The 132,315-nt window shown below is 45.2% G+C and overlaps 15 protein-coding genes and 1 long non-coding RNA gene across 20 annotated transcripts in view; 8 read left to right on the plus strand and 8 right to left on the minus strand.

Annotated features, from left to right (window-relative positions):
- The window catches only part of LOC115051653 (uncharacterized), a 10,091-nt gene extending 6,984 nt beyond the window's left edge, over positions 1-3,107 (minus strand). The window contains exons 1-4 of one of the 2 annotated variants that reach the window (XR_003841308.1): positions 3,022-3,107; positions 2,556-2,600; positions 930-943; positions 31-136 (exon numbers count right to left, since the gene is read on the minus strand). This is a non-coding gene — a long non-coding RNA (uncharacterized LOC115051653). Of the gene's footprint in view, positions 1-30; positions 137-912; positions 944-2,555; positions 2,601-3,021 lie in introns of both variants that reach the window. The other variant, XR_003841307.1, reaches the window with a different exon arrangement.
- Positions 3,017-5,750, plus strand: il1b (interleukin 1, beta). The gene is made up of 6 exons (XM_029515178.1): positions 3,017-3,116; positions 3,500-3,551; positions 4,109-4,298; positions 4,381-4,557; positions 4,641-4,771; positions 5,174-5,750. Exons 1-6 carry the CDS (start codon positions 3,082-3,084, stop codon positions 5,399-5,401), a joined length of 813 nt encoding a protein of 270 aa, XP_029371038.1. The 5' UTR covers positions 3,017-3,081; the 3' UTR covers positions 5,402-5,750.
- A 7,737-nt stretch (positions 5,751-13,487) lies between these two features.
- Positions 13,488-14,769, minus strand: purbb (purine-rich element binding protein Bb). Its single transcript, XM_029516563.1, has one exon. The coding sequence runs from the start codon at positions 14,732-14,734 to the stop codon at positions 13,814-13,816; it is 921 nt and encodes a 306-aa protein (XP_029372423.1). The 5' UTR covers positions 14,735-14,769; the 3' UTR covers positions 13,488-13,813.
- Positions 14,770-17,115: 2,346 nt separating this feature from the next.
- Positions 17,116-19,850, minus strand: ved (ventrally expressed dharma/bozozok antagonist). Its single transcript, XM_029516413.1, has 4 exons — positions 19,804-19,850; positions 18,517-18,774; positions 17,654-17,913; positions 17,116-17,572 (listed from the first exon to the last, which is right to left on the minus strand). The coding sequence occupies exons 2-4, from the start codon at positions 18,743-18,745 to the stop codon at positions 17,243-17,245; spliced, it is 819 nt and encodes a 272-aa protein (XP_029372273.1). The 5' UTR covers positions 18,746-18,774; positions 19,804-19,850; the 3' UTR covers positions 17,116-17,242.
- A 4,569-nt stretch (positions 19,851-24,419) lies between these two features.
- polm (polymerase (DNA directed), mu) lies at positions 24,420-29,167 on the minus strand. 2 transcript variants are annotated; one of them, XM_029515300.1, is made up of 11 exons: positions 28,855-29,167; positions 28,338-28,515; positions 28,104-28,202; positions 27,860-28,030; positions 27,710-27,781; positions 27,169-27,289; positions 26,919-27,051; positions 26,506-26,608; positions 25,848-26,084; positions 25,679-25,762; positions 24,420-25,412 (listed from the first exon to the last, which is right to left on the minus strand). In XM_029515300.1, exons 1-11 carry the CDS (start codon positions 29,037-29,039, stop codon positions 25,326-25,328), a joined length of 1,470 nt encoding a protein of 489 aa, XP_029371160.1. In that variant the 5' UTR covers positions 29,040-29,167; the 3' UTR covers positions 24,420-25,325. The 2 variants fall into 2 exon arrangements, with proteins under 2 accessions (XP_029371160.1, XP_029371159.1); XM_029515299.1 differs by having other exon boundaries at positions 27,710-28,030.
- Positions 29,168-30,467: 1,300 nt separating this feature from the next.
- gnsb (glucosamine (N-acetyl)-6-sulfatase (Sanfilippo disease IIID), b) lies at positions 30,468-38,024 on the plus strand. Its single transcript, XM_029515301.1, has 14 exons — positions 30,468-30,536; positions 31,166-31,371; positions 31,944-32,003; positions 32,671-32,874; positions 33,937-34,002; positions 34,089-34,187; positions 34,592-34,759; positions 34,831-34,913; positions 35,054-35,172; positions 35,260-35,363; positions 35,453-35,554; positions 35,635-35,745; positions 35,886-35,996; positions 36,079-38,024. Exons 2-14 carry the CDS (start codon positions 31,213-31,215, stop codon positions 36,226-36,228), a joined length of 1,536 nt encoding a protein of 511 aa, XP_029371161.1. The 5' UTR covers positions 30,468-30,536; positions 31,166-31,212; the 3' UTR covers positions 36,229-38,024.
- A 536-nt stretch (positions 38,025-38,560) lies between these two features.
- Positions 38,561-40,012, minus strand: mrps24 (mitochondrial ribosomal protein S24). The gene is made up of 4 exons (XM_029515303.1): positions 39,912-40,012; positions 39,381-39,458; positions 39,020-39,131; positions 38,561-38,910 (listed from the first exon to the last, which is right to left on the minus strand). The coding sequence occupies exons 1-4, from the start codon at positions 39,951-39,953 to the stop codon at positions 38,627-38,629; spliced, it is 516 nt and encodes a 171-aa protein (XP_029371163.1). The 5' UTR covers positions 39,954-40,012; the 3' UTR covers positions 38,561-38,626.
- A 357-nt stretch (positions 40,013-40,369) lies between these two features.
- Positions 40,370-43,826, plus strand: nudcd3 (NudC domain containing 3). The gene is made up of 6 exons (XM_029515302.1): positions 40,370-40,768; positions 41,483-41,748; positions 41,840-41,972; positions 42,071-42,214; positions 42,297-42,485; positions 42,971-43,826. The coding sequence occupies exons 1-6, from the start codon at positions 40,571-40,573 to the stop codon at positions 43,079-43,081; spliced, it is 1,041 nt and encodes a 346-aa protein (XP_029371162.1). The 5' UTR covers positions 40,370-40,570; the 3' UTR covers positions 43,082-43,826.
- A 621-nt stretch (positions 43,827-44,447) lies between these two features.
- On the plus strand, positions 44,448-64,901 carry camk2b2 (calcium/calmodulin-dependent protein kinase (CaM kinase) II beta 2). 3 transcript variants are annotated; one of them, XM_029515295.1, is made up of 21 exons: positions 44,448-44,509; positions 47,391-47,485; positions 48,225-48,284; positions 48,540-48,594; positions 49,132-49,197; positions 52,009-52,081; positions 54,122-54,224; positions 55,343-55,426; positions 55,520-55,614; positions 55,699-55,821; positions 56,275-56,358; positions 56,628-56,670; positions 56,932-57,003; positions 58,202-58,239; positions 60,832-60,900; positions 61,491-61,535; positions 61,999-62,047; positions 63,137-63,212; positions 63,768-63,862; positions 63,941-64,177; positions 64,470-64,901. In XM_029515295.1, the coding sequence occupies exons 1-20, from the start codon at positions 44,448-44,450 to the stop codon at positions 64,174-64,176; spliced, it is 1,623 nt and encodes a 540-aa protein (XP_029371155.1). In that variant the 3' UTR covers position 64,177; positions 64,470-64,901. The 3 variants fall into 3 exon arrangements, with proteins under 3 accessions (XP_029371155.1, XP_029371156.1, XP_029371157.1); XM_029515296.1 differs by lacking the exons at positions 52,009-52,081; positions 60,832-60,900; positions 61,491-61,535 and adding an exon at positions 50,717-50,789; XM_029515297.1 differs by lacking the exons at positions 60,832-60,900; positions 61,491-61,535 and having other exon boundaries at positions 58,205-58,239.
- A 4,299-nt stretch (positions 64,902-69,200) lies between these two features.
- Positions 69,201-80,907, plus strand: ogdhb (oxoglutarate dehydrogenase b). The gene is made up of 23 exons (XM_029515614.1): positions 69,201-69,285; positions 70,320-70,667; positions 71,784-71,972; positions 72,436-72,529; positions 75,617-75,732; positions 75,821-75,975; positions 76,065-76,211; positions 76,302-76,392; positions 76,480-76,659; positions 76,741-76,869; positions 77,066-77,245; positions 77,390-77,542; positions 77,723-77,825; positions 77,939-78,067; positions 78,148-78,298; positions 78,384-78,511; positions 78,585-78,763; positions 78,854-78,925; positions 79,301-79,426; positions 79,528-79,600; positions 79,687-79,850; positions 79,942-80,096; positions 80,180-80,907. Exons 2-23 carry the CDS (start codon positions 70,434-70,436, stop codon positions 80,298-80,300), a joined length of 3,069 nt encoding a protein of 1,022 aa, XP_029371474.1. The 5' UTR covers positions 69,201-69,285; positions 70,320-70,433; the 3' UTR covers positions 80,301-80,907.
- A 74-nt stretch (positions 80,908-80,981) lies between these two features.
- On the minus strand, positions 80,982-85,202 carry pargl (poly (ADP-ribose) glycohydrolase, like). Its single transcript, XM_029515615.1, has 16 exons — positions 85,090-85,202; positions 84,309-84,608; positions 83,949-84,074; positions 83,748-83,840; positions 83,595-83,666; positions 83,440-83,526; positions 83,208-83,368; positions 83,048-83,127; positions 82,901-82,973; positions 82,422-82,497; positions 82,192-82,339; positions 82,040-82,118; positions 81,858-81,966; positions 81,666-81,762; positions 81,456-81,584; positions 80,982-81,378 (listed from the first exon to the last, which is right to left on the minus strand). The coding sequence occupies exons 2-16, from the start codon at positions 84,591-84,593 to the stop codon at positions 81,260-81,262; spliced, it is 1,734 nt and encodes a 577-aa protein (XP_029371475.1). The 5' UTR covers positions 84,594-84,608; positions 85,090-85,202; the 3' UTR covers positions 80,982-81,259.
- A 4,612-nt stretch (positions 85,203-89,814) lies between these two features.
- On the plus strand, positions 89,815-106,543 carry zmiz2 (zinc finger, MIZ-type containing 2). The gene is made up of 21 exons (XM_029516538.1): positions 89,815-90,256; positions 90,350-90,604; positions 94,859-94,960; positions 96,040-96,157; positions 96,440-96,642; positions 97,472-97,640; positions 98,818-99,036; positions 99,762-99,974; positions 100,247-100,330; positions 100,434-100,611; positions 100,711-100,852; positions 101,440-101,518; positions 101,998-102,129; positions 102,211-102,316; positions 102,406-102,563; positions 102,647-102,714; positions 102,795-102,863; positions 102,945-103,186; positions 103,454-103,572; positions 104,525-104,734; positions 105,201-106,543. Exons 3-21 carry the CDS (start codon positions 94,911-94,913, stop codon positions 105,306-105,308), a joined length of 2,667 nt encoding a protein of 888 aa, XP_029372398.1. The 5' UTR covers positions 89,815-90,256; positions 90,350-90,604; positions 94,859-94,910; the 3' UTR covers positions 105,309-106,543.
- A 1,347-nt stretch (positions 106,544-107,890) lies between these two features.
- ppiab (peptidylprolyl isomerase Ab (cyclophilin A)) lies at positions 107,891-109,579 on the plus strand. Its single transcript, XM_029516086.1, has 5 exons — positions 107,891-108,004; positions 108,394-108,424; positions 108,787-108,875; positions 109,049-109,221; positions 109,304-109,579. The coding sequence occupies exons 1-5, from the start codon at positions 107,936-107,938 to the stop codon at positions 109,437-109,439; spliced, it is 498 nt and encodes a 165-aa protein (XP_029371946.1). The 5' UTR covers positions 107,891-107,935; the 3' UTR covers positions 109,440-109,579.
- Positions 109,580-112,886: 3,307 nt separating this feature from the next.
- On the minus strand, positions 112,887-114,780 carry dusp26 (dual specificity phosphatase 26). The gene is made up of 4 exons (XM_029516085.1): positions 114,535-114,780; positions 114,205-114,388; positions 113,604-113,815; positions 112,887-113,093 (listed from the first exon to the last, which is right to left on the minus strand). The coding sequence occupies exons 2-4, from the start codon at positions 114,381-114,383 to the stop codon at positions 112,888-112,890; spliced, it is 597 nt and encodes a 198-aa protein (XP_029371945.1). The 5' UTR covers positions 114,384-114,388; positions 114,535-114,780; the 3' UTR covers position 112,887.
- Positions 114,781-115,240: 460 nt separating this feature from the next.
- ddx56 (DEAD (Asp-Glu-Ala-Asp) box helicase 56) lies at positions 115,241-119,714 on the plus strand. The gene is made up of 14 exons (XM_029516084.1): positions 115,241-115,322; positions 116,029-116,190; positions 116,278-116,432; positions 116,532-116,702; positions 116,987-117,077; positions 117,171-117,412; positions 117,521-117,664; positions 117,740-117,853; positions 117,929-118,023; positions 118,259-118,332; positions 118,460-118,549; positions 118,632-118,737; positions 118,819-118,931; positions 119,210-119,714. The coding sequence occupies exons 1-14, from the start codon at positions 115,266-115,268 to the stop codon at positions 119,291-119,293; spliced, it is 1,698 nt and encodes a 565-aa protein (XP_029371944.1). The 5' UTR covers positions 115,241-115,265; the 3' UTR covers positions 119,294-119,714.
- Positions 119,715-119,727: 13 nt separating this feature from the next.
- Positions 119,728-128,034, minus strand: aebp1a (AE binding protein 1a). The gene is made up of 20 exons (XM_029516087.1): positions 127,462-128,034; positions 125,394-125,639; positions 125,189-125,248; positions 124,545-124,598; positions 124,321-124,380; positions 124,167-124,226; positions 123,719-123,796; positions 123,540-123,649; positions 123,326-123,465; positions 123,161-123,245; positions 122,945-123,089; positions 122,655-122,734; positions 122,432-122,555; positions 122,139-122,335; positions 121,892-122,065; positions 121,682-121,807; positions 121,360-121,606; positions 121,039-121,178; positions 120,819-120,918; positions 119,728-120,712 (listed from the first exon to the last, which is right to left on the minus strand). The coding sequence occupies exons 1-20, from the start codon at positions 127,694-127,696 to the stop codon at positions 120,129-120,131; spliced, it is 3,045 nt and encodes a 1,014-aa protein (XP_029371947.1). The 5' UTR covers positions 127,697-128,034; the 3' UTR covers positions 119,728-120,128.
- Between the last annotated feature and the right edge of the window lie 4,281 nt (positions 128,035-132,315).

Consider the following 132,315-nt stretch of genomic DNA (forward strand, 5'->3'; position numbering starts at 1 on the left):
CTGCTGTTGTTGTTTTTTCTCCCCACATACCTGTAAACTTTTGTCATCATCGTTCAAACCTCAGGAACGCCCACGCCGCTCTGACCACCATGGAAACAATCTTTGGAACAATGTCGGGTTGCTGTTGCCTGAAGTGCTGTCTCCAAAAAAAAAGAAAATCAGATTCTGTGGTTGGCTGACTCATGGTTCACTTGTATTCAACATAAATGTCTCTTAATTATTAATTATTATTACACAATATTTCCAAAAGGCTTCAGCTCTTGAAGACACACACAGACTGATAGACTTTTTAAAACCGAACAATGTAAACATTGGGGAAGCTGAAATCAGGGTTCTACCAGGTAGCCTGTTGTTCTGCACTGCATTGTGGGATTTGTACAGTGTTGCGGGCGCCTCCTTCAGACGGGCCTCTAAAAATTCCACAATTGCAGGCCGGATGTGTTTGACACGTGCATTAGACCGTTTCAGTTAAGACAGAATGAAAGCTTTAAAAGGTGCTTGGTCAGATTAAATCAGCCGGAGAAACAGGCAGCAAGTTTTCACGTCTGAACCTGACAGCTTGGTCGTCGGTTTGTGATGATTTCTACTTATTTGATCCACAAAGGTCTTGTGTTGCTCATGTGAAGCATTTTCAGTAAACTTTCACATGCTGTCAACCGTTCAACAGCCTCACAGCCACAGAATTGAAATGATGTAAGCCTGACATCCGATAGTTTGTTGATGTCTGATCTGATCTGGAGTTTTGTATACAAGTCAATGCACCTTGACTGGTTTTGTGTCATGTTCTGCGGGCTGATTTTTTGGCCACAGTGAAAACTATGTTACTACAAGCAAAAAGCAGCAAAACCACTTCCTGTTACCCAGAAACCATATTCGTGTAAATGAGTGTGTCCTTCAGCAGTTTCTACTTACAGAGGAAGTCTACTCACCCCTCCGCAGATACCTGATGAAGAAAAAAAGTTCAACTTAGTTTTTGAGTGTAAGAGAGTCTTAGTGTACTCATCACTCCACAAAATATTACGCCATCGTGTTCTCTGGAAAATTCTATTCTCTTCAGCACGTCTTTTTTTAACAACGGGACTTTGCGTGGGCTTCTTGTGGTAGCTTTGGCTTCACATCGTCTCAGGACTCACAGCCGAGCTCAGATCTTCTTTGAGCCTCCTGGAGCTGATCACTGGCCTAGACTTTGCCATTTTGGTTATTCTCCCATCCATTCATTAGTCGTTTTCTTTTTCTTCCTCGCCTTTCTGGTTTTGGCTGCCATTTTAAAGCATTTGATTTCATTTTAGCTGAACAGCCCGTCATTTTTTGCACTTTATAGGTTTTCCCCTCTTTTATTCATTTCTTAATCAAAGAACGCTCTTCTTCTGAACAGTGTCCACTTTACTCTGTTTTTCTAGGACAAATGCACAGCCAGCATATGCAGGGTCAGTTGCCTTGATCCTTAAATAAGGGCCACCTGTTTAACACCTTTTTTTTTTTTTCACATAATCAGTGACCTCACTAATTGAACTCAGCACTGCTATTCTTTTGAACATGTTTCAATAAATGATTCAGTTTAGCAGAATCAGCAGCATGTACGTCATGCCTGTTGGGTCTGTTGGCTTTCTACACCTTTACTAACCCTTCTAGAGACGTACTTGCAGTGTAGAAGTTGAAATTCTAACAAAAACAGCGATTTATCTTGCTGGTGATGTGGGACTGCTATTATTTGGAACACAAATGTATGTCAGCGGCGGTTTTGGTTTCTTTAACCTGAAGTCCACCAGCTGAATCTATGTTACCCAGAATTCACCTGCTCGGATCAGAAAGCATTCATCCTTTGTCTTTTATTTCTATTTTACGTTTAGTTTTAAAGCCATGAAGCTCTTTAACTTTTATATGCAAGTTGAAGTTCCCAAAAGTGATCAGATGATGAGAAACAGAATGTGTCCACCTGAACTGAAACCGCTGAATGACTTTAACTGCATAAAAGATCCTTCAGTCTTTAATACTTTATCTGAATCATGTTTCAGTAAAGTCGTGAGTCCAAGTGGTGACTGTATTTTGCTGAAACTGATGTTTTGAGGTTCATATTTTACATGTTGAATTTGATTAATTCTCATGTCTGACTCTTAAAAACATCCATTTCATACAGATCACCACACAAAGTCCAGAGTGGGGAATTTTTTCTGCATCAAATATATATAATCTCCGTCAAACCACAAAACACACAAAAAACAGCAATACAAGTCAGACACTGCATCGTGGAAACATTTCCACTCCAGGAAGAATGTCTACACTCAAAACTCTACAAAATCAGGTGCGCCATCTGAAAGTGCAGTTACTTCTATTTCTGTCTTTTCCACAAATTACCAGCTGCTGAGTGTTTTTATACTCACAATGATTTTTAACCAGGAAGGAAGAGCATTTAAACTCAGTTTAGTGGCTCTATTATTATTATTAGCCTGTGGAAAATGTAAAATGTTCTTATTTACACCCCCTTCGACTCGGGCAGGACACACTCAACACAAACAATCCAGACAAAAAGAGAAAAATGAAGACAGAAAACTCACCGTCGTCACAGCTCTCCACCTGAAACAGAAAATGAGGACTTCACTCTGTGGGATGATAAACTGTCAGGTTAATAAACTTTGTGTATCCCTTTTTTAATCATTTAAAGTCTCATACATTTTATTTTGATGACGGAAACACTTTAGTAATTAATCAGCCAGCTTTAAGACGAGAAAACTCATTAGTCATAGATGATAAACTGATATCAGTCTGTCTCAGTTTGTGTGTGTCAAAATTTAAAACAAACACCAAAAGCTAAAAATGTGACAGAATTATGACTTTTGATTATTCAGAGCAGAAATTGAAACAAATAAACTAAGAAATCAGAATCAAATGATCATCTGCAGCTCCTGGAAATTTTGTTTGACATTCATGAAAAAGGAAAACTGGTTTTAGCGCTTGTGAGCGTGAGCGTGAGTGACGCAATGGGAGAGAAAAAGAGGCGAGCTGTAAGAGGGGAGCACTCACTTGATCTGTAGGAACACAACAGCCAACAAACCACACAACTTCTGAATTCACAGGACAAAAATGTACCACTTTGATCTGCGTCAGGCTCTGGATGGGTGAGTCCTCAGTGTTCTAGCTTCAGGCTGCTTTCCTGTATGTTTGAAAAGAGAAAAGTTTTTTTTTTTTTTTTTAATTAATGAGAAAACCATCACACAACAGATCGTGCCGTTGTGGTTAAAGGTTGGCTGACCTGTTTTATCAGATGCGTGTTTGTCTCAAAAAAAAAAAAAAAAAAAGGGGGCTTTCATTTCCATTTCAAACGACGTGTTTCACTTCTCGCTGAAAATGTTAAATGTATTTTTAGTGAAACTCAGCGAGGTCCAGTTTGGTGAAATGGACTCAAGCTGACATCCACTGCTGACAGTTGTGTGTCTCAAGTAGTTGTCTCTGTTGTGTTAATGTGTGGTGTGATTTTTTTTTTTTTTTTTGTATATTTCAGCCCACTTGATTTGGATGAGGCAGAACCTGAATCCAGCAGCTTTGACATGACGGTAAGTTTTTATTTTAGTTGTTTTATCCATCAAAAGTTCTATCTCTCCTTCATCCAGTACAAACGTAGTCCATTACACGTAAAGACCTGGAGGAACCACATTCTGCTGGGCTGGGTCCAAGTTGGCGTGGCGTTGGGGGTGTGGCCCAGCGCTTTTGAGGCTCAGAGGAAGGTTGTGGTTGTGAAGGAATAATGAGGGAGACTCGTTGTCAAAAGCAATCACAAAACAAAGGCGCGGAGGAAGAAATTCAATTAAATAAAATGGACTCAACCACAAGACAGAATCTGTTGAATTACAGAATAACTGCCGCTTTTTGGCCCAAAACCAAGAAATCAGTGTCAAAAGGTCGTCTGACCTTCACGAAGAAAATAGAAATACTTAAACTTAAATTTTCTTTAAGCATTTGTTTTTATGTCTCCTTTAGAAAAATTCTAATAAAAACTTGAACTGAACTTTCTCCAGTTGAAGAAAGGAAGTGAGTTGATCTTGTTGTGAACTGTGAAACGAGGCCTGGATGAATCATCTTCAGGGGAAAAACCTGCTTTGTGCACATGTAGGCCCTCGAGGGTGACATCATCAACCTTGAAGAGGGGCTGGACATGGTGGTTTCCAAAAACCCCAAGACGCTGAAGGGTGTCACCATCCTGGTGATGACGATGAACAAGATCCAGAACCCCCCAAAGTGCAGCAGCTGGAAGCTGAGCGACGAGCAGCTGTATGGGGAGATCCTGGACCGCCTGGTGGACAGTGGGTGACGCCTCTCATCATCACCTTCGTAAACTTTAAAAACATTAAAAGCCGCCTAACGATTTGTTCGTCGTCTCCACAGAAAAGGTCATCAAGACGGTCGCCAACGTCAGCAAGGAAGGGAAGACATCCGTCTTTAACCGCCTCGGGAGTCTGGAGTGCACGCTGACCGACAACTCACACAAAGACATCATCTGCAAATCGGAGGGGTTAGAGCTGCAGGCCATCACGCTGAAGGGCGGAGCCAGAGACTCCAAAGGTACGGCGAGCCAAGATACTTAATCAGGACGAATGATCCTGCTGCACCTTTAAAGTAACTCTTCTGTTTGTCTCCTCCATCAGTGAACTTTAAGATGGTCCACTACGCCTCCCCCGACATCTCAAAAGGTTTCACCTGCGTACTCTCAGTCAAAAAATCCAACTGGTACTTTTCCTGCGTTGAAAACGGCGACCAGCCGAAACTGAAACTGGAAGTAAGAGTTCATCTAACGTTTTCGGGGGTTTTCTTTTTCTGTCTGATTCAGAAAGCTTTGTTTAGTTCAAATCCACAAATTTTACATCTGTGCTTGTCTTCGAAGTCTGACCTCAAATAAAATGTAAAAATTTTAAACTGGCCTTAAATTTATCCATTTGTATATTTATCTGTGTATTTGATTGTGTTTCTTTTTAATACCAAACTTTTATTGCCGATTATGTTCAGTTCTAATAATTTCTGATTTTCTGAGCCACTTCTGCTTGCTTGCTGCATTTTATTTCTTTAAAGCTTTAAAAAAAAAAAAAGCTTCTCAGTCTTGGCTGCTTCCAGCGTTTCCAAATAAATCCAGGTTGATTTCATGGATAAAATCATTGACGTGATGGTGTCCTTGTGTTGGCAGGAGTGCAGTGAGGCGAGATTCGGGAATTTCAGCGTTGCTGAGAAAATGGATCGTTTCCTCTTCATACACACGACCACGGGGATGAACATCAGCAGGTTTGAGTCTGTGAGGTGCAGCGGCTGGTTCATCAGCACGTCCTCCGTGGCCGAAGACAAGCCTGTGGAGATGTGTGAAGTGGACGCCGCCCAGCGCATCACCTCCTTTAAGGTCAACTACTCCAGAGAATGAGCCTCTTAGATGCAGAATCATTCCTGAGGAGTTGGTTTGCCCGACCAGCAGATGGAGATGTTGGCTGCAGGGTGAAGATAGATAATTCAGTGTGATCTCATGAAGAGACAGAAAATGTGTTTGAGGCCAACGGCCTTAAAAAAAATGTATCTTCTTTGACGGAGAGTATAAAAGCCTTTTGGCAGACAGGATATTCCTTCAAAAGTATAGATTTTTATTATTATTCCTTTGTGTCATTTAATTCTTGTTGAGGCCAATATGCTACTGTCATCTTTCAGTGTTTTGGTGTTGGGCCGGAAAAAAAGTATACGTTCCGTTTCTTTGTGTTCATTAAAGCCGTTAAAAGATGGAGCTGCGTTTGTCTTCGTCTCTTTGCGATCCTGATCCTGGAGGTCCGGACTCTTCTCGCCCTCTGAAGCTGGCATCAGCAGCAGATTCTTTAAGTCCTGGACTCACCACAGACCACCACTGTTAGGAAATCCTGTTTCCATGAAGACCTGGACTTGGTCTGGACCAGGTTTAGGTCGGTCTCCATGTCAAAGTAAAAGATAACAGATGAGTTTCTGGTCTCAGTCTCCAGTTTACAGTCTTCGACACAGCATGATGTTTGGGGGGTGTGGCCACAGAGTGATTGACAGACTGTACCACCGAATCAGGATAGGTTTCTCTTACAAATGCAGCTGGTGTCAAAAACCAAAGCCAAATTACACACAGGACCCGGATCAGGACCCGGATCAGGACCCGGAACGGGACCCGGAACAGGACCCGGATCGGGACCCGGATCAGGACCCGGATCAGGCCTCCGACGAGGTTTTAAAAGCACATTGTAAGTTCAGACTGTCATGGACTGGAAAATACACAAAGACACTTTAAATCAACACAAACACAAAAACACACAAGAGTCTGCAATCTGAATTTCACAGATCTCACCCAACACCATCCTGCTCTGAGCTTCACCTCCGCCAATCAGAGCGCTTTCAGAGGAAGTGGGCTTCTCCTGATTGGTGCAGGCTGGGCGGGATTGCCTGGCGACACTTTGGAGCGAGAGATGCTGAGCTCGGCTTCACATCGTGGACTAAAAGGGCAGATTAGAAGCGAGTGTCAGCGATGATGTTTCACCCTCTGCTGTCACGTCGTCCAAACACAAACACACAAACGACCTTAAACGGCCATTTCCTCCAGTTTTGGTGATCGGCTGTGGCAGAAAGGAGGACAACAATCATGTTGGCATGTGTGCGAACATCAGAATATATTATTGTTCAGACCAGAAGAGGAGACGACAACTCCTCATTGATCTGCACATGAGCAGTTGTGAACCTATTGTGTGTGTCTGTGTGTGTGCGTCTCCCTCTGCCATGCACATTCCCGGCACATGGCAACAGAAGCTAAATATAGCCCCAGCAGCGGGATCGTTCCTGCCGCCATCTCTTTCTCTCCCCTCCATGTCACCGTTGTTCTGCTGCACCCTGAAAAGCCTCTTTGTACAGAAATACTGTCATTAATGTGGGAAAAATCTAAACTACGGCACCAACTGCAGACACAACAGCTAATGTTTCCTGCTAAAACTTAAAATATTGAGTTTCTCTCTTCAAATAAATGATGCAGCAGCTGAATCTGCTCACAGCTTAGCTTAGCTTAGCTTAGCTTAGCTTAGCAGCAGTTTACGAGCCAAACTTCAGTGTGTGGTACTGACTGGACTAAGAGTTGTCATTTTGTCTGCTGCCACGTTTGAGAAGGAAACATCTTTTTGCTTTTTACAAACAGGATGTCGTTACTTTGCTAATTAAAGGTCCATGTTTTAACGTCTCCAGTGTTTTATTTTGAAGAAGACGATAAATCATCTTGGGGTATTTTTATATTTCCTCTCAGGCTGGAAACTTTGATGATGGGCGGGGTTTGTTGATTGCTTTGCTGTGACATCATAAAGCTCCAGTCTCAGTTTTGACTCCGCCCACCTGGACCTGGCGGTGCTACCCAAAGTCTGCTATAATTTTTCAGAGAACTGTCAGCCAATCAGAAGAGAGGCGAGGATCTGACCTGCTGTTGACCCCCAGACACACAATGAAGCTTCCTGTAGGTAACAGCCCTTCAAAATAAAAGACAGGAAGAGTCAAAACATGGACCTTTAATGAAACTAAGATTTGAAAATTGATTGGTTGTTAAATATCAGAGCTTTTGGACTCTTTGATCTCAGCAGAACAAACCAAATTAAATCAAATAATACGATTCATATAGAACCTGTTCAATGAATCTGAATATTTCTGTTTCAGCTCACGCTGACGCTCAGTGTGTTTGGATCTGGGTCTGGATCTGGGTCTGGGTCTGGGTCTGGATCTGGATCTGGGTCTGGATTTGGGTCTGGATTTGGGTCTGGGTCTGGATTTGGGTCTGGATTTGGGTCCAGATCTGGATCTGGGTCTGGATTTGGGTCTGGGTCTGGATTTGGGTCTGGATTTGGGTCCAGATCTGGATCTGGGTCTGGGTCTGGATTTGGGTCTGGATTTGGGTCCAGATCTGGATCTGGGTCTGGATTTGGGTCTGGATTTGGGTGCAGATCTGGATCTGGGTCTGGATTTGGGTCTGGGTCTGGATTTGGGTCTGGATTTGGGTCTGGATTTGGGTCCAGATCTGGATCTGGGTCTGGGTCTGGGTCTGGGTCTGGGTCCAGATCCGGGTCCGGGTCCGGGTCTGGGTCCGGGTCCGGGTCCAGGTCCAGATCTGGGTGATCCTAGCGTGACAGTCATGCCTGCTGGGAGCATGTGCTGTAATCCTGGCTTGGGTTGGCGCTCTGCCTAGCGAGGTATTAGGTTGCTCACAGGCTGCATTAGTCGCTCTGTTCACACGTGCACGCCTGCACACATTACTGCAGCGCTGCCCGGGAGGTCAGCGGGGACGTGCAGCTTTTTCAGCCGTCCTTTCTCTGACATGAAGTCGTTTCCAGTGCGGGAATAAACACAAAGACTCTGCAGAGGGAAACAGATCAGCGGGGACTTTCTGGAAAAGGGAAAAATGTTCGTTTTAATTCTGTTTATTTCCTGAATGTCTGTCTTCCTCTGAGAATCTTCATTTCATTCACCTTTACGCTTTTAAATGTCCAACGCAACACATTTTTCTGACAGCCGGAGTATCAACATTTAGGACCATTTGTGTCTTTAATGTGTCCTTTTCCTCGGAAACAAAAGCTGCAGCTGGCGGATCCTTCACAGATTCATTTCATGTCTGCAATAAAAACGACCCCAACTGAGAGCCTGAGGATTACACAGTTAAATGCCAAATATACGATCCTGACTTATTTGTGTATTGTTGTGTTGCTTCTGTTTATGTAACACTGATCACTGTGCAGCTGAACTGTGTCGTACAGGACCGGCGGACACACAAAAATAGATTGGAATCATTTCTGAATCAACTGTGTGGGTGCACAGCACACTTTGGAAACGTGAAAATTGGAGTACGAGCAGCTCCACATCACAGATTTAACACACGTTTAGGATCCCAGCGAAGAAAAATCTATTTCGCAGCAGCAGTTGTGTGTCTGAGCTTCATTATTTTGACCAACAATCTCTGAAATGAATGTTTGAGCCCTTTTTGCGTTTTTTAAATGCAGAGTAAATCAGACTTACCTTTCCAAGAATCTGAAGATCTCTGATGTCCACCGCCAGTCAAACTTCTGCTCCAGAAGTTTCCTGAGAATGATCAAACTTTTAAGTTTCCTTCAACGTTAAATGAATCCAGCGACAGTCGAGTGAAGATTCACGCTCAGAACAAAAGGAACTGTTAAAGCTGCTGCACTTCAAATCTAAATAAATGGGTTAAAAACAAACTGGGGACCAAGCTGGAGCTCACAGACTGATTAAAACTTCCTGTTTCGAAGCCCCAGAGCATTATGGGAGCTGTAGTTCCAGAGCAAAAAGCCTGTTATCCCTTAAATCAAAATGAGATGAAGGTGATAAAGATATTTTAAATAATCCATTTATACATTTTTATTTACAGATTTGGTGTTTAAATTAATGAACAACTGCTTAAAACTATTTTATAAAAAGAAAAAAAAAACATTTTACTGGTTTTACTGACATTTACTTTTTGGTGTAAAAATCTAAACAGGTGCTGACGGCCATAAAGGTCCCATATCGGACCTTTCTCCAATCTGTTATTGTGACGTCTTTGTGTTTTTGAACTCCACTTTTTCACTTTTTAAGGCTTAAAGCTGAATCGAAGCTTTAACACACCTCATAAATTAGAATGGATGGATGATGTGTGCTAAAACGATCAGTCGTTGCAGCTCTGACGGCTGCTCAGAAAAACAGGAACATATTCTTTACAGTTGTTCTCCTCCCACACACACACAGACACACACAGACACACGCAGACACACACAGACACACACAGACACACACAGACACACACAGACACACGCAGACACACACAGACACACACAGACACACACAGCAACTGTGTCTTCAAGTTGAAGACTGCAGGAAGCAGCTCAACACAGTGAGAGCTTCTCCAGCACCGATCTTCTGCTGATCTTCCTGGTTGGTGTTGAAGCCCGTTCCCTGCTTCTGCTTCACTCAGCCCTCCTCTTCCTCTTCCTCCTCTTCCTCTTCCTCCTCCTTCTCTTCCTCCTCCTCTTCCTCCTCCTCTTCCTCCTCTTCCTCCTCTTCCTCTTCCTCCTCCTTCTCTTCCTCCTCCTTCTCTTCCTCTTCCTCCTCCTCCTCTTCCTCCTCCTTCTCTTCCTCCTCCTCTTCCTCTTCCTCCTCTTCCTCCTCCTCTTCCTCCTCTTCCTCTTCCTCCTCCTTCTCTTCCTCCTCCTCTTCCTCCTCCTCCTCTTCCTCCTCCTCTTCCTCCTCCTCCTCCTCTTCCTCCTCCTCCTCCTCCTCTTCCTCCTCCTCCTCCTCCTCCTCTTCCTCCCCCTCCCCCTCTTCCTCCTCCTCCTCCTCCTCCTCCTCCTCTTCCTCCTCCTCTTCCTCCTCCACACTCTCACCAGTCCTGTGACTTCAGCAGCTGTTGGGCCGCCGTGCGTCCTGCTGACGGGGCACGCCGGGTATTTTAATGTGGGCGGCCTCTGCAGACTTGGCATTCCTAGTGAGGGAGTCAGCTGTGCCGTTAGGCCCTCATGGCCTGGGGGGGGGGACAGTCACACAACAGTGTGATTGTGTTGAGATCTGCTCACATGCAGCATCGCACAACAAGCTCCCCCGAAGAAACACTCAGGTAGGACCGATGTTCCACGAAGCACGTGATCGCTGTCCAAGAACGTCACATGGACAAAGTGGCTGAGGGGGGGGGCACTGACTCTTTGTATTTATTTCCTTTATTCTGAAGTCTATGGGAAAATGTCCCTCCTCCTCCCTGATGAGTTTATGGTCTCAGTCTGAAATACAACATGATGTCCATTTTTTAAATGGTGCTCATCTTCTCCTCCAAATCTGATTTCATACAAGAAAAACAAAGATGGCTGCAGCTCACAGCTGCTTCTGACTGAAACAGTCCAGGTCTCCGCTCCGACCTCCAGTCAGAAACAGGTTTCCTAAATAAACATATCTGTGAGAATCAGATCGGAACCAAATCAGCACAAACCGCCTGCATTTCATCTTTTAATCTCTTTAATTATTCATCATCTGCTTTACAATCTGTTCCCTTATGTTGTTTTTGATTTTACTGCCGTAGAAAACAGAAATTGGTAAATATTCTGATTTAACTGTTGCAGTTTTTCCTTTTCAAGCGATCGATTGTCAACGTTCATCCAACGTGATTTTCTGTCAGTGACGGTGGAACAGGAACCTCTCAGGAGTTTAATGCAGCCAAGAAAATAAGATCATGACCGAAAAGGAACTTCACATTCAGTATTGGTTATTTTCTCAATTGATCAATTAACCTGTAAATTATCGATAGTCATTAAAGCTTTCACATTTAAATGAGTCTGAAGGTCGCATGAAAGAGACAATGATTGATCAATAATCAAACTGACTGACTTCTCATCAGTTGATTAGTCAATAGAAGCTGAAATGAATGACTTTTAAGAGTTAATGTGTCAGTTTTCAGATCAGTCCATAAAATGTTTTCTCTTCAGTTGAAACTGGATAAGAAACGATTAAATCGATTATCAGAAATGATTTTAAAAAATTTACATTTGAATATTGTCTGGAATTCAAAACAAGATGTTGATCTGTTACAGTAACTTCGTCTCCACCTCAATGAGCACTGATAAATTAATAATCAGTAATATTGATCCATAAATTCCATAACTCTACCTGATTGGTCACTTTTTTGTCTTTGATCTGTTTTTACTTTTCTTCTCTAATCATTAATTATCTATTGATCCCTCAGAAAACGGTCGGCTTTAATGAGACATCAAGCAGGAAATGAAGCACCAAACTTTTCTAATAATCGATCAGTCGATGGCTTCTGTATGGGGGAATGGCCGATATTCTCCGGCTCCAGCCTCTTTGATGTGAAGCTTTACTTCCTGTCTGGATTTTCTGATAAAGTGAAAATCTTCAGGAACCCCACGAGGCCTCAGTCTGACCCTTCAGTCAGTTTATCGACCCAGCAGCTGATTGATGAGGAAGGGAAGCAGCAGTCGCAGCGACTGAAAGCAGAAGAATCCTGGTCTGGATTTGACATTGGACTAATATCAGTGAGAAATGAGACAAGATTTAGATTTACAGACAAGATATTTATATGTTGAAAAAGGTCCAAACTAAAAATAGAATGAAATTTCAGGTTTCACCTTTGCAAGTGTGTAATTTGCAGCTTTTCTGGTTTATATCTTTATAATTCAACTCTCAACTCTGGGAATAGAGTAACAAAGAAATCAGGAAAATAATCCATAACTCACATATTTCTTAAGACAAGTTTAAATATGAATACAGAGATTTAAAAATATACAGTCACAACATTGGGTATTGCATTTAAAGTAGTTTTAATTAAGGAAGTGTTATACTTTCACTCTAGGAAAAACAAAATGAAAAATAATCTGGAGGTTTGAGTCACAACTTTGTTTTAAGAAATTAACCTTTTCTTTTATTTTTTTTAGTCTTGAAATTCTTTTTTTGTTTAGTTTTTTCTTTTTTTATACACAATACATTTTCCTTTATAAGTATTTGAAAATATCTTTTGCTGGTTTGTTTGGTAATATCTTTCCTATAAGTAGAATCTCATTTCAATATAGTTCTCTTTTGAAAACAAAAAAACAAAAACATCCATCACTGCGTTTCTGTCCAGGGTCTTCACGTGTTGGAAGATGTTCTCAGTTACGTCAGAGCGTGGCCTGAGGCCGGTGGGAGACGGACGTCCGCCCGTCCAGCTCTGACCACGACACAGAGCCGATGCTCCTTGGTCCGGCTGAGCTCAGGGCTCAGGGGTCAGAGGTCAGAAGCCCTCCGCCAGGTTTTTGGACCTTTGTAGTGGCATGTGGGAGCAAAGTGAGCATCGCAATTAAAAATAAAAATCCCACAAATATATTTATCTGTGCGTTTTGTCCCTGGGTGGGGTGGGCTCCCACAGACTGTCCTCTCCCCGCCCGTTGGATGCAGGAAAACAGGCTACTCGTCCTTGCTGGAAGTGAAATTGATCTCAAACTATCTGAATTGCGCTTTGAAATGATTATTGCTCAGATTGTATGTTTAACATAAAACCCAGCTGATCCGTTCTGGAGTCAGAGCTGTAATTTAGTCCGCGAGGCCCCGCTTGGTTGTTTGGGCTTAGAGATAATCCTCTCAGTAACTTCCTCTGGCTTTTTGGGTCTTCTTTTCAATTAATGGCCTTCTGCTGCTGTTTGACAGCTCCGGCTCTAACACGGAGCATCCCCAGACCGACAGCAGCGCTCTGTAACAGCCTTCATCTCAGCTTCATCTGACTCCACTTACAAGAATCCAACCAAGTGCCCACTGAGGAGAGACCTGGACCGGAACAGGAAGTACAATGGATGCTCGTTCTCTCCTTAAAGTGAGCAAGGAAAACATCTTAAACAGGTCGACTCCTCACTCTTTAAATATAAACTATGCTGCAGGTAGGAAAGCATTCATTGGCTTCTTTTTCTAGTTATAAAAACCAATTTGCTGGTTTTAGTAGGTTCTCTCTGTCCTCTTCTTCTTCTATTTTTTGTTTTCGTGTAGATTTTACAATAAAGCATTCTTCTTTTTTTTTTTTCAGCCAATGAGATAAATCTCATTTACACATTTAGTCCACTTTCATTGATTCACACAACCACTCCAACCCTCAACCTACAAACTTGAGGATAACACACCAATAATTCCCTGCACATGTACTTTTTTTAACGCCACGATACTTTAGTAGGCTATTACAGCACGGTTTTTCATGCACTTTATCTTTTTTTACGCTTTATTTTTTGCAGAATACCCCTATGTTGCAGATCTGTCATGTGAGCGGACTAACAGCTGGACTCGGCCTTCAGTCGTCGTCCACGTCGTCCCCCTCGGACTCGTCCCTCCGCTCGTACATCTTGTCCCGCTGCCTCTCCTGGATCTCCTTCATCTCTTCGGCGTACCTGCAGAAGGCTCCGCCGAACTTGCTCCAGGCTTTGAAGGGGATGGTGATGGAGTTCCTGTAGCTGGGCTTCACCTCGCTCACCCGCAGGAACACCCCGTATTTGTTGGAGCCCACGTCGAAAAAGAACCGCTTGGAGTCCACCATGATGGAGGTGCCCTCCGGGAGCTCCCCGTAGCCCCCGGCGGCGGCGGCTCCCCCGGCCAGCTCCTCGTCGTCTCCCCCGTAGTCGTCTATGAGCTTGGCCAGGGCGTCTCGGAACTCTATGAGCCCCTGAGCCGGGAGGGCGATGGTCTGCCCGGCCAGCATGCCGCCCACGGGGCCGCCGACTCCGAAGCCCGGTCCGCGGTTTACGGTCTGCCGGATCCGCAGGAACCTCCCCCGCTGGTTCTCCTTCAAGTCCAGGTAGTACTTGCGGTTCTCCCGGACGAGAAACTCGCTCTTGAGCGCCCGCCTGGGCCCGCCGTCCTCCCCCACGGAAGCCTGGGCGATCTGCTCCGGGCTGCTAGGCCCCAGCTGGGCGTAGTGCTCGATGAAATCCCCGAGGTAGTCGCGGAACTCGGCCGCCACCGACAGGGAGAGGGTCAGCCGACTTTTGGAGCCCCCGGCCCCGACCTCGGCGATTTTGATGAACCGGCCCTTGCTGTTCTGCTTGACGTCCAGATAGAAGCGCTTGTTCTGGATGTCCAGCCGCTTGGACGCCAGCTCCTGGGTCTCCTGGTCCCGCTGGAAGTGCTGGAAGCCGCCGCCGCCGCCTCCTCCTCCCCCGCTGCTGCCGCCGCGCTCACTCCCGCTGTCTCCATCCGCCATGTTGAGCTCCACCATCCGGCTCCGGCCGCCTCTCCTGCGTAGCTGCTCTGCGCGCGCCCGGCCGAGAGCGCGCCCGCTTCGCGCCCACCACCTCCGCCGCCGCGAGCGGCGCTCCCATTGGTCCGGCCACCTGCCAGTTACCCGACACGACCCTATTTAGGCTTTCCCATTGGTCCGTTCGGTCTCTTAATCACGCCCACTTAGCAGTCGCTGGTTTCCGGTTTGGCTTCCGTTTGCATCTCGTAAAACTTTCATTTTTACTTTATTTTTATTTTTTTACTGCCTCAGTTGTGAAACTCTCCCTCTTCTTCTGACACAATAAGTTATATAAAAAATATTTTAATTCATACACAACTTCCCTTTTCTCTGAATAATAAATATAATATTACAGAACAACTTAAGGGGGACAAATAAAAAAGATTATAATAATTATAATTAAATAAATATATATATAAATATAAATATAATAATTCCCAATACATTTTACTGAAATAAAACTACTGATACCTAAACTAGAGAGACAAAATAAAGATGAATAAAGCATTAAAAAGTAGATCTCTTAGCACACACTTTAATCTCATTCTGTTGATCTGTAAAAAACACAGATATTACTGCATTTACACTGTCTGTAATGATTGAACTGAGGAATCATATAATCTCAAATGTATAACATTTAGTGAATGCTGTAGACAACAAAATAATAAGTACTTTTAAATAGAGCTATTCTTATTATTCATTTCATTTTATGCTGCACTTCACTGACTCCTCAACCAATCCAGCGTTATATAATGATGGTATCATTATAGAGAAGGATAGTTAACCTTCAAACAAACTTTAACTTGTGATACTTTAATTTCATTTTGCTCTCAATACTTCTCATTTGAATTGACTTCCTGCTTTACTCCTCTCTGCCTGCAGGGGGCAGCATCGTTCTACTCGCAGCTCAGGTGTTTCCAGGTTGACTTCCTTCTTCCTGTTTGCTCTCAGCTCCATGTGTCAACAGCAGCTGGCAGTTTGCTGCTGTCACTCCGGAGCATCTCCTGCAGCTCTTTATTTCACATTGAGAATGTGGATTTGTTTTGTTCGGCTTTATGTGCTGAACTGTTGAAACACAAATATGTCTGAGCCCAATTCACAGCTGGATCATGACAGTTTTGAATCAATGTGCGGTCAGAATTTTGTTGTAGAAATGTTGAATCCACATTCGCTGAACAGCGGAACATACTGACTCAAGCCAGAAACCAAGAGTCACGTTATATTTGTTGACTTACTGGTTCAGTCACACTTTGTTGTTGTCTTGTTGTCGTCTTGTTGTCACTGCAGAGTATCAGCTGCACATGGAGGCTACTTACATATATATATTGTACTTATTCTGCTTTATATATTATAATTATTTATATTAAAATTGCCTTTTATTTATAGCTGCAAATGTTTCCAAATGATAAAACCGGTCTAGGTTTACCTAGGTTTCACCTAATCTAACATTTTACAGTCTACAGGTAGGTGTTAGAGGTCCATCTGGTCTTTGATTCTAAATCAGGTCTCGGTTCTATCTGGTCCAGTGAAGGTCTGGAAGGTAATACGGCCACAGAGACGCTCACAGTCTGGATTCACAAACTGAGCCTTAAAACCAGCAGTCAGGACTTCTGGGACTTTGTGATGTCACAATGAAGCAATCACAGACCCTTCAGCCACATCCCTAAGCCCCGCCCACCATCTAACCCTGCAGGTTTGGCTCCTCCTACTGTTTACCTGCAATGGACTATTTTTTAAGGGAGCATTTTGAAATCAGTCGGCCAATCACAGGCAAGACTCAGATCCTGTCTTCTGATTGGCTGACTGACTTGTTGTTGCTAGAGAAGAGATGGAAAACTACACTGAGTTGGTTTTTGGTTCATAAAACCACAAATATATCTTCTTCTGGATATCAACCCTTTAAATGACAAAGTTAAAACCTTTACCTCGATAACTGAGTTATTGTGTCTGAACTTAAACTCCTGTGAGTGGTTGAGGCCGGTGGGAGTTTTTGCCCTGTTTGCACAGACAAGAAACACACAATAAGACTTCTCTGTTACTGTGCAACATGAAGACGACACCATCTGCACCTTTGTTTTCCCAGAAAGGCGGATAATATGAAACTGGAGGACTAAATGACATCCAGATCTGTTGGATCAGATATCAGACTGAAGTTACTGACGTTTTAGTTTGAGAGAAAACGTTTGAAAACCTGTTAAGTTGTAGCAACAATTTTATTTTAACAATCTCATTTCACAGTGACACAAAAACAAAAATCTAATAAAACACTTCATAGATTCCAACTTAAATATATCCAAACTATACATCAGTTACAAGCAGAGACACACACAAATCACAATATTGCACACAACCCTGTTTAACTCGTGGTTCAGATTTCACCTCCTTTGTGTAGATCCTATTAGGATAAGATAAGAAAATGAAACCAGTACATTCTTATTTTGTTTGACAAAATATCAGGGCCATAACGGCGTCACTGGACGGGCGGTGTCAGTAATACTGGGGGTAAGTTGGGTAGGAGCTCATGAGCTGAGTGTTGGCGGAGGGCAGCACGACCCCCGGCAGGCTGCCGTACTGGTAGAAGGGCTCCAGAGAGGAGACGGAGGGCAGAGCGGCGTACTGCAGCCCGTGAGGATGGACATAGGAGGCGGCGCCAGGGGCCTCAGCTGAGTGGTATCTGGAGTAGGGGCCCGGCCTGTAGGCCTGCAGCTCGGGGTAATGCATGAACTGGGAGGCTACGTTGGCCTGGCAGGCGTGAGCCAGCGCATCCTGGACCGTCCTCTTCAGCTTCATCCGTCTGTTCTGAAACCAGTTCCTGATCTGGAGGGAAACAGGAAAGTTTGACATGAAGAAAAGTTTCCACCAAAGAGTCCAGGAGGTTTGAATGAAACGTTAAATCACCTGTTTGTCTGACAGGTTGAGCTTCTTGCAGAGCTCGGCCTTGTCCTGCGTCCCCAGGTAGGCGTTTCTCTTGAACGCCCTCTCCAGGCTGCTGATCTGCTCCGCCGTGAAGGCCGTACGGGGTCTCCTGCCTGACGGAGGGGACGGCGGCGAGGAGGGCGCGGAGCCTAGGGCGGCAGAGGGAGAGAGGGAATGACCTCCTTCGCTCTCGTACCCGGACGTCTCCTCCTCCGTCCCACTGCTGAAACCGGCCTCTGATGCTGGAAATTAAAAAAAAAAGAAAAAAGAATTGATTCATTTTTATTCTTATAGACAATAAATGAAAAGTTGAATGGAAAGTAAGAATGACGAATATATAAGAATATTATTAAGGACGTATAAGTGCATTTTCATCAGTAAAAGAAACGCTGATAGAAACACAAATTTGTCTTCATAGGACAAATTATAATTATTCACACACACTACATCATAGTGAGTTAAAAACAATCTGCTGTTTTACGTGTATCTGAATATAAAACCCCTATTAAAGCTAAATTATAGCAAATTGTTGCATTTTTTAAGTTGACAAGATGATATTTATACAGTGAAATATTAAATATCTAGGAAGCATTTCTGCTTTCCTTAGGAGCAGGAATATTATAGAAATAACCTGATGACAGTGAAGTACTGAGACTCTTGGTGATAAAATCATGGAAAAATGCTGCATTAGGAGGAAATCTTCAGGAGAAATAGTTAAATGCAGAAAGATTATTTTTGGCCCCAGTCAGTGAGTGTTCTTTGTCAGGCTGAGTTTGACGTCTAATAATGTTGATTTAATTCACCCTCAGGCTTGATGTAAGATGTGTCTCATTGTCTGAACCAACCTGGGTTATTATGGGATGTGCTCCGGCTGTAGTCCAGGCTCTGAGTCCTGCTCTGAGTCCTGCTCTCCTCTCGCTGCTCAGTTAAACTCTCCGACTTTGGCCAGCAGTAAAAACCGGGCAGACTCTCGGAGTGAGTCCCGCAGGCGGCGGGTCCGGAGTCCTGGACGGCCTGAGGTCCAGCAGGCTGGCTGCTCTGGGCCATCCACTCGATGGAGAAATGTCCTCTCATGGCTGCAAAGTGCTCACGTCAGTAGATCCCTGTAGGAAGCAGGATTACAGCTCAGTCCAGGTTAAGTCTCTCAGGTGGTAGAAGAACTCTAACTGCCCCCTCCCTGCAGCCTGTCTGTATTTATGGGGGGGCATCCTGGTTCATTTCAGCCCCTCAGCCCCAAAGATCAAAGCACACATCCTCCTTCCCTCCCGCCTCCCCTCCTTCAGTTTTCACAACTGGAGTAATTAAGACGTCTCATTCAGTCTCAATGAGGCTGTTACAACATGGCTCCAGTAAGTCTGGGAATACCCCCCCACCCCCCTTCCTGCCTCCAAACACAGATAATAGACACACCTCACCCCCAAACTGTCTGCATCTCCTCTACTTCCACAGCACACTGTAAATACCTGAGCTCCTTCATTTTTCAGGTCGAGCAACAGAATTTAATTTAGTGTTTAAATTTAGTGATAAATTTGATGTAATGTTCTGTCTGAGGTTTCTAATCCATTCTGCTTTTTTATCTTTTCTTCTGATGACTTTAGTGACTTTCAAATTACATTTAAAATACTTTACTGTGACATGAGTCAGCTGTATAAACACTATAATGTGGTTTAAAACTGATATTTTTGACTGTATTAATACACAGAATCCAACAACAATGAAATCACAAGTTCTCCTGAATAGTTTCATTCATTATCGTTATATTTTTTTAATTTTAGATAGACGAGCAGAGAAAAACTTAAAGTGCAAAAGATTCCTATTTTTGGTGATTTACAGGAACAAAGAAAGACTTTTTTTTTTTGACATTTTTACAAACTTGATTTTCCATATTTTAAGTCTTTCTGTTTTTAGTTTCCAGCAGCTTCTTGGACAATAAAAGGTGCAGAACAGAAAGAATACTGAAATATGCACATAAAGATCAGAATGAGCATTTTCAATAATAATGTTTAAGTACTGTGTTAAAAAACTATAAGAGGAAAATAAAGAAAGCAAAGTCAAATAAAACTGGAACTAGATTATTTCTATTATAATGGCCGAGGAGGAGAGACAGTGAAAAGATTCAAGATGAAAATCACCTGGAGACGACTGAAGACATCACCGTCGGCTTTGGGAAACATTTTTTCTGCAGATTAACAGATAAGAACACGAACATTAGTCACAACAATGAGTCTCTTTCTTTCCCCAACAGTCGCTGATCAAAGTCTACAAAAGTTCACTCCCTCATTCATTTAAGACACAATCACTTAAAAATGACAGTGGAGCTTCCATCAGTCAGACTTAATGAGCAGTGAGTGGCTTAATAAAACACAAACACACTGATCCAGGATGATCCGGATTAAAGTGGAGTCATTTCTTTTCAAACTGATGGATCTAAATTGAACTGAGAAAAACTTGATCCTTTAATTATTTTACACCAATAACAAGATATATATAATCTTCTCTGATTGTATGACATTTAATTACAATTAAATGTAAAATTACTGAACCATAATTATGGTAAAAGAATATGTAGAAGAATGTAATATTATTATTGTGTCAAATGTGATGTTAAAATATCTTTATTTAGATGCATTATACATTATTATTTTAAAATCTTACTGTTAAAGAGGAAATGCACTTTTCTCCAGTAAAATGAATTTCTAGTTAAAAAGTTATGAAGTGAAAAGAATCAGTCTTTAAACCGGATAAGAAGCTGATAACGACCTGACGGATCCAGGCCTGAGCAGGACTCAGGTCCTGTTCTGTGTGCAAATGGGTCCAACTCATTGTGACCTTAAAGGATTAATCGGGTCAATCAGACCCCCCCATTGATAAGATAATGAAGGTGCACGAGCCGTGCGCGCCCCCGGAGCCGCGACGCTAACAGCTCGTTATGGATCCGGAGACACTTCAAAGGGGCCGCTGCTTTGATCCCCCCCAGTAAACTGACGTCACAGGAGGGCGGTGACGTGTTGTTATTAGGGACCCGCCCCCATTCATGAACTCCAATATTTCCACTTCATCAACACATATTTTTTAGTTTAATGCAGACAATAAACTATCAAACTCCATGAATATGAATAAAAATGTGAATTTTCTCTAATTTCGGCCGTCTGCTGCAGCTGCAGCTGTAACTGTAACTGTTTTTAGACAAACGACACTTGAACATCATGAAGCAGCACAAACGACCCACTGACATGCTGTGTATTCATTTATATTAATAAATAATCTGTCTCATCAGTTCACGTGCTTTTTGCAGTCTGGATGTATTTTAACATTTTCACAGTGGTCTGCTGCTGATAAATCAGATTTATCAGAGCTGAGGACTTGGTGTCTTGGTCCCGTCTCCTGGCCCTCATCATCCGTCTCCCCGGCGTCCTCACATCAAAGAGCCGCCGTCCTGCAGCTCAGATCAGGCCGACGCTGATCCCCATCCAGACAGACGGAGGGGAGAAAACAAATGATCAGGACTTCTTTGAACTTTTAACTGTACCAATCAACTCACTGTTGTTGTGCTTTCTGTGTCACTCTGCCTCAGTCAGATAACGTGAAAGCAGCACAGTGTAGGAGCACGAGTATCAGCATCAACAGCACTGATTATACCACAATCTGCACGTATTAAAGATTATTAAATGTCCTTTCCCCTAATTAATGTCTGTGATCCTTTAAAGCTGAAGCCTGGACACTTTATATGTCTGTGATAAAACATTATTGAGAATAATAATAATAAAGAATGACTTCAGGAGAAGCACCTCAAAATCCCCAAAATTTACTTAATGGTACATTTTACTCTTCTACTGATATTTAAAAGTTTTCAAAAGTGTATTAGTTTGATAAAAACTTCAGTCTAGCATCACTGTGTTATCATTTGTTGGAGTTGCCAACAGTTTTTCTTTTCTGAACCGAACTGTAAATTCTTTGGGCACCAAAGAAAATGACCAGAGACAGAAATCGCAGCAGAGGACTTTGTGTTTGAGATTATTTCTGTGTTTGTGTTTCATTGGGGGTTTTGTTCTTTTATTTTTTTTAACTGGTTCTTTAAATTTGCTGCTTATTTGCTAAACTCACTTTTAATCTTTGTTTGTTTGCTTCTGTTCTGCTCTTTTGTACATACAACACACACACCGGGTCAGTAACAGAGATCGTAATCGTGTGTGTGTGTGTGTGTGTGTCTTATCCATGATGAAGGGCCCCTTCCTCCTCCTCGGCCCCAGCCCCGGCCCCAGCCCCGGCCTGCTGCTGTCTGTGGGGTAATGGCGTCCTGCTGGCTTCGTCTTTGATTGGCTCCATTCACACTCTTTCATCTGTAATGGGGCTGTTTGCTGCTCTGTTATGGACACAAACACACCTCGACCCCCCCGCAGGCCCTGACAGGAGACCAGGACGACACACGTCCCAACGGGGCCCATCTCAGGACCTGGTCTCAGCACAGTGGGGCCTCCGTCTGTGGCCCCTTAGATAATAGAAACTTTTATTTTGAAAACAGTCAGTACCAAAAAATAAAAACAACAAAAAAAAAATGTTCTTTTATAAGGGACTATTTTCTACAGCTGATTAATCCATATTTAGGGATCTATAGGGAGCATTTGTTGAATGTGTGTGTGTTGTCAAAATAAACTAGTGTGTGTTCGTGATGATGGTCTGCATAAAAATACCAAACACTATGTGTTTATCTTACTCCATTAATCTGATTTAAGTGGAGTTTTTCATTTTGCAGCTCATTTACTTCCTTTAAGCTTCACTGGAAAACAATCTGATTTGACTTTCTTAAAGATTTCTTTGACCATTTGTTGACAAGAAGAAGAAAATAAATGACATCGCCATCACACGGCGGCTGACCTGTGCGTCCTTCTATGCAGATGAAGGCCGTGATGACGCCCAATAATCATTGATCTGTTGGTGACAGTCTCCTGCAGTTGCCCGCCCCGTCTGTAACAGTCAGTTAAGGCCTCTTCCCCGTCCCATTGATCCCTATCAACCCCATCAAAGGCTCCCGGGGCTTTGATGGGGCCAGCGGGACTGGTCCTGGTGGAGGAGCAGGCGCTGCGACTCCCCTGATCAAATGGGTGGTGGGGGGGGGGGGGGGGGCAAAAGACAAGAGACAAGAGAGTTCAGGTTTTTAAGACTATGAAATGAACATTTATCCCCAAAAAAACCCGTGACTCACCTGAGGGCTTGTCCTCCACACCGTCACTGTCAGACGGGCCGACAGAGGTTCCCGGGTTGTCACGGCAACACCAAGTAAATGAGAGGAATCCAACAAACTAACATTTTGGGCTCGTTTTCATCATCATCATCGCATTTTAGTTGTATTTTGATTCACAGCTGAAGATGAAGCCTCTTTTTGAGGATCTGATCTGATCTGAACCCGATTTGTCCTGGACCTGATCTGATCTGGACCTGATCTGGACCTGATCTGATCTGATCTGGACTTGATCTGGACCTGATCTGATCTGATCTGGACCTGATCTGGACCTGATCTGATCTGACCTGACCTGATCTGGACCTGATCTGATCTGGACCTGATCTGGACCTGATCTGAGCTGAGCTGAGCTGGACCTGATCTGGACCTGATTTGATCTGACATAGACCTGGTCTGGACCTGATCTGGACCTGACCTGATCTGAGCTGAGCTGAGCTGGACCTGATCTGATCTGAGCTGAGCTGAGCTGGACCTGATCTGGACCTGATCTGGACCTGATCTGGACCTGATCTGAGCTGAGCTGAGCTGGTGGACGCTGTTCTGTAAAATCTGATTTCTCCACCTGGTCTGTGAACACTTTTAGTTTACAGTTTCGCTGATTGAACTTTTGGGTGTCGGATCCCCGTTAATGTTCCTGATTTAATGTCTGACATGACAAGAAACCTTCAGATAAGAATGTGAATCCAGAATGTTCACATGGTTTCTTCATGAAGGATCATTTTCCCTTTCCGAGGAATGTGTGAATAAAACATGAAGGAAAAAGAAAAGGGGGGAAAGTTGGAGCTCTATCTCCTCCATCCACAGTGAGCTGAATTTACATGATGACCAGCTCTCACAGAGAACCAGACTCGGAGTCTCCTCACAGCTCTCCTGTCTCCGGCTCCCTCACAAACTTTTGCTTCACACATTCGGTGTCGAAAACAGAGACGTGTCGAAGGAGACTCACAAACATGGAAAACCTAATTTTCCCTCCTGCTAATTTTAAGGAAACTTCAGACTCGCGATGTCTGGAACGGTGTTCACATATCAGATTCTGTCATTTTAACAAATAAAAGTTTGGTTTTTTTTAATTGTGAATGCATTCGGTGAAGTGTGTGCAGATGAGAGGAGAAGTCATGGAAGAGACGAAGAGACGGAGGCGTGAACACAGACGCGGCTTTTGATGTTAAACTGGTATTTAGAGGTTAATGAGGCTGTTAGGAAGAGGTGAAGGAAACGCCTAAGAGTTCACACATTACACACACGGGAAATGTAGCTGCAGCCTTGTCAGGCCTCGACTGCAAATGAAGATCTGTTGTTTAAAATCTGAAGGACAAGAACGTATCAAGATGATCTCAGCCTTTATCAGTCCAGTCCCACATCTGAGTGAGTTCTGCATTCAAAATCCTGCTGAGGTCAAAGTGGAGAAAACTGCACTTCACGTTGTTTGTGTGTTTTTAGAGTCAAATCTAAATTCACAGAAACTTTGAAAAATATTTAACAAGAACACTTTTTATTCTTTCCCTCCTGTTCAATCATCTGTAAAATCAGCTTCAGCTGATCAGGAACAATCACAGGAAACAGTTTAGGGCACCCAGAGTACCTTTACTGTGATACTGAACTACAGGAAGTAGTTTTACTGTGATAGTGTCACTGTTTTGCTGATAAAACTTTTACTCCACACGGAGATAGTTCAGTCCAGCTGTTTCCAACCGGAGATAAATTTGAGAGGTCACGTGAGAAGAACGAGAAAAACATTTTCACTGCCGGGATTTTTAAACTGTTGTTTTGTTTAATTAAATATTTGATCATGTGTTTGTTCATCAGAAGTTCTTACAGACGTCAGACACCAAGACGCTGGAACTCTGGTTTCCCCTGAAACATGTCAGATTTTATGAGTTTGTGAACTGATTTTAATGGAAAATGTGTGAAGCAAGAATAATAAATAAAGCAGGAGGAGCAAAAGCAGCTGCTGAACTAACTCTGCGGTTTCAGAGAAGTGGATGAAGACGTTGGAGAAAACAGGTCACTGGTTCACAGGTGTGTGTTTTTACAACAGACAGGCCGCAGAATCAAACTTCTAACTGAAGTGACATTCTTATTCTGAGAGCGTTTATGACGCTCGGCTGTTCCTGCCTCTTATCAGCTCTGTTTTTAACATCTGAAATAGTCACTGTTCAGGAGAACCCAGATTATTTCCGGAGCAGCAGGAAGTTCAGACCCAGAACCGTCCTGGTGTGAATCCTGCTGTTTCTATTGTTGTGTCCGTCCATATTAGCAGCTTTAATCTGAGTGACAGTCAGTTTTTTTAACCACGCTTTGGCAGCTGATGCCAAACTTCCTGGACTCGTGGTTCCTAACCAACAAACCACCACCTGAGGCCACGTCAGCCCTCCGTTCTCCAGGTCTGCAGCAGAAGATCATCATCACGTCTCCTCAGGCGTTTCTCTCCGACGGTGGAACAAACTCCAGGCCGAGATGAGCAAATATCTCCTCCTCGGACGTCGCTCTGTGATACCGGCTCTGAGAGCGAGGAAGGCAGAACAGGAAGTTAGAGACAGAGCGAGAAGACCAGCTCTGGAACAAACTGACACTGATCTGAACTTTAATCTGTCCATCAAAACTCAGAGCTGGTCGTTCACACGCAGCATTAACCTGAAATTAATATAAAGACACAAAAAAAATGGAGCAGCTGAAAAACTGAGCAGCAGAAAAAATGAGCTGAAAACCTAAAGTTAAAACCTGCTGACACTTCCTGTTTGTGAACGATCACCTGTCCAACAGTTTACCTGGTTGTTGTCGTAAAGGGCGTGGCTGCTCAGGGACATCGCCTTCTCATGCCCCGCCCAACGTCTCAGCTCTCTCTCAAACAGCTGTGGAAAACAGGAAGTCAGTTTAAACGTCAACATCAAGCCACGTCGCTGTGAACAGACAGGAAGTGACCTATCCAGGCATCACCTTGGACCCGGTCCAGCCCAGCAGAGCAAACGCAAACTGGCTGATGGGAGAGACCACCAGGTCGACTCTGACAGCTCTCCACAGTTTGGTCTCCTCTGATCCCGGTCTTTGGTCCTCGTCCAGTTTAAAGATGGTCAAGCACCTCTCGAAGCGGTCCATGTTGGAGGCGGGTCGAGCAGGACCCTCCGTGGACTCCAGGTAAGAGTTTCTTGTGGTTTTCTCGTACAGCAGGAAACCCTGCAGACATCAGGAACACTGTGTTGTCTCAACTCACGCTATCAATAAAGGTTATTTAAATCACACAACTCTAACAACAAATCACAGACCGATGGCGATAAAATACTTCAAACCCTGAAGAGAAATATAAATACAGCACTTTTGTTTTCTGAGATGAAATTAAATTTTAAAACTGAAACTGCAGAAGTAGAGATAAAGCAATCAAGGAGGAGACGCTGCATTAACAAGATTGATAAAGGTTATTCAGATAAGACAGCTGTGTCCGTCAGTTTTAACCTTAAAAAAACAGAAACAGCTGTGTCATCCAGCTGTTGGTTACACAACACGACTGATTTTTGGTCACAATAAGGTGGTTGTTAAATGTGTAGTTTATAAGTCCTCAGCCTATGATTGTCCTCCTCAGGTGACCAGGTGAATTCACCTGAGAGCGGAGCCAGGAAACCACTTTAGACATCAGTCCCTCCTCCCTGCCTTCCTCTGGGTGGGTTATCAGGAAGTCCACATCGTGACCCGTCAGCTTCCCCCTGAACAAAAAAAATGTATGAACAAAAACATGGAAAGGCATTTAAAAAGCCAGTTTGATCAGCAGCATTTGAAAAGAATAAGACCACATCAGTCCAGGTCTCCGCTCCGACCTCCAGTCAGAAACAGGTTTCCTAAATAAGCATATCTGTGAGAATCAGATCGGAACCAAATCAGCACAAACCGCCTGCATTTAATCTTTTAATCTCTTTAATTATTCATCAGCTGCTTCACGATCTGTTTTCAGTCTGTTCCCTTATTTTGTTAATGAGCTAGCACTAGACATGCTGTGTGTGTGTGTGTGTGTGTTACCTCCTGAAGCCTCCGGTCAGAGTGACCTCTGCTCCCGGCGCTACGGCAACGACGGCTCTCACCACGACCTCTGTGATGGCGTCGGCCTCGGCTCTCGTGACCGGCCGGTTGAGGTCGTCGTAGTGCAGCAGACCTGAAAGACAACAAGGAGAGATGATCACACAGGAACACACACAGGTCCCACACACAGACACACACGCACACACACACACACACACACACACACACACACACACACACACACACACACCTGCCTGCTGTGCCCGATTCAGTGTGTGTCCCGACTCCCGTAGCTGGATCAGAGAGTGTATCCCCTCTCTGATCCATCGCTCTGCTGTTTTGGGTCCGACTCCAAAGATCCCTGTTAGAACCTGAAACAGACAGACCCTGAACTTCACACCATCAAAGGAGCCTTCACTGTCCTCACAGAGAAAAGGACACAACAGTTCTAACTCTGTTTCCCAATGTCTTCTTCTGCTTTAGTTTCATTCTTGTTGAATATCTGAGTTCTTGTTGTTCACTCGACAACGTGGAAAGAAGAGCTGTGGGATCTTGAATAATAAAGATCACTTCCTGACTGCTGCCACCAGTTGGTGCTAAAGAGAAAAAGTAAATAACAGGAATGCCGGAAAAAAAATGGAATTTCCTGTTTTATGTAGCTGAAAGACGTGTGGCAGTCGTTAAACATCTGGATCTTTAACCTGAAGTCAGAGAGAAGTTTAATAAAGGCTCTTTCTTCTTCTTCTCTTTCAATGCCTTGAATGAAGCCAGAAATGGATCATTAAATTTACCTTGAGTGCTTTAAAATGCTCCGACTGCCTCGTAGATTCGACCTCATCTGATGCTCCGTTCTCCAAAATGTCCTGAAAGCTCAGAGTGGAAAAGGAGATTGTCATTCTCAGCATTATGACGACTATTTTCAGGGACTTCACTTCGCTCACCTTGATGACCCTCAGGGAGTGCTCTCCCAGACAGGGCAGCCCTCTGAGCTGCGTCAGGCCCGTCACCGGCCCGGGCAGGGCCTTCAGCACGGCGGCGGCCCGTCTAAACGCGACACCTCGTCCTTCCTGGTCACTGAGCTCTGCGTTTTCAGCCAGCAGTGACAAAGCGTCCTGAAAGTGGAGAAAACATGAACACTGCTCTTTTTGAATTTGTAGGTGGGATACTTGAGATCTGGTCACGTACGGTGAGGACGGCGTTGTGGTTCTCCAGCGTGGTTCTTCTCTGGCAGGCGTAACTCGGCACCGAGAACATCTGCACCTCTGCTGCAGCGGCCTGATGCTCCTGTGATTACACCAGCTCATAATCCCATTGAAATAATGGACATGTACTCAAAACAGATTCATCCCTTTAGACAAGCAGTCACACTTTCATCATGTAATAAATCTGAAGCATTTCTCTCTCAGGCCTGACGTGTACCTGAAGTTTATGTCTGTCCAGGATCTGGACAGGACGTCCTGCCCGTATGCTCTCTGTGTACCAGCTGACGTCCAGCAGGTGAGGCAGAGTCCGGTCTTTGTCCCGCCCCCGTGAGTCCAGCCACGCCATGACGTCTTCGCCCGAGTTGTTTTCAGAAATGATGTGTGTGACGTTTTCACTGCGAAGAGACGAAGATGAGACGAGACACATCACAGGTAAACAGCAGGTAAACCTCAGGTGGGGCTTTGGACAGAAACAATATGATTTTGATCAGTTTGCTGCCTTTTAACTTCCTTCCATTTATTGTTTGGAGATGAGTTTTAAATATTAATTTTACTCATCAGTCCCATTATGATCCCAGATCACCTTTGCTTGTAGTCTGGAAGTGTTTTATTTGGTTTATTATTTTATTTATTCAGAGAACAAATAAAAAAACACAGCGGTGTGTTTTCTGATGACGTTAGATTTCGGTGACGTCATCGACGTTAAATGACTTGTTTCCCGTTTTGGGGCTCACCTGAACGCCTCCTGCACCGTGAAGCCTTTCCTCCGGCCGAGCTGCGACAGGAAGGTTCTTCTGCTGGCTCCCATTTTTCTCTCCAGCAGGAAGAAAACAAACTGCGGGAATGTATTTCCTGCTGTCGGATCATTTCTGTGCCCAAAGTCCGAGGAGCTGACTCTCCTCCGTTTTAACGGCAGCATGCGAGTCTGCTGGAATCGAAATATTAATTCTAACGTTAAAGAAAGTTTGTTTCCGGGACTCTTCTGAGTTTCTGAAGCAGGATTGAGACAAATAGTGACAAACTTCTGAGAATGAGTTCAAACCGGAAACAGCTGTTCCGGCGCGGCGACATCAAAATAAATCCGACCGGAAACAGCGAGCTAGGAACCGAAAGAACCCGGAAACCCCGTTTCTGTCGTTCCGTTTAAATGGGACTAACTAACTAACTAAATAAATAAATAAATATTAAAACAAACAAACAATAAAAAAAACAACCTGAAACCAATTCTGATAAATAAACATCAGCTCCAGTCAAGTGGATTTATTTATAAGGCACATTTAAAAATAACAAAGGCTGACTAAAGATCTTCACAGAGAGATTAAATTATTATATTAAATTATAGATTAAATTCAAATAGATACAAAAAAACTACATAAACAGGGGGAATTAAGGATTTTGTCTCATGTCTACTTATAACTTTCTCATAATTTAATTGAAATGCATTTGAATGAATTTATAATTGGGATCCACTGATTTAATCTTTAACAATGCAACGATTCACATAAAACAGCTATATTGATTTAAAATACCTTTTTAATCTTAATTCATCCGAGCTGCAGCTGCTGTGTTGATGTGATGCAGAGCAGCTGGAGCAGAATGTCCAATGAAATGGTAAATAATTTATTGTCTCTGCAGAACCAGTTGGTTCCTCCATGATAATCCCAGGAGGAGGGGAAAAGGTCTGATATCTGCTGTGACCTCCTCTGTCTGAGGTCACTATCAGCTCCACCTGGCGGCTCAGCACAACCAGCTGCAGCCACATTTCTTGATTTTTGAGACATAATTTGAAATGCGTGGATCTTTTCATGCTCCCATTTCTTCATTATTGTGTGAGCCATGACACGTTAATAACAACGCTTCAAACCAGAGTCGACATCAGTGCACAGTATGTCGATCACTAATCTGCTCTGTCGTACAGATCCTAAAGAGTTTGGGACGACATTGGTGCTTCCCTGCAAAATATCCCCAAAAGACACACAAAATGACAAAATGGAGACACAAAACATCAACAAAGTGCCAAAACCAGCAGACTGTGTATTAGGTCAGTCCTCTGGAGAATAACTTGAGATTTCCTGATTGAATCACGAGAAGTTTTTTGATGGGGGGCAAACTCAGAGAACGGCAGTACGTTCAAATAATATTTTAAAAGTCAAACAGTTCTTTGTTCTCTGCGGTAACAAAAGTTCTTTATTTCACGTAAACAGGAATTTCAAAAAAAGCAGCTGGACTTAAACGGTTTTTAAGGGAAGTGCTCAAAGATTGCATTGATTAGAAATCAGGAAATCTCTCCTTCGTGTGTGATGATGATGATGTGACAGATCATTTCTTCCAAATGTGGTCAACACAGTAAATTTTCTGGTACACAGTGTTCCCTGGAGAACCGAGAGACAGCTTCTTCAGCCCAGAGGAGTCTTTGGTACGTTGATCTTTAAATGCATAAAACTTGATGAAGTGAAATGATCCAAACTGTAATTTTTATTTTTCTTACTTTTTTGAACGTGTCTCTTATTCTGCTGTCTGCGCCTGGAGTGAAGATTTTCCAGAAAATGACATGACAGCATTTATGAAAGCTGAATCAGTCTGACTGAGGGTTTCACTCCAAAGGTTGCCCAGCAGAGAGCACTGACTTCACTTTCAGCTGTAAAAATCCCTCGTTCAGGACTTTTCTCAGGAACATTTCTGAGCGAAGGAGTCATCGTCTGAAACGTTTCCACATGTTGTGTGGTTTTGTAACAAACTAACAAAAAAGCAAAAACATTGAAGATGACAAATATTCTCTCTCTTTCTCTCTCTATATGATTTGCTTTCTTTTATTTCTATTGATGATTTAACAGTGAAGACTTCACATGGTATAATTTCATATAACACGATGATGTGGAGTTCAGCTCGGTTCTGAGTGCAGCTGATTATATTTTATTAGATTTGATTATTTTCTTCATATTATTGTGTGAAGTCCTGTACACGGTGTTCTCGGCCTGACTCCGCCCACTCGCTCTGATCATGTGACCAACGCTCAACTTCCTCAAATTGTGTGTGTTTGTGCAGCCTGAACACACACACGGACACACACGGACACACACTCGGGGCTCCAGATGGACAGTCTGAGGAGCCGAACCGGGCCCACCTGGAGGACTCCGGCCGGCCTGACGCTGCTGCTGCTCACCTGCTGCGTCAGGTGGAGCACCGGAGCCCAACGGAGCAACGTCATCCTCATCCTGACCGACGACCAGGACGTGGATCTGGGGGGCCTGGTGAGTTTGGACCGGCTGGAGAAGCTGACCATCAAAACAGACAAAACAGCAAAACTTTACAGAAAATCTGACTAAAGGATGGAAAGCTAAATTCTGACAAAGAAAGTCAGATATGTCATGTTTTATTCCTGTTGAGCAGAATAAAATCAGCTGACAGTCCAGTTTTAGAGGAAAGGTCAAGGTGGGAAGACTTCACATGAACTGGAGCTTCGATTCATTCCTGCATTCATCGTCTGACATCACTTCTTCAGTTTTCTGTAGGAGAAGAAACGAAGACAGTCAGATGATGTTGGACAGGTTGAGATGGAATAAAGTAAAGAAAGGTTTCATTTCTCCCACACGGTGGAAACACGGCGCTGTCGCAGCAGTAACATCAAATAAAAGCTGAAAGCAGATCAGATCAAATCTGGACCAGAATAATTAACAATGAAAAATATGATTTATGAAATCAGGAGTCTGATCTCATAATGTCTCCAGTTAAAGGTTGAAGTTTTTACTCCTTCACAAACGGTGTTGAGGGTTTATTTCAGTTTTTTCTCTGTCATCTGACTGTTTCTGTTTCTGTTCTGCAGACACCGATGAAGAAAACAAAAGATTTAATCGGAAATCAAGGAGCAACATTTGTGAACGCTGTGAGTTCATTTCCTCCCAAATACAGAATGTAGGAACACGTTCTTCAGCACAAGTAACAAAGAGCTTCACACGAGTCCAAAAAAACATCCAAACAATATCAGAGACTGATTAACTCACAGTGATAAATAAAATCAATATAATATTTTTAATATCATTTACTTTTGGCTCAATTTGTCAATAACAGAGTCGATAATTGAGTTTTTTCAGAATAAATGTTTATAATTTTTGAGGTTTAAGTTCTGAAAATACTTAAATCTGAAGTGTGTTCAATGGAAACACACCTGTTTGTGTTTGTGATTTTGTCCTGGGCCTTCCCCTCTTGTGGCTTTCTAAACACAGTTTTCCAAGTTAACGCAGACTGTCGAAGGCAGCTGCACTGTTTCCCCTTTAAGCTTCTCTCATTAGTTTCACTTAGATAAGTCTTTGAGGCCCAAACGAGTCAAATGATCCAAATAAAAAGTGAAATGCTGAAATAAAAGGAAAAGCTGCTCTGTCTATTTTTAGAGATGTCAAATCACGACACTGACTGCGAATGTCGCAGTCACAAGTTAAAGTGATGAGACGATGCGTTGAGTTGCACATCATGTTTCTGTCATCATCTCTTTCTCCTTCATCTGATCTCCTGGTTTCATCTTCCTCTTATGTCCGCTCTCACTTCCTCCTCAGTTCACCGTGGTGCCGCTGTGCTGCCCGAGCCGGAGCAGCATACTAACCGGTCGGTATCCGCACAACCACCAGGTGAGGAACAACTCTCTGTCGGGGAACTGCTCCAGCCCCCGCTGGCAGAAAGGTCCCGAGGCCGAGGCCCTCCCCGTCTTCCTCAACAAGCAGAACTACCAGACGTTCTTCGCTGGGAAATATCTGAACCAGGTCTGCACTCAGAATCAGAGCCCGTCCTGATAGTAGTACTTTAAAATGTGTGTTTATTCACTTTTTAATCATCATAAAAACTATCAATATTATTATATTAGGCTTTTCCAGATAAAGGGTCAGGAGGAATATTTCATCCTGTCACAAACGTCTCACTCAAAATCTGACCGCAAGAATTGTTTTTGAAACTGAAACAAGCACGACAAACTGACACTGACAGTGCAGTGTTTAATAAAAATGAAGTCAGAGGATGCTAACAGCCAAATATGAGTCAGCTCATTTAAAGAAGTACGTTTGACAGTGAACGCACCACGACAGCGTCTCTAATTTTCTGGGTTTGTTCTACATAATTTATTTTATGTAACCCACCTCTCGGACATTTTCTGGACCTGCCCTTACCTGTCCAAAAAAAAAAAAAAACCCAAATGAATCCATGCTGCTTCTGAAAATGAAATAAAAAGATGTTTGGCAGTACAGATTTGAAGCCCCACTGGGGGGGCGGGGGTGTTTTAACACCCTCAGCTCTTTTACTTCCTGCAGCTTTGAGAGTTTCACACTTCCAAACTTCACAGTTCAGAGTTAGGTAGATTTTTATCAACAGGCCCAAATGTCCAAATGTGGATGCGTTAGGGTCAGACTGAAACAGCCTCTGTGCAGACAGCCGTTTGGTTTTTGCTCACGTTGTATTTTAAAGGTCTATAAATTCATTTTCCTGAAATGAACTCTTCTGCGGTGCGAGTTAAAGGTAAACACAAATGCCTAGCTGATCCTGTTTTTCTACTTTGTCTATATTTTTAACAACCTGAAAAATGAACGAGCCTCTGCTATGATTTTAAATTAGCAACAGTCTAAATTAGAACTTTGGATTTGGTAAATATTCTTAGAATTCCATCTTTTATATCTTTTATTCTCTCGTATTGTATTTTATTGTATTTTTTGGATCTGTATCAAGCTTTAGTGTCATTTCTGTTTTATTTCTAATGTTGTTCTTATAATTTAGTTGTTTTTGTGTTCATGGATGCTCACAGCAGTAAACGTGATTTAACTGTCTTCCTCCCTCAGTATGGTAAAAAAGAAGCAGGAGATGTTTTCCACGTTCCTCCTGGCTGGGAGCAGTGGCACGCATTGGTGAGACTGAAAAACACACAAAAAATGCCCCAAAGCTGTTTTTCCATGAAGGTCTGTGACGACAAGCTGTGCTGTTTGATTTGCAGGTGGGAAATTCACAGTACTACAACTACACTTTATCCGTGAACGGCAAAGAAGAAAAGCACGGAGACGATTATGAGAAGGACTATCTGACCGACCTAATCGTGAGTATAAAATCACACCATCACACTTTATGTAACAGTTTTATTGGAGGAAAGGGAGCGTTCACCTCTGATCCGTCTGAATCAGCTGCTGCTGTAGAAAAATAAAAGCGGCAGGAATTCTCCTTTTTCTGCCGCTCAGCAGAATAAAAGGTTAATCATCACCAATGAGGGAAAGAGGCTCTTCCATGTTTTGGGCGTCTGTATTTGTGAGTGAAGAGTTTTTGCTTGTTGAACGTGTCTGTTGCGGCAGCTGCCAACATGTCCTGATGTAACTTTGGTGAGATCAGGTTTGATGCGTGACGTCTGTCATCAGGTGGTTTGGTTGAAGAGGAGGCTAAAAGGATGTGTCTGAATGTGTTCTCTGGTCCGTTCCTGCTGTGTTTTCAGTCTCGGTGTGTTCACAGGTGAACCGCTCGCTCCAGTTTCTGGATAGCAGGAATCCCAAACGTCCCTTCTTCCTGATGTTGTCTCCCCCGGCGCCTCACTCCCCCTGGGCAGCGGCGCCTCAGTACCTGAAAGAGTTCAGCAACGTCAAAGCTCCTCGAGACGGGAGCTTCAACAAACCGGGGAAGGTACGACCAGCCCGAGGTCCGACATCAACAGGGTTGATTCCCGCTCTCTGAATTCTCGCTGTGTGTTTCAGGACAAACACTGGCTGCTGCGTCAGCCCACCAACCCCATGTCCAACAGCTCAGTCTCCTTCCTGGATAACGCGTTCAGGAAAAGGTGCGTCTCATAAACAATAAATCCGTGAAAACCTTCACACAATAACAGATACATCATCATGAGCTCAGCATTTAACTTGATAATTAAAAGCATCAGTTCGAACTTGTTGGCAGATATTAAAAATGGAGTGTCTCCTGCAGGTGGCAGACTCTGCTATCTGTGGACGACATGGTGGAGACGCTGGTGAAGAAGCTGGACAGCATAAAGGAGCTGGACAACACCTACATCTTCTACACCTCCGACAACGGCTACCACACAGGTCAGAGCGCGCTCAGTTAGGGTTAGGGTTAACCCTAACCCCGACCACGTCCTCAGTGAGCTTCATCACCTGTCCTCCCTGATCCAGGTCAGTTCTCGCTGCCCATCGACAAGAGACAGCTCTATGAATTTGACGTCCGGATCCCGCTCATGGTCCGAGGCCCCGGCATCAAACCGAAGCAGATGCTGAAGGTCACAGGACGTTTACATTTTGCTTTTCTTTCATGTTGAAATTCATTTTGATTTTTGATTTGATTTTGTTCTTTGCTCGACACCTTCAGGCTCCCGTACTGAACATCGATCTGGCGCCGACCATCCTGGACATCTCTGGTGTCAACCTGTCCGCCGTCAATGTGGACGGACAGTCTTTCCTCAGTCAGATGGTCAGCCTGTTTAATCCACTTCAACCTTCTTCCTGCAGGCTGCTTTCATTGTCTGAGCCTTAACTGAGTTTTTCTCTCAGGCTCCTTCGATGCGTAACGGCAGCGCACGTCCATTTTTCCTCATCGAATACACCGGAGAGGGACATCCAACAACAGATCCCGCCTGTCCCAAACTAGGCCCGGGACTGTCTGTAAGTGGAGGAAGTCACAGCATCACCATCCTCAGAGACACTCAGGCTTATGTGGAAGAAGAATTTCCTTCAGCTTTATTTTATCTTATCTCTTAAAACAAAGATAGCACTAACCTGTTGAACACAAACATTTTCCTCAGGAATGTTTCCCAGACTGTGTGTGTGAGGACGCCTACAACAACACCTACGCCTGCGTCAGGACGCTCGACGGCCAAAACGACATGCAGTACTGCGAGTTTGCAGACAGCGAGGTAGGGACGCTTTTTAGAGACGTGTGGTCGAGTCGTGCTGTGACAACAGATCTGAAGCTGTGTGTTGGTTGTGCGTCCCCAGTCGTTCGTAGAGGTGTACAACCTGACGTCGGACCCCCACCAGCTGGAAAACATCGTGAAGAAGGTGGACCCCGTCATCCTGCAGGCCATGAACCAGCGGCTCATCAAGCTCCAGTCTTGTGTGGGCATCAGCTGCCGTGACATGAAATGAGGAAGCGGAAACAGAAAACGGCAGCATGCAGGTTTTACACCCCCTGCAGCTCACTTTCTTTCTCTGCTCAAACTTGACTTTAACCACAAGTACGATGTTGCACTAGCTTTTTTCACTTAAGACATTTTTGCGTGTTTTAGGAGGAAAAGCATCCAAATTAAATTCCACTCAGCTGCTTCAGTTTCAGGTTCTTGGTTTTGGTCACATTGGCTCACTGTCAAAATGGCCAGCTTTCCTGAAACACGTAAACACAACAGGAAGAGCCTGATATTTTGGGAAATAACGCTTATTTGCTTTCTTGTTGAGGCCCCAAAGCTCCATGTTGTTTTACATCTCCTTTCTTAGAGCTCCAGTAAAAACAGTCAGCCAATCAGCAAAGAGGATCTGAACATTTTTTTCTAATTTGCTGACAGTTTTCTGAGCAACACATAAAAAAATAAAGCAAATTTCAGGCAAACACTCAGAGAAAATCCAGAGAGGTGGGCGGGGTTTAGGGCAGCTGCTTTTCTGTGACATCACAAAGTCCCAGAAGTCCTGACAGCTGGTTTTAAGGCTCAGCTTCTAATCCAGACTGTTATGTAGAACCTGGACCTGATTTAGGATCAGACTATCTTTAGACCGGATGGACCTTTAGACTGCAAAACTGTGATGTGAAGGAGACACCTCTGAGTTTTATGAGGTTTTATGTGTCTGACTGCTCATGACTGCGACACAAGCATAAAAATAATCCTATAAAACTTTATTCTCAGTGTGATTCAGATTCAGGTTTCCTCATCAACATGGATTTTTCTAGTCTGACAAGTCAAAATGTCTGCAGCTGAAAGAGGCCATTTTTTTTCCTGAGCTGAGCTCGTATGTCACATCACACTCCTTCAGTCCAAACTGCCTAATGTGCTGCACTAAAAAATTCCTGTTCATAATCTCACCTGAGCCTTTAACCAGTCAGAGACCAACCAAATGTGATATTCAGAAACAACCAAAGGTTTGCTGGCACTGTAATCCGCTCATCGCTTTAAAGGTTAGCACAACGTTTTAGAAAATCTGCTCAACTGTGTTCTGAGGATTGTTGAATTGAAATATTTGCACCACTTGTCTCTAATTTTTTTAATTTAAAACAACATTCAGCACACAAAGCAGAAACAGAAGAGTGAGTCTGACTGCATCCACATTAAGTCTTTTTTAAATACAAAAACTGAGGTGTGAAAGTCTCGTAGTTATCTAACAAAACTGCAAAATGTCATTTTCTTTACAGTTTTTTTTTTTTTTAAATAAATGTTAAACTTAAAAAATAGTGAATTAGCTTTAGAGCTGCTGGCGGGCAAATTTAGTTAATTCTATTCCTACTGCTAAGCTCAGCAGAACTTGAGTCTACAATGTGAAGAATGTGAAACTGTTCCCTTCTTCGTTTTTAACTTTACTGTAAACTCTGCCGTTTTATTTCTGCAGCACTTTCGGAGCCAAACTAAAATAAGTGGTCTTGTCTTTTTCTCCAATTTTGTCCCTCAGATTTAAAGAGTGGACGCTGCGTTTTAAACCCTGAATCCTGAAATTTGGTTGAGATGATGTTTTTACACTAGTATTAATGATTCAGTTGTACAAGAAAGGGAAAAATACTTTGTATTTTTGTGCCAAACTTGTCATGAGAAATCTTTCATGGTAACGTTTGAAGTGGACGCTTTACTCCGATGTGCCTTGTTTTTTGCACTGACAAGGATCACGTGCCTAAAATGTGAATGTATTTACACTGTGATGTAACTGATTAAAGATAAATGAAAGGAACCTTTCAGTCGTGTGTGTTCTCCTCTGGGAAAACTGCAATAGTCGATAGATATACTTAAAATAAATTCATAAAATACTAATAAAGGATCTGTTTGTAATTCTCCTGACAGGTAATTTCTTCATTAATTAAATAAACTTGTTAGCTGGCTTTTGTTGCTGCTGAACAGCCTCACTCATAGTCAGGGCGCTTCATGTCATCTCAGTGACATTTAAAAGCAAACGAGCTGTAAAAGGCTGAAGGCTGATTATGCACCAAGTGTCAAATGTGATTAATGCTCATGTTTTATCGCTCAGCGGTGAGCAGCGACATAAGAGAAGATGTTTTCTTGTTCCAGCAGGTTTGGGCTTTGTGAGCTCTTAAATCTCCTGTTTTTTTAATAATAACCTGATTCATCCAGAATTTTTTTTTCATGAAACAGCGAACTGCTAAAATTTCTCAGTTAATGACAACAATAAACTGGGTCTGCGCTATATTTTCATACATCTGCAAAACAGCCAGATTATTTCAGAACAAAATCATCCTGAGGGCTTAACGGTTCACTGAATGATTTCATTTTCTTTTATTCTGTTTATTTCACCACAAAAAAAAATAATAATAATTTTGATGTGGAACGTTTTTTCACAGGTATTTGTACACGGCCTTCTCCTGCAGGGTCTGAATCTCCAACTTGACGGGACATTTGTAGAAGTATGACAGTAACGTCTCCGTGTAGCCAATTAGGAAGTAAAACTTCTGCGGCTGGAGTCTCTGTAACAACAGCGCACATATGATGAGCTGGTTTCCGCGCCTTTTGATCACAATCTCATTGGCCAAGCAGCCGTGGAAGGTCCCGAACATGAACTTCCGGATGAACACGTCTTCCAAGGTTCGCTCAGCTGCTCCGTCTTCTCCTTTCAGGTTACCTGGTGGAAACAGGAAGGAGAGCAACACCGCGGTGGTTAAAAATCAGAAATCAGACGGGATATCCGTGCACGTGTTCAGTCGCCCTTTAACGAGCCGGGTCATGCTCACTGGTGTGCTGTGACAGCCATCCTTTGCGGTGGCCGATGTGATGTGGGTGAAGTGCTTGCTCATAGGTCAAAGGTCTGTCTCCTTTCCCCACTCGGATACGAGCTGCTCGGTTCTGAAGGCAGAAAAGACAGAAACCAAATGTCAGGAAAAAAAGTCGGAGTGTCTTTAGACGTAAACAGGCTGATGATGAGACAGGAGAAGAGAAATTTCCTTTTCTGACAGTAAGAAAATGTCACTTGTGAGCTGTTCATCCACCAGACCCTTCCTTCTGTTGCTTCGTGGTCCAGTTCTGACGCTCATGTGTCCACAAACTTCCTCAGTACATTCATTAAAGATGTGTTATTGCTGCCTGATTGTTTACCTTGCAGCAAACAGCTGTAACATGGAGGGCTCTGCTTCCAGAGGAGCTGCAGACTGACCCAGCCCGGGATAAGGCCCCCTGTAGGGACACAGGAGAGCAGAAAGCACCCGATCATTACATTCAACAGTCTTACTGTCTTAAATCAAGGTCAGCAAGGTTGTGACGCTGCAGTAGTTAAAGCCTGCTGACCTAAAGTTAAAGAATTTAACAGTCTGAGTTCACTTACTGTTGCTATTACACAAACACGAAGGGGGCCAAAATATTAGGAACCTCCTGAGCATTACAACAGTACAACACCATCATTTTTACACGCTACATTGACCACACTGTTGTGTTGAATGTTGTTTTAATGCTCCAGCTCTTTGTGTCGTTGGTTTTTGTGCTCTGGTTGTATTAATGTGTGAACACGATGTTTCCTGCAAAAACCGCATGAAGCTGCAAGTTCACAGCGAAGCCACGAAGTTGGAGACAGAATGAACACCACGTGTGAGAAATTTAAAAGACACTGCTTTTTAATTTTATATTTCTTACCAGAAGCCTCGACACGCCGGAGCTGCTCAAGGACGCCGCCATGTTTTCTGTTTGCTAGCGCACTGTGCTACAGTTAGCCAAAGAGCTAGCCCTAATCTGTAATCCTCTTATTTCTCACTACCAAAATTTATTCAAAGAACATAAAAACTTTTCGATCATTATTGTGATTTTTTTTAAACAAACGCATTTTTTTCATGAAGTCTTGGCCTGGGAGTTGGAACTGTTTATTTGTTGGCTTAGTATCTGTTTCCACCGGACGACTGTTGGCCCGGCTCAACCGGAACAACAAAAGTAGAACAAATCATTGAAACTCAAGCGTTCAATGAGTTGGTTATGATAAAAATTTACTCATTTAGACATTATTTTATTCTTTATTATATCATAACTTATATTTTTTACATCTTTTTCGCGCTTTTTATTTTCAAAAATACGTATTTGTCAGTGGTTGTGCACTTATTTTGAAAGCTGGAGCCCGGATGTGTTATGGTTCTGGCAGCAGGAATTCCGCCGTTAGAAAACGTTTCCCGGCGAACGGAGCTTGTTTATTTCTGCCTTTATTCCGTTCGCCTTGAATGTTTTTCACACTTTGCTGACTTTTCGGACGTCGGGCCGTCGGAGGGGAGCTCGCTAACGGATCGGCCGGGCCGGTGGAAGCCGTCATGGCGTCGCCGCTGGAGATGACGGAGATGTACGACAACGCTCTGCTCGGAATCCTGCAGCACGTCGGGAACATCCAGGACTTCCTGCAGATCTATTTCGGCTTTTTGTACCGAAAAACGGACTTTTATCGCCTCCTGTCGGGTCCCAACGACAAGATGGGCTTCCCCCCCGGCGTGGCGGAGAAGATGGTGCAGAAGGTGAAGCTCGTCCTGTCGGGGCTGGAAGTTATGGAGCTCCGGTGTCATTTTAACAACAGAACTATAAATACCCTGCCGACTGAGCCGTTTCAAAGTCAACACCACTGATTCAGAAGCTGCTTTATGTCCTGTTGGGACTGTAGTCACTGCAATTCATTTATCAGTTACTTTGATTTGATTTGGAACAAAGTTTGAAACTGAAGCTGCTGCTGTAAACACATAAAAAAAGAAAATGGAGTCTAGACAGCTATATTGATAAAATTCATTTAACTGAAATATGAAGTGCATATGTGCACAAATATCTCCTTTGTTTCACAATCTCAAAGTAAATTACAAATAAAAGCTAAATAATACACAAAAACCTGTTTCACAGCTAATGAAAATGACAATGAAAAGGTTTCAAGGCTGTGTTAACCTCAGCTCTGATAAAAGAGCCCAAGTGTATCGATGACTCCACACAGGAAGAAGAATCTATGAAGAATTGAAGCTGCTGCCTTCAGGAATATGTTGCAGATCACCTGTGTGTTTAAAAAAAAAAAAAAACAATCAAGCAAACAGTATGACTTTTGATAAAGTTTGTCTGGACAGCTGTCTGTTATGGATCCTGTCCTGATGCTGCTGTTGGTGTTTGTGTCTTCCCTGACTGATGTCATTGTGTCAGACATCGGTGAAATCTGAAACCTGACCTGTGATAATCTCATGTTTGCTCCTCAGTCATTTAAGCTCTTTGAGAAGCTGGCGGAGCACGACAGAGAGCGTCAGCTGAGCGAGCTGCAGAAGAGAGAGCAGAACAGACGAATCCCTCCGGCAGTGCAGGAGCTGGAGGTCTCCACCGAGCCACCTGAGGGGGCGCCTGAGCAGAGCGTGGAGGCAGCGCAGGTGGAGAGCCCCCCCCTGGATGCTGGGCATGCCTCAGAGATGGCTGTCAGCCCCCAGCCAGACAGCAGCAGCAGCGGGGGTCCAGCACCGTCAGCAGAAGAGTGAGTACCATCAGTTAACATGTGCACTACAGAAGAGGAAGAGAAGGAAACGTTGAACGCTGCTTGTCTCTGTGTGAACGTTGTGCTTCAGGAGTCAGGAGAGTTTCCAGGCTAATTCTGACAGTTACAACGGCGCGGTGAGGGAAAGCTACAGCTGGTCTCAGGACTACACTGATGTGGAGGTCCGAGTGTTTGTGCCTAAGACAGTCGTTAAAGGCCGACAGGTAAACTCAGACATGCAGCCACACGAGGAATCCTGCTCTGCAGTTGTGTGCCATCCTGTTTTGTTTTTTTTTTTGGTTGTTTTGTTTGCCGCCTTCAGGTCAGCGTCACTCTTCAGACTGGCAGCTTGCGGGTGTGTGTGAGGGAGGGAGCTGAAAGCCAAACGCTGATGGAGGGAGAGTTCACACACAAGATCAACACTGAAAACTCTCTGTGGAGCCTGGAGCCTGGAAGCTGTGTGGTCGTGAGTTAGCACGCCAATGGTGTAACCCCCCGCCGCCATGAGAATTAGCCTTAAATGTAACTTTGAACTGTTTGACTTCCAGCTGTCGCTCAACAAGGCGTCCGAGGTTTGGTGGAGCGCCGTGCTGAAGGGAGAGAAGGAGATCGACATCAACCAAATCAACCGTGAGCGCTCCATGGCGTCCGTCGACGATGATGAGCACGCCGTTCTGGACAGGCTGACCTTTGACTACCATCAGAAGCTGCAAGGAAAACCACAGAGTCATGAATTGGTGAGCAGCTAAATTAACACTGATACAAAAGTCAGAATTTGTGACCCAGTATTGTGGTTGAGTGGGTTTTTTAATGCTTTTGAGCCGCTCCCTGATGGTCAGTAGATAGAATGAAGATTTAAGGGGCTTCAGTCTGGTTTAATCTGCTTCGCTGTATTTGTGGTTGTGTGAGTCACCTTCAGAAAAACTGATTTAGCCGCAGTGGTCGTTTTATTTTGAAATGTTTTTACTGCTTTCCTGTAGAACTAACTTTTTACGGCGTAGTTTGACGCACAGGAGTTCAACATGTTGAACTGCAGTCACACAGACAGGAAGTGTGTTGCAGCTTTGAGTATGAATTAATTCAAATTTTTATATTAGAACACGGAGTGAGTGAGGAAATCAGCCTCTAAGATGGAGTTCAGACTCAGCAGAGCCGACTCTCCTCTAGATGGCACTAAATGCTTATCAGCATTAATTTACTGTCTGCGTCCGTCTGTCCACAGAAAGTGCACGAGATGCTGAAGAAGGGCTGGGACGCCGAGGGCTCGCCGTTCAAAGGGCAGCAGTTCGACCCCTCCCAGTTTGACATCCCCCCCAGCGCGGTGCAGTTCTGAACCTCAGACAAAGCATGAACTGAATCTGAGTTTCCTCGCAGAAGTAGTTGAAATAAAGTCGACGTTGACTGCTGCTCTGTTGTGTTGGAGGTTTGTTTCACTCAAACCAGAGCTGGAGGGTTCCTGACCTTTTCATTTCATGATCTCTGGACTCCGATCTCTTCACTGCTTCTATATTTGTTTCCAACAGGGAGTGATTTCATTTGTATTCTCAGACCAAACTGTGGAGTATTTAGTCAACTGTGTTTTCTCGTAGTAATGCTAATAATGATGAAGCTGCACCACAATGAATAGAGTTTCTCATTTGCATTTAAATTTTTGAAGTATGTTACATAACGATTTCTTTTCCTTCGGTGTGGGATAATTCATGTTCATCTGGCGCAAATAAAGCACCACGTTTTAAATTTATAATAATTTCATAATAATGAAAGTGAAATGCAAATTCCAACGGCAATCAAAATATTTCCAAAAGAGTTTCATCCTGCTTTCTCGCTGTCCTTCCGTCTGCACACTAAATTATAACATGTTGGTGTGAGAATAAATAGAGTTCAGCGTTTATGTAGCATGATGAAGACTCAAATGGGATTGAAAGCACTGGAAAAGGTAATGAGTAAATCATCTATATCATGCATTGGCCATGGATGTTGGGAATTTAATCTGAAAAGTTTGATTTATTTAGTTTTTTGTTTTACTTTAAAATTCAATAAGATCTAAAAACTTGAACCAGTAAAATAAAAACAATTTCTACCTTTTGTGTTTCTAAAAGACAAAATAATTTTTATATTCTCAGTCAAATTGTCATATAAGAGAAATAATGGAACCTCCTAAATTTGAACTCATGGTTTTATTTACGTTAATAGATGTGGATGGTAAAGATATAGATTCTGAATTCTTGGATCCCAAACGCAGAAAAAGGAGCTTGGTGGGTTTGTGGGGGCCCAGCAGAATATGTTCTGCCCCTGGTTCTCCTCCCAGGTGGATGCGGCCCTGTCCAACTGATTTGTGTATTTTATTTTTTAAATAAAAAAAAAACTTTCTCAGCTCCTGCAGCTGGAGTAAGTCAGGCTGAAATACTTGAGTTGTTTATAATCAGTCAGTTTAATTTCACCTCTTTATTTCTATTTCTGTTTTCATGGAAATACGTCATGTGGTGAGTTCTCGGTCCGCCCATTTCTGGAGCCTGGACCGCGTGTGTGCGTGTGCGTGTGTGTGTGTGTGTGTGCGCGCGCCGGGCTGCAGCTGAACCACTCAGCCGTCCGGAGGTCTGAAGTGGGCGGGGCCTGATCCGAGGTTCTCCCCGTCCGCAGCGACGCACCGAGCATTCCGGACTCGGCACCCGAACCGGCGAGGAGGAGGAGGAAGCATCATGGCAACGACGACCTGCACCCGGTTCACAGATGAATACCAGCTGTACGAGGAGCTCGGCAAGTAAGCAACCACATCACGTGTGTGTGTGCGTGTGTGTGTGTGTGTGTGCGCGCAGCCTGACCCGGAGGGACGGAGCTCTGCACAGCTGCCGTGATGGATGCGGCTCCATCCCTCCAAAACAAACTGCACGCTGATCCAGAACCAGCCTCCTCAGTGCATCAGTGCAGGGACACCTCAGCCCCCCCACAGCCCCCCACAGCCCCCCAGCCCAGAGGCTAATTAGTGACAAACAGGCTTAATATCCAGAACAGCTGATGTGTCAGACTGAAGCTGGAGAGAAGTCCAGAATAAAGCTGCTGCGGCTCCGACCTGATGAACTTGGTCCGCTAATGGAGACAGAAGAGGGGCTGCAGGACCTGAGGCTGAGGAAGATCTGAGGATCTGAGGCTGAGGAGGACCTGAGGCTGAGGAGGACCTGAGGCTGAGGAGGACCTGAGGCTGAGGAGGACCTGAGGCTGAGGAAGATCTGAGGCTGAGGAAGGTCTGAGGCTGAGGAAGATCTGAGGCTGAGGAGGACCTGAGGCTGAGGAAGATCTGAGGCTGAGGAGGACCTGAGGCTGAGGAAGATCTGAGGCTGAGGAAGACCTGAGGCTGAGGAAGATCTGAGGCTGAGGAAGATCTGAGGCTGAGGAGGACCTGAGGCTGAGGAAGATCTGAGGATCTGAGGCTGAGGAGGACCTGAGGCTGAGGAGGACCTGAGGCTGAGGAAGATCTGAGGCTGAGGAAGGTCTGAGGCTGGGGAGGACCTGAGGCTGAGGAAGATCTGAGGCTGAGGAAGATCTGAGGATCTGGGGCTGAGGAGGACCTGAGGCTGGGGAGGACCTGAGGCTGAGGAAGATCTGAGGCTGAGGAAGATCTGAGGCTGAGGAGGACCTGAGGCTGAGGAAGATCTGAGGATCTGAGGCTGAGGAGGACCTGAGGCTGAGGAGGATTTGAGAACGAAGAGGATCTGAGGACCTGAGGCTGAGGAAGATCTGAGGCTGAGGAAGATCTGAGGCTGAGGAAGGTCTGAGGCTGGGGAGGACCTGAGGCTGAGGAAGATCTGAGGCTGGGGAGGACCTGAGGCTGAGGAAGATCTGAGGCTGAGGAGGACCTGAGGCTGAGGAGGACCTGAGGCTGGGGAGGATTCAAGGCTGAGGTGGATCTGAGGCTGAGGAGGATTTGAGACCGAGGTGGATCTGAGACCGAGATGGATCTGAGGCTGAGATGGATCTGAGACCGAGGAGGATCTGAGGCTGAGGAGGATCTGGGCCCCTCAGTGGGAGGATGAAGTGGACTCGGTGTCTCTGTCAGGATGTGCGTGGGCAGACAGGATCTCGCTGCTCGCCTCACAGGAACATTTATTCCTCAGCCGAGGGAATAAAACTGCAACTTCAGGGCTGTGGACAGGCTTCAACCTGTGATGTTGGTGTGTTGCTTTACTCCAGCCCTGTGTGTGTCTGTGTGTGTCTGTGTGTGCCTGTGTGTGTCTGTGTGTGTCTGTGTGAGTCTGTGTGAGTCTGTGTGTGCCTGTGTGAGTCTGTGTGAGTCTGTGTGGGGGGGATGTGATAAGTTATGAACAATAGACTTGCTGGAGTAGCAGCAGCTGCCCTCACTGATAACGGAGCCTTATTACTGTTTTGCTTATGTTGTCACTTTGGGTTGTGTCCTGGGTTTGTGCGATTGTGTGATTAATTACTTAATTACATCATATGGCTGCTGGCACTTTAATATTTAAAACGTTCTATCTCTTGATCATTTATTTTTATTGATTTGATAACTAAATTTATTATTTTGAGGAGTCAAGTTGTCAAAATAAATGCAAAATTAAAATAATAAATTAGCAGTTATCAGTGAATAAGTTTTAAAAAAGGAAAAATGTATAAATTTAGATGCTGTTAAATAGCATATATGTACTAATAACAGTCCATAAGTTATTCCATAAAGTCTTTAGCCTAATCAGTGCTAGCTGCATGGATAATTATTATCCAATAAGATGATACTGATTCTTGTACTGTTGTACTGACTGCAGGTTTAAGAAGGACCAACAGACAGAAAGATCACAACGTCATCATGAATAATAGAAATATTACATGTTAGCTAATTGGCTAAATGGGTCTTAATTGAAATTGATTAAATTCAATTAAAATTAAATGCTAGTTAAAAAAACCAACACAAAAGAAACAAGGTTAAATTGGTTTGTTAGTTTGTTCCTCGGGGAGCTCAGATGGTCAGCAGGTCCTGGATCTGGACTCACCTGTCCTGCTGACGACCCGTCACATCGAAGTGTTGCCGCCTTTTCCACCACGTGGCAGAAATGTCGCCTCCCCCATCATGGCCGCCTTGCGGCGAGTCGGGGGCTCTGAGGGGAGTGTGAGTGTTTCGTTGCGTAACGATCCTGAGGTGAGATAAAATTAGCTGCAACCAATGACAGCGATGGATATTTCTGTTTGTCTCTGTTGGGTTTGATGAGTTAATGTGGCCCTAAAAACTCCAACACACACACACACACACACACACACTGAGCAGGACTTTATTCTGAAATGCTGACCGGTTAGCCTTGGTGCTTTGTTTTGCCACTTATTGTAGCAGTTTGTTAGCAAGTAACCGGATTATATGAGTTATGATTAATGCCACAGTGAAGCCAATGCTGTAAAGCCTCCTATTGAAGTCTATGGGAAAACTGAAGGTAACAGCTTGACGAAGGTACAGTAAGAAGTTATTTATGTTACACACAAAAGTTGAATCTTTAAAGGATGTACAGACTTTGATATGCAGGTCAAAGTGGCGAGGACTCCAAGACGCTTCTGCCTGACAGCTGATTCGTCGCCTTTTGGTGCTGACGAAGCTCTTATGGCAGCTGACACGTCTCCTCTTCCCATCTCTTGTCTTTGTTCCCCAGGGGAGCCTTTTCAGTGGTGCGCCGCTGTGTCAAACTCTGCACGGGCCAAGAGTACGCCGCCAAAATCATCAACACCAAAAAACTCTCCGCCAGAGGTGAGTGGAAGTCGTTCAGACGGCTCAGCCTGTGCAGAAACAGGTGCATCATGGGGGTTTTCATCACTCTGTGCATGTGTGTGTCCCAGATCTGAACGCCTACATTAGCATATTTTAGCGCTTGTGTTGATTCCAGCGTGTGAAGCCTTCACGTCTGTTTCCACGGAGAGCGGCAGATGATGGTTTCATGTCAAAAGACGACTGAAATCAACATTTTCCTCAAACTACGACTACGGAGTTTGTGTGCTTCAGATATGATGTCACTGGAGCAGCTTCCTGTTTCTTCAAAAGCCAAAGAAACCTCAGAAATGGTGGAGTTGAGACGACAGTAGTTCTTTAGGGGGCCATGCAGTGTGCGGCCATCTTTGTTCTGACATGATTGATGCCGTCAGTCAGGCAGGAAGTGGATATGAAGGTCCTCTCAGATCATCAGGAGGAGGAACCCGGACCTCCCTCCTCCTTTATTTCCTCTCTCCTTGTTCCTTTTCCTTCTTTCTTTCCTCCTTCGTCAGAATTGGGGGGTTAAATCAACATCTGGGACGAGTGTTTCCCTCAGGCTGTTCTGCCTGTCTGTGTGTGTGTGTCTGTGTGTGTGTGTGTGTCTCATTACATCCTTGTCAATCACCTTGAGGTTCACCAAACTGAACGCCTGATTCCTGTTTCCTGTTGTCGGGCATTTGTCTGGATGAGATGCTGTTGTTGTGTTATTGTGTTAAGCTGTTGTGTTACTGTCCTGCAGATCATCAGAAGCTGGAGAGAGAAGCACGGATCTGCAGATTATTGAAGCATCCCAACATCGGTGAGACTCTTTTCAGTCACGCCTCCTCCATCAGCGGCGCCCACATGACCCCCCCAGAGTCATCAGAGCCCTGATGGGCGAGTCCACTGAAATGAGCTGATGTCATCATTTTGTGTTGGGAACGTGGGGTTGTGTTTGCTCTTTTTGTGGGTTTCACCAACAACTACAATAATGTGGAACGTTTCCAGATGAAATAATGAGAAAAAGGAGCCAAAAAGAAAAGATGAGCTCATTCTGCCTCTTTCTGCCCCCCAGTTCGGCTCCATGACAGCATCTCAGAGGAAGGATTCCACTATCTCATCTTTGACCTGTGAGTCGCTTCGCCTCCTCCCTCCTCTGCTCCCTTCATCCCTGTCTTTGCCTCGACTCCTTCTGTTTCTCTGCCATGCTGTGCTGCCCCCCCCCATCCTCCTCCTCTGGTGCTTCATTTTCCTCCCATCCTTCAAACTGTCTCCTCCCTCTTTTATATCTGCATTCCCTCCATTCCGTCTTCCTCTTCCTCACCCCCTCTTCGTTTCCAAGGCAGTTCCCCCCATTACATAAGAGTCCAACCCCCCCACCTCCTCCCTCCCCTTCTGCAGCTCGCTCACACACACACACACACAGATGCATCAACACTCCCCCGCACTGGAGCTAGTCTCCATGGCAACCCAGTTGGAGTGAATCCTGCAGCCGGGGTTTCCCCCTAATGAGGACATCCCCCTCCTGTCTGTGTGTGTGTGTGTGTGTGTCTGTGTGTGTGTGTGTGTGTGTGTGTGTGTGTGTGTGTGTGCGTGCGTGTGTGTGCGTGCGTGCGTGCTTGCTTGCGCATAATTCTGCATTTTAACCTCCATCTTTGTGTTTCCAGGGTGACGGGAGGGGAGCTGTTTGAGGACATTGTGGCCAGAGAATACTACAGTGAAGCAGACGCCAGGTAAACAAGCAGCCACGAATCTTCTTCATCCCCTCCATGTGTTCGTCCTCTGCAGCACAAACACACAGACACACACACGAATGCAAATTCAACAATTTTATTTATTTTTTTTTGGCATTTGAGGCTCCAGATCTGATGATAATACTTCTGCACTGTTTTTTTTTTTTCTTTTTTTTTGTGAACCTAATTGCAAATCGAGGTCGAGAAGCTTTCCCAGGAGGCCGAATGTTACAGACAGATGGAAACATACACATGAACAAAATGCGCACACACTCACGTCGTAACCCCCTCAGGAGGTAGACTGGAATCAATTTGACCGTGGAGGCGTTTTGTGGAGGCGAGAGAGAGAGACGAAAAGAAGGGGACAGGAACAGTAAGAGGTGGAGAGAGAGAGATGCAGTTAAAAAGGATTTCTAAAACAATTTCATCTCATCTCTGGTCTTCTGTCCACAGTCGGGGGATTAAATGACCTTTCAAAACATCCACACTGATCATCATCTCCTCCTTTAAAGAGCAATCTGACGAACTGTAGATCATTTAAAAGTCTCCTGATTCTTCCATCACTGCAGGAGCTTCTGACTGAGCCGTCATCTTTTGATTTTCGGGTGCATGAAAATGGTGGATTCTGTTAACAAGGGGAAAAATGGTGGCAGGATTTGTTGCTGCTCTGGCAGCGAATAAAGTGTTTTTCTTTTTTTCACACCTTTTGGTTCCACGCTGAATTTCCTGTTAAAATGTAGGACACATGAACACACACCGCTGACATGTAGGAACCTCGATGATGATGAAGGTTTTTCATGTGTCGCCTCTGCCTTCGCTCCCCCTTGTTCTCTCTGCTTAAATTGTGCGTTCCACTGTGTGTGTCTGTGTGGGTGTAGCATGGCTTGATTACTGTCCAACAGTATCTCACTGACAGTTTCCTCTCGGTTCTCCCATCTGCACAGAAATGCTCGATCCTTCCCTCCGCCCCGTTAAACTGAGGCTTCGCCCAGATGACACGAAAACATATTTTCTCACTGATCAGTCGGACCAGCCAGGAGAGCAGATTCAGTGTAAATAATAATTAGAATAATCGTTTCTGAGATAATGGCGGTTCTGCGACTGATCTGAGATGAGACGTACTTCTGTAACTCATATTCGGGGCATCATTTTTATTAAAATTATTATTGTTTGGTCATTTTATGCCTTTTTTTAATCGGAGCAGTTGGAGCAGTAACTCGGGGAGTCGTGTTCTGACAAAAGATGACATCACGTAAGGCATTGGATTGGACTCCTTCTCCCTTCTGTTGAAGTCTATGGGAAAAGCCTTCAGTCTGCTCCGTTTAGAGAAAATGTCATTTCATTCAGGGGAAGGCAGAAATCGGAGGAAATGAAACCAACTCTCTCTGGAAGTCAGAAAATATGTTTTTCTATATTTTTTCTCAGTATTGTGGTGAACTGATCCCGTTCTCTTGCTCTCCCTGTTATTACTGTCCTGTTGCCTTTATCTGCTCCTCACTCTGTTGTTTTGTCTCCACAGTCACTGTATCCATCAGATTCTAGACAGTGTGTCTTACACCCACCAACATGACATAGTGCACAGGGACCTCAAGGTGTGTTTGTGCGTCTCATTGTGTTGCTTTGCTCTGCACCCTCTGTACAAGGGTTGGTTTGTTTTTACCTGCTTGTGTTTCACTGATGAGTTTTTAATCATTTTTGCCTGATTTGGAAAAAAAACCCCGACTTGCCTGTGCCTGCTGTCTGTCTGTCTGTCTGACTGTCTGTCTGACTGTCTGTCTGACTGTCTGTCTGACTGTCTGTCTCTGTGTGTGTCTGCCTGTCTTCAGGTTTTGCTTTTGGGACTCTTGTTGCTCTATTTTAGACGATCTGAACTAGAATGGCGATTTCCTGCCGGGGGGGGCGGAGACTGAAGCAGAATGGAGTTCAGTGGAGTAACAGCAGAGCGGCGTTGGCTTCAGAGTGTCGAGAACCTGCTCAGTCTTTTTTTCCGTTAAACGCGGCTTCGGTGCCGTTGCTGAAGAAATTTCAGAGAGAAATGTGCAAGTTAGACTCGGCGTCTCCCATGTGGAGCCTCGGCGTCCTCCCACACGGCCTGACTCATGTTGGACCTTTTCTTGACAACACAAAATAAAAAACTGTGCACCTTCTCCCTCGACGCTTCACAGACGAATTCACTCCTCACACTTTCCTTTTCCTTTTTTTTTTGTCTGTTTGTGAGTCTGGACATTTAATACACACGCATATATGTGTGGACTCATTATGGCTGTTTTATGGGCGACTCCATTGTTTGGAGTCAGAGGTCAGGTTGTGTTGAAGGCTATGGGAAGATGTCCCTCCTCAGTTAATGTTTGCCTGATGAGTTTCTGGTCTCAGTCTGAAATACAACATGATGTTCCTTTAGAGGGAAAGGGGAGGGGTTAGGGGCGGGGCTACTTGGTGACTGGCAGACTGAACCACCCAATCAGGATAGAGACCAGAGCAGGTCAGATCCAGCTTCTCCTCCAAATCTAGTTTCTGCTGGTTTCAAAAAAACCAAGATGGTTGATGAAAAGTTTACAAACTAGCTTCAAAATGGCGGCTCACAAACCGATTGGTGACGTCACAGTGGACGAACCATCGATGATGATCAGTCCAGGTCAGATGAGACCTGGTTTCATTTTCAGCTCAGAGTCAGGGTGACGTTTATTTGTGATGGTAGAGGTGTGTGTGTGTGTGTGTGTGTGTGTGTGTGTGTGTGTGTGTGGCCTCTGCATGGATGCTGGGGGCCGGACTTGTTCAGACTAACCTGCTCCCCCTGCTGTTTGCATGCAGTCATTGCATCCAGCAGATCCTGGAGGCCGTGCTCCACTGCCATCAGATGGGCGTGGTCCACAGAGACCTCAAGGTGAGTCACCTGCAGGGGTGTGTGTGTCTGTGTGCGTCCCAGTGTGAGTGTATGTGTGTGTTGGGAGGGATTTATAGTTGTATCTTGTCTGTGTCTGACTGATTCTGGTAAGTTCAGTACTGAAATATATTTAACTGCAGCATGTCTGTGCACGTCTGGGCCTGAGCTGTCAGTACATGCATGTGTGTGTATTTCTATATATATATTTGATATATATGTGTGTGTGTGTGTGCGCATGCATTTTTGTGTCATTGGCCGGTTTGTGCATGCATTAGATAGATTTTTTTCATTCAAAGAGCAGTCCAGCAGATATCTGGTAACGGTGCTTTGGTTGAAGTTCTCACTTTGTATTGAGTCAGTAAACAGTGACATCACTGGTGGGCGTGGCTACAGGTGTAGCATACCTGAAAAGTGTATGTATGTGTTTAATGCATCTTATTACCTCGGATTCATTTACAGTTATCAACTTTTACTATTTTATTCACCAAACAGAGACAAAAATCATTTTTTATCTTAAAACAAATCATGTAGAAGGACTCTTATTTAACGGCGTAAAGGTTCGTATGATCTTTCCAGCCTGCCTCAGATCATCTGATGTTATTGCATTGAGACACTTTGGGAAACTCCACAATTACTTCACCCCACAGAAGTGTATTACAGGAAGCCCACACAGAGGAGGCCTGATGGGGAAATAAAGGGGCTGAAGCTGAGCTCTGAGGATTTCCCTGGAGGAGGTTTATTAAGTTACTACAGACCAAAATGAGATGTTGTTTTCTCGTTAAATCTTCGTGAAATTAGGTCAAAAAATTCAGGTTGGTACCTTCTCCCCTGGAGGCAACAAGACGAGTGACTCTTAATATCAGGAGGATCAATATTGGACCCCCAAAGTGTGTGTTCTGTGTGTCTGTGGTTTTTCTCAAATAACCAACGTCAGCCAGAAGCCGGACTCGTCTGCTTCAGTGGCTCATTTTAATCATTTTACTCCGATTAAATAAAGCCTCCATTCCTTTCTCTTTGCTCTGAGCACAGATAAAGAAGTCTTCATGCAAAGCCAAGCTAACGACCTGCTAGCTTTAGAATCTGCGTTGAACGCAGACGTCTGGTTGATATTAATCAGTTTATCTGAGCGGATAATTACTCCCTGATTTCTCATCTATTCATTTAAAGCCTTAGTTTTCCTGGCAGGATTAATCACAACAGCCCAGGCGGTCGTGTTGTTTTCAGCTTCTTCAGCTTTCAGATATTCCTTTAAACCCAGATTCCTGCCTGACAGGATTGAAAACAAACAAACAAAGAAAAAAAACCCCAAGGACCAAGTGACCTTTGACCTCCCTGGGTTTTTGATGACTCCAGCAGCTGGACTCATCTTTAACTTTATATCACTGAACGTTTTAGTTTTTCCTGTGGAGCTCTTTGTAACGGGGGCTTCATGGCAAAGAGTGTTGCTGCTGTTTGTAGTGTGTCTGTACATGTTTGTCAGATTGCTGTTACATCAGCGTCTGAACAGGAAACACGCGACAGTCGCAGAAAGACAAGCTGTGTAAGTAAACAAACGGCAAAAAAACCTCAAAACTTATACACATTTTTTAATCCCATCTGCCTCTGCTGGCCTCAGTGTGTGTGTGTGTGTGTGTGTAGTATATGTAACGCTGCTGCTGAGTGTGTGTCTGTTTCTATTCTTTGTCTTCTGATCTGCGTCGAAATGCTCGTTTGTCACATTTATTTCTTTAAAACTGAAACCCTTGATGAGAACTGAGCTGTGTTCCTACATGCAGGGGTGGGGCAGAGGGGTGGCCGGGGGGGGCAGAGCAGCTCTAAACCAGATGCCCCCCCCCTCAGTAGTGCCGTAGGTGGATCAGTTTGGCCCGGTCTGCGGTGGTCTATAAAACCAGAGCACTCTGCTTCATGCTGTTTTACTCTGACACAAACAGGATGTGACGTCATCACAGACTCAGAATGTGTCGCTGTCAGGAGTGTGGTTTGTTTGTTTGTTTGTTTGTTTACTGACCTCACTGTTTGTTGTTTGTGTCGTTTGTGCAGCCGGAGAATCTGCTGCTGGCCAGCAAGTGCAAGAATGCAGCGGTGAAGTTGGCCGACTTTGGACTGGCCATCGAGGTTCAGGGAGACCAGCAGGCTTGGTTTGGTATGTCACACAGTCACACTGTCCCCCCGTGGACACACGGTTCGATCCCTGAGCTGCGTTTTTCTTTTACCTCCGACTGCCTCTGAACATACAGTCTGAAGGTTTAACACATAATGTCAGCGTTAGGAATTAGTCACTTTGAACCAAACGTCAAACCCTGCCGTTCCTCTGCAGACCGCTCTGAGCTCCAGGACGGACCTTCAGACGCCACAGAGGCTGCGTCCATCTTTACTCAGAGGCATGCCGTCGTCTCGTCTCTTTAATCTTGTTAGCAAACAGGAGCAATATGAAGGTTGGTGCCGTCTGTTGTTTCCACCCGAGGAGTCCCAGTCCAGAGTTTTGGCTCTTTTAGCTGTGTTTGGTCTCCACCACCTACACATTGTTGGTCTGCCAGCTGCCAGCTGCTGAGCAGGAAGTGGACAGATCTACGGATCTGGCTCTGATTCTGGTCTGGACTCGAGGAATCTCAGCCAACTGTGAGAGAACTCGTGCGTTTCTGAAGGCGTCTCTCTTAATTAAAGGTACATTTTAATTCATTTAATTCAACTTTTGGCAAAATGCGAAGAAATCCTGGACGTTCTTTTAAAAGCAAATCAGCCGTCACGTCTGTCTTCATCCTCCTCTTCCTCCTGCTGATCTGGAAGCATCTGCTCAGCTCTGATGTGCAGCCGAGCTGACAAAGCCTCCACAGGCCTGTTCATCCATACTGTGCTTCAGTCTGGAAGGGATTTTGACTTCCTCTTCCTCTGATCCCATCTGACTGAAGCCGTCCTTCAGTTGTCAGCTCAGGTCTAATGAGGTCGGAGTCCGGCTGTCAATCACCTGGGTGACCGTCAGGTGAGCTCGTGTGACAGTCAGGCCGCTCGACAACACAGAATACCACGTCGTAGACTGAACAATGTGGCGATGAGTGGACGTGAGGAGACGAGCCAGGAGCCGTTCACAGCAGGGGAGGAGAAAACACAAGTTCAACAAAACAACAACGCAGAATGAGCCAAGTGCATTTGTCTTAAGATGGACGTGGCCTTCTGATCAGACTGTCTACAACAACGAAACAACCTTTCTTACGAATAGGCGGGACCCTGATTTGTGTGTTTTTGTGTGTATTTTGTGTGCAGGCTTTGCAGGCACTCCAGGGTACTTGTCCCCAGAGGTGCTGAGGAAGGAGGCGTACGGTAAACCTGTCGACATCTGGGCCTGTGGTGAGTTCTTTGTGCGTTCGATTCTCGCCGTCGCCGGCTCCTCGTCCACTCGTCGTCACGCAGACCAAAAGTTTGTGTTCTCTTTGTGCGTAGGTGTGATCCTCTACATCCTTTTGGTTGGATACCCTCCGTTCTGGGATGAAGACCAGCACAAACTCTACCAGCAGATCAAAGCTGGAGCGTATGATGTAAGCCCCGCCTCCTCTTCCTCCTCTTCCTCCTCTTCCTCTTCTTCCTCCTCAGACTTCATGTTGCCTGTGTGTGTGCTTCAGTTTCCCTCCCCAGAGTGGGACACGGTGACTCCGGAGGCTAAAAACCTGATCAACCAGATGCTGACCATCAACCCGGCCAAGAGGATCACGGCCCAGGAGGCTCTGAAGCATCCGTGGGTCTGCGTAAGTCCGCCCAGCAGCAGGAAACCCCGTCCCACCGTTTCTAACTTGTAAATCCCCCGAAAGGTTTGTGAACATCTGTTCCCAAACAGGCGACCTCAGAGATCTGCAGCTCAACTCGACAGGTCACGCCCTCAATTCTCCATCACTTTAACCAGGAATGAAATGAGGGGCTGGTGGAGACCAAACATGGAGCTAAAACTGAGGCAAACGTATTTGACCTCCAGATATTGTCTCAGATTTATTTATATTCAGATTCCATTTACAGCTGATAATAATCAATCAGAGGGAAAGATGCTGAGTCTGCAGATCTCAGACTGAAGATCAAAAGCTGTATCGATGTGTCACCTAAAGATCCTCAGAACCAGAACAGCTCCCGCCCACGTAAACCGTCACGGTCAGAGCTGCTGCCTTCATTTTCAGCCCCACTATCTCTCTTTCTCTCTCGCTCTGCAGCAACGCTCCACGGTGGCCTCCATGATGCACAGACAGGAAACGGTGGAGTGCCTGAAAAAGTTCAACGCCAGGAGGAAACTGAAGGTGCGACAAGATCCAGATTACTAAAATCTGACAAGTCAAATGAGAAACAAACACGAATCAGATTCGTTAATTGAATGAATAAATGAATCCATCCAAGTCCGATGAAAGCAAAGTCAAAGGTTTGTTTTTATCTGTCAGACGCCCAAACAACGCAAACTGTAAGAGCCAGAGTCGGAAAGTAGACCAAAGTTTCACTTAGTTTTATTCATGTAACAAAATAAAAGTGTAAACTGCTCACGGTTTTGTTGGCTCCTCCTCTTCCTCCTCAGGGCGCCATTTTGACCACCATGCTCGTCTCCAGGAACTTCTCTGGTGAGTGTCACTGCCCTTCGAAAAGACGAGAGAGAGAAAGCAAAGGAAACGACTCGTCCACCCTGAGTGGGAGACAAGGGGACGACAAGAAGACTCACACAAACACACACACACAGCATTGTGTTGATTGTGATGTCTTTGATTCAGGCGGCTCAGATGAGTTTCTGGTCTCAGCCTGTAGTTTACAGTCTTCAACACAACATATGAGGCCCCTCCCCCTCGCCCTTTAACTGCTCTGGCCTCCATCTTTGTGTGTTTCAGTGGGTCGGCAGACCACAGCCCCCGCCTCCGTCAGCGCCGTGGCTGGAACCACCGCCGGCATTGTAGAGCAAGGTAAACTCCGCCCACTGTTACTCAGACTTTAACCTCTCTAGTCTTACGTGAACGAAGATGGTTTCAAGAACTAAAAACCACATTACACCTCAGAGTACCTTTAATTCAGCATCAGCCAATAGGAGGAGAGAATCTGAAGCTCTCTTCTGATTGGCTAACTGGCTCGCTCAGAGAACCCAAATCCTGAAATGTTAGATGTTGGGACCAAATGGGTTTGACTGACGGCTGGTTCAGGTTCAGGTTCTGAATGGAGCTGATCCAGGATCAGAGAGCAGACTGGATGGAGCGTTCCTCGTCGTGGTTTGTCTGGTTGAACTCTCGGCAGATTAAAACAGAAATCTTTCCCTCGTCCTGTTTTAATCTCTCTTCCTATCTTCCCCCCCTCTAATGCTTCTCCAACGTTTGCCAAGGTAAGCAGCCTCATCCTCATCTCAGGAGCTCTGAAGCTTTTAAATGTTTTAGTATAAAAAATCTTGCAGCTTTGAAGTGTTTTCCTCTTCTGGACACACGCTTTAAGGCTGGCGGATGATTGGATGATGCCCCCCCCCCGTCCTGTCATGTCCACTTCCTGCCAGTCAATGAGCTGCGGAGTGATTCCTGCTAATCCCGCCTGCTGTTGAGATTAACAAACCCATTATCACACACCTGAACCTCCACTTCCCTCATGCTTTCACTCCTAATCCCCCCTCCCTGTCCATCTCAATCTGTGCCTGGGCATCTGTGTGTGAGAGTGTTTGGATTATATAGAGAATCATTTAGACTCTACCCCCCCTTCATGCCCTCTGCTTATCTAATGCTCTGGGCGATGGATCAGGGTGAGGAGGTGCCAGTTGGATGTAGATTTATTTCTGTGTGTTTATTCGTTGGGGCTTTAATGTCTTTTTGCAGGACGGACTGAGGATGGGAGGGTTTTTTTCTTTTTTGGAGGGAGGGGTACATTTTTTCCCCTCCTTTGCTCAGCAGAGGGTGGACGGGGGGTAAATGTGGAGAGACAGACGTTGTCAGTCCGTGTGTGAGGTGTGCATGTTCATTTGTGAGATTTGCTGCTGCAGCATTTTTTTTTAACCACTGCATGCATGCATCACCTTCACCTTCATCTTCGTCATCATCATCAGCTGTGGTTGTTGAGCTGAGGTGACCTGGAGGTGTATGATGTGCACTCTTCCATCTGAGGGTGTGTCCTTCTGCCTCTCTGCAGCAGCCAAGAGTCTCCTCAACAAGAAAGCTGATGTCAAGGTGAGCCTCCTTATCTCCTTATCTCCTTGTCTCCTTCCTCCTCTGCTCCGATGTCCTTCGCCTTCAGAGCTACTTTTATTCACCCATAAATACTCCGATCGAAGTCCGTTCGGTGTTCGCTTTGTGGCCTTAAAGTCGATGTCACTTCCTGCCACCTCCATGTCTTACTGTAGCTCAGAGATGCACCGATGGTTCTGTCGGGAAGAGTCACTGTAGGAAGAATAAACCTGATGTGGTCCAGACACAATCCAATCAGCAGTCAGTCCACATCAGGCGGATCCTTCTCTGAGGTCGCTCAGGTCATCCTGGAGGAGAACCGGCCCAGAAGACCGCCTGACCTAACCCTGGACTCTTTCACAGCCAGCATCCCTCCACCAATCCCCCTCAGTCCGGAGTGAACCAGCTGGGACGTCCCTCCTGGGGACCTGTTCAGAACAAGCTCCTCTCCAGAAACCCTGAAGGACGAACCGAATCTCCTGCTCCGATGGAGGTCAGAGGTCAGATGGACCTGGGGTCACAGAGATAAGCAGCAGTCTCAGTCTCCAGACCTGGACCGTCACGACGTTTTAAAATGTCACTTTTATTTTGAATGTTGGATGTTGGCGCAGCTGGTCTTTGCATCACTTTGCTGCAGACATCTTTCGGTGCCAAAGCGAAGCTCGTCTGCTGGCGACGCTGAATCTGCAGTGACTCAGACCGGCCTGACGTTATCAGTGCATCTCTGTCTCCTCTTTACCAACACAAGGCTTTCCCACTTTGTGCGTTTGTGTGTTTGCGTGAGTCAGTGTGAAGACTCCGGATGAGCAGTTCAATGTTTGACTCGCTGCGTAAATCCGCCTGAGATGCTGATGTTGTAATAATAATCATGATGAGAAGATCAGGCTGTGTTAAAGATAAGAATTCTACTATTTAAGATGAGATTTTGCAGATATGATCATTTTAAATGGGATGGTTTGGCACCGTTGGGCCTCCGTAGATTTGGAGTTGAAGGTGTTTGGATTAATGTGAATTCTCCTTCTTCAGCCTCCTCCCTCTCCACCCCGACAGACTTCCCCCTCCTCAGGCAGCCTGATGCTAATCTCAGATTATTTCCCACCAGATGATTAATCTATCATTACACAATCCCTGCAGCGTCTCCTTTGCTGCACCCTGACGTCACACCAACACACACAACCCTGAAGTGTATTAACGCCAACACACACTCGTCTCATGCCGGCCGTTCGGTCACCTCCTCTTTTTGCTCAGGTGTGATTCGGTTTCATGTGGAGTCTTATATGACAGCTTCTGTTAAAGCACCTGAAGGACGTTCAGTCTTTCAGCTTCAGTTTTTTGTTGTTGTGAACATCTCCAGGAGACGACCTCTGTATGGAAATCTAAAAGGGTCTTTGTTGAATCAGACGGTGACTCACAGGGGCCGTCGCTCTCGGCCGCAGAGCTGAATTGATGTGAGAACACTTTCCTCCACTTCCTGCTAAATTAAACCTCATTATTCAGTTCCACCGATTTTTTTTCTGCCTCTTAAAAGCCGAAAATGTTTTCGTTGTTTGCTCCTGTGGCTGACAGAAATGGTGATTAGTTTAGCAGGAATATGAACCGCCACCCCCGTTCTGACAGAAACCTGCAGGCTGCAGCTCCTTCTTCTTCTTCGTTGGTTTATTGTTTCATATTATTCACAAGCTGCTTCCTGTTTAGACAGAATGTGCTTTCACCTGTAGCTCTGTTTTACCTGCTCAGGACGGCAGGAATAATAATTTTAGTGAGTTAACATTCAGGGCTGTCAACCAACTGGAAATGAATCAGTATTTGGGGTTAGCTGATGAAGTTTGCTGTCCAGCCTGACTGATTGTCGCTCGTCACAAATTCACTTTTGTACGATCAGACGTGTCCAGCCAGAAAAAAAAGCAACAACGTAGCACTAATGGATGCTTTTGAAAAGTCAGCACATCATCTCTGATCCCACTTTTCTCTCCTGCACCTCTTTGTGTTTTATTTTGTATTTCTCTGCCTTTTTATTTCTCTCAGTCATCAGTTTCAGTCAAAGCCTGCAGAAAACACACACAGTTGGTTTTGAGCATGAAGCCGCTGTGTTGCTTTTGTGTGTCTGTGTGTTCAGCATGTCGTTGTTCTGTTGTGGTGTGTGTGTCTAAGGCCTGTTTAGGTATCTGCTCTTTTTGACCTCATCATCTGCTGAAATGAGGCAGTTTGTACATTAAAATGTACAAATCCCCGCACGGCCGGACAAAATGGACGTTACGCTCTTTTCTTTATATCTGACAGATGTTGTGAAGGTGCACAGCTGCCGCCGGTTTAATTTGCCATCTGCTGATCAGCAGAATATCTGAGTCTCTGAGTCGGTTTGGATTTCACTGCAGACAGAAATGAGCTGCCATGATGAATGAAGCCCTTTCTGTCTAATTAGTCGTGTTTTGGAGCCACAGTGCATCAGGACGACTCGCTCCTCCCACCGCTGTTTTTACATGTATTACACTGTGTTGTTTTTTACACACCAGCCACCCACTTCAGAGGCAGAAGGTGGCAGCTCACGCCGTCGCTGCCGAGCACTAATATAACACTTTGTGTTTTCCTGCACAGCCGCAAACAAACAGCACGAGAAACAGCATAGTCACCAGTCCCAAAGGCAACATCCCCTCTGCTGCACTGGTATGCAGCTCTGTGTCCGTCTATCTGTCAAAACACTCAGAGTGTGTGTGTGTGTGTGAGAGAGAGAGAGAAGCTACAACACAAAAATTGTGATTTGTTGCGCTGACTTTGTGTATTGATTCAAATTGTGCAGCTGTTTAGGGAAATTTAAAGGATAGTTGTGCTGTTAATATGAAGCTTTATTGATTTATTGATTCCCTGCAGAGGAAACTAAAAATTGACAGCAGCACATGATGAAGGTGTGATAAGAAATAAAATAAGAATGGGAACAGAATGTGAAATGTCTAAAATGTACATGTGCAGCTGATATAACCCAAATCTATGAAAAAGTTTTTTTTTAAATTCAAATAGAAGCCAACCGAGTTTGTTTTCCTTAAAACTCGTTTGAAACTAACAGATGAGAAGAAAAGGAGCCTTAAAAGGACAGAGACAACAGTTAGAATAAAAAGGATTCAGGTCAGAGGAGTTGAAAAATGGAGTTTTCAGGTCGCTCATTTCTCACATCTTCCTCTTTATTAAACTTCCTGCATTGTGCTGCCATAAAATCTTCCCTCTCCTTCCTTCGGTCTTTCTCTCCATTCTTCCTCCAGGAGCCTCAGACCACTGTTATCCATAATCCAATAGATGGGACGAAGGTACATCCTCCTCCTCTTCCTCCTCTCTCTCTCCTCCCATCTCTGTGTTTCTCTTTATTTCTGTGCACATCTAGCTGTGTACTCCTGCATGGCAGGTGTGTGTGTGGGGGGGGTTGTGCAATGGCGGCGTTGTGAGGTGTTTCCTTGTCTTATACTGCCCCTCTGTGTTCAGACGGGCTGTGTGTGTCAGCAGGGCTGTCAGCAGATTAATCCGACTGTTCAGACTCTGTGTGACAGTCGTGTGTTGTGCGTTCATTGTGTGCGTCCTCGAACGCGTTCGGCTCAATCTGCAGACTTTGGGATTGTGCTGCTGAGTCACACGTACAGCTGTTGTGTTGTGTTTTAAGATCAGAGTCCTGTTGCAAATTTAATGAAATTTCAGTGTGTTGTGTACGTGTGTGTGTGCGTTTGAGGTTTGTAGCAGCACTTGTTTAGTTCATGTTTTTGTCTGTGTGCTTTGCAGGGATCGTCTGACAGCAGCAACACTACTATTGAGGACGAAGATGTGAAGGGTAGGCCACACACACGCACGCACGCACGCACGCACGCACGCACGCACGCACGCACGCACGCACACACACACACACACACGCGCACACACACACACACACACACACGCACACACAATGAGGTCATGATGGGTGTGTGCATACATTTGTGTTTTTGTGAGACATGGAGGCGTCCTGCAGGCGTTTTGTGTGGCAGATGCTCCCTCCCATAATTCAACAAATGACTCATGAGACGCAGGAACATTTTTTAAAAGTTAACTTAAAGAACAAACTAACATTCAGGACGTCGTGCAAAAGAGGCCAAAGGGGGTCAGGTGTTCATCTGCTCTCTTCTGATTGGTCGACTGTTTCCTTGAACGTCCACCTTCACTCTGTTTGGACTTTTAAATCAAACAAGTGTAGAAACAAAAACGTTCATCTGTGTTTTCTCACCTTTGTCATATCTCGTGCATCCTTTTCCAAAAAAATCAGGCCAACTCATTTGGAATCCCAACAAGAAGTGAAAATTACGTTTTGAGGGTTTGAATGTTGAAGATGAGACTGTAAGGAGAGAAAACAGACGACTCCAAGAGAAACATGAACGAGGCTCAAAGTGAGAGAAGAAGGTGAATGAAGTGAGGCGGTCCTGATGAAGGCAGAAAGTAAAATAAAGAACAAATACACAGCCAGGGAAAGAAAGAGAGGGGGAGGGAGCAGCGGAGAGGGAGGCAGTTAGAGCGAGCTAAGCCTTCCTCTCAGTGTGGGGAGGAAGCGAGGGGAGAAGGACACAGTAAATCTGATCCAAAGCGCCGGGACAAGAATAGCGTCATGAGCTCAACCTGCCTCACACGGAGAGATGATGGATGATGGATGGAGGGAGAGAGCGGCGCAGCAGCAGGACGTCCTTCTGATGTTCCTCCTGTTTGAGGATCACCATTGTGGAGAAGCAGAAAGCTCTCAACTTCTTGCATGGAAGTGCTTTTTGTGCGCGTGCAGGAGATGAGTTAAAGATGAGTACCAAGCTGTTAGGTGAGTCTGCGCTGAGCTGTGTGGATGAGAAGCTCCAGATTCAGGTCGCCCGTCCTCACGCTGCGTTTGTTTCCCTCTCTGCAGCTCGCAAACAGGAAATCATAAAGATCACAGAGCAGCTTATCGAAGCCGTCAACAATGGAGACTTTGAGGCCTACGCGTGAGTCCACGTCTCTTTTCTTTGTCTGTCCATTATTTTTTAAAGCTACACAGAAAAACATTAATCTGATGGACCTGCTGATGTCTCCTGTCTTTGTATTAAAAGATTAAAAAGTAATTACAGCCATTGTTTCATCCCCCCCGTCTACTCAACCACACAATCAGGAGTAATGACGGCTCAGTGGGGGGGCGATGGAAAATAAATCTGCAGGATCACTCTCGGTTGCATTTAGCACGAAAGTTTAAATGAAGAGAAAAGTGGAACGAACCATTCAGACATAAAGTCAGACAGAGAAAGTTATTTTTGTTGTGACTCTGAATCTTTGTGGTGAATCAGGTTTGTAAATGTGTAATTAATTCTAAATGTACAGAGACGCAGAGTGGTTTCATGACGTCACCAAATGGGGGCGGGGCCAAATTGTGTGTGTATGGCCTTATTTTGTGTCATCCTTTGTTTTACACATGTTGTGGATTCACTTTCATTGTGCAGGAAGATAAAATAGCTCTCTAACCTGAAGACGTGGAATAAAAACAAGATGTCTGCTGGTTTTTCCAGGAAGATCTGTGACCCGGGTCTGACCTCGTTCGAGCCCGAGGGGCTGGGCAACCTGGTGGAGGGAATGGACTTCCACAGATTCTACTTTGACAATCGTAAGACGACATTTCAGTCTTCATGTCGCTGAATGTCTGAGCGCTGCTGTGATCCTGAATGCTTCTGTCCCCCGTCAGTCCTCTCCAAGAACAGCAAGCCCATCCACACCACCATCCTCAACCCTCACGTGCACATGATCGGGGACGACGCCGCCTGCATCGCCTACATCCGCCTGACGCAGTTTGTGGACGGGCAGGGCCGTCCTCGCTCCAGCCAATCAGAGGAGACCAGAGTTTGGCACCGCAGGGACAGCCGGTGGCAAAACGTCCACTTCCACTGCTCAGGAGCTCCAGCTGCCCCCCTGCAGGGTTGAGGTAACACACACGATCTGGAATCATCCGTAACAATCAGTTATCGATGTTCTCTGTTTGTGTAAGAGAAGAAAAAGGAGCTCCCTCCTTCTCTCCTCTTCTCCTCCTTTACTTTCTCATTAATCATTTATCTTCTCACTTTAATGGACTTCCTGAATCAGGTCTGTTTGTGTTCAGCTAAAAATGTCTCCAAATGGAGTTTGAACTGAAAAATAATCAGCGATATTCTCTGCTGTGTGGTGCCTTCAGGGCCTCCGTAGAAAACTAAACTGAATAACACCCCCCTCGTCTGCAGGTCTGTGAGGTGACGTGGAGGCGGAGACGAGCAGAGATGACGTTGACGGAGCAAAGCAGCGGTGAGAGAGAGGTGGGGGTGGACGGAGGGGGAGTCAAAGGACTCACCCGACTCACCCGCCTCGCTTTTCTCTCTCTCGTCTCTCCACGACCTCGACGGCGGAATGTTCCACCGACAGAAAGGAGACTCTTTAAACCTGCAGTCTGATGCTACGCCACACCTGGACCACACCTGTCCCCCCGGCCCCTCCCCCAGCGTGACACGCCCCCTTTGACTCCCCTCAAACATAACTTTATCGTTCCTTACTTCTACTATTATCATGGCTGCAGTCTGTTGTAGTGCTCTTTTGACTGTACAGTATATTTATTAGTCTTTCTTTCTGGTATCTCCTCCTCTTCCTCCTCCTCCTCCTCCTCTTCCTCTTTCTCCTCCTCCCCCTCCCCCTCTGTCTCCTCCTCCTCTTCCTCCTTCTCCCCCTCTGTCTCCTCTTCCTCCCCCTCCTCCTCTTTCTCCTCCTCCCCCTCCCCCTCTGTCTCCTCCTCCTCTTCCTCCTTCTCCCCCTCTGTCTCCTCTTCCTCCCCCTCCTCCTCTTTCTCCTCCTCCCCCTCCCCCTCTGTCTCCTCCTCTTCCTCCCCCCTTCCTCCTCCTCCTCTTTCTCCTCCTCCCCCTCCCCCTCCCCCTCTGTCTCCTCCTCCTCCTCCTCTTTCTCCTCCTCCTCTTCCTCCTTCTCCCCCTCTGTCTCCTCTTCCTCCCCCTCCTCCTCTTTCTCCTCCTCCCCCTCCCCCTCTGTCTCCTCCTCTTCCTCCCCCCTTCCTCCTCCTCCTCTTTCTCCTCCTCCCCCTCCCCCTCCCCCTCTGTCTCCTCCTCCTCCTTATTCTTCTTCATTTTTATGACGAGCATGACTCCTTCCTGTTTCCTGTTGCCAGTGGCTGTTTTTCTGCACGACTAAGGCTGCCTGTGTGAAACAGAGAGTCACCAGTGGGTGCGATTAATTGCGTGTTTTGTTCCTCAGTGGCGTTTTCACCCCCCGAGTCGCTCTGTGAGACAGTGAAAACCATGCAGCATGCTGAAGATGTTCCTGTGGTTCCTAATCTGTGTTACTGAACGTCGCTGAATTTAATGACAATGGTTGAAACTCTAGTATCCAGCTGTTCATGTAAATTTCCAAGTTTCGTGGTGACTTTACTACTTTACTACTTATTCAGTAGATGATATTTAACTGCATGATATTCCGAGTTAATAGTTGCTGAGTTGGCTGTTATGGTGTGTTTTTATTTTATATATATATAATTATTATTCCACTTTTTGTTAGTTTTCTCTCTGTTTGGACTGAACTGCTGGTGAGCTTTAATCTGCTGCCTCTGTTTTCTGGGCTTTGTCAGTGCATCGCCTGTTTTTGTGTTATATCATAGTGTAGTTTTAAGAGGATGCTGGTGAGCAAAATGCCTTTTCGATCAGATTTTAAAATGGCTTTTTGCTGTGCGGAAGATAAAACCTAAGATCCCCAAATAATCCCTTTTATTATGTTAAAGAATCAACAGGCCTCACATCACAGTGACTCTCGGTTTAGATTATTGCTAAATGGCTTTGACATCTGTGTATATTAAAAATAGAGGCATTGATAGCAAAACCTACATTTATCATTTTTATTTGAGTTAACATGCTCTCATTAAATGTTTTCCTGAAGGATTAAAATAGTTTAATATTTTAACTTCATCATTAACTTCACCTTTCTATATTCTAATAGGTTCTTAATCATTCATTTAGCCAATAAGAATTTGATCCACCATAGTTGAAAAAGTCCGTCCTTAAAGTAACTATAAGCAATAATTTCATAGTAAAATATGAAATGTTAATATGAAAAGTGTCTGTAACAGTTTAAGATGTTAGCGTGTCAGTGATTTAAATCTAGTTTGGAGCCAGGGAGGACATTTCAGGGGACAAATGCTCAAACGAAATAAAAAAGACCCATCTGATTATTATTTATAGGAAAACACACAACATCACTAATATTACTTATATGTGTGTTCATTTAAATACCGTTACACAAAAATAACAAAACAACCTTCAGAATCTAGCGTGAAGAAAACAACATCAAGTGTCTGTCTAAAAAATAAATATTAGCTAGAATATCATCTTGGACATAATAAAATAAAATCTAAAATAAAAGTCTCCTCAGGAGGGCGCCGACGTCTCAGCAGAGAATCGATAGAAACTGAAGCTGAAAGTGATCAAAGCTTCCTTCAGGTGTTCTCAAAGTTAATTCAGCTCAATCAGAGCTGCAGTTTGTTTGTGCAAAATGTCAGAACTCCTACAAGCAAATTAAATTAGTGCTCATCTTATTTTATTTAGTTTTTTTTGTTACTCTCCTGTTAACTTAAATATTATTAACTTTCTTTTTTAATGTAAAATTACTCCTGCTAAATCTAACTACTAAGAACAAATCCTAATGACAACATGTAATGTTGTAGGTCCTTTCATCAACAACACAAGAGAAGAATGACTTTAGGGAACTTTGGATTCATTTAGTGAAAATACTGCATCACTGTAAATACAGATAATAAAAGCTGTAAATATTAATTCATATAAGATAACTTTATAATGATCTGCACTGCAACCGTTTGTTTGAGATATCAAATCAGTGTTTACAACATTTCTGTTATTTGGTCTTATAAATTAAAGACAGTAAAGAAGTTTCAAACAGCTAAAAACAGTCCCATACATTTATGCTGCAGCGCGATACTCACCTGCTTTAAATAAGATGAAATATTCACAGTGTTCATATGTTGAGTAATAAACTTTATTTATACAGCAAAGCAAAGTCAAAAATTGCATTACAAAGCAAAACAAAACAAAAACTTTAAATAAAATACCTTTAAAAACATTCTGAATGGAAGAATATGACTAATATATCAAAAGAGTTGAAGCTTGTGCTAAAATGAACTGTATGTTTGCTGCCGACTGAAGATGAGATGAGTGTTTTTGCCTTTTGCTCTTTAGGGCATTAAGAGTTTTCCAAATATTCATTTGGACCATTTAATCTACATAAAAACATCCAACGCTGGGAAGGTGTTCCCTTTTTTTTATGTTTCTCTTCATCGAGTTGAGCCAAAGCAGATAAAATGACAGTGCCTGTGCTTTAGTCATTTTTAGTTGTTTCAGTTATCAGCACACTGACACTCTGCAGGTCGTGTTTTTGATTATAGCTGTGCTTTAAGTACACTGTGTCATTAAAACGCAGATCCTGTTTCCTGCCCGGTCCTGAAACACCTGATACTGTCGGTACTTTCAGAGGATTATTGGTCACCTACAGTCATTGTCCCCTTTGGCAACTCACCCATCTCCAGTTAATTAGTTTGTAATGTAACACTCTTAGTATCTGCCACTTTAACTGCTTGAGAAGAACTTCAGGAAACTAAGAATGCCTCCCTTCTTTTTTTTATTTACTTCAGTTATCATACTAGTGAGGATGACGACGATGATGATGATTCCTCCGGTGTGCATTCCAGCTATTATAAATATAAGATGTGATCAGATGTAATCAGTGTGTGAACCAATAAAAAGACAATGCAGAGAGCACTTTCTGTCTCTCTCTTATCTCAAAGTGGCCACACGGTGATTTCACTGGCTGTTCTTCTTCTTTTCAAACTCAGTGTATCTTGATTACGAGGTAAGACTGCTGCTGCAGGAGCTTCAGGTTCAGTCTCTACTGGAGGGAAGTTAGTAACTGATTCAGCTAACGTCTTTGAGGTCTAAAGGTTTAAATGTATGGAAATATATTTAAATGAAATCTGCTTTATTTTTCATGGGTCACTTAGAAAACAGTCCCTGGGTCTGAAGAAGACTTTATCCATTTGTAAACCACAGAATCTGTATCTAAAGTAGTGAAATTCAGGATGCTGGTTTGACTTCTCATTGCAGGACTTTTATTTGTTTTTATATTTTTCCCAGCTCGTGCTAAAGGATGTGAAAACTTCCCGGTCAGGAGTCACAGGAGGTTTTATGGGATGTTATGTGAACATCATCTGGATGGGACACTTTCAGTTTTTAACTCGGCTTCTACATAATCAGCGTTTATTGGCCTGAATATGGCTCTTAACCAGAACATATAAATGTGCCTGATGGAAAAATACAACTGAGTCTCATTCTTCTCAGTCAGGAAATGTTATTGGGAATAATTTACATTTCTGTCTGGGTCAGTAGAAAGGTTTAATCTGGCCTTCTTTGTGCTTTCAGGAGGAAATATGGCTGTTTGTGAGGCAGCGATGAGGAATCATTAGGTGGTCGAATTCCTGCTGGGACAGAAGTGGTTCGTTTGTCTGCGGACAGTGTTCAGGCCATTTCAGGTGCCGACCTTCTGTAACAAGTCAAAGAGGTCACAGTGAATGTGAATGGGCCATTTTGAGTTTAATCAGAATCACAAAAACCTGCTCAGCATCACAATATGGGCCACAATTACCATACAAAGGAGGAGCTGGAGGAGCGAATAACAGATGTAAACACATTAATATCCTGTTTAGTTTAGTTTAGTAGTTTAAAAAACAGTTAAAAATATTTTAAATATTTCCCTGTTGCTTTTTTTTTTGTTTTGTTTTGTTTTGGTTCGTCACTTTCCCGCGTTTTTCCAACGTTCTGATGACGTCACGACGCAGCTCAGCACCAGCGTGATGGTTTAGACTGTGTCCGTGAGGCGCGCCCCCGCCGCCTCTCGTGAACGCGCTGTGAGTGGAGTTGACTTCGGACACCGGGACCGGGACCGGAGACGGACCGACGGAGCACGCGGTGAACCACCGGGCACACTCACGGCCCCTTTACGGTAAAGTAAAAAAAAAATAATAATAATAAAAATTAAATAACGATCATTTTTAAAAAAAAAAAGACGTTAACGGGAGAGCGTTTTAACGGAACCTGCGCGTGCGTGAAGGTGTAAAAAATAAGAATGGGACGGTTAACCGGTTTAAAGAGTTCCGTCAGGACCGGAGAACACTGTTGGAGGGTCCGGGGCAGAGCCGGCCCCCCCCCCACCTTCATCAGTCTTTTTATTCACAATTAAAACAAAAGTGCTGAAATTCATCACTAAAGTTAGTTATTGTGTACTTTCTTAGTTTATAACGTGTGTGTGTTGTTTGACTGAAGGGAATCAAAGGATACGAATATTTTTTTCTGCTTTTTATGGAGCGTTTTCTACGTTAAGATTAAAAGCTAGCAGTCATTTGAATTATCTTAATTATCTTAATTATCTTAATCTATACTAAATCCTCACTCTTCACATCTTCATATCTTATTTTGTTCGACTAAATATCAATGACCCAAAGAAGTCAGTTTGAGATTATTTGAAGTATAATGCAGCAAATTTCCACACTTGAGTTCGTCAAATAAAATAATGGTTTCAATTTTCATTTGAAAACTCAATAATTTAAAATCAAAATAGTGAAAAAAGACAGAAGGCTGGATTTGGGACTTTACAATGATGACAGCGAGCCCTTTAAAACACATGGTGGTCTAGATTTATTTAAGATGCCGATCATTATCTGTTGTGGACTTTCTGAGGACTAAGATAAAGTTACAACACCGAAAAGTCTGCTGCAGTTGGGTATTTGTCTTATTGGTAACAAATCCCACGCAAACACCAAAACCAGAAGGGAATAAATCCCACATGCAAATATGATCTGTGCAGCCTGAGATCGCTCCTAAACAAAGATTTTAAAGAAGAGTTCTGGGCGTGACCAGCTAAAGCAAATCAGAATGCACTGAGATGTGTCCAATCACAGGTTTTGTTTCCAACAACAAAGACAAAGTGCTGTGTTGATAAGAGCTGCTGTTGTGAAGTAGATGGTTTTTGATTAACAGGATCTGTGGAGGAGCCACCTCACCGGTTCAGACAGACCAAAGGAGCACCGTGGGAATCCCGGCCTTTTTGTTTTGGGACGGCCGAAGGAGAGGAGCTGTGGCTAAACAGCAGCCATGCATCGCTTAAGGACTACAGTTGCGAGGCTGCGGCCTTTGACGGCTGCGCAGCCGGCCCAGAGCCTATCACAGCCCAGATCGTCGGCAGCCGAAGGAGGTTTAAGGACGTTTCAGCCCGTCAGGTGCTCTAACACATCTGTGGCTGCAGAACCTTTTCTTAATGGCACCAGCACTAACTATGTGGAGGAGATGTACTATGCATGGCTGGAGAATCCCAGGAACGTGCACAAGGTAATATATTTATTTATTATACATTATTTAGTCTTGAATTTGCCTGCTAGTGCACAAAACAGGTTCAGAACCATTCAATTCCGTCTTCCTGAGCCACCTGACAGTAAACTGAACTGTTTACTGAACTGAACCAGGTTTTCCACAAGAACAGTGTGTTGCAGCCATACAAAAGGAAATAAGCACATGATAAAGAACACTGTAAATAACCAGCCTCTCATGATCGAGATGTTGGAGTGTGAGTAAACGTGAAGGTTCTCAGTCAGTATCCGGACATCACTTGGCTCCATCCACCCAAACAGAACCACTGCTACGCTCAGATTCAGGCCAGCGGTGGCAAACAAATACTACTATGCAGGCTGCCGACTCTTATCGTGAACTTCAAACTTTGCTCCCGGTGAGTCGAAGTGGAACAAGCTCAGATCTACAACCGATGAGCCGCTGACGTCACTGAGTGGATTAACCTGAAGCCCTTAAACACAGGCTCTCACTCTGCAAAGCTGTCATGTAAACGGGTTTGGATTGGTGTTATTGAGATGTTGGCCCCCTTAAACACTGTTTATCTGCACCAAGTTAAACCTGCTGCCGTCGTTGTCTGCCGGTACTGCCTTCATGTTTTTCCTTAACGCTCACGGCACCGTGGTAAAAAGGTCATGTTACATCTACATTCCAGCTTCTGTTCCACTACGGAGCTTTCTTTACAACCGACAGCACTGACCTTTAAAGCCTCACGCAGCAGTAAGCCAATCATTCTGCTCTCTGGTTAGAACCGCAGTTACAAGGTCAATCACATCAGAGATGGGCCTGTGGGTCACGAAGTGAAATATCTCCGAAACACATTCATGGTCCCCAAAGGATGAATCCTACTGATTCCCTGACGTCAACTCCAGCATGATGTTTGTTACATTTGTGATCTAGTACCACATTTAAAGCTTCATAAAATTAACTGAATGGAATGTCATGCTGTGAATTTTCTGCCATTTTACAGACTAAAAGCTAATTTGATGATAAATTCCTAAAAAATAATATTTTGTGCCCCAAGATTAATTTTGTTCATTCTTTGTGCTAACTGAGAAAACCAGTTGAATAATTTGCCTTCTCTCCTTTATCACCCTGCAGTCCTGGGACATATTTTTCCGTAACACTAACGCAGGGGCTCCACCTGGAGTGGCCTACCAGAGCCCCCCACCCCTCGGCAGGACTCTTCAGGGGCTGACCGGTGTGCAGGGACTGATACAGGCCCAGCCCAATGTGGAGAAACTGGTGGAGGATCATCTGGCAGTACAATCCCTCATCCGAGCATACCAGGTAAATGTTTGTTGTTTGGTTATTATGTGGTTCAGGATGAAATCGTAGAAGGACTTACTCTGACCACCAACGGCATCAGACCCAGTTCGTCTAAAGAGGCTAGATTTTAACACTAAACTAAATAAACTGATGAGATCAGACAATCCTTTATTTGTCCCTCAGTTACATTAGGAGCTGTGACAGTCGGACAGAGCACAGATGGTCAGATCGACCACTCACTCCTTCTCAGTTCCACCTTTACCCCAAAGATGGTGTATTCTGGTTTCAAAAAACAAAAATGGCCGACAGACAAAAAAAAGCCGGAGGCTCACAAACTGTCATCGAGCAGCTTTAATGACCTCACTGCCTGCTCGGTTGACGTTGGTAGTGTCTGTCCAGACGCTTCGTTCCAACCTTTAACGCACAGAAAGGGACACGGACACTGGTACAAACACGAACTGAGCCCTGTTGCCCCCTTGTGTAGGTGCGGGGACATCACATAGCGAAGTTGGACCCCCTGGACATCAGCTGTGTGGACTTTGACGACGCTCCATGTACCATCGGTTTCCAGAATGTTGGTGAGAAATATTAACCTGCTAACCTGTATGTGTCATAAATGTATTTGAATATGAGCACTTGAATGATCCTTTATTGTTATTATACAAGAAGAAGCAATGAAACTGATTTAAGCTGCTCTCTAACCCTAAACGATCATTGTTATAAAACTAAACTCAACCAACTGAAGCAGCATGATGAATTAGAACAACATCAGTCCTGTCCCTTTCAGTGTTTGTATTTGGGCCTCAATAAGTCATGTTTGTTGCTGCTTGGGTATCTTGTTGTTCTTATCAGCGCAGACTGTACATCAAGTGATGTTGTATGTTTCTGGGGAAACCAGATAAGACAGCATGCTTTATGGTTGCTGCTGTCAGAGCTGTCGTCGTTCTAACAGGGCATGGATGTGGAGTCCCAGCCCTGCACATGTGCATCTTCTTATTATTGTGTAAAAACTTATGGTTTATGAGGAGATAAGATGACCAGATGGAGCATTTGGAGATTAACAAGCCTAATTTTTATTATCTGCCTTTTAATTGACTTGTGTCCGTTGTCTGTTTTCAGGACAAGAACACTGAAAGGAGTAAATACACAATATAGAGAAGGAACCTAAACAGACCAGTGAATAAAAATGTTGAGAAGTAGAGATGGAGTGAGCTCGTCTGATGTGAAATGATATTTGGCTCCTTGGTTTTGTATGGACTTTGAGTTTTAGGTGTTTAAGAGATTCAGGAGCTGAGAGCTGTGGATAATATCTGTCCTGTAACATGCGGCCTTTACATTTTGGGCTCTAAAGGTGAAATTCTGTGCTGCTTCCAGCATAATTCAAGTCTGGGCTCCACTAAGTGACCAGCTCATAGAGTCCTATGAACATGTGACTGTACGTGACTGGGCCGGTGCTGCCGCTCAGCTCAGTTAGCAGCAGCTAACTGGTACGTGTGTGTTTGCTTTGGCGTGCAGTAAACTGTCATTGTGCCTAATGAAAAGGTTGGGCCTCCGAGTTCAAAGGCAGCCGATTGTTATGAGCTGTAATGGGATGTTTCCACAGCCAACTGTGCTATTGTCCCATTTCACTGAGCTCTGCTTTGTCTTCCTGCCTTCAACACGGTGGTCCGCATCAGCCTGACAGAAGATGTGAGAAGCTCTTTAACCTCTTTTCCCCGTCAGTGAGATCTGACCTTTGACCTTCATCCAGGTCCAAAGTTCTGCCCTTGGTTTCGTGGTTTCTCACTGGCTCAGTAATGAAGAATGACTGAGTCAGAGCTGTTCACCTTCTGGGGTGGTCGGATTGTGGACTTTATCTATTTCAGTGAAAATTAAATACAAAAACATAATTTGAAATGAAATCATCCCCTTTATTACAGCTGTAAGTGTCATATATGATGAATCAGTACAGAAATTTAAATGCAGCCCCGACATCACCTGTGACCTTCTGTCAAACATTGACCGACAGTTTTATTTGCTTTCACCTTCTGTCCAGTTCATCCAGAACCAGCTCCACGTGTACAGCTCTGGGAACTGTTGTTGTAAAATCAACCTTAACAGGAAGTGTTTTGCAAGTGAAGAGCACCTTTTATTGTTTAGCAGGTTTTAAGGTACAAACTCTGGTTAATGTAATTGATAGATATATATTTTTTCTTTTCGTTCTTTGCTTGTCTTTGCAACTTTCTTTTTTTGCTAAGACAGAAAAAAATAGCTGTAATCTCACCAGCCGTAAATAAAGCTGTTTATTAGAAGGGGTAATGTTTAGAAAGGAGGTGTGTGTGTGTGTGTTGGCTGCCTCCTGTGTTTAACCTTTGCTCAGCAGCCAATGGGGTCAAAGAGGACTTATCCAGGCTTATCTGCCCCCACTTCATTACAGTGCTATTGTGATTAGATTGCAGCCAGAGGTGTTTGGATCATTCAGACTCTTCTCCTTGAACTACTGCAGAGGGGAAAAAGGAGCAGGCTGTGTGTTCTTTACGTCGGGGGGTGGGAACGGTTCACAGAGAGGGAGGAAAGTCTAAAGACCCCTTATGTAAGCAAGAGAGAAAGCTGACTGTGGAATATTGGATTGAAGCGCTCGTGTCCTCAGTATAGCAGCCGGCACTAATTTGCTGATAGAGATGTTCAAACAGAGACTCAGAGCCGACCTGCTCCTCCTCCTCTGGTCCATATTGTCTTCTCTGTGGTGTAATCACGACAAAACATGTCAGAGATAAACACAAGCTGCTCCTCACAAGTCAGCCGTCCTGTGAGCTGTCACTTTTATTCTTCTTATAAAGGGAAATGTAGTAAGCTGGTGTGTGTTAAAAGACACGAGCGAACTCACTTAGATTGTCTATGAGCCTCTTTTAAAGCTGAAACAATTCATTTATTAAGCAGATCCTGATCCCGAGGGAAGAGAGAAATCTACACTGGTTCTTATAACCACAAATATATGTTCTCCCAGAGACTGAAATACGAAGGGTTTAGGCTGCTTGTGTGATCTCTGTAGTTCCTTGTTACTCCAGAGCCTCGGGGTCTTTTAAAAAGTGTTCATCCATTTTGAGATTGAAATCAGCTCAGTTTTCATTCTCCCCACCAGAGAGTTTTTGGTCTCATAAGAAATTAACAGATATAAATAGACTGAATGTAGCTTCAAGGTGTATTTGACCGAGTTTACACACACACACACAATATCATTATTGGCAGGGAGGGAAGCTGCATGATGGGAAATGTAGGATACAGTTGCAGAGGTTGACCCAGTGTTGCAAAAGTCAAATTATTTCATTTGCTTCTGCTGCATCCATTCCTGTTTAAATTCAACTTAAATGAAAGTACATGTTGGTTTGTTCCATGTATTCCAGTTAATGAAATGCCTTTCGAAAAAACAAGCAGTTTTTAAAAGACAGATTAAAGTTTTAAATGGTGCAGCAGTTTGAATTTCATCTAATCTGTCAGATTAAGTGGCTGCACACGGAGTTCAAACATGAACATCAACACAGGATTCGCAAATTCCTGGAAATCTGAAACTTGGTATTTTCCTCCCCTGTCTGTATCTTGGTCAAGGTTTCTTGTTAGTGTCACACACTCATCTTTTTCTGTCCTGTTCTCTTTCCTTCCTCCCACATCGGTCTGGTTATTATTAGGTTTTTATGGTCTGACCGAATCCGACCTGGACAAGGTGTTCCGCCTTCCCACCACCACCTTCATCGGAGGCAACGAGAGCGCTTTGCCCCTCAGAGAGATAATACACCGCCTCGAGGTAAATCAGTAACAACACACCAACAAATGAAGAAGTCATATCATTATATTGGACTCATCCTCGCTTCACCCCTCCCCGTCTCTCCCAGACGGCCTACTGTCAGCACATCGGAGTAGAGTTCATGTTCATCAATGACGTGGAGCAGTGCCAGTGGATCAGGCAGAAGTTTGAGACCCCGGGAATCGTGCAGTTCAGTTTGGAGGAGAAGAGGACTCTGTTGGCCAGGATGATCCGATCCACCAGGTCTGTCCCTCTGCGTCAACGCCTCTGGATCAGCCCAGTCAGTCCCGGTTTGAGGCCAACGGGTTTACTGGATCTGCTCCTGTTCACAGGTTTGAGGAGTTTCTCCAGAGGAAGTGGTCATCAGAGAAACGATTTGGTCTGGAAGGCTGCGAGTCGCTCGTTCCGGCCCTCAAGACCATCATCGACAAGTCCAGTCAGAGCGGCGTGGAGAGCGTGATCATGGGAATGCCTCACAGGTACGGAGACGTCTGACAGGACGTCCTCAAGCCGAACAGTGTGTCTGAGTGTCCCGTCCTCATACAGACGGTCCTCCTGTGTCTCCTCAGAGGTCGGCTGAACGTTCTGGCTAACGTCATCCGGAAGGAGCTGGATCAGATCTTCTGCCAGTTTGACTCCAAACTAGAGGCTGCAGATGAGGTTAGACTTAGTTTTTTTTTTTTTTGAATCTCTGTCAAAGACACAAGAAACACTGATTTCATAACGTTATTCGTCTTCTGGTCTCAGGGATCCGGTGATGTGAAATATCATCTGGGGATGTATCACAAACGGATGAACCGCGTCAGCGACAAGTACGTCACCTTGTCCCTCATGGCGAACCCGTCCCACCTTGAGGCGGTGGATCCAGTGGTGCAGGGGAAGACCAAGGCCGAGCAGTTCTACTGTGGGGACACTGAGGGCAAGAAGGTACTGCGGCTCGACGCCTGTTAGCCGTTACCTGGTCAGAACCTCTCTTCCTCTCCTTTAACCAGATGACTCACTCTGCAGGTGATGTCTATTCTGCTTCACGGCGACGCTGCGTTTGCAGGCCAAGGTATCGTGTACGAGACGTTCCATCTGTCTGACCTGCCCTCCTACACAACCCACGGCACCATACATGTGGTGGTCAACAACCAGGTATGAACTCAGGCCGAGTTTTTCTTCAGCAGCTAAACACAAAAAGTTTATTTAACAATCGAGCGACATGTTCAATTTTAAATTCATAATGAATGCTGAATCTTAAAAACAGACTGTTGTTGAGTAAAACACCTGAAATGATGGTGATTCTGGCGGTGAGAACAACAGAATGAGAGCGTCTCTCTGCTCGCCACAGATCGGCTTCACCACCGACCCCCGGATGGCTCGTTCGTCTCCGTACCCGACAGACGTAGCTCGGGTCGTAAATGCTCCAATCTTCCACGTCAACGCTGACAACCCAGAGGCTGTGATGTACGTGTGCAACGTAGCAGCCGAGTGGAGGAACACCTTCCATAAAGATGTGGTGGTGGACCTGGTGAGGAAGGAGAAATCATTCTGTGAATGTCCACGTGTTTCATTGTTAGCGACCTCGTTCACACATCAGCTAACTGACTGCAGGATGAGCTGCAGAAATGAAAAGAAGTTTTACAGGTCTGAACTTTTACCTCCTCACATCCAGGTGTGTTACAGACGTAACGGCCATAACGAGATGGACGAGCCCATGTTCACTCAGCCGCTGATGTACAAGCAGATCAAGAAGCAGAAGGGCGTTCTGCAGAAGCTTTCTGAGAAACTCATCGCTGAGGGAATCGTCACAACACAGGAGTTCGAGGTGAAGCGTCCTGCACTGGCTCCAAAGATGTGACAGAACCATTCATGTCCCTTAGAATCAGCTGATCAGCTCACCGGCCAGGCCAGGAAAAAGAGCATTTAAAAGAGCAGCTCAACAGCCTGAATCTTCCAAACAAAGATATGTGTTGGAGCTCACTCAGCTCATGGCGGTCTCTTTCAGGAGGAAGTGGCGAGATACGACAGAATCTGTGAAGAAGCTTACACTCGCTCCAAAGACGAGAAAATCCTTCACATCAAACACTGGCTGGACTCACCGTGGCCCGGTGAGCAGAGCTTAAACCATCAGGGGCCGGCTGCTCTGACTGCAGAAAGAAGTCAAAGCAAACTAATCTACAGTCCAACCATGACAGATTTGTAATGTGTGATGTGTGTTTAGGTTTCTTCACTCTGGAGGGCCAGCCTAAAAACATGAGCTGCCCGTCGACCGGCATCAGCGAAGACGAGCTGGTCCACATTGGAAACATCGCTGCGTCCGTCCCAGAGAAAGATTTCACCATCCACGGAGGTTCGGTCCAAACTCCTCCTGCTCCCATGAATATTCTCCACGTGTTTTAAAAAATGTTTGCTGTTTGTCACGTGCTGCAGGTTTGAGTCGGATCCTGAAGGGTCGAGCCAACATGGTGGGCCAGAGAGTGTGCGACTGGGCGCTCGGTGAATACATGGCCTTTGGCTCTCTGCTCAAAGACGGGATCCACGTCCGGCTCAGCGGACAGGACGTGGAGAGAGGCACCTTCAGGTACAAACACTGACGCCTCAAAAAGAGCTGCTCACCAACATCTCAACAACAAAACACCAAAGTTCATCCTTTTCTGATTTCACAGCCATCGACATCACGTCCTCCATGACCAGAATGTTGACAAGAGGATCTGCATCCCCATGAACTACGTGTCCCCAGATCAAGCTCCGTACACCGTCTGCAACAGCTCCCTGTCTGAATTTGGAGTTCTGGGTGAGCAGCACGCACACCGAAACACTTCATTAGTCCACGATCAGTCACTGACGGGCGTTTTTTCCATGTGCAGGGTTTGAATTAGGCTTCGCCATGGCCAGTCCCGACGCCCTGGTGCTGTGGGAGGCCCAGTTTGGAGACTTCCATAACACGGCCCAGTGCATCATCGACCAGTTCATCAGCTCAGGCCAGGCCAAGTGGGTGAGACAGAACGGCATCGTGCTGCTGCTTCCTCACGGCATGGAGGGAATGGTAGGAGCCGGCGCTACATCTGAACCGTCCTCTAAGCTGCTCCGAGGTGTCTCTTCCTCACCGGTCCTCTTTTTTCCCTCCTTGTCTCAGGGTCCAGAGCACTCGTCCGCCCGGCCTGAAAGGTTTCTGCAGATGTGCAACGATGACCCAGATGTTTTCCCCGTGAGTTCACATCATTGACAGTTTGTTCCACATTTGGCTCCGATTCAGACTTTATTCCTCTCGGTAATTTTCCACGGATGAGTCAGCTTGTAAGAATATGTAGTTGATCAGTATCAGTTGATCCCTGATAACATGTCCAGTGTTGCTCAAAGCAGGATAAAGGTCGATCGTTCATGTTTTATTGATTTGACTTTAAGGATTCAAATATTCTGGTTTATTCTTTCAGCAGGTACAAACTGACTTACAGGATGCTGCTGATACTTCTGCAGCTCTGAGTCTCTGCTGATGTCGCTGATGTCAGTGACCCAGCTGAAGAAGGAAACAGCAGCAGAAGAGTTTTCATTATCCCTGACTTTCCTCTTCTTCTTCTCTCAGAAACAGTCCGAGGACTTCGCGGTGCGTCAGCTGTACGACACTAACTGGATCGTCGTCAACTGCTCCACTCCAGCGAACTACTTCCACGTCCTCCGCAGGCAGATCCTGCAGCCCTTCAGGAAGCCTGTGAGTGCTGCTCATGGAGAACGGAGACTCTGAACACAACTGACAGTAAAGTCCCTGACTGTGCGCTCTGCTCTCTCTTTAATTAATGCCCTGAACTGCAGCTCATCGTATTTACACCCAAGTCGCTGCTGCGCCACCCTGAAGCCAAGTCCAGCTTTGATGACATGCTGCCAGGTGAGCGCTGACGTGCTCCGAAACACAAACCTCTTCTGAGAAACTGTATTCAGACTTCCTGTGTGTTTGTGCTTCCTGCCCTTCAGGGACTCATTTCAGGCGTATAATCCCAGATGACGGACCGGCAGCTGCCAGCCCAGAGAAGGTGAAGAGGGTCATTTTCTGCACTGGAAAGATCTACTACGAACTGATCCGGGAACGGAAGAACCGAGGAATGGACGATGATGTAGCTGTGGTCCGCATCGAACAGGTGAAGTCCAGACCGTCCAACAGGAGTGAAACTGGTTTCCAGTCTGCTCTCTGAGACTTGTATTAGAATAGCTCTCCCTCTTTCTGTTCAGCTCTCTCCATTTCCCTTCGATCTGGTGAAATTAGAGACGGATCGTTACCTGAACGCCGACCTGGTCTGGTGTCAGGAGGAGCACAAGAACCAGGGCTACTACGACTACGTCAAGCCTCGGATCCGCACCACCATCAGCCACAGCCGCCCCGTCTGGTAACCTCCGCCGTGCCGCAGTGCCGGATTCCAGCTCACCTCAGTGAACGTGTCCTCGCTCACTTGTGTTTGTGTGTTTGCAGGTACGCCGGTCGTGATCCCGCAGCAGCTCCAGCCACCGGGAACAAACAGACTCACCTCACGGAGCTGCAGCGTTTACTGGACACGGCGTTTGACCTGGAGGCGTTTTACGGGAAAGTGTAGCATCACGTCCGGTTCGCTCCTCAGACTCTTTTCCAATTAGACCTGCTGACGAAACGCACAACAGCTCACTGACTTTTACACTGTTACCCTGAAACCTCACGTGCACAGTGATGGACAGCCACGAGAGAACCTGCATCGAATGTAGGACAAAGTTTTTAGCTTTTATGTTTCATCTGTTTTTATTTGATTAAGTACAGAATCATTTCAGAACATCCACCAAACCAAAAGATTTCAGAAGCAGAGTGACGGAGGAAAATCACCATCAGCCACCAGCCAGACTCAGAGAGTTTGATTATGAAATTTACAATAAGAGATCATGAAATATCAGTGAAATTCTGGTATTTTGAAGTTCAGCTGAGTTTTCTGCTCACTTTAAACTCACCTTCCAGTTTCTTTACTTTTATTCTTCCATCGTCACACATTCAGCTTCAGTTCTTATTTATTTCCTCGTCGCTCCACGCTTGTGCCAAATGGAACTTTACTTGAAATGAAGGTTTTCTTTAGTAATAACGATAAAAACATGCCAGCAGTGATTTACAGAATGAAGGGCGTATTTATTTTCATATCATGATGTATGTTTTATTGTTTTCAACAAATAAAGATTATACTTGACCAACTTTTGTTTGAGGGAATCGTCTTTTTATTGAAACAGCTCTGCAATATATTTGATTTCATACAAACAAACTTCACTTGAACATTCATGAAAAAACATGGTCTTTGCTGTTATTGACAGTTTTTTTTTTTTTTTAACAAAATGACAAAGGTGAATTTCAGTTTTTTTATAAACTCATGACTCTTAAAGTTGAACCTTTTAAACTTATATCACATTTAAGTCCCTTAATTTCTAAAACGGAACCGTTTGGAAAGTAAAAATGAGACAAAAATAATCTTTACAGAATAAAAAAAGTTCATTTACAACTTTTTCTTTCTGCTCTGTAAATTCAGACGTGGATCCGTCTTCACAGCTGACTCCTCGACGGTCTCACTTCTCTTCTGATGAAGTCGAACAGGCTCATCTGAGAAACGGCGTGCAGACGTGTGGTGGTACAGAACTTCTCCAGGAGTCTGTACAGTTTCTCTGCGAAGGAGCAGTTGGACGGATTAAAGAGGAACAAGGAGGAAAAACACGACGACGTGCCGACTTCAGGTTCTCACCGACTGTGACTCCCTCTGAGACCAGCAGGTGGTGGATCCTCTCCAGGTCCTGCTGCAGGTCTTCGTCCCCGAAGGTGAAGAAGGCCAGCCCCCTCTTGGCCTTGGCTGCCGCCATCAGCTGGATCAATGCTGGGAATGAGCAGAGGTCAAAGGTCAGGGGTGATGAGGCGGCGGACTGACGGGAGGACTGGACTTTTGTTCGAGGTCTACCTTTGAGCTGAGGGTCTCCATGAAAGGCCCCGCAGCCCCACTTCCCCGTGGCGATGTCTGGATCTCCGTCATCACGGCCAAAGAATCCACAGTACGCCTTCAAGGACACAGAAATAATCAGGTAAAAACGACGAACCACAAAGTTTGTGAGAAAACTATGTTCTGTACGGTGCAGTGATTTTATCTGAGCACCTTGTTCAGCTCTCGTGTGATGCAGTCCATCTTGAACTGCTCTTTCCCGTCTTTGAAGTTCAGAGCGTCGATGGCTAAAATCTGTCTCTTCCGTCGACACCACTCATCCCTGCGAGGACAAGATTGGATCAGAAGGAAGAAGAAGAAGGAACAGCTGGTTTGAATTAACAGCCTGGTCGTACCTTTCCAGGTGATCCTCGTAAGGCCCCGCCCACTCAAAGCTGTCGCCAAACCCGGAGTACATGCTGAACTTCTGAGTTCCTGAAACAGAAACATGAGTCTGATGAATTTTTTATCGATGCGTCTATGAATTTATTTTAGAGTGAATTCCCACCTGTGATGATCAGACATTCGTTGTCTCCCAGTTTCTCAGTGAAGAGGCGGGAAACTATGAGCTCTGGATTTAAGAGGAACAGGATTTCCTCCTGAACCAGACCAGAACCCAGAATCCCCCCACCGATTAAACTGGAGGCAAAATCCACCTGCGCACACACACACACACACACACACACATTTAATCCAGATTAAAGCGGTCCATGGTTCTGGTCTGGTTCAGGATCTGACCTGCAGCATCCCGGCTCCTTCAGTCTCGATGCTGCCGTCTGATCTGATGTGAAGTTTATTCAGTTTCTCCTGAGAGCTGCAACGAAGAAAGAACCGAGAACATAATCCGGTGGATTATTTTAGATACAAGGAATCAAATCAAAATCAAATCAGATTTATTTGTATAGCGCCAAATCATAACAAAGTTACAAGGACTGCTTTAGTCACTCTAAAGTCTTATTTTTCTGTCTTTTTTTTTTTTTGCAGGTTTTGAGGAATAATTCCTGTATATCAAAGTGCTAAAAGGGGAATTTTTTATTCCTAATCCCAAATTCCTAATCCCAGGTTTTTTTGCAGGTTTTGAGGAATAATTCCTGTATATAAGTGCTAAAAGGGGCATTTTTCATTCCTACTCCCAAATTCTCAGTTTCGTCCTGATCTTCATAATAAAGCCTTGTTGGTTTTCTGGATGCTTTCTGGAGAGGAAACAGATCGTTCACCTTTTCCAGTCGGGCATGTCCGTGTTTTCCAAGCAGCGCCTCTCAAACGTCACCAGTCCGTCCAGTTTATTGTCTGCAAAGATACAAACGACCGTCACAGACTCTCGCTGAGCAAACAGGAAGTGGAGCAGCTTGAGGAGGACTCACCTTTATCGGTCACCACTTTGAAATAATGCATGATGGCCCTCAGCTTCTCTTTCTTCCGCTCGGACCACTTCCAGAAGAGACTGCAGGAGGAGACATGATGGCAGTTCAGAACCTGGAGAGGATTCCCAGCTCCGACAGGCGGCGCTGAGGAGGCTGTTACCTGGAGAAGTTGATGCTCGGGTAGCTGTGATACTCGGAGCCGGGCTTCAACATGTTGCGATGAGGGAAGGTGCAGAAAAAGGCGTTGGCGAGCAGGCAGGAAATCTGAACCTGAGACAAAGTGATGGCTGCAGTTTTCCCGCTCTTCAGCATCGGGATGCCCTGAAAACAGACAGGCTTCGTCACCATCAGCATCCCCACGTGTGAACTGCGATGGGCGGGAAGATTCGTACCTTCCTCACGAGCTCCGGGAGCCTCACCGCCAACGCTGCGATCTTTGGAAACAGCACGGGGAAGTAGTTCTCCTCCTTCGGGATGCACTGAAAAGGAAACACCGTCATTTCTGACCAGACGCTTGATTATCCCGGACAAACAAACGGACACCGACCTTCACGAAGGAGGCGAGCGCGTCAAACGTCCACTTGTCTTTGTACTTCGGGTTGATTTTGATGATTGCTTCCTGAAGGAGGACAGAGACGGTGGAGTTAGACAGGAAACACGTTTACAGGCCAACGATCCGGGCTGCTGAATCTGAACCTACCTCCACCTCTTTAACGCTCACTTGCTTCATTCTGGCCAGAGATTTCAGCTGCTTGTCGATCGATTCCCATTTGGGCCGAGTCGTCCAGGTTGGCTGAGGAATTCAACAATAAAAACTTTCCCCGCTGGTTTTAAATACATACACACTCATTTATCATAGTCAGCCACTCTGAGTTCAGGGTCCCCTGAGGACGAAACAAACCTTAAATATTCCAGATGGCTTGCCAATTTCATTACATTGTGAAAACGGCATCTTGACGTGGTCAGCTCCCCAGAACCGATTTCCTTCCACGGGTTTGATTCTGCCTTCTTTGTTGAAGGTAGGAACCTGGAATGACAAGAACACAAACACCTATTTATACATCCAGATCCTGAACACGTGAAGTCCTGTACTCTGTCTGAAGGTCATCAGTAGACCTCCATCTGGTCTGATTCTACATCAGGTCCAGGTTCTGTACTGATGCTCACAGTCTGGATTCAGAAACTGAACCTTAAAACCCGCCGTCAGGAATGCTGGGACTTTGTGACGTCACAACAAAGCGGCTATCTTCCACGTTCTTACGTCTATGAGGACCGTGTGGATCTTGCTGAAGGTTAGACTTCTCAGTTTGCTGCTTTGACTCGTCAGTTTCTTCAGGTCGCTGAACTGAGAACATGAGGAAGAGTCCTGCTCCCTCTCCGGTCTGCTGCCGTCATGTCCCGGTCCAGCTGGTCCAAGAAAGGGATCGGCATTGCTGTTGTGGCCTCCGCTATTCAGTCTGTCCCGTTGTCCTCCAAAGTCCTGATTGGGCTGAAGGATGTTTTTCATCTGGGAACTGTCGTTGCGGTGCTCGTGAGGCCCGGCCATCTTATGGGGACGGACCTGGAGACAGGAAATGATGACGAAAGAGAAAAAAAGAGATCTGATCAAAAGCCTGCATGACTGAAGATGTTTCAGGTTTCATTTCACACAAAGAACAAAAATGTCAACTTCATGGTGGCTCCTCCAAAAGGAGGGGGGGACATTTTCCCATAGACTTCAATATAAGGGAGGAGGAGGGACATTTTTCCATAGACTTCAACACAGTATTTTCAAACCTGGACTCTACGTCTATTTCTATAAACAGGAAGCAGCTCAGGACATCTTCAGGGTTCGTCCTCCTTCAGTGAGGACAGTGACTTAATGGTTCATCCTCTGGAGATCAGGGCTGTTTGTTGTTAGTGAGATAAAATAAATCCGAATTGAAATCAAAGACCTGAACGTGTCTCCTCCTGTTATTACATATTAATCTGACGCCTCTTTCGGGAATAATCCGGATCATAAAGAGTCTCCTGACTGCAGGTCTGGATAAATCCGGACTCACCGGATCTGAAGCGGATCGTCTGGACCGTCGGTTCCAGGTTTTAGTCCATCAAACGGAGTCGAACAAACAAACTGAAGTTTACTTTCAGTTCGACGAGAAAACGAAAGTGAAGGAGAAGCCGTGCTGCCTTCACGGCCCGAGGAAAAAATCCAGGAACAAAAGGGCTTTCCTCTTTGTTTGTGTAAATATATATTTAAGTAAAACATATACTTATTCATAAAGTACCACATATATAAATATTAATAAATATATTTTAATTTAAAACGAGAAAGATGTATATTATTTTAATTTCACTTTTAAATATTTCCACGTCTGAGAGACTGAAAAATAACTATAGCTGTGAAATAATAAAAGTGCTGTTCAGGAATAAAAGTCTCCAGATATTAATAAGAAGAGGAATTTAAACAAATAGAAACAGAACGTTTTTGGAGCTGAGTGTAAAGCAGATTCCAGAGCAGTCTGGTGTGTGAACACAGAGCGGCAGCAGCGAGCTACGATCAGTTTCCCTCGTTCCCTGAAACTCATTTTACTTCTTCCACAGCATCAACAACAATAATAATGTTAATGCTGGACCATCAGAACTGTGTTTCCATTTCATCTTATTTTATCTTCAGTTTCTGCTTCATTTCAGGAGTCAAATCCACATTTGACTGACTGAATTGACTGATTGAACGACAATTTGCTGCCATCAGAGGATGATGAAGAGCTTCCAGGATCATCATCATCTCCGGTCCGGATGTCAGAATCACCGCACCTACACCAAGCCTGGAATGTCTCACCGCTGAGACTGAAATGAAACGGATGGTCGAAGGAGTGGGAGGCACAAAGGTGGAGGTCAAAGGTCAAAGGATTGGAGAGACAGGAGAGAGAATCCCAAAAGAATCACTTTAATTTCATTTATTTATTTGGACAAAGTGACAGAAAAACATTTAAATCAGTTCAACATATTAATCAAAAAATAAATAAAAGTCATTAAATATAATATCATAAAACTGGTCAGCCAATCAGAAGAGAGCATCTGCTTCTTTGTGACATCACAAAGTCCCAGACGTCCTGACGGCTGGTTTGAAGGTTCAGGACTGAGAGCTTGGATACTTTCTCCTGGACCTGATTCAGAACCAAAGACCACATGGAGGTCTACCTTTGGACCGTGTGGGCCTTTATGGTATTATATTTCCCTCGCACCTGTAAAGTGAAGCAGCTTCTCAAAGGAAATTAATTATTTTAATCGTTAGTTAACTTATTTTAAATGCAGTGTAAAGATATCCTCCATTTCCTGCATGCAGCTCACCATAAACTGTCCATTAGATGGCTTTTGGATTGTGTGTTTGAAGACTTCAGTTTTAGGAATTCTTCTGCTGTTTTCCAACATTTCCAGAAGAACCTGTTAATGTGCAGATCCGTGAGACGGCAGGAGTGTCGATCATCCATGAAAAGAGTCATTATTTGTGTGTTTGCATTGGAGAAAACATACGTTCACCGAGGAGGGGAGGGCGGGGGCTGGATGGAGAGGAGGACTCTCCCCCCCCTCCCCGGCCTGAGGACGTGACGGGGGAGGCGGGAGGCTGGAGGAAGCTGGAGGGTGAGCGGCATCATGTGTTCCTATGCTGAGAGTCATGTGTGTCGCTATTCCAGCTGCAGTGAAGCAATGAAAGGGGTGGAGGACCTCCCTGCCTCAGTCATCCTGCGTCTGTGTGTCTGTGTGTGTGTATGTGAGTGTGTGTGAGTGTGAGTGTGTTATTCTGGGTCAGCCATTTCCCTGGAATGTTCTGCCTCCTGCCAAAGAGAAGTCACTACAAAGGAATGCACACATAACACGGCAGAAACAAAAGGATGACTTAAAAAGGCCTGAGAGTGAGGAGACAGGGCTGGTGTGTGTCTGTGTGTGTCTGTGTGTGTCTGTGTGTGTCTGCGTGTGTCTGCGTGTGTGATTGTCACACAGGAAACGTGTGTCTCCTGTCTCTGGCACTTTAAAGGTGCATGAATATTTAAGAAGGAGTTATGAAATAGGTGTGTGCAGTGTGTTGGCCCATCGGCCTGAACTCCCCACAGCGTCCCTGTGAGCATTATAAATTCCATGAGGGACATTTTTAGAGACGTGAAGACAAAGATGCCCCCCCAGTCCCCTCACTTTAACCTTGTTTTCGTCACAAGCAGCAACAAGATGAAGCACATTCTTCAATCTGAGAGCGCAGTCAGCTTTGCTTTCACTCCCACCAGCTCTCAGTTGTTCCCTCTTTGTCTCCTTCCCTCCCTCCTGTTTTTTCTTCAGGTCAGGTTGTTGCAGCCTCGGAGCCTGAGCGGGGTCAACACTTTGTGCAGCCTCTCAGGTTCAGCCTGCCGGAGGAGTGTGTCCCTCCGTCCTGTGACATTGTGAAATGACTGCAGTAGATTGGGACTGTGTGTGTCTGTGTGTGTGTCTGCGTGTGATTGTGTGTGATTGTACTATGCGGCAGGTCGTGGGGGAGGAAGCAGCAGCAGCAGCAGAGTGAAGCGTAGAGATGGAGGAGGAGGAGGAGGAGGAGGAGGGAGGCTGAAATGGATAGTGTAGAGAAAAATGAAGAAATGGGAAATCTCGGCACCTGTTTCCAGGGCAACAGAGGTCTGTAAAACACAGGCTGCTTGGACTTTTTTATTTTCCACGCTGCACTGCCCTCTGGCAAGATACTGCAGACACCTCTAATGACTCCGAAACACGGACTAAAACCTCCACGTCTGCCTGATCCATTAGAGGAAACCACAAAGTTTTGGCATAGTTCGGGATGAAAAAGCATTTCAAACGTCACCTTCTGAACTTAAACACAGAAATGTGTCATGTGCAGAAGTTCAGACACCCAACTGAGTCAGTTTTTTATTTCATTTGTCCACCCCAGCCTTTTTCAAAGGGCCGTTTACGAACCAGATGTTGGGATTAAATGAGTTAAACTCTCCTGTTTTATGTCTTTGTTTGTCATGACACCCTGCAATTTAATTGTTTGTTTTACAGTGTGGTGGACTTTGTCCAGCCACAAAGGTGTCCACCCTCCATTACCTTCATAATTTTTCCATCAACCATCTTGTTTTTGTTTTTGTTTTTTTCTCTAAACAGCAGAAACCAGAAAGAGCAGTTCAATAAAATAGAATTAAGTGAAACCTCCAACACAATGGACACAACAGGAAGTGATGCAATCTGCTAAAATACTGTCACACAAAGAGCATCACCTTTTGTCTCACAGTTAGTGAGCCACAAGCCACAACCATGTCAGAGAGTCCGACAGCCGAGAGGAAAAGGCCAGATGGATCATGTTTCCTGTTTTGTTGCTGCCCTTTAAAATAAAGATATCAAAATGCAAGAGAAAGAGAGAGAGAGAGAAAAAAAACACAAAACGTCACCACAACACGAGTGAAGTTATTTTAGTGGCTTGTTCTGAAAAAGTTGGAGTCTGTGTTAACTAAAACATCCAGCTGTCCTCCGTCTTCAGCAGGACAGTCAAAGTTTTCCCTCTTTCTGGTTTTAATCTCCTCCTGCAGCTGATTATCTGGATCAGGTATCTGACTTCATTGTCTGAAGGCTCCCAAACGCAGGATCTCCAATTTAACTGGAACTTCAACCCGGAAAACTTCACACAAAATAGAAGTCTTGGGAGAGCCGGACTGATGAAGTACCTGAAGAGGAGTTTTCATTGTGAGTTCCCCATTCAGGTTACTTTGTGATTGTGTCTCACTCCTGTACGGTTTTACGGTCCAGATAATTGAATTCCCTGAAGAAACCTACTCTTTATTATGTTGAAGCTGGAGAACAATAATAGGTTAAGTGCTGCTAAAAAGCAAAACAGCATTCATTGTTAATTATGTCTGCTTGACTACATGTTAAAATCCAAAAATCTCACCGTAGCACTAAAATCTGTATTTACTGTAATTTCATGATAATGAAAATGGACTTAAAATGGAAAAAATGGAAAACTATAAACTCTCTGTGCCACACATTATTTTCATACCTTGTAATGGATCTTTGTTCAAATCCATTATCCCTTCTGAACAAATGATCAAAACAGAACAGATCTTTGAAAACCTTTTTAGACTCTAAAACTTCCCTCTGTTCAACACTGTCAATTATTAATAACTGCGCAATTTAAACTCTATTTTGTATATTTCCTCTTAATCTTTCTTAATTATAGACCAATTCACTTTATCTTGTGCTGAAGTGTCCATTTCACTCTCACATTCCAGCCATATTATAACTCTTCGGTCTGCACATATTTCTACTTAGAGTTCCATCTCTGTTGTGGAGCTGCTGTAACGAACCAAATATTTAAAGTATTTCTGATTGTGATGTGGACAGCTCGTCTCCCACTGATTCTCAGTGACGTTCAGGAGCGGACTGCTCCACACAAACTCCACACAGCTTGTGTTTCTAATTTTGAGATGTGAGATCTGCTTTTGGATCAGGGGCCTTTTGTGGGAGCCAACAGCAACGCTCTTCAACATCTCTGCTGCTGTGTGTGTGTGTGTGTGTGTATGTGTGTGTGTGGACCTGCCATAACTACTGCTTTAATTTTAATCTGCTTTTTGTGAAATAATAAAGAGCAGCTCTGGGACACGTTCTGCAGGAGTTGCATTGAAGTGCATCATCTGTGCAGATCTGTTTGGGTGCATGCAGGTGCATGCAGGTGCATGATGCATGGGCCTGTAAACACGTGATCGCTGTCAGGTGATGTCATTGTCTCTTTCTCCTGTGAGATGATCTGTTGCTCCGGTCTGCAGTCAGTGATCGTCCGGCCGCCTGCAGGAGGAGGGACAGCAGGATGTCCTCCTCGGTGGGACACTTCGGCCCTGTGATCTCATGAATATATTACAGCAGCTCGTTGTGCTGAGGCTCCAGGTGACGGCCTGCAGAGCTCGGACCGCAGCCGGCTCTTTAATGAACTCCTCCGGGCTGCTGCTGCTGCTGCTGCTTCCCCTCTCAGCCAGTGCAGTTATTTTAACAGAAAAAGGAAACGCACAGTTTTTCTGTTTTTTAATAAATGATCCCGACCCTGTGCTCCCTCCGGTGTCCCTGACAGACGAACATTAAGGGCAGCTCCTCCTCGTTAGCCGGACTGCGACACGGCTAGCCGGCTAATGTCGCGGAGCTAGCCGGGCAGTCTCCGGTCCACCGGCTCCACCGTCCGCCAGCGGCGGGGGAAAGGTAAGATATCAGTTTCACTCAGCTGGAGAGCGAACTGATTCAAGCTCTCTGTAACGTTAGCCCGTTTTTTGTTTTGTTTTTACGTTACGCTAGCTAATTAGCATCCAGAGGCTAACGGTGACGCGGCGGCGCGGCAGGAGCGGCAGCAGCGGCAGGAGCGGCAGGAGCGGCAGCGCGTCGGAGACGCTCCGCTGCTCCGTTTAAAGCCCGAATAACGAGCTCCACCGACACAGAGAGGAAACTTAACGCTGTCAGGCTGAGACAGAACACACCGAGCCGCCAGGACACCGGACTGCCGTTATCACCACCACCTTCGCCGTTTCTGCGGTTATTGCGGCGCTGAGGCAGGTAAGTGAAACAAAACATCTGCTGTTCGCATTTTTCAGTGACACACACAGACACACACAGACACACACTGCTGAAGTGCTTTGTTCTGACGTGCAAACGTGAGCGGCGCGTTTTGTTGGCATTGATGCGGCTGCAGGTCCATCTGACCGATCTGATCACTTATCGATCAGCAGATTGATAATTCACCGTGCACGCGCGTTTATTGAACCCGCCGCGTGCCCGTGCCCGTGGCACGGCTTGTTGCTGTGTGGTGCCAGTGCTCGTTTTTCCCCCTCTGGCCGTGACTTCCTGAACATATCATGGACACAATAACATGCGGTGCTGGCGGGGGGCCAGCTGAGTCAGTGCGGGTCAGTGTTTACATCAGACCTCTGCATCACTAATGGTGCTTAAACAGCCTGAAAATTACTCCTGTGAAGCTGCTGCAGCTGTTGGGCGCCTCCAGATGTGTGTGTCTTTTGTGGTTGTGTGCATCTTTTTGTATTGTACCTGTAACTCCACGCTCTAAAGGGCCAAAGCAACAGATTTCTCATTTGGGCTTTACAAAGTTTGTATTGACTTGTGGAAAAGTGGCAGTTAATTAAAGCCCCACGTGACATCCTCAGTTGGCTTGTTTGGTCCCAGCAGGCTTCCATAACCTTTTAAGACTTTAATTAGATGAAAAATCCCAAACACAGACGATATACCTCCGTCAGAATGACATAAATTTAAAATTAACCTGCAGGATTTATTCATTATTTACCTTTTTGAATAGACGGTAATTTAACTACATTTGTGTCCGACACTCGACTGATTCGACCGTCCAGCCGTTGTCTGTTGTTCTTCCCAGGTGATTTCACCTGGAGGGAACAGACACTGAGACCATAAACTCATCAAGAAAATGTTTACTGAGCTGATAAACCAGGGAGGTGGAGGGACATTTTCCCATAGACTTCAATACAACCTGACTTATTTTTACTACCATGATGGTCCGTAGACAGAACATCTACATCTGCTTTTATATGCAGTCTATGACGAAGGCTTAAAAGCAGGACGATCCTTTTCTTTACAGTTTGCTGCAAAATAGAATAAGATGAAGTCAAATCTAAATCCTGCTGTAGAAACAGAACCAGAATGAAGAAAGGATGAAGGAAAGAAATAAGCGAGAGGAGCTGGAAGCAGAGATTTGTGCGTTGTGAAAATGCATGAATCTCGTGTTCATGTCTTGATTTACCATCAAACTGAATTTCTTTGGAGGAACGGCTGAAAGGATTCGTCAGGGAGGATTTTGTAGCTCACATCGTGTCAGATTGCTCTGCACTTTGTCCTCCATTTTCTTTAATTCAGCCGTCTTTTGTTGCCGTGGGACAATCCTTCATTCCTTTGAGTAATAATATCTTGTTGTGAGCTGACGGCGGTTTCGCAGGGCTGCTGCTCTTCTTCTTTGCGAGCCTATTAATTGGTAATCTCTTTGTGAAGCGCAGGTGCACTGCAGGATGCCAGTTTAACTCGTACTGAAAGTTATCAAGCTGCATCCTTGTTGGCTGATTTGTTTATTCACATTTTCAGACAGCAGTAAGAATAAACGTTTGCAGGTTAGCGAACAAAGCCAAGAGGTTTATGGGAGACTTCTGTCACAGAAGCTCCTTTCAGGACAGTCTGGGCGGCTGCATTAATCTCATAATGTCAGTTTTACACATCGAAATTTATAAAATATGACTCCATCCTGTATGTTGTTGTTGTTTGGTTTGTGAGCTGCTGTTTTGAAGCCTCTAATATGTAATTTTGCCATCAGCAATCTTGTTTTATGGTCTATTTTCTTCTAGAATAATAAAAAAAAAAAAATTGTATTTAACACCTGAAACTGGAGACTGAGACCATTTCCCCATAGATTTCAGTACAACCTGTGGCGTTGATGGTCATTGGCCAGAAGTCAGGTGTTTCTGTCTGTCTGTCCTAAATGTTTCCTTCAGTTCTCCAACCAGATAAATCCACGACCTCAGTCATGGCAACGCTTCGTTTCATTGGTTGTCTGTTGGTGACCTCACACCTGCGCTGCTCAGGTGTCAGTGTTGTGGTTTCCAACCTGAAACTCAAACTGAACTTTCTCGTTTTTAGGATCCATTTAATGTAAATAATTAAGGTTTTTATTCCTCGGACTTCTGGAGTTTCAACGTGAAATCTAGTAAATATTCTTATATTAACTTATATTCCTCTGTTTTGGTCTATTAAAAATCCAAATAAGTGTCTGATTTACTAAAACAGAAAAAAAATCAACTAAAATATTTTTGCAAAGTTGAAATCAGTTTTGATATAAATGACTAATTATTATCTCTGTAACAGATAACGATTCATTTGTCATTGATCAGTCTGCCAATAGCGTTCTTGATTAATTAAGTTGGCCACAAGTTACCTGATGTTTAAAAACTAAAATTAAACTAATGAGTCGAATTAATCAACAGTTCCTATTAAAATGAATTAATTAATCTCAGTCTCAAAACACACATGAATAAAATCCACTAACTGTTGAAGTGATTGTTAAATTATCTGAGAATGTTATTAATGATTAGTTTCAGCCTGTCAGTAAATATGTTTCGAACCTGAGATCTCCTGATGAACGTCTGTCACAGCAGATATTTTACGTTTATTAATGCGACTGTGTTCATGAAGTATTTAAAGGAGTGTTTGTTTCTGATTTGATTATCACAGTGTGGGCTTTTTGTCTTTGCTCATGAGCTGCCAGTTTCTCGTCATACTTCAACTCTCAGAGCTGTCACTTTGAATAATTTTGATTGTATTGGCAGGTTTCACTGACTTTGACTGCAGCTTTTTGGCATCAGGCATAATCAGCAACTTCGAACTACTATATGGAGATGAGACTGTTTGTATTTGTGATTATTAACACAAGTTTTTGTTCACAGTAGTTCCTACAAAGTGGTAATAATCAAAGCACAGAGGCTTTAAATGACTTCTAGTTGTAATATTATTTGTATTGTATTGATATAGAATATAATGGTGTAGTTGTGAATTTATTAATACAATACTGATATAATGGAATATCAGCTACTTTTGACTTCAGCCTGTTAATATAACATCAATACAAATAAATATTTCATAATATTAATGATCACATCGATGGTTTTAAAAATCTAACAGACTAAAAAATGAAATGAGAATAATGTTGGCAGATTAAATTATGCTATAAAGTTGGGATTAAATGTGAGATTTTATGAAGCTGGAGTCCAAAACTAACTTCTGTGGGGGGGGTTGTGTATGCCCAGGGGTAGGAGGAGGGGGCAGGAAGAGACCAGGCAGTCCTGGGGGGTGATGAAGAGGAGCTGAGGTCAGAGGAGGCAAAGCGAGAACAGTTTGTCTCAGTCGTTCCTCTGAAGGAACAGACTGTACTGCAACGTCTGATAGAGACAGACATCTTACATGCCCCCCCCCCCCCCGCCTTTTGTGTGGTTTGGCTGCTCAGCAGCGATGGAAGTTACAAGGTGTTTGGAGGTTGAAGCTGCCTTTTGATAGGCGGAAACAGGTATTCCAGTCATGTGATCTGAACCCCCCCGGATCCACTACCATGTTTCCCTCCTTCTATATGAGATGAAGGGTGTCTGACCCAAATCTGCAAAGTGCAACAAAAAAAGAAAAAAGGAAACCCGGAGAGAAGGAGTGAGGGGGAGGGGAGCTGCTGAAGAGACGCTGTGATGCTGGAAAATTAACATGTCAGTTGGCAACATCAGATAAAGAAATTCATTAGTGTGTGTGCCGGGGGGGCGACCATGAGAGACTGTCCATCAGGAAATAAGAACACGAACGTGTCTTGGAAAGAGGGAAAGTGGCAGATAAACGCAGCGTCGAAATGGAGGAGGGAGACGAAGAGGCAGAAGTGTGCGTTCGCCAGCGGCCGATCGTTCGTTGGCGCTTTGAGAGGAGACTCTGCCTCTTCACATCTCTGTTCTCTTAAATTCCTTTTGAAATCAGCAGGCTAAATTTAGCTCCCCCCACCCCTCCAACACTCCTCTGAGAGGTATCAAGGCTGCAGCCGTCAGTGATAGGCTCACATTTTGATGTGCACGGTCCACTCACACACAGATTAAAGTGAGTGGGAGGGCGCCGAGGCTTTGTGTGCACAGTGTGGGCCACAGTGATGACAAATTGTTGCCGTGCAGCAAATGAACTCTGAGTAATTGTGTTTTTCTGTGCCCCCCCCCCCCCCCCCCCCCCCCCCGCCCGGTCTCTCTCTCTCTCTCTCTCTCTCTCTCTCTCTCACAGAGCGGCCTCTTGAGGACAGTGGGGGCTCTCGAATGATCCCCCCGTTCATCCGATGAACCCCCTCAACTCCATGAAACCCTCCCTGCCTCCCACTCCACAAAGGTACACACACACACACACACAGCGGTGACATTAAGCTCAGTGTCCTCAGGTGAACCACGTGACACCTCACCTGCCCAGTGGTGCCGTTATTATGCTTTTGCTTTGGACCCCGGGGGTTTCTCTCTCTGTGTGACCTGGTTTCATTGGGCTGGACGTCCAGTTAGGACTCTACAGAAGTGAATAAACTTATATTAAATATTACGTTGTGTCCGAGCCTCCTGATGGTTTTTCCTGTTTTTCCTCCTTAAACTGGACAATCATCGATGTGTCAACACAGTAATGACAGACAGACATATTTAAAAATTGGATTAAATCAAACCAATTCAAAACTGAAGTCTCACTTCGTCAAATGTTTCTATCAAAATCCACATTTTGATATATGAGAATAAAACCTTTCAAATGAGAAGCTTGATCAGACCAGAAATGTCAGCTTTTTGCTCTAAACTTCCCTTTATAATCTAGAAATTATATATTTACACTAATGTGGACATAACCAACAGAAAGAAAGTCAAAGATTGAATTCCTTCAGAGATCAGTCAGCTTCAGATTCTCTTTCACAAACCGCCGTTCAGACAATCGATTGCTGTGTGTTCTCCGTCTTCGTCGTCAGGTTTCCTCCAGCCAAAATGGCCTTTCAGTGAGTGTTTCCCTCCAGAAAACCTCTAAAAACAAACCTTGTTCATCTGAAGTAATGCCATCTCAACGTTGTAATTTATAAATTGTGAATAATTGACATCAACATGTTCATTTAAAAACGTTTGTAAAGACTCCAGCCTCAGTAACTGTGGATATCATGTGGTCTAACAGAAAAGCTGCGGTAGGTTTATATGGAGGAAGTGGAGGCTAATCTCAGATGTCAGATTAATAACCCGTGCCCACGTTAATCTTTAGCTCACAGGTAAATGATAAAGTGACGACCTTGCTCGTGTAGCGGCGTGTCTCGGCGCTAATAAGGTTAAACACTCTTTGTTTTTGCCGAGTGAATAATCCAGCATGGCGACGTAGTGATGTGTGAATGAATGCTCTCTCCATAACCTTCCTCTCCATCGCAGTAACTCTGCTTTTGTATCCTCCTGCAGCAGCGACAGCCCCTTCCTAAATGACCCAGTCTCCTGGCAACCAGGCACCAATCAGCACGCAGGATCTCTCTCTGTAGTAACCACAGTGTGGGGCGTGACCAATCCCACACACAGCCAGGTAACACATGACTCAATACGCAGCGACGCTTCTGCACAAACAGAGACAGAAAAAAGAGCTGCATTCATCCCTTTGTACAAATCTGCTCATGATTTCTGTAAAGATTATTAGAAATCTTTTAACTTAAAGCATACATACATATTTAAAAGCTGCGCTCCAGTTAAACACGTTCTCTCTTTATTTACTGCTTCATGTGATTTAATGACATCTTGTTTTTGTGTCTGCAGAAGTAAAGTTTATAGCAGTCAGTAATATTGAGGCTAGATTTGCTTTGATATGCAGGTGTTTGGTGCACCCATGGGTCCAGGTGAGAGCTCCGGCAGTCACATGATGCCCGGCGGCAGCCCTGGTATGGGTCCCGGAATGGGCTCCCAGTTCATGGGCCAGCAGTCGTACGGCGACGGCGTGTCCAAAGGCTACGGCCATCCCGTCATGTACGGACGTCCCAGCGCTGCCTACAACCCCCCCTCAGCCTATGGCGGAAGGTAAACCTGATGGTGTCTGTTCTCAAAATGATTGATCACAGTTGGTGTTTTTAGAGGTGGTAATTCAGTGTTAACAAACGCTCACTGAGAGCAGCCGTGACCTGTTTGTTTGACTGAGATGAGTAGATGGAAAACGTGTTCATGCCTCACATCCATCACACACGGGTTGGCTGACGTTACGATAACACAGAGCGAGGTTCAGTATCTTCAGCTTTCACCATTTCCTGTAAATATGACTCAGTTTTCAGCGGAGATTCGGGGAAACAAGGACTCACAGAAAGAACCTTGGACGTGAGGTCAAACAAACAACAGCAGGACTCTGCAGCTCGACAGCAAAGGAGCGCTCCCCTGAACGGACCTGTGGACGCCAACATCTGCCAAAATTTAAATAATACAAACCTGAAACTGAACTGTCACTTTTCTCACCTATGAATCAAGTCAGTCTGTATTTATTTACCACCAGAAGTTTTCTCAGATCAAACAGCTTCAGACTTTCTTATAATATTATTGACAGAGACAACAATTTACAAGCGAAGAGCGAGAAAGAAAACTTTTCCTTTTAAGAGCAGAACCATGATCAGTGTCGAGTCCCGGCTGATGACAGTCGTTGTTATAATTATTAATTATATTATGTTTCCTGTGTCTCTCTGTTGGCCTGGAATTGAACACTGATGTTTCCACTTTCTGGTCCTTTTCAGTTTTTTTTATTTTTGCTCATTTGTAAGGACAGATCGTATGTCAGCGTGGCGGCTCTCACCCACAGCTCTGACTCACCCGTTCAGTTCAGAGTTCACTGCTCGCTCACCCTCCTTCCTCTCTCTCCCTGCAGTTACTCCGGTAATGGTGGAGGTGCCGCTCTGGGCGTCCGTCCGCCCTCAGACTTCACTCAGGCCGCCGCCGCCGCCGTTGCCGCTGCTGCTGCCACAGCGACAGCTACTGCCACAGCAACTGTTGCTGCAATACAAGAAAAGCAGAACCAGGAGCTGAGCTATGGGCAGGTACAACCACAACTACACTGACATTCAATGAGCTATCATCACAATTGGTTGACTTTCAACATTTTATGTGTCGAATTTCTCCAATCTTAGTTTAAACGCAAATGATTTTTGGCTTTTTCTTGCATTTTTATAGAAAAGATTTGACGCTGTCTCCTTTAAGTTGATTTCAAATACTTTTATTTTGAAGAGGGCATTTTGGTGTGTGAAGGATTCTGAAGATTTAAAGTCTGATTTTATCTCTTTTAATGCACCTTCTGTGTTGTCCCCAAAATTCTGCTGTACAGACGCTGTATAATGTCAATAAAGGCCATCTCATCTTATCTTAATGTTGGACATAAGTCTTTCAGGTTTTCTGCTTAAGGAGACACTTAAAGTCAGTCAGACTGTTGTAGCAAAGTGCTTAAAGGGAAATTTAAGGTCTGTCTGGTTCCATTTTAACGGCATCGTGACTGAGTTTAAGGGGATAAATGAGAGAAGAGAGTGGGGAGAAACCCTTCGTGATGAGGAACTGCGTCTGATGACGATCTACGGTTTTATGTCACATGGCATTTGCGGTCAGGATGAGGTTTCAGTTTAAACCCTCTCATCTGTCTGTGGGGAAGATCCCATCTAAACCTCACGAGGATGAGATGGGGGCGTATTTCTTTAACACTTCTCTAAATTGTGAGCACTAACTCAAAAACTTAAGGGGTTTTACGCGAGAGGCCTCCAGTTCTTTGTTGTTTTGTGTTTCGGCCTCTCGGGGGGGTAAAGTGAGAAATCTGCTGACACAGACTTTCCTATTAACTGTAGACGCATCGCATAATTTGACGCTGCTCTCCTGTGAAGATTATTTGCTCTCCTCACTTGATATTTGCATAAAGGGTGTCGGAGAAGAAGCTCCGTCAACACTGAAGTCGTGTCTGTTGGTTCTTATTAAAGACTTCAGGCAGCGCTCACAGTGAACATGTTTATTTTCTGTCTGCAGCCTCCTGCTCTGCATCAACCAGCTCTACGCTGCATGTAACCTGTTTTTCTTAAAGCCGTTGTTGGCGTTTGTGGAACTCCTTGCTCACTTGCTTGCACTCTGCCCCCCCACCTCCATCTCCACCCATGTACTCTGTGAACTGCCTGCGCTGTAAAACACCAAGTGAGCTTTGTTTTCACCCCCGCTGTCGTACTTCCCTTTCCCTCCCAGATGGGTGGAGCATCCTCTTACAGCACCCAGTTCCTGTCTCACTCCGGCCCCCGCGGCCCCCCAGGGATGAGCCCTGGTGGGATGGTCCTTTCCAGGCCCGGGCCTCCACCCTCCACAGGGGGCCTGTATCCTTCTCACCCTGCACAAACGCAGAAGATGGCCCAGCACGGGGGCTACCCTGGTGGACAGCAAGGCCTCAAACGGCCTTTCCATTCAGAGGTCGGTGATGGTGTGTGTGTGTGGAGGGGGGGGGCATCAGTGACGCCTGTGTGTATTTTGTGTGTTTGTTTTGTCTGCTAATATTTATAAAAGCACATATAAACACTTGGTCCACAGCAGCGATAACACAAACTGCAGCCTCAAAAATGAACGTTTAGCTGAATCGATGTTTAAAGTCTGACTAGTGAAGCTTTCGTGGGGCGACTTGATTGGGGTCAAATACCACATGAGGGCAGAATCCCAGGGGCTGCAACTTTTCTCCTGCATGTTGCTCCTTCTCATTTCCTGCCTCTGTACGTCTACACAATAAAATAAAGGCCTGCAAACACAACTGTACTGCTCTGGGAGACGTCCGCCCAATAAACTGGTAGTTTATAGTGTGAATATTATTTATGATAATAAAATTACAGATATAAATAGTTTAGTTTTTTTTTTTTCCCTATTTGGTTTCACCCTGTCAGTGTGATCGTTTTAGGTTTGTAATTTAAACAAAGTTTTGAAGATGTCAGCATTTTTAAACTTAAACTTAAAAACCCAGTTTGATGAGTTTATGACCTCAGTCTCCATCACTTGGGGGCGGGTCTACTGTGTGATAGACAGATTTTACCACCCAATCAAGAAAGACAGCGCAGGTGAGGTCCCCCTCAGATTCCTGAGGTCGCGTCATGTGTACCAGATATCACGATGATCTATCATGTTTGTGTTGGTGTCTTTGTGGTTTTCAGGGTTTTCCGGTCCAGCAGTACGGATCTGCTGGGATGTCGGGATACCCCAGCCAGCCTCTGCAGTATCCGGCCGGCCCTCAGCAGAGATGCCCCCCCTCGCCTTCGTACCCCTCCAGCCGGATGCCTCTCATGGGACAGTACCCTCCTGGATCTCACAACCCAGCACAGTTTCCCCCGGGAGGGGGCCAGCCCAACCCTCCACAGTACTATAAAGTAATCACTTCTCCACCTTTCCAATGAAGAGCCGACCAACAACAACTTGGATCCTGAGTGTTTGAGATGTTTTGGTGATATTTTAAGGGTTATCCATAAGAAATGAAATGTTCAGTCCTTTTTTGTTTAATTTGATGATTTTTGCTTTAAATTTAATTTAATTAAAAAGGATTTTTATTTATTTATATATTTTTTTTTAAACCTTATTCCTGCATTGTGTTGAACTTGAGCGGATCGTCAGCTGAGTGTCATGTTTCCTGTCTGTTCTGCAGACGGAGCCTTTCAATGGTCAGGGCAGTTTGCCATTAGGAGGAACCGGAGGATACAATGCCTTCACACAGGCAGCAGTGAACGGGGTGAGTCCAGCCTGAAGCTGCCTCAGACGCCCTTTAACCCTTTTAGATCCCGTTGTATTTGTCCTTATGGAGATGTCTTCAATGCTTATCTTATTTATCTCAGCCAAGTCGGGGCGGCGGGATGCCCGGGTATCCCAGCTCTCCAATGGGAGGGAATCCAACCCCCCCAATGACACCAGGCACCTCCATACCCCCCTACCTGTCCCCGGGCCAGGACACAAAACCCCCCTACCTTCCCCCAGACACCAAGCCCAACATCAGCACACAGCAGCCCTCCACAGGTGAGAGCCCCCCCCCCCCTCCGAGCCGTGAGCGCCTCTTAAATCACAAAAAAACATGTTTTCACAAACACACAAAGAACCTCCTGTTTTCCGTTAAAGGTAACCCCAGCGACGACCTGCGACTGACCTTCCCCGTACGAGACGGAGTCGTGCTGGAGCCGTTCAGACTGGAGCACAACCTCGCCGTCAGTAATCACGCCTTCCAGCTCCGAGACTCTGTCTACAAAACACTCATGCTGAGGTAGGAAAACGCACACTGAGCTGCGGTGTCTTAACTGTTATATTTATTACGTTCTTGTGTTTCGAGGTCAAACATTTAAAGGTCCGTAGGGTCTGAATCACATCCAGGTTCTGTATTAATTCAGTGGAAGTATCAGATTCAGGAACTTTCACTGATGTTCCTCATTCAAAGCGAATAAAAGCATCGGACAGATGAGTTACAGGAAGCCCATAAATCAGCTCCACACCTGTTCAAGGTCCTCGTGTCTCCCTTTTATTGCAGATCTTTATTCAAAACACCAACACATCTATTTCTTTGATACTAACTGGACCTTCCCATGATCCCTGATGTACCGTCCCCATTCTCTTACTTCTTTATTGGCCAACATTTCTGCCTCGTCATTTCTGAGCTTGTGCTAGCCGATGAAATGCAGAGTTGAGGGAGTCCAGATGTTTTTCTCCCCTCTGGTTTGAACTCTGCAGCCGTCCTTTCTCTGTTTCCCTTCCTGAGTAAATTTGAAACACCAGATGAGGAAAAACAAATGAGGAATGTTTGATAACCCCACCCAGTCTGCCCCCATGAGTGTGGTGCTGTGTCTCCCCCCGCAGGCCGGATCTGGAGCTGCAGTTTAAGTGTTACCACCACGAGGACCGACAGATGAACACCAACTGGCCGGCCTCCGTACAAGTATGTGTCACATTACAGATTTTTCTGTTATTGCTTTTGTTTTAGTTTTTTTTTTATCTACATACTCAATTATAATTAACTCAACCTCAGCTGGTTCTATCTGTGACTCAAAGACATCTTCTACACATTAATCAGTGTCGGAGGACAGCAGCTCATAAAACAAGAGCACACTCTGAATGTTTCCTTCTTCTCCACAGAAAAGTTCCTCTCGTGTTTGGGTTGTTTCTTTATCTGATCAGGAGTTCTGCTCATTAATGATGAAAAATCAGCTCTAATTATCTGATTGTCTGTGTCGCTCTGTCAGAGTCAAACAGAACAAGTCAGAGCTGTCAGAAAAATGTGATTCTCTAAAATCAGCTCTTTCAGATGTGTAACAGCTTCTGTGGGCTTAATGCTGTTTGGTGCTTACAGATGTTTTCAGGCCTTTCATCTTTTTCTGCTCCTTTAATTCTGTTCCTGTCTTTCTCCTTTTCCGTCAGGTCAGTGTCAACGCCACTCCTTTGTCCATTGAACGAGGGGACAACAAAACCTCCCATAAGCCCCTGTACTTAAAGCAAGTGTGTCAGCCGGGACGTAACACCGTCCAGATCACCGTGACCGCCTGCTGTTGTGTATGTAGCCTTCGCACGATGCTGTCCTGTTGTGTGAATTTATTACGACTAATCTATGTTATTTTGCCCCCCCACCCGCAGTCCCACCTGTTTGTGTTGCAGCTGGTCCACCGGCCGTCCGTCCGCTCCGTCCTGCAGGGTCTGATGAAGAAGAGGCTGCTGCCGGCCGAACACTGCATCACCAAGAGTGAGTCGACGTTAACTTTGGAGTCTGACAGCAAAGTGTGGAAATTTTAGAAGTCAGATTTAGCTTTGTTTCCTCCTTTTTATTTTAAGTTAAGAGAAACTTCAGCAGCGGGACAATCCCCGGGACCCCGGGACTTAACGGCGAGGACGGCGTGGAGCAGACGGCCATTAAAGTTTCCCTAAAATGCCCGATCACATTCAGACGGATCCAGCTGCCGGCCAGAGGTCACGACTGCCGACACATACAGGTGAGGAAACGCACAAACGCACAGAGCCCACAGCTCAAGGTGAACAAAGATTTGTTCTCATGAGAACAGTTGTGTGTTTTTAGTGTTTCGACCTGGAGTCGTATCTGCAGCTGAACTGTGAAAGAGGAACCTGGAGGTGTCCGGTGTGCAAGTACGTACCCCCACACGTATTTATTGAACCTCTCAGACCCAAATCCACATCTCTCTCTAACCAGCTGATCTCGTTCACAGTAAAACAGCTCTGCTGGAGGGGCTGGAGGTGGACCAGTACATGCTGGGTATTCTGGTCTACATCCAGAAGTGAGTGCTGATGTCTGAGTTTCCTTTAAAAGAAGTTTGTGTAGATCCTGGATGTGACCGTTTCCTGTCCTCCGTCCTCAGCTCAGACTACGAGGAGATCACCATCGACCCGGTCTGTGGTTGGAGACCGGTTCCCGTCAAACCGGATCTGCACATAAAAGAGGAGCCCGACGGTCCGGTCCTGAAACGCTGCCGCACGGTCAGCCCGAGTCACATGGTCCTCCCGAACGTGATGGAAATGATCGCCGCGCTGGGGCCGGCGTCCTCCCCCTACCAAGGTCTGACGTCCGGAGGCAGGAACACCCCTGACTACAACAGGCCAGGTAGAGTGGAGCCTATCAGGATTCATGGCACAGACGTTTTATAAAACATGTCAGAGTCTGTGGACCAGTCCTGAATGTTTCTGAGTTCATCGTGTTGACAGAATAAAGACAGTCATCATTAAAGAGCAGAACTCCTGATCAGATTAAAGTGTGTGTGTGTGTGTTTTCTGCATTCTCAGCTGTTTGATCTGACCCACAATAGCTAATGAACCTTACAAAGACAACCCCCCGAGACAGATGTGTTCTTGTGTCCTCTGCTTTCTGCAGGCAGTCAAGGATTCTCCAGCCAAACAGGATTCACAGACTTCCCCAACACCCCCGGCACCCCGACACTCGGAGAGTACGCCTCCGGACCGCCGCCTCCCCTGCCCTATCAGTCAGAGCAGGTCAGACTCTTATTACGACAACATACTCGTGTTCTTTTCTCGGCTCAGCCCGAGGGCTCCGTCTTTTCTGCTCAGGACATTTTCCTTAATGGCTGAGTCAGCGTCAATGGTGAGTCGAGTGTGAATAGAACCGAGCGAGCGAGACGTTGCATAACTGGAGCTCTTTACGTGGTCACACTGAAGGGGTTTTATTACGGTCTTGTGCTGCACCAAATAATCACTACAGCACCTAACATGGATAAATCTGCTGCTGAAAACAGTCCCCAGCGAATGTTGGTGAATATTAACCCATTTATATTAACAGCATGAGTCGTCAGTTTCACAGTATCAGTTTGACAAGATGAGATGAAAGAATTTAATTTGGACCTTTATTCATCAACATTGGAGGAAATGTAAGTCCTATACAGGAGCAGAGGGGGAGGGGTTTCTCTATAAAGGGGTAAAAATCTGTTCACTGCCCCCCTTCATGCCGCCACCAATCATGAGTGAATCTGCTGAACAGGAAGCTCCTGAGATAAAGACAAGAAAAGGGTTTTCACATCTATTCAAACAGGAAGTGTTTTTTTTTTTTTTTGCCTGGAGTCAACAGCAGCAGCTGCTTTTAGTTTCCAGAGAAAAGAAGTGAACGCGAGCCCTGCAGCAAACCTGCTGTGGATGTGTTACACAACGCCGACTGTCGTTTCCTTCTGGTTCTGTGAGTCCAGTGGAGAGCTTTAATCTGAGGCTGAAGCAGACAGCACCGGCTCTCAAACACACGTCAGTCTGAGCCACGAAACCACTAAACCACCTGTCCGACACAGCTGCTGGACTCCGTCCTCCTCCGCTGTCACGCCCTCCTGGTGTCCTCCTGTCGGGGAAAAGGCTGTGGTGACTCACCTGCAGTGAGATCGGCGTGATGTAAAAACTGTCTCAAAATAAAAGTTCATGCTTTGAACTGCTCTGTCTCCATCAGGCGCCTCACTCTGGACGAATCGAACACTCCCAAAACGTCCTGCCGCAGCACGGTTCAGGTGTCCATGGTAACCAGAGCCTGGGGGACGCCGGCAGTCCGGTGCCGCAGCGCAAAAGCAGCACCCAGAATGCCCGGCTGCCGGGCGACGGTTCCTTCGGTCTGGGAGGCCCGGGAGCAGCCGGAGGAGACGGAGCCGATCATGCACTGGATGTGAGTGAGAACAGGAGCGCTTCAGCTTCAGTCCCAGATTTGGACAATCTTCTGTTTGGTGCTTTTATTTTCTAGGGGCCCACTTTTGTTAGACAGGAAGTGAGAAGGGGTCGGGGTCACTATCAGCTCTCAGGAGTCCGCTTTCCTTTTTCATTTTTGATTGGGCCACTGTGGCACCATGACGTGTTCATGTTTGAATGGCCTCAGCTCCAGTAGAGGATCATGGGTAATGTTCTTGTTAGAGCTGAATCTTGGTCAAAGTTCGTCACCAGTTTGGGCCAAACAAAAAAATCTGAAGTAATTAAATTTTGCTTTAATGCAGCGCCGCCATTAGATCAGAATTTAATATTAGATTGGTCGTTACTCTGTTAAAATGCAGAAGGTCAAAGGTCAACTTCATTGTGACATCCTACCGCCCTTGTCATTGTTTCGAATGTTAAATGGTCTTTTCTGTGTCGTCGTGAAGCTTCTTCCTGAGCTGACCAACCCGGACGAGCTGCTGTCCTACCTGGGCCCCCCCGACCTCCCCAACAACAGCAGCGACGACCTGCTGTCTCTGTTCGAGAACAACTGACGACCTCCAGGTTCCCTCGCCGGTCGTCTTCCTGTCCAGTTCCTCCCGTCACTGTGGCCCCGCCCACATCGGCTCAAGACTGCAGCTTCTCTGGGGACGCCCCCTGTGTGTGTGTGTGTGTGTGTGTGAGATGAATGGTGTGTCTGTGTATCATTGTGTCTTTGTCGTTTTTAAGTCCATTCAGTGCGGTGAAGGGAAAATGAAGGAAAGGAGGACAGAAGAGGACTCAGACTGTGCAGACCAGCATTTTAAACTATAGCACAAACCACAGACTGAATCTGAAGGTTTTAATGTGGGGGGGTCATTGGAACAGCACATCACGCCCCAAAAAGACAAACCCTTTTCAAAAGTAGAAACAGGTGAGCTGATCATTTTCAGACAAAAGTCTTCTATGCTTGACCTACGTTGACCTGGTGCCCCCCCCCCCCGTGACCCCCGTTTGGGATACACTACATCTGGAGAAGGCTCCAGATCTTCAACACGATGAAGAAGATGAAGGACACCTTTTGGTCAAAGGTCACCTGATCATTGACAGAACAGAGCAACGTCTGGATGTAAAATAGACATTTGAAGATGAAGTTTGTCTCCGACGTCCTTCAACACTGTGACTCATGAAAAAAGTCCAGCCCCCCCGCTGTGTATCTGACCCTCCTCTGAGAAGGTGGGGGTGTTCAGGCACTGTAAAGGCTCTTTGTTTGTTTTGAAATGGCATCACGACGCGGGTTCATGTTCTGTATAATCAGCTGTTTTCATTAGAGAACGTGTGTGTACCAAATGAATTGTTGATCATGGTAATTTAATGTCATTAGTTGGACAAAGGATCATCGTTGGCACTGTAAACATCCTGTACGTTAGAAAAATATAAACCAACTGTAAAAATTGGAGGCAGAAATCGGACAGTCAGCTGACACAGACGGAGCGACGCAGTTTGAAATCATTCTTAATACGACTTTTTAAAGCTGACAGATTTTTCTACAAATGATTTCCCTTTGATGTCGACAAGGCAACAACAAATAATGTTATTTGCCAATTTGAGCAACAAAATAATGTTATATTTGGAAATTATGGACTATTTAACTGCAAATTTCTAGAGGGGAAGAAAAGTTTTTTTAATATTTAAACTATTCCACATATTTTGTATCACATTGTAATGCCATATTTATTTTTTAATCATAATCATCATTGTACCTACAGTTTCGTTGTTTCTTTCCAGAATTAAAAAAATCACTTTATTTGACAAAGTGTTTTGGACGTGAATCGTGACTTCAGACATTTATGGCATGAACTCAAACTGCACAATGAGAGTTTTCTGTTACTCCAGAACATCTCACAGCTGAAGCCTGATGATCGTTTACTCTTTACATTTATCACCAATCTGCTCAGTCTGCAGAGCGTCATGACGAAGATCAGCTGCTGTACAGCAACAAATCAAACTGCCGTTTTTCCTCTTCGCTGCTGCCAGAGTGTTTGAGGGCCGTTGTGCTGCTTTCATTAAGGAATGTACGGGCTGGTTCTTGTTTTCACACGTTCAGACCAAACCTCACCTGACGGGTTCAGTTTGTGTTGCAGGGCGTCGAAAACGCTGACATATCTGGATCTGTCTGCAGAGACAGGTTTGATTTATCAACAGGCAAACGAGTTACCTTCTAATGTTGAAACTATTTTGTCTATGATTGGGGAAACTGGGCACGAAATAAGTGACTTAAAAGGAAAGAAATACTTGAATACAGAATTTGTAGTGAATGTGTTTTAACAAAATGGTTGTAACACTTTTTGCCTCGGCGCCTGAAACTTACTGAATTGCTGAGCTACAGCTTTCAAACAACAAAATGTCCTCTGTAGTTTTCTACAGACAGCACCTTTCCACGGACCTGGTGTGTTCATGTTAAATACACGGTGCTCCTTTGTTAGAACCGGCCCTGTGACATGCTGGGGAGAGTTAAGGCACAGAAAACAGTTAGCACACGACAGAATGTGCTTCCAAACAGCTCAGAATAATGTCTGACTGTTAAACTTCGGAGGGTGTTTGTCTGCTGGAACGAACTTCCATAAGTGTGGATGCTTCTGTAGCTTTCAGTCGTATCTCCTCAGTGTGTCACCTCCCTCAGTCTGTAAAATGATTAAAATCAGAACGTGCTCTTCGGTTTTTTGTGAAGTGATGATTGGAACACTTTAAAAATATGTTAATATATCCTTTAACCTTCCTAGTTCTCGTCGTGGAGCTTCTATTTTCAGTGTTTTTATTATTTTTTGCGAAATACAAAATGGTCTTTTAGCACATTCATTTATTCATTCCAGATAAAATCACTTCACGGACTACCTCACCTTTGTTTCCCGCCATTGCAGCCTGACCTTTGACTTTAGGTGTGTTTCATTCTTCACACATTCACATTTGCCTGTTTGTACCACAGAACTCCTTAAGCTCCGCCCCGCTGGGCTGCCCCCGATTCATCCAATAAGCCGCCCATTTTCTCTCCTATTGGTCCATTTCTGGAGGCCGTCCAAGGAACGGGGCTCTGATTGGCTGCCTGCCACAGTGATATCACGACCCTCCGAGCCATATAAAGCGGATCAGTGTCTGAATCTTCAGGTACAGATTCTCCATCAGGACAGAAAGTTCAGTAAAAATGTCGAACCCCAAAGTTTTCTTTGACATCACAATCAACGAGAAGAAGATTGGGAGGATCATCATGGAGGTGAGCTGATCAGATCACCTCTCCTCTGTCAGCAGCTTTTTAGAAAAGACTCCAGCTTTCTCTGGATGTGCATATTTCTGGCTGTTTCTCTGAGCTCTTTTCTAAAATGTGGCAGATTTGTCTCCGTTTTGTTTTGAAATGGTGGATTGAACCTTGTGGAAATGTTTCCTGCTTGATGAGATTTGAATTTAACGTGATGTGCGATGATGGAAATAAGAGCAGTGATCCAGCCACTGAAGCTTTTATTTGTCTCTGTAGAATAAATGCACAGACAGCAGAGCTGAGCTGATGCTGTGTGTTTTCAGTGTGTGTGTCACAGGTTGATCTTGTCGTTTGTAAAACTGCCTCGTGTTAAATTTCCCTCTTAAAGTAAATGTGTGTTTTTGCAGCTCCGGGCCGATGTGGTTCCAAAAACTGCAGGTACGTCAGCCGGAAGAGCAGAAAATAAAAAGAGTCCTCAGACAGTCAGACCGTCCAACGTCAGCAATCTGATTTCACCTGAATTGTCTCTAAATAATAATGAAATATCAGATTTTTATCATTTCAGCGTTACTGTGTTAAAAAGTGGTTTGTCTTGTGATTTTAACATTTTATCAACTTTAACTTCATTAACTTTGATTAAATCGACAAAATCCGCTGAAACGGGAGGAAACTTTGGCAGAACTCTGAAATTAAATCTTCGTGAGAGAACTACCTGAGGTGGTTATTAATAACATCATGCTGCTTTTTTGTGAGTCTTTAGTTGTTTTCAGTATATTTGAGGAATGACTGTTTGTTTTCAGAGAACTTTCGAGCTCTGTGCACCGGAGAGAAAGGCTTCGGCTACAAGAACTCCACTTTCCATCGAATCATCCCGAATTTCATGTGCCAGGTACAGTTTATAGTTCTGCACCTTCACATTCATCATTTAAGTTGATTTAAATCTGCAAAGCACTGTGAGAACGATCAGCAGATTGTTGACCTGAAGGATTGTCGGTTGAACGTACAGTTTTGTTTCCTGTTCCCACAAGTTCAGACTAAACTCCAGGCTGCTGTGTGTTTCAGGGCGGAGACTTCACCAATCACAACGGAACCGGAGGCAAATCCATCTACGGAGATAAGTTTGAAGATGAGAATTTCGAGCTGAAGCACACTGGGCCAGGAATGCTGTCCATGGCCAACGCCGGGCCCAACACCAACGGATCCCAGTTCTTCATCTGCACGGTGAAAACGTCCTGGTGAGGTCTTCGGTGACTCAGCCGCCTTCAGGTGTGTTCAGACGTTCAGCTGTCGGTCTCACGCACTGATTGTCTTCTCCAGGTTGGACGGGAAACACGTGGTGTTTGGAAAAGTCGTGGAGGGACATGACATTGTCTCTAAACTCGAGGAGTTAGGCAGCAAAAGCGGTAAAGTTTCAGGCAAAGTTGCGATTGCAGACTGTGGTCAACTATCATAGTCCGACCCGGCTCCTCCAGTCCGTTTCCTTCATCTCCCTGTTGGTCTACGAGACGGTAATATTCACGGACAAAACAACATCTGAGTGAAATGATAACGATGATGGTGTGAATAAATCCAGTTTGATTTTTACCAGTTAAATTCGGCCTCGTGACTCTTTTTCAGATGCTCTTTACTACTTTGCAGTTGATGGTGTGTTTGTTCTCGGTTTGGACCTTGACTGTCCACCTTTAAACATCACCAAGCCCACTTTGTTTCATAAAAAACACGCTATGACAGCTCTGAGATTTTTTTAATAGATTTCTGACTAAGTACAGAATTTATCAAAACAAAGTTATCAATGCTCAGTGTTGTTCACAATAAAAACAGAAACCAAAGATTAAGGCAACAACATCTCCTTTTGCCAGGTTCTCCATCAAAGAGAGTGATAAATAAATTCAAAAGAATTCAAGTTTCCTATAGAAAGGTCTCTAAGAAAAACCAGGATATTCTGAGAATATAAACAGGAATGGAGATCACAGCACAGTAAGACCACAGATACAAAACGTACAGATCCAACACACAAAAGGTTCAAGATCGCTTTGTTTTAAAAGCTGCACGATAAAGTTGGAGGTCACAGTTGGCCTGGCTCTGTCCAAAGTTTAAAAATGGCTGCCAGTCGTAGCTCGGAGCTACGTGTTGTGTACACGAGGACGTTTGTGTGTAAAGTTATATCTTCTATCAGTTTGAGGTAACGTTTGTCTCCACGTATCATCTTCATCCTCTAAACGTTTCTTTTTTTCTGACCCAAGAGACCAAACTATTCTGGACCAGAACCTGGAAATATGTTTTCTGTACGAAGCAAACAGAATTATATCTCTATTGAAACAATATTTCAGATATTTTTATGACATCAATTAAACTGCAATCTCGAATGTTTCTTTACTATTTAGATATTAATTTTAGCTAATTTATCTAACTATTGAACTCAGAGAGCTGGTTAGTTAGCCTAGCCTGCTAAAATCAGACAGCTTCAGCTTAAATAAAAAATAAAATTCCCCATAAAAACACCATGATGTGATATATTGTAACTTTGTACAGAGCGAAGCCAGCTGTTTCCAGTTGTTATGCTAAGCTAAGCTAAGCTAAGCTAACTGCCTCGTCGCTCCAGCTCCATACTCGTCTTGACCTCGTCGTCTAACTCTTGGCAGGAAAGTTAGTTACATCCAAAAATTAGAACAACCTCCACAAACTGTACAAATCTGTCTTTTTATATACATTTTCCCGCCGCTCAGCTCGGCCGCGCTCTTCATCATGGTGGCGTTGAAACAGCATGAAGACCAGAAGTCACAACGAACACATTTCAAACATATTTGATATTTGAGGTAATCTTTTTTTAAAGAGCACACCCGGGGGGGTCTGAAGAGCTGGTTTGTTTTTCCGTTAGCGTCGGAGAACGGGCCTCAGTTCGCCGTCACGCCACTCAGCCAGGCAGTTGGTAGCTTTTTGTTTGCAATGGCACCTTTTTGGCGCTGTTTCCCGCTGACTCATCGGAGATCTGCTCTGGACAGCTAACAGTCACTGTGAGGCTGAAAATCAAACGTCAACAGCACGACACCGGCCCTGGATCTAAAGTGGATATCTGAGATTCAGCTGCATCATCAGCTAAAATCAAATCACCGTCAGCGGTCCACGTTTGAGTCCAACAGCTGATTTTTAAAAATCATCTTCACGTCTTCGACCCTCCGTTGGGTTAACATGGCGCCTGGAACAAACGGCGAGGATCGTTAGTGAACGTTTCACTAAAACTGTCAGCGGGTCACTGCGAGGTCATCGTTTGGCCTGTTGCTAGGTGACATCTTATGGTCGTAGTGGTGACGGCGGGAGAGAAGGAGAAAGTGACGAGACGTAGATTAAAGAGCGATAAAGCCCACGTCAGGAGGAGGCGGACGGAATGTGACACAGGGTCACTGTGTTCGATTCCCGTGGGAACGTAGCAGTTTACGCTGTTTCTGTTGTCACCATGACAACGGGATAATCTCATATTGACCATTGCTATCGTAGCCGTGGCAACCAGGCCCAGCAGATGAGCTGAAGTCCGCCGGATGGATTAAAAATCATCACACACAAAAATAAACACAAACAAAAAGTCCAGAAGGATTTCAAACACGTTAAAGTTGAATAATTTCAACACAAACAGGAAATGCAGAGCGGGACGACTCTGTGATGTCATCAACAGGCTACATGACCGTGCTGGTTTCTGACCTACAGCGAGCTGATCAGGGCACTTTAAGTCGGAGCTGGAAGTGTCCTTCTGAGGACCGATGGCCCGAGTCCAACGTTAGAACAAACGTGGGCCCCGTGGTTCCCAACCTGGGGCCAACACTGCAACACGTCTCGTTACAGATTCATCATTTTAAAGCTGTTTGTCAAAAAAATCTCAAACTTTCAGTTTTCTAGCTTCTTAAACAGGAAAATGTTCAGTCAGCTGACTTCTAGAGAAAACTTACTGATTTACACATAAAATATCAAACTAAATCCAACGATTGATTTTAGATTTCAGCTGTTTTTTCACTTTTCTGGGGAGATTTTTTGATTATAAAGGTAAAAAAAGTAATCAGCAGAATCGCTGAGAAAGAGAATTATCAGTAGTTAACGTTTTTTATTTTTATAAAATAAGAACTTGGAACTTGGCGTTGCAGAAATCTGAGACTGTTGATATTTACTGAAGAGTTTTATAAATTACCTGATACGAGAAAAAATGCTCCAGTTATTTTTCTTTTTTACAGCTGAAGTTGTCAGGAGGCTTTAATCTTTCTACTTTTTGTCGATAAAAACGGGCTGAATAAGTTTCAGTGGAATGATCTGAAGTTTGATTCATACTTTGCAGAGTTGACAGTTTTTCTGATTTTCAATTCATTTTTACTGATTATTTTTTATATGCTACAATTATAATCAATAAAAACTTGCATTTGTTTGCTTTTTGGAAGCTAATTAGCTACGTTAGCTCAGCTCTGTCGCGGGTATCATTTGAGAAGTGTGAAATTTTAATTTACTGTTTGTGATCCAGATCCAGGTCATCATCTCCACATTTGAAGCCTAAACTGATTTTGACCTTTCTGACCTTTCCACTAAAGGGGCCGGAGAGGACTTTTTACTTTCAACGATAAGTTTAAATACTAAACAGAGAGCCCAGAGACCAGGAGGTGCTGACATGCAGCTGGTTTGCAGGTTTTAGGTCTCAGTCCTGCTGGACTCTAAAAATAAAAGCCTCTCTGGACTGGATCTGATGTAAATCTTTGTGGACATGCAGACGGCTCTGAAGGCCTCGGCTGTCTCGGACCGAACTTATTTATATAAAAGATTCTGAAGGTACTGATCTGGTCCCGTTACCTCCGTCAGCGTAAACCAGACTTAGCTGCTCCTTAACGCCCCCCCGGCCCCCGGCCCCCGGCCCCCGGCCCCCGGCTCTACGGTGAGATCTTGCGGCTCTCCCTCAGGATGCTGTCCAGGCCGCTGAGCTGGCGGAGGAAGCCTCGGTTGGGGATGACCCCTCGGTGGTCCTTGACCTTCTTGATGGCCTCCACCAGGGTCAGGTTGTGTCGGATCATCAGGTAGGCCAGAACCAAAGTGGCCGAGCGGCTCACTCCCACGGTGCAGTGGACCAACACCTTCCCTGCACGGAAACAACACAACAACACAAAATCTGCTCAAATCACATGAATGCACAAAAAGTCCCGTGTACTCCTTAAATTTCATTTCCAGAAACCATCTCACATATTTTGCTGTCATTATGATGTGTACTTTATCAGTTAGTTACTGGAGCTTTTTAAATGATTCATTTCATTTTATCTAAGCTAGTTTGAAAGGCGCCACAAAAATAAAGTTATTATTCTTTAACTATCTGAAAGTTTGTGTGACTCCAGATGTCTTAGAAACAAAATTAATGTTCTTGTGACTTATTTATATTTTGCACATGTGTTTCATTCTGCTAAGACTTAAAACCACAAATATCTATTTTTTATTTTTACGGATATCAACTAAATATGAAACCTTTTAGTGTGTCTTTGCTGCAGGGCTCGTTTTTATTTTATTACTTTCCTGACTGTTTGGTGAAAGATTTTGAGGCAAAAAGAAAAGTATAATGGAAGTTATTGGAGTGTGTTTTTGTTTTTGAAGCACTGACCTCCGCTCATCAGGGCCTTGTGGATGAACTCGGCGGCGGGATAGAAGTTGATGCTCATGTCGAAGGTGGGGGAGTCGTGAGCCTCGATGCCGTGGTAGGTGATGTTCATCCCTGCATAATGCTCCGCTCCACCACGCCACTTACTCTGCGCACAGTTCAGGATGTGAGTGATGCCGAGTTTGGCCAGTTCACGTCGATCTGATGCGATTTCTCTGCAAAAGAATCAAAGATGCTGGAGGAAAACACGTCATAACATATAATATATAACTACATCATTATTCTGTGACATTGAATATCGTCATATTTCCCACCGTTTGCTTTACTTTAAATACTTTCTGCTGAAACATAAAATATAATTATATCATTGTGTACATTGTTAAAAACAGCTGACACAGAATATATCATCACTGAAACATAAAATACGAAGCAGCTTAAATCTCATACAGTCTAAACATAAATGACAGCATCAGATTTTTATGTGTTGTAGAAATAGTTTGGACATGTTGTCAGGATTTAAGCTTCAGTTGTGTGTTTGTTCAATGACTCAGCTGTGTGTGTCTTTGCCCCTTCACAGTAAAAGCTGACTAAAAGCTGTCCTCACTGGTCTCCGATGTAAAGTCTCGGCCACACTTCGTCTGCGTGGTTGCAGGCGGTCTTCCCGCTGCAGAGCAGCCGCTCCAGCTCCGACAGGGACAGAACCGGATCGGCCCGATCCGGGTCTTTACGGTTCGGGGACCTGGAGCTGCTCCGGGACCGGGAGAACCGGGACATGAACGCCATTTAATCTAAATTAAAATGAATCATACAAGAATAGAAGGAAATAGGATGTGGAATCAAACTTTACTTTATCAGATTGTGTTTATCATTTATTATGACGGTGGTGATGAAAGCCTCAGTGTTGGTTGTCCTTTTTTACATTTTTTATTTTTACCTCTGAGTCTCGGTGCTGCTACAGGACGAGCTGCTCCGCCATGTTGGGGAGGATGGATGATGGGATGATGAGACGGACAGCTGCTCAGCATCAGCACCAGCATCAGCATCCTCTCACCGAGTCCTCAGGAGGCCCGCTGTGGTCAAGGTCCAGGCTGTCCCGGCCTTTTCCCGTCCTGGTTCGGGATCTCTCCGTTCAAACGATGCTGTTAGTTCGTCATGCTGTCTGTGACGTTGGCGTGTCTCAGGCTTCTTGTGTTTTATCGCCACCTGTTGGTCCGACGAGGGACTTTTTATTCTCACAAAACAACAACTAAACACCAGATTCCGTTATGTGTTATCTTTTTCTATTAATGAACCCGTTTCAACCTTTAACCACTTTCATTTATATCCAGCCTATCAAATTAAGATGCTTGTGCCCCTTCAGTCTGTCAAAGCTTCTGTATTTTATTAGTTGTTAATTAACTTCACCTGAAATAGTCTTAAATGTTAAATGTAACTCTACAAACATATTTTTGTCAGTAATAGAAGTCAGTCAATAAATTAAAGTAAGAAAATCTATCTAATTTTTTACCCGTTATATTAAATGCTATTTGAATTCTTTTTGTTGAAAAAAATAAAATAAAATAAAAATAACAAGTGAGAAAAGACGGATCCTGGGAGGAGGAGCCTGAAGGCACCGTGACGTCAGAACTGTGCGACGCACGTGTCGCGTGTGGAAGCGGAGGAAAGATGGCGACCGAGCGGCTGCAGTTCCATGAGCTGGGCCTGGACGACCGACTGCTGAAGGTAAGACCCGACCGACCGGAGCCGGTGACCGGCAGAACCGGGGCAGAGACACCCGGGACAAATGAGGGGAAGTCGGCTTAAAGTCGGCAGCTGCTCCGGACGGAGCCGACAAGTCGACCTCCGTGTTCAGAGCAAAATAATGACATTAAAACAAACAAACAACTTTAATTTACTTTAAACTGCCAGTTAGACAGCGTGAATTCAATAAATGTGATCACTGACATCAGTTTGTATATTTGAAGAGTAAAAATCTGAAGAAGCAGCTAATAAGTTCGAAAAGAGAAACTGTATCTGGATTAAAGCAGATTTTTTATTTAATTACATTTTTTTTGGTCGATTAATCGATACACTGAACTGAACGGAAAGTTTCTGGAAAATCGATCAAATGTTTGAGTTTTTGTAAAGTTTAAAGTCTAAGGTGAAAAATTGCTGCTTGTTTTTGTCACATTTCCAGCTCAGCCTGATGAGGCCACTGAGGCAGTAAAATCAACAGAACAACTCTTTTCTTACATTTTCTTCATTCAGTTCTAAACTGCGATGTTAAATTTTGAGCTGAACGTGATTCAGTCAAAATAACTGTCATGCAGATGTAATATACACAACAGGCAGTAAAGGAGTTCGACACTGACACAATCACCCAACAAAAGCCCAAAGCGACATTCAGGAAGGGAACATAAACATCAGTCCTGTTCTGGTTGTGGTCCAGGCGGTGGCAGATCTGGGTTGGTCCCAGCCCACTCTGATCCAGGAGAAGGCCATCCCTCTGGCCCTGGAGGGGAAAGACCTCCTGGCTCGAGCCCGGACCGGATCTGGGAAGACCGCTGCCTACGCCATGCCCCTCATCCAGCGCATCCTGGAGTCCAAGCAGGTTGGTCTCAGTCCAGATTTCAGCACGATGACGGGAATGAGATTCAGACGAGTGAAATTGAGTGTCCGTGTCCGTCTCCGTCCTCAGAGCGTTCGTGAGCAGAATGTGAGAGCTCTGGTCCTGGTCCCGACCAAAGAGCTGGGTCAGCAGGTCCAGACCATGATGAGACAGCTGACGGCGTTCTGCTCCAGAGACGTCCGCGTGGCCGACATCTCCGGGAAGGCCGACCTGTCGGCTCAGAGGTCAGTTTTTCTGCTGCCGAGGGCCCTTTAAGAGTCACCAGATCTGGTCCTGATGCTTCGGACTCATTTAAATGTGTGAATGTTGTCGTGTGTGGACAGACCCATCCTGATGGAGAAGCCTGACGTTGTCGTGGGGACGCCGTCCCGTGTGCTGGCGCACCTCAACGCCCAGAACCTGGTCCTGCATTCCTCCCTGGAGATGCTGGTGGTGGACGAGGCCGACCTGCTCTTCTCGTTCGGGTTCGAGGCCGATCTGAAGAACCTTCTGTGGTGAGAAGAGACAGAAACGCTGAGCGAGCAGAGCTCTCAGATTCACCTGAGACCTGAAGAAGGAACTATTGTTACGGTTCTGTGACAGTCTGACCCTCATGGAGTTAGACTCCGCCCACATGACTGCCTCTACTCTCTTCTTCTACTGTTTTAGTTTTAAACTGCAGTGAAGACGATCTGTTCAGAAAAACATCAACCTTTAATGTTGAAGTCAGAAATAACAACAGACTGATAAAAGACCATTTTAAATCATTTTATTAGTGTCCCGTTTGTTTCTGTCGCAGCCATTTACCGAAGATCTACCAGTCCTTCCTGATGTCGGCCACTTTCACCGAAGACGTTCAGGCCTTGAAGGAGCTGCTGCTACACAACCCAGTAACGTCATGCTCACCGTCTCTGATGGTCCACGTTGCTGTTTGGTTTTCGGGGTTTGTAACACTGAACTCCTGGATGTGTGTTTCCTGTCAGGTGACTCTGAAGCTTCAGGGCTCTCAGCTCCCCGACAGCAGCCAGCTGCAGCAGTACAGCATCAAGTGCGAGGAGGAGGACAAGTTCCTGCTCATCTTCACGCTGCTGAAGCTGCGTCTGGTCCAGGGGAAGACCCTGCTGTTCGTGGGAACTGTGGACAGAAGCTACAGGCTGAAACTGTTCCTGGAACAGTTCGGGATTCCTGCCTGTGTCCTCAACTCCGAACTTCCAATTCAGTCCAGGTGGGAGAAGAGTGCCAGGATTTTTTTCTCAGAGCAGGAGCAACATTTTTAAGAATTACGCCTCCAGCCGTGTCCTGTTGATCAGTGTTTCCTGGCGCTCTGCTGCAGGTGTCACATCATCACCCAGTTTAATCAGGGCTTCTACGACTACATCATCGCCACAGACGAACAGAGCTTGGCTGATCCCACAGCAGCTGCGCAGGCGGCTGCAGGAAAAGGGAAGAAGAAGAAGAGCGCAGAGAAAGGAGGAAAGTGAGTGAGATGAGCCCCCCCCCCCCGACACAGAGCCAATGTTGATTAATGTCTAAATGATGTTTTTATTTAAAGTTCTCAGGACAAAGAGTACGGAGTCTCCAGAGGCGTGGATTTCCAAAATGTCGCCAACGTCATCAACTTTGATTTTCCCACCACTGTGGAGTCGTACATCCATCGGGTGGGGAGGTAAGTCGTGCCTCAGATGGTCAAACGCTGCAGCTCTGCCTGACGTGATGAATTCTGACCGTTTGGTTTTTATAGGACGGCGAGAGCAGACAACTCCGGCACAGCTCTGTCCTTCATCTCCCACACTGAGATGGATATACTGTCGGAGGTGGAGGAGACGCTCACCGGAGGTAACAGACCTCCACCTTCTCCTCCAAACACACATTCTTAGTTTTTAGATATTTGCCTCATCCTTTCTAAAACTCTCAGCAGGTTAAAAGTATGACAATGACATTTGGTTTGATAAAGAATGTTTCTGTTTTTGAAGTATTTTATTGCTTTAAGTCGCCACATTCTTTGCTGTTGATGTGGCAGGAAATGATTTTATTTGCACGTTGTGAAGAATCTGTTTCTTTTGGTCTTTAGAAAACGGTGAATCTTTTCTGAAGCCATACGAGTTTAAGATGGAGGAGATCGAAGGCTTCAGGTACAGATGCAGGGTGAGTATCCTCCCAAATAAAGGACAGATAGGCTGCTACTGAATATTGTAATAGAGGAATAGACAACAGGAAGAAGAGGATGGAGAACGTAAAGTTTCAGGTGATGAGTCTCCTGGTTTTGTTCCAGGACGCCATGCGTATGGTGACGAAGCAGGCAGTGAAGGAGGCCAGACTGAAGGAGATCAAACAGGAGCTGCTGAACTCTGAGAAGCTGAAGGTGAGTGAAGGTCACTGCTGTAAAGTATGAATTCATGAACGGAGGTGGACGTGTGAGGACGTGTGGTTGTTTCTGCTCTCAGACGTATTTCGAAGACAATCCCAGAGACCTGCAGCTGCTCCGACACGACAAGGACCTTCATCCTGCTGTGGTCCAGCCGCACCTGAAGAACATCCCTGAGTACCTGAGTATGACAGACACTTCACTACATCACAGCACAGCACAGCATAAAGATGTCCACCGTCTGTAACTTCAGTCCTTCCCTGCAGTTCCTAACACCCTGCGTGGCGTCGTGGACCCGCTGTCCAGCAAGAGGAGGAGGCGGAAGAAGCAGAGGCAGGAAACGTCCACACCAGGAGGAGTCCTGAAGACCAGCTTCAAGGTGAGATCAGGTTCCTGCAGCCAACCAGTAAAGATCCTGGACCTTTCTGGATCTGGGTCAGTCCGACTCTGACTGGAGCTCTGCTGCTTTACTTCTGTGTGTTTACCCGTCCGTTCTCGTCCTCCATCTTTGATAGTGGCGCCTCTGTTGGCTCCGGACAGACAGACGTGGGCAATCAGATATTTAGAGCGTTAGAGGCTTTGGAGCAGGTTTTTCATCATTACTGCTCCAAAGAATGAGCAGAGCTCCTGATGCTTCTTTTGTCTTTCTGTTTGCAGAAGAACATTCGGGGGACGAACCCTCTGAGGAGCTTCAGATACACCGGAGGGAGGAGCAGGAAAGGCAAAGCAGGCCGCTCGTAGCTGCAGCTTTGGGTCACGTGATCCTGGATGTTAAAACTGTACAGAGACATTGAGCAGGAGGACGTTCAGGCCTCCTTGTTGGTCCAGGTGAGACGCGTATAGACTGTGTGGACACGTGGACTGCAGACAAAATGGATGTTAGATGGAAGAAGTTTGAACCTTCTCATCGTCAACACTTCTATTCTGCAGATTGGTTATTAAAATAAAAGGATTTGTCCTTTAACTTTGGAGTTTCTTCATCTGGATCAGAGAAACACTTATTCACAGTGAGTTTATGTTTTCAAAATGATTGTATTGAAGTCTATGGGAAAATGCTGCTCCTTCTCCCTTGGGTGATTGGCGCAGTAAACACTTTTTTTAATAAGTTACGGTCTCGGCCTGTATTTTCAAATCTTCTTGTTCAATAAAATATTAGACGGACGACAGTGTTTTTAGAAAATAGCTTCATTTTTAATCAAATGCATTCAACAGTACATTAAATCAATTTAACTGAGGCCAGCAATCACACTGTAAAGCTACTAAAGGAACATACAGAGATCTTTTATGGAAAAGTACCTGAAACTCTTACTGAACAGAAACCCAATTAAACTTGTTTCTGTAGTCTCTGCTCAGCGGAGACTTTCTGCTCCACATTTTAAACTTTAGTGTCTTCTGGACTTGGCCCTAAAATCAGGATCCTCTCCACTCAGATTTCAGCCCAGACGGGGAAAACTTTCCTGAAAACTAAAGAATTGCCTGTGAATGTGTGTGTAGAGCATTCTTAAAGCTGTGATGTGAGGTGGTTAGTACGGTCTTTGTTTAGCATAGATGTGGGCTCAGACACCGAGGTGATCCCTCAGTCTATAGTGAACTCAAAGGGGTAGTCCTGCGTGGGCACCACGTCGAAGATGGCGCTGTCAAACGGGTTCTCGGTCGACCAGCTGTCCACAGGGAACCAGGAGTCGTACCAGGAGGTGGTTCTCTCAGTTTCAGGCGGCTTTGTTGTTGTTGTTGCTGTTGTTGTTGTTGTGGTTGTCGTGGTTGTTGTTGTTGTTGTGGGCGTGGTGCTGAGAGCGGCTCTTAACCTCTGCTGACGCAGCCTTCGCAGTCGCAGGATGCGAAGCCGCCTCAGTCGCTCTGCTCGCTGAGCTAGAGCGTGAGCGTCCAGCCCGGGGGGCGTGCTGTCGACCCCCACGGCGCTGGCTGCGGTCGTCCTCACCACGTTCACTTTGGGGACCAGTCGAATGGGCCTGTGGCCGTTCATCGCCATGATCTGTTTGATGCGGTCCCAGTTGGACTTTGCCAAAGTGAAGCTGCAGGGAGTCGCCCCCGAGTCGTAGCCCACCATGCAGAGTCTGGTCTGGGGGGTGTAGCCTTCAGCTTTGGCCGTCACCTTGTACTCTCCAGGATTCAGCAGCCGCCAGTAATCCCCACCTGGAGCTGAGAGTTTGGGAAGGGTAGCAGTTAGGATGGGGAATTCCAAACCTGGTGGCTGAACTGTGAAAATCACAGAAGGTGTCTTTATCTGTCACCGTGCCCGACGTACCAGTTTTGACATCATGCCGTATTCCTTCCACACTAATGGTGGCGTTACCCAGGAGATTTCCTTCCACATCCTTCACTACACCCTTAATCCCCCGATTTACCTTCACAGGAAAACAGCACATTACACCTTAAACCCAGACCAGACGCAGATATGTAGAGAATAAACAGCAGATGAATGCAGAACGGTGACACCGGCTCGTTCTGGCCTGTCCGGGTCGTACTTGTTCAATGAAGGACAGCAGCGCCTCGCGGTTGTTCTCCCACTCCAGAGGCAGCTCGCTTTCATGGGGAAACTTGTCACAGCCCAAGAAGATGGAGAGCTCAAAGCAGTTGGTGTGGAGGTAGCTGAAGTCATTCATGCCTATTGGGGGGGGCAAAGGTCAGCAAATGAGTCTGAGAATATCTGAACTGCACCTCTGAAAGACAAAAACCAAAACTGTCAGACGAGAACAGGAGGGACACAAATGTCAACTTGTGTAGGACTAAAGTGTTCTCCGTTGGGGGCCCTTCCTCCTTTTGATGCCCCCCGTATCAACACTTACTGCCCACCACCGGCTTCCACCCGGCTCTGTTGGTGATGCCCTGTCCCATTGTGATGTCATCACCGTGACAGGACCCCCGCTGGGTCTCGGTCATGGTCAGGTGGCTGTGGGCATACGACATCGCCAGCCACCGAAACATGGTGTCATCTGGCGTCTCCCTCAGGGCTCCCTCGTTCTGCCGCTGAATACGAGCCCACGTCTCCTCATTCATGTCAGTGTTGCTCCTCCAGCGCCGGCTGTCGGTCAACTGAGGAGGAGAATAAAAGGGTTAGAGGCATTTTAATAAGTTTAGATGAAAGTCCAAACTGTCTTGGAGTCTTACAGAAACCGGTGGCCGTTGCATATCAAACGGATATGTGACCAGTTTTTCTCCTCCTTGTAAATTTGCTCCCAGCACAAAGGGGGTGCGCTGCATCCAGGAAATGATGGCTTTTGTCTCGACAGCGAGCTGTGGAGGAAAGAAATGACTTTTAAAACAGAGTGTGGGATTAAAACGTGTAAAAGGTCGCTTCCTGACAGGAGACAAACTCACTGAACCGTTGAGGAAATTTTCTGGGAGGGGAATGTGGTGATTGGGTACGATCCGCGGGACCCAGCCTCTGTCCTCGGCTCCCCACAGGATGCTGTTGAGGTCGGGGAAGTTCTGGAAGATGTCGTAACCTTCTTCTGTCCAGTGGCCCAGCGCCCAGTTCCCCATCTCCGAGCCCTGAAGGACAGAAACGGGGCAGTGTGAGGTCACTGAGAACATCTAGCACCAGGTGACACGGGGCTCATCGTACCATCTCGTAGGCCAGCTCGTAGGCGTCGGGGTTGAGCGAGGGCACCAGGTGGATCCTCACTCCGTCCACCAGGCGGCGCACTCTGGGGTTCTCATCATTGTACTCTTTGCACAGAAACTGCATCAGCAGTAGGAGGAGCTCTCGGCCCAGCGCCTCGTTGCCGTGGAGACCAGCTGTGTAACGAAATTCTGGTTCACCTGGTGACGACAGGACGACAAATGATGAAAGGGGAACGACCTTAATGGTCCAGGTGGGTGTGGCTTGGTTGCAGCGTCACACCGATGACCTCTGACCTGACTCATGCTCTCCCGGGTTGTCTGAGATCTCCATGGCGTACATCTTCAGGCCCTGGGAGCTCTTCCCGATGTTGTAAATCCTGGTGATGTTGGGACACTCCTCGTTTATCACCTTCATCATCTGGACGAAGAAGACGGAGGAGAAAAGAGACCTGTGAAGCTGCTGTTGGCAGAACCATCAGCTTATCAGCTTTGGTAACAGAGACACCAAAAAACAGACGTGTCTCATCTCCTTGTAGTTGTGGTGTCTGAAGTCCAGATCGTCTGATGGGTTGACTTCGTTCTCGCTGGGATGACTGCCTGAAAAACACAACACAGTTCAAACGACGAACCTTCCTGCTGTAAAGCTACTTCTTCTTCCCGCTGATTGAAACATAAGTCTGCGTCACTGAGCATCTTAAAATGTGTTTTATTTGGGTCGGCTCTGGTTATTGATGGTTTTTTGATGGTTAGACCTTCAGACTGTGACTTTAAACCTAGCAGGTATAATCGGGGTTCTGGGGGACTGACTGGGCAGTTGACAGGCCAGGATCTCGGCTCGAAGACAAAGGCTGCCGTTCCAGCTCTGGGGGAGGATTCGGATGTACCGGGCCACCACAGGAGTAGAAAACTGGTTCATCACTGGTGTGTCTTTATCCACATTTCCATAGAAGAGCTGCAGGAGAGGAAAGAGTTTGATGAAGACTGCGGATGCTGTTTATTTGCACTGTCTGTTGATCCACTCACCCACTCGGCGTAGCCGTCGTGAAGCACAGTCCAGTCCCGACTGTCGTTACTGAAGGCCACGTGGTAGGAGGACACGAAATCCTCTCTGGGGAATGAATGGGATGGATGTTTGCAGTGACTTGTATGGAGGCCCAGTTTGGGAGATGATGTTTCACAGAGACTCACATCTGCTCTGAGTTTCTTCCCTGAGTGATGATCCCGGTAAACTCCACCTCTCGACGGGCATCGACCTCGAACCAGTGGTTGGTCTCCTCCGGCTCGGCACACCACGCGCCCCCGTACAGGTCTTCTTCGTTGTCGGAGCCCTGCGGATGGAAACAAGCCTCAGCTTTCTGGCCAAACTCTGGAGTTTTCCTTACAGACGTCCTGAGCGCCGTACCTGCATGTTGAGTCGTCCTCTTTGAGCCGCGAAGCCGTGATGAGACTGAGAGGACGCCAGCAGCTGGTCGTCTTCCACACGGTGAGACTCCAGGCCCAGAGGAGGACACTCTGAAGGGGGAGCACGTCAGAAAAGCCATCCAAACCATGATCCCCCAACCCCTGGTGTGATTCTCTTACTTTTTGGCTCAGCAGGGACTGAAAGCTGCTTCAGCCGCTCCTCCTCTTCCTCCTCCCACTTCTTCCTCAGCCGCTCGGCTTCCAGAGCGTGATGAGAAAACAGTCAGAACGTGTTCCTCACACTGAAAATATTTCCACATGTGCTTGCACAGCGAACCTTCAGCTGCACTCAAATGTTCCCTGCCTGAAAATATGGGTCAGTTCTGTCTGTTTGAGTTAATGTGCCCCCCCCCCCCGCCACTGGCTCCTGATCCCATCACCCTCCTCCCATCAGTAACTAACCACTGATGGATTAAGGCTAACGTGGTTTTCCTCTCTATAAACATCCCATAAAAAGACCAAAACCACCAACATGTCAGTCCGTCATTGTGGCCTGCCAGTAAAGTGTAATCTAATGACCATCAGGGGGCAGCTCCACCACCGCCCCCATTTCCAAAAACAGAAGAACCTTTTTCTGCCTTTTCCTTTCGAGCTCTCTCCTCCTCCTCTTCTTGTTTCTTGGCGGCCACTGTGGAAGGAGACAGACAGGAAACGGTTCAGATCGCTGCAGGACGGATGTGGCGTAAAAAAGTGACTCTGGAGAAGTTATCTCAGTGACGTACGGTCGGCGTAATCGTACTCTTCGTACCAGGGACCGGCGTAAGGAACCGAGGTGGTTTCCTCTGAAACGGAAACAAACGTCAACATGACCCCTGTGGACTTACCCCATAAAATGTTTAGGGGCCCTCATTCATGAAACATTTTCTCAGTTCCCTGTTTAGTTGAAAATCTGAAAATGAAAGTGCCATCAGCTCAGTTTTGTGCCACAGATGTGACAGATGTGTACCTGGTATGAACATGACGGCCTCAGTAGTTGTGGTGAATCGACCACGCAGCTTGTCTGGAAAAAGCACAAACCACCAATTAATGTGTAGACTGGAAATAATTGAGAGCATGATGATCATTCAACGGTTTTATTTGTGCTGTCAAACTACAAACTGCTCCGCTTCCTTCTTTTCTTTCTGACTTCATGTCATTGCTGAAAACGCCTTGATAATAAATCAGTCTAATGAACAGCAGAGCTTCGCTTTGATTGTGCTTCTCCACATTAAATCATTTTCACCACCCTCATAACCGACAGGAAGCCCCGAACGTCAGCATGAGAGGGTTTTAAAAACTTCTGGCTGTGATTGAGAGGATGTCGATGAGCTCAGTGAGAGGCTTCGTCGGCCTCTTAACAACAACAAACAGACAAAAGGTGGTTTTAGTTTTACGCCTGAGAAAGACCTGGTTGGTGAGCGTTGGAATTCATGCTGTTTACATTTTATGAAGGATTACAGTGATATTGAAGATTTAGTCTTTTATACTGATCTGTTTGGAGAGTAAAATCTGAGCTTTGTGGAAACGTCAGTAATTTAATCTGATGAGTTTCAGTTTTTTTTTTTTTACAGCAATCAGTAAAACCAGCTCAGTGATCAGTGATGGGCTTACCCAGATCTGGTTCAACAGGCTCCTCCCATTCGGGCTCCTTCGGGGGTGCAGGTTGAATTGCTGCAAAGATGAAATGCAGGAATTAAAGAGACGTTCCTGATTTATGAATGTTAGAGACAACGAAGACGTTCCACTTTGATCACTCTGCAGAAAAGAGCTCTGAAGCGCCTTCACCTGGAGAAGCGTGAAGCTAAAGCCTACGTACGTGTGACCCAGCCCAGCTCCAGGAGGATTTTCTCCTCCTCCTCCGTCAGAGGACTCTTGGTGGTCGTCGGCTGCATCGTGGTCGTCGCCTTGCTCTTCTTAGTTGGTTTGGGGGCCTTCGGCTTCTTCGTGGGTTTGGGTGGTTTGGGTTTCTTGGTGGGTTTTGGGGCTTTGGGTTTCTTGGTGGGTTTAGGTGCTTTCTGCTTCTTGGCCTTGGCTTCCTTTTCTGCAGCTTTCTTGGCTCTGGCTTCAGTCACATTTAAAAGAGGAAAATTTTCAGTTAGAGGATTATTATTTTACTGCCAAATGTTTCTCAGTCTGTCTTTGTATTTTTCAGCCTTACATCACGGCAGCAACAAGTTCAAACTGGAGCTCAGACACATGAACACTGTTGTGGAACAGAGTCAACCGGACCTGAAGGAGAATTCAGTCGCCTGGGTGGTTTGTTTTGGTCTTAGACCAACCATGACGGGCATCAGAGCGGCTGCTCAGTGACAGCTCTGGTCTGATGCTGCACATCGAATTTTCTTTTTTTAATTAAGCCTATTAAGCCAAAAGGAAACATATTCACCTCCAAAAATCACAAGAGTTGTTTCCCCCTGATGGTTTGGGCTGGAGACATGATGATTTGTTGTCTGTGAAGCTGACATCAGCTTCCAGCCTTGAGTTTTGAGGACACGAAAGTCAAAGACAGACAGACAGATGGATGGATGGGGGCGACCTCTGGACCTCCAACCTCAAACTGCTTCCAGACATGAGGAGGTGTTGCATTACAGAGTCTGATGAGAAACTGCGTAAACTTGAAAGTTGAGAATAGGTGGTTTGGAGTTGAACGGCAGGGATTATTACAGAGAGGACAGAGAGCCCGGGGGTGGGGGTTGGAGTTTTTAATCCTCCCGTGTTTACAACCATCATCAGACCCGACGCAGAAACAGAGCTGTTAAATGTAGACCCATTCCTTCCAGTTCCACTGGTCCTTAAATGCAACACCCCGAGATGAGGGTCAGTACTGTCACTTATCTGTTCAGGGCTCAAAGTATCTCAAGACCTGAGCCTCTCCTCTGATGATGACCTTTAACATTGACCTTTAGACCGGCGTTCTGTTGGAGTCCAAGCTGAACTGACTCAGTTTGTAATCAGCTCATATGGTGCTGATTTAAATTTTTTTTTTTTTTTTTTGCTCATCTGAGGCGTTTACTTCCTGTGCAGCTCTGATTCTCACTGTTATTTCTTTTACCAAAGACTGGTCCTCGTTTTTACGGTTACCATTGTTACCATACAAATGCCTGATGTGGCAACAGCAAACTGAATCTGGCCTGACTTACAGGAAATCAGGACCGCAGTCCTCGGCAGAATCCCAAAGTAAGCAGGAGATAACAGCATCCACTGACTGCACAGCGCAAACACATTAAGATTCAGCAAAAGCTTGAGAGCGGAGATGAGAAATTGTTTGGGGGTCTCAGGTTTTTATGTAACCCAGATCAGCCACACATGAAAAGTTCTGGATCTGGGTCTGTGGTTTTGCTTCATGCAGTGGAAAGTTAGCATTCAGAAGCTCAGCTCCACTGAATCAATGTGGGCCTCTCGTAAATCCTGATGGAAAAGTCGTAGTGGAAACATTTCTGCTGCTGCTCTGTTTTTTTTTTTTTTTTTTTTTAACAGTTGCATCTTTTTTGTCGACATATTTGAGGCCCAGATGTCGACCCTACCGGGTAAGAGCTCCCATACTCAGACCAACAAGCTGCTAAGAGTTTTACAGTTGTGTTGTGTTTCTGGCAGAGAAAGCAGGTCACACAAACGGTGGTGTGTGCCAAGAAAATGTCAGACCACCAGCTGAATCACTTCAAGTTTCTGGCCTGTCACCTCTGAATCACGCAGACACACTCAAACTCACAGGAGGCACTTTGGAGAGAGACAGTCTGAAGTTAGAAAGGAAGAAATCTCTGGATGAGTTCACAGAGGATGCTGCAGCTGATATCAGGGAGGCTCAAGACTGACTGATTCTGTTTCCTTCAGCGTCTTGGCAGTGAAAAGCTCAGAGAAGTGTGTTTGTAGACTCTACTACTCACCTGCTTCTATCTCTTCAGGTGTTTTCTTCTTCTTTGGTTTCGCCTTCTCTTCCTCCACCGCTTCAGCAGGCTCGTCTCCTTCCTCCGCCTGCCTCCTGTGTTTGACCAGTCCTCGGGTTTCTCTCACCTGGACTCGGCCTCTGGAGAGTCCGTCTTCTTTTACATCTCCCCCAGCAGAGAGGAGGACGCAGCACAGGGTCAGACCGACCCAGAGGACCAGGACCTCAGCCCTCATTTCTCCGACACAACCACGGCTCTGACAGAGGTGAAAGGGGCCGGGGGAAATCCTCAGATCTCAGGCGAGCTGTAAAAATAACTTTGAGCTCGCAGTGACCAACATCTGACCTGCAGATGCAGAGCTTCTGCTGTCTCGGGCCACCAGACTGAGGTCCTTGAAGAGGTCTCAGAGCACGTGAAAGAAGAGGAGAAAAGGGTGAGCCTGAGGACGAGGACGTCGAAGGCGGCGAGCTTTAAAGAAGCCTCCTGGCTGAGCTGCAGCTGAGGAAGTCCATCTGTGTGGAGCGGATTTTCAGCTGCTGCAGAGCTACACACCTCCCTCCTCCTCTTCCTCCTCCTCCTCAGCCACTTCTCTCCCTCATGGCCCTTCACCCCCTTTTCCCCTCACCCATCCCTGAGAAGGGGGGCGGAGCATCTGCCACATGTGACATTCCTGCCAGAGAGGAGGGAAAGAAAGAAAATTAAAGAAAGGCTGTTTACTCTGGTCCACTGAGGAGCAGAGGATGACTGTTCAACCACAGTGTCGTTCATTAAAATCATACAAAACACAACGCAAAGCTTCAAAACAAGCCGAGTCACCATTTTTCATTTGAAGACAAAAAAAGGCACGAGGAGCTGAGCACGTCTGGAAATGAAGACATGAGGGGAGAAAATGACGCTGTGTGCAAACCACCAGTTCTTTAAAGGTCCAGACGGTCTGAATGTGAAGTTAAAGGTCCGGACGGTCTGAATGTGACGTTAAAGGTCCGGACGGTCTGAATGTGACGTTAAAGGTCTGAATGTAGAATTTAAAGGTCTGAATGTGAAGTTAAAGGTCTGAATGTGAAGTTAAAGGTTTGAATGTGAAGTTAAAGGTCCGGACGGTCTGAATGTGACATTAAAGGTCCGGACGGTCTGAATGTAGATGTTAAATCTCCAGCTTTGGCTCCTTCACTCTGCTGATAACTTATCCTGACTGTCAGTGCTGACCTTTCCCCTCATCAACCAGATTTTAAATCACTGGATGTTTCAGCCTGACACTTTAACGGACCTGCAAAACACGAGCAGGAAGTATCAGCTGCAGAGGGTGAGTTAATAAAGCAACACTGGACCTCGATGAGGAAACGTGTTATATAACCTCTTCTAACTCTGGCCTTCCTCTCGGTGACCAGCGAGGTCACGGAGCATTACCTCAGTCAGAAAAACTCTTAGCAGATGTGAGAACTGAGTCACTTTATCAAGTCGACAGAAAAACATTCTGTTCCTCACCATCTTCTCTCCTTCAGCAAAAAAATGGCCCTCTAATTGGGACCGTCATTGGTCATTAGATTCTATTGAATTCTATGGGAAAATATCTGATTTATTAGCAGCAACTCACTTTGATTTTGCAGTGAAGGAAACATCATCTTGACGAGGACAAACAAGTCTGTTGTTGTCAGATCGCTCTTGTTTTGTTGTGAATCTTAATTTGTTTCCATGAGTGTGTTAGATATTGAATGATTTCACGCTGTGTGTTTCTCTTTGGCTCCGATCTGTTTCCAGTAGCTCGCTGATGATCAACCTGCCAACATCTGATCGTAAGTATTTCAACGTGTCAGAATTCACTTTGGACATGTAAAGATTTATTTCTGCTGTCAAGAATCTCACTTTCCAAAAGAGTCCTCACAGGCTGGGTGACTTCCTCCTGATCTTAATTCTCTGAAAGTTTGTTTCTTACTGATTCATTGAAACCAAATTCTCCATTCCTTAATCTTATTCTCCACAAAGGATGGACTGAACCCTGACATGGGGATAAGAGTATGTGCTAAATCACATACAGATGGGCTCAGGAGTGTGTGTGTGTGTGTGTGTGTAAAAAAAACATCTCACGAATTGAGATTAAAGCAGACAACAGTTCTTGTGTGTGTGTGTTTGTTTTTTAAAATGTTTTTATTACAGAATGAGTTAAACTTGGCTAAGAAAGTGTTCGGCCATCTGTTCTCACACTCACACACACACACACACACTCACACACACACACTCACACACTCACTCTAATCTTGATCTGACTGGTTAAAGGGCTTGTTTGTGATTTGCACTGACTCTCATCAACATGTCTCTACTTGGTGTTGGAGAAGCTGACCTGGTGTCTTTTCTCCAGCAGTCAGTCAAAAGTTGCTCATGTCTGTGCTGCTCTGTGGAAATTCTTCAGCTCTGGACAGAACTCGTCCCTTTTTCTCTAAACAATAACAAAATATCTCCGTGTCCAATAAAGCAAAAATACTTTACTTTCCATCAACAAGGTTTTGCTAAAAGTAAAATCTTAAGCAGTTGATCTTAAACATTTTTGAAATGAATCAGGAACCCAGTGAGACCAAACTTTAATTAAAAACGTTTATTAAAATAAATTATTGTATATTTGCATTAGAAAATATTCAGCTTTTCTCCAGCGGTGTCATGTTCTGACCTCCGTCCAGGTGAACGGATCCTTCATGTGTTCATACCATGAAGTCTGCAGCGGTGTCCGCAGCTGGCACAGCAGGGAGGGGCAGGTCAGGGTAAGGCACAGCGGGGGGGGCTTCAGGGTGAAGGACTCCTCCTGCGGACGCTCCTTCTTCCACTTGGTGCGCCTGTTCTGGAACCAGATCTTGACCTGGGTCTCGGACAGGCGCAGCGCCGCGGCGATGCTGTGCCGCTCCAGCACCGACAGGTAGTGACACCGCCGGAAGCTGAGCTCCAGGATCCGCAGCTGCTCCGCCGTGAAGGCGGTCCGGACCCGCCGGCTCTTCACCTTTGACCTCTGGAGCTTCTCCACCTCCTCCTCCGGGCCGCAGCTCTCTCCTGCCTGTGTGGGCTCCGCAGTTTTAGCAGAAACACCTGAAATTAAACCGATTTCATGAATTAACACACTTCACAGGAGTCACGTGAGTCTCCTGAAACAGGTGCGGGCTTCTCACCTGGAGCTGTGACGTCATCAGTGCGGGATCTCTTCCCGGCGAACTTTGCGGGGTTTAAGATGTCCTCCACGGAGAAAGGTGTCCTGTGGACCGGCGGCACTTTGGCTGCAGCCGGCTGCATGTTGGCTCTCTGAGGGGCCGCTCAGGGGCCCCCGGGATTTATATATATATAGGAATCTCACGCACGCGCAGCAAGTGCACGGGCCAGACACGCTCCGGCCCGCTGGACCCCCGTGCCGGCACTTCAGTATGTAAATGCCCCCTCTCAGCTGGGGGGGCACCGAGCCTGTTATTTATTGCCGGGCATCTGGTTAAAATGTGCCCCTTTCTTCGCCGCCGTGTCGCTCATTGTGGATTGTCTTGTCATTATTTGCTCCTGTGAGCCTTTAACGCTGGTGGGACACGTGAACGCCTCTTGTGATGCTAATTGATGGACTCGTCAAAGGGAAAGTCTGCTCCTGGTGTGTGCACACAAAGATCTGAGCTTTAATGCCAAACCACTGCTGACCATCTGATGGGTGCAGAGCTGATGGCAGTTATCCTCAAACGCCATTTTAACAATTACTATTCTTCTTGTGGCCGTAAAATAAATGTAATGAGCATTAAAGCAAAGAAATTGTTGTATTAAAGGTGAAGAAAAACTAAACAAATTGATAATGCTGTCATTGCAGCTCTAAATAAATAATGTTGTTCAAATCAGTGCATGCACCTTTAATCAGTGAAACACTGGATCTCCCTGTTCTAACCGTCCCCATAGTTGGAGTTGGTTGCATCAGGATGTGTAATTATCTTGTTAGTGGTTTAGCTAATTAAAGGTTTGCACATTCCACAGAAATGTAAACAGCTGCAACCGTCCCAGATCTGTGCTGCTACCTCCTTCAGAGTCGGGGTCAGTTTCCTCCTCCATTCAAATAAGTATTGTGGATAAGTGGTCGTCTTTAAATGTTTAACAGACAGTTGTAACTAAAGTGTCTTGAAGTTTGGTCAGTCCACAGAAATGTAAAAATGTTGCAGCTCATTCATTTCAGGTAAAAACTGAATTTTGGGCTTTGTTGGCAGTTTTATCTCCCTCTAACAGCCTCATAACACAGATAACTGTCCCATCTTTAAAGTCACATTATTGGTTATAGTTCACTAATTCACACAATGGCAGAAGTAGAGTGGGGGGGGGGTCCGGGGGGGTCCGGGGGGTGAATGATCTTATGCACGTATCAGTAATACAGGTGGCATCTGCCAGCCGCAGACACCTACAGAGAAACTGGTATTGACGGGACGGGAGAGGACGGCCCATCAGGACAATTAGCAGATGTCACCAGTAAGCTTGACCCTCTCTGACCCCGGCCTTTGTTCAGCAGCACGGGGGGTGAGGGGGGGGGGGCTCGGTGCAGAGAAGACAGATAAGGAGATGATGGAATGAAGTGAGGAAGGAAAAATTAAACGTGCTCTACAGTCAAAGCTGCTTTAAACAGAACTAAACTTTCTTGGATTTCTCCTCCTCCACAGCGAAACACTTCCTGTGGTAGAAATAACGTTTTTTTTTTATCAGTCAACCATGATAAACCTCATGAAAAACAAATCATTGATTATTTTTACGATCAAAATGTTACAGTTTCATCAGCTCAGGAGCACAGAAGCAAAGCTGGTTCCTTCGCACATCACAGATGTGTCTCCACTGCAGGAGGAAAGAGGAGGAGAAAACACC

This window comes from Echeneis naucrates, chromosome 12 (genome assembly GCF_900963305.1).
Source record: "Echeneis naucrates chromosome 12, fEcheNa1.1, whole genome shotgun sequence".
Taxonomy (NCBI): domain Eukaryota; kingdom Metazoa; phylum Chordata; class Actinopteri; order Carangiformes; family Echeneidae; genus Echeneis; species Echeneis naucrates.

Bases quoted from the DNA above. Each gene is read 5' to 3' on its own strand.
- ppiab (XM_029516086.1), top strand. From the start codon at position 107,936: ATGTCGAACCCCAAAGTTTTCTTTGACATCACAATCAACGAGAAGAAG. The intron at 108,005-108,393 runs GTGAGCTGATCA...GTGTTTTTGCAG, and splicing joins TTGGGAGGATCATCATGGAG to CTCCGGGCCGATGTGGTTCC. The intron at 108,425-108,786 runs GTACGTCAGCCG...GTTTGTTTTCAG, and splicing joins TGTGGTTCCAAAAACTGCAG to AGAACTTTCGAGCTCTGTGC.
- zmiz2 (XM_029516538.1), top strand. From the start codon at position 94,911: ATGAACCCCCTCAACTCCATGAAACCCTCCCTGCCTCCCACTCCACAA. The intron at 96,643-97,471 runs GTAAACCTGATG...CTCTCCCTGCAG, and splicing joins CCCTCAGCCTATGGCGGAAG to TTACTCCGGTAATGGTGGAG. The intron at 103,573-104,524 runs GTCAGACTCTTA...TGTCTCCATCAG, and splicing joins TGCCCTATCAGTCAGAGCAG to GCGCCTCACTCTGGACGAAT.
- nudcd3 (XM_029515302.1), top strand. From the start codon at position 40,571: ATGGCGTCGCCGCTGGAGATGACGGAGATGTACGACAACGCTCTGCTC. The intron at 40,769-41,482 runs GTGAAGCTCGTC...TTTGCTCCTCAG, and splicing joins CGGAGAAGATGGTGCAGAAG to TCATTTAAGCTCTTTGAGAA. The intron at 42,215-42,296 runs GTGAGTTAGCAC...TTTGACTTCCAG, and splicing joins AGCCTGGAAGCTGTGTGGTC to CTGTCGCTCAACAAGGCGTC.
- ddx56 (XM_029516084.1), top strand. From the start codon at position 115,266: ATGGCGACCGAGCGGCTGCAGTTCCATGAGCTGGGCCTGGACGACCGA. The intron at 118,024-118,258 runs GTAACAGACCTC...TTTGGTCTTTAG, and splicing joins GGAGGAGACGCTCACCGGAG to AAAACGGTGAATCTTTTCTG. The intron at 118,550-118,631 runs GTGAGTGAAGGT...TTCTGCTCTCAG, and splicing joins TGAACTCTGAGAAGCTGAAG to ACGTATTTCGAAGACAATCC.
- gnsb (XM_029515301.1), top strand. From the start codon at position 31,213: ATGGACAGTCTGAGGAGCCGAACCGGGCCCACCTGGAGGACTCCGGCC. The intron at 34,003-34,088 runs GTGAGACTGAAA...TTTGATTTGCAG, and splicing joins GGGAGCAGTGGCACGCATTG to GTGGGAAATTCACAGTACTA. The intron at 34,760-34,830 runs GTACGACCAGCC...TGTGTGTTTCAG, and splicing joins GCTTCAACAAACCGGGGAAG to GACAAACACTGGCTGCTGCG.
- dusp26 (XM_029516085.1), bottom strand. From the start codon at position 114,383: ATGGCGTTCATGTCCCGGTTCTCCCGGTCCCGGAGCAGCTCCAGGTCC. The intron at 113,816-114,204 runs GTGAGGACAGCT...ATTCTTTTGCAG, and splicing joins AGACTTTACATCGGAGACCA to AGAAATCGCATCAGATCGAC. The intron at 113,094-113,603 runs GTCAGTGCTTCA...GTTTCCGTGCAG, and splicing joins CAAGGCCCTGATGAGCGGAG to GGAAGGTGTTGGTCCACTGC.
- il1b (XM_029515178.1), top strand. From the start codon at position 3,082: ATGTACCACTTTGATCTGCGTCAGGCTCTGGATGG. The intron at 4,558-4,640 runs GTACGGCGAGCC...CTCCTCCATCAG, and splicing joins CGGAGCCAGAGACTCCAAAG to TGAACTTTAAGATGGTCCAC. The intron at 4,772-5,173 runs GTAAGAGTTCAT...TTGTGTTGGCAG, and splicing joins AGCCGAAACTGAAACTGGAA to GAGTGCAGTGAGGCGAGATT.
- ved (XM_029516413.1), bottom strand. From the start codon at position 18,745: ATGAGAGGACATTTCTCCATCGAGTGGATGGCCCAGAGCAGCCAGCCT. The intron at 17,914-18,516 runs GTTGGTTCAGAC...TTTAATTTCCAG, and splicing joins CACATCCCATAATAACCCAG to CATCAGAGGCCGGTTTCAGC. The intron at 17,573-17,653 runs GTGATTTAACGT...GTTTCCCTCCAG, and splicing joins TCAACCTGTCAGACAAACAG to ATCAGGAACTGGTTTCAGAA.
- pargl (XM_029515615.1), bottom strand. From the start codon at position 84,593: ATGGCCGGGCCTCACGAGCACCGCAACGACAGTTCCCAGATGAAAAAC. The intron at 83,527-83,594 runs GTCGGTGTCCGT...TTTCCTTTTCAG, and splicing joins CGCTCGCCTCCTTCGTGAAG to TGCATCCCGAAGGAGGAGAA. The intron at 83,369-83,439 runs GTACGAATCTTC...GTCTGTTTTCAG, and splicing joins TCCCGGAGCTCGTGAGGAAG to GGCATCCCGATGCTGAAGAG.
- ogdhb (XM_029515614.1), top strand. From the start codon at position 70,434: ATGCATCGCTTAAGGACTACAGTTGCGAGGCTGCGGCCTTTGACGGCT. The intron at 75,733-75,820 runs GTAAATCAGTAA...CGTCTCTCCCAG, and splicing joins AGATAATACACCGCCTCGAG to ACGGCCTACTGTCAGCACAT. The intron at 78,299-78,383 runs GTACAAACACTG...CTGATTTCACAG, and splicing joins GTGGAGAGAGGCACCTTCAG to CCATCGACATCACGTCCTCC.
- mrps24 (XM_029515303.1), bottom strand. From the start codon at position 39,953: ATGGCGGCGTCCTTGAGCAGCTCCGGCGTGTCGAGGCTTCTG. The intron at 39,459-39,911 runs GTAAGAAATATA...GTGTCCCTACAG, and splicing joins CCGGCGTGTCGAGGCTTCTG to GGGGCCTTATCCCGGGCTGG. The intron at 38,911-39,019 runs GTGAGCATGACC...TGTTTCCACCAG, and splicing joins ATGGCTGTCACAGCACACCA to GTAACCTGAAAGGAGAAGAC.
- aebp1a (XM_029516087.1), bottom strand. From the start codon at position 127,696: ATGAGGGCTGAGGTCCTGGTCCTCTGGGTCGGTCTGACCCTGTGCTGC. The intron at 123,090-123,160 runs GTGAGTGGATCA...CCTCTCCTGCAG, and splicing joins ACGACGGCTACGCCGAGTGG to CTCTTCTATGGAAATGTGGA. The intron at 120,713-120,818 runs GTACGTCGGGCA...CCAAACTCTCAG, and splicing joins ACGGCATGATGTCAAAACTG to CTCCAGGTGGGGATTACTGG.
- camk2b2 (XM_029515295.1), top strand. From the start codon at position 44,448: ATGGCAACGACGACCTGCACCCGGTTCACAGATGAATACCAGCTGTAC. The intron at 57,004-58,201 runs GTAAACTCCGCC...GCCTCTCTGCAG, and splicing joins CGCCGGCATTGTAGAGCAAG to CAGCCAAGAGTCTCCTCAAC. The intron at 61,536-61,998 runs GTACATCCTCCT...TGTGCTTTGCAG, and splicing joins ATCCAATAGATGGGACGAAG to GGATCGTCTGACAGCAGCAA.
- polm (XM_029515299.1), bottom strand. From the start codon at position 29,039: ATGCTGCCGTTAAAACGGAGGAGAGTCAGCTCCTCGGACTTTGGGCAC. The intron at 28,516-28,854 runs GTGAGCCCCAAA...GTCTCTTCGCAG, and splicing joins ACGGTGCAGGAGGCGTTCAG to TGAAAACGTCACACACATCA. The intron at 25,413-25,678 runs GTAAACTGTTGG...CCTCGCTCTCAG, and splicing joins CCCTTTACGACAACAACCAG to AGCCGGTATCACAGAGCGAC.
- purbb (XM_029516563.1), bottom strand. From the start codon at position 14,734: ATGGTGGAGCTCAACATGGCGGATGGAGACAGCGGGAGTGAGCGCGGC.